At 41.5% G+C, this 132,117-nt stretch overlaps 6 protein-coding genes across 7 annotated transcripts; 5 read left to right on the top strand and 1 right to left on the bottom strand.

Annotated features, from left to right (window-relative positions):
• The first annotated feature begins 20,504 nt into the window (after positions 1-20,504).
• LOC147336380 (uncharacterized) lies at positions 20,505-87,530 on the top strand. Its single transcript, XM_086287088.1, has 4 exons — positions 20,505-21,747; positions 86,890-87,021; positions 87,134-87,283; positions 87,389-87,530. The coding sequence occupies exons 2-4, from the start codon at positions 86,933-86,935 to the stop codon at positions 87,504-87,506; spliced, it is 357 nt and encodes a 118-aa protein (XP_086143214.1). The 5' UTR covers positions 20,505-21,747; positions 86,890-86,932; the 3' UTR covers positions 87,507-87,530.
• Positions 27,060-29,773, bottom strand: LOC147336381 (uncharacterized). The gene has a single exon (XM_086287056.1). It carries the CDS (start codon positions 29,464-29,466, stop codon positions 27,808-27,810), a length of 1,659 nt encoding a protein of 552 aa, XP_086143182.1. The 5' UTR covers positions 29,467-29,773; the 3' UTR covers positions 27,060-27,807.
• Positions 29,495-56,041, top strand: LOC147336382 (protein NLRC3-like). Its single transcript, XM_086286184.1, has 8 exons — positions 29,495-29,499; positions 33,013-33,108; positions 34,578-34,654; positions 34,771-36,586; positions 38,064-38,237; positions 55,535-55,649; positions 55,692-55,849; positions 55,969-56,041. Exons 1-8 carry the CDS (start codon positions 29,495-29,497, stop codon positions 56,039-56,041), a joined length of 2,514 nt encoding a protein of 837 aa, XP_086142310.1.
• On the top strand, positions 56,748-61,059 carry LOC147336383 (carboxy-terminal kinesin 2-like). Its single transcript, XM_086286185.1, has 6 exons — positions 56,748-56,768; positions 59,512-59,676; positions 59,808-59,946; positions 60,185-60,324; positions 60,416-60,490; positions 60,642-61,059. The coding sequence occupies exons 1-6, from the start codon at positions 56,748-56,750 to the stop codon at positions 60,654-60,656; spliced, it is 555 nt and encodes a 184-aa protein (XP_086142311.1). The 3' UTR covers positions 60,657-61,059.
• Positions 73,076-81,402, top strand: LOC147336384 (sterile alpha motif domain-containing protein 3-like). Of its 2 annotated transcripts, XM_086287067.1 has the most exons (10): positions 73,076-73,169; positions 74,192-74,276; positions 76,881-76,995; positions 77,330-77,518; positions 77,603-77,690; positions 78,587-78,748; positions 78,861-79,070; positions 79,538-79,703; positions 80,551-80,630; positions 80,780-81,402. In XM_086287067.1, exons 2-10 carry the CDS (start codon positions 74,195-74,197, stop codon positions 81,080-81,082), a joined length of 1,395 nt encoding a protein of 464 aa, XP_086143193.1. In that variant the 5' UTR covers positions 73,076-73,169; positions 74,192-74,194; the 3' UTR covers positions 81,083-81,402. The 2 variants fall into 2 exon arrangements, with proteins under 2 accessions (XP_086143193.1, XP_086143192.1); XM_086287066.1 differs by lacking the exons at positions 73,076-73,169; positions 74,192-74,276 and adding an exon at positions 75,188-76,660.
• Positions 87,531-91,494: 3,964 nt separating the features above from the next.
• LOC147336385 (protein NLRC3-like) lies at positions 91,495-93,628 on the top strand. The gene is made up of 2 exons (XM_086287103.1): positions 91,495-91,688; positions 91,830-93,628. Exons 1-2 carry the CDS (start codon positions 91,556-91,558, stop codon positions 93,626-93,628), a joined length of 1,932 nt encoding a protein of 643 aa, XP_086143229.1. The 5' UTR covers positions 91,495-91,555.
• The last annotated feature ends 38,489 nt before the right edge of the window (positions 93,629-132,117 follow it).

Raw genomic sequence — 132,117 nt, forward strand, 5'->3', positions numbered from 1 at the left:
ATTTGAACAGATCTACCTAATGAAGTTTTATATTTATGATGAAAATGCTTTGATGGTTCATACCTATGAAGTTACAGTATATCTGAAGAGCCTTAAAATATTTTTTTTACCATAGTAAACTTCAAAACAGACTTTATTATATGATATAGTTTTAAAAAAGGATAACAATTGACTTCAGCATAATATAAAATAATGTGTTTTCCCGATACCTGATTTTTAGCACTATGTATGCATTGGTCAACTTTCAGATCTATGAAGTTCAGCTCAGTTATCTATGTTTTCATTTTTAGTTTCCATTTGCATTTAGATGCACGGCCGATTCTCTGATGTGTGATCTGTTTCTACCTGTGCTGATGCTAGCAGGACTAAAGCTGATCAAGCAGCAGTAAATATGTGAAGCAAGGCTGAAAGATACACTCATAAAATGAACAGAATCATAAGAATATAACAGCACGAGCACTGCAAATGCAACTAAAACATGTTGACATCAAATGGTATGTTATTTGAAATCTATATGAAATAATGACACATCTATGTTTTCCAATTTATTTTATTTATTAATTTTATTTTTTCCACAGTTGTGTAAATCAGTCTGTCTGTGGACTGCCAGCCAACACATCCACAACACCAACAACTCAGACAGCACAAAGCCTTTTAAGTTGGCGAGGCGTGATAGTAAATGCAGCGCAGGTACATCCATCTGACCTGCAGCAGCATCGCAGACCACGCCCCCCCTCCACACCACTCTTTCCTCATAGTTGCTCGCCATCGTTGCGCTCAGAGGGTAGAAGGTCCCGATCGAAGTGCACAGGTAACTTCCCTTCACATTTCACCACAATGATCCTGTTGGTGAGAAGCCTGCCTTCATACTGGCAGCTGGGTTTCCTGGCTCCCTGATGCTTTAGCTTACATTTAATTATGCGAAACGTTGCGGTACTATACGTCATGCCGCTATTTTCATCGTAGCTCCCATCACCTCTACAAATGGATTTGACCTTTGCTGGAATGCTGAGGATGAATGTGTTGGTTTCCTTACAACTGTTGTCAAGTTTGTAGATATTCCTATTTGATATTTCTGTGTTACACAGCTTTTCAGTCATCTTAGCATCTACATGCTGTCTTCTAAACTTTTCATAAGGTGTTTCTTCAGGTCGGTGCTCGCTTGGTTGAAAATTGTTCACTTTGGAAAATCCGGAAGCAAAGAGCAGCACGAGCATCGTGCAGACAAACAGTGTCTTCATCGTCTCCTGGAGAAGAAAACACATGGACGTTTTTCCACATTAAGAATTTGGCAGATACATCCTTTTGGATCCTGAAGCTCAGTAAGTCGTCTTTGTGAGCTGCAAACACACACGACAAGAGGACTGATAGACCTTTTTCTTTAAATGAAAGAAGTAGTTTTATTTATAGTTTTCTTTTTTATTTATTTCTAATCATATATATTACTTTGTTCTCTGTTTATTTTTTATTTTTCAACTGTTAGGACGATTTCTAAATATCCTGAACAAGCCTGATCTGGACGGCTCCTGGAAGCAGATTCAGGCGTGATGATGTCATTTTCAACTGGAAAAAGAAGCTTTGAAAAGCTGAAGTAGTTTAAATGTTTAGATATTTAACCTTGTTGTATTACTTTATATTTCATATTCATCGTATTAAGACATCAAGATATTTGTTTTTGCCTTAAAATTTTGTGTTTTCATTTATACTTTTTGTTATTCTTTTTTTTAATTTTGTCATTTTGCCTTTTTTACTTGATGTGATTTGGATAAATATATATTTATATCTACAGATATATTGAGAGAGTTTTTCTCTGGGTTTCACAAGCCCATTTTATAGATAAAAGTCCAGGTCATAATAGATCCGGTTCATTAAGAACAAAGTTTAAATCCGATTTAATATAAAAGCCTTTCTGCACTCAGTTATTCTTTCCTGTCACATGTTTCAGTGTGCTCTGTAGTAACAATGACACACTGCAAAATAAAAATAATAAGACACTCACCTTTTTTTCCTTTACTAATGATGATGATTAACCTGCAGTGGTTCAGGTATAAGTTGGTTGTCTGGAACAGCAGGTGATGAAGATGTCGTGAAGGGTCTGTGGTTAATGTATATAGTGGGTTCATTACATAACTGGATAGGCAACATCTGACAGTCAGTTTAAATAAGATCTTGTTGTATTTGAACACAAATCAGCAAAAACAGGTCTCTCACCGTGCAAATATACAGCTTACGTAAGTTTAGTGTGCTCACCGAATGCAGTGTTTAGTGTAGCAGCAGAATTATGACAGTTTATGGAGATGTTCAACGTGAGCCTGCTGCCCAGCTTTAAAAGGAAAATCATTTTAAATGATACATAATAAGTTCTTACCAAAAGAGGAATGCAGACGGAGATGAGCAGAGATCTCTTCTGCAGTTCAGATGCTGCTGTGAGTTCTAGTTCACTTCTGTCACAGAGGAACAAAGTGTGTTTGGATCTGGACACTTTGATTTTTATACTTCTGATCAGCACCACCTCAAATAATCCTTTGCATCCACACCTACATCACTGGCCCACCACTTCTAGGAAACTTTAACACTTCCCTGCTTGTGACTCAGAAAGATAATGCAAATATGATGACCACTGACCACAAGAACCTGCATGTAGATGCAGCCTGTTTTTCCACATCTGGCTTTAGAAAAAAAATTAATGCACAAACAAATAGATTTAAAATAAAAAGATGTGTTGGTATATTTTGACCTTTCAAATAAACTATTAACACTTCTTTTTTCCCCTTTTTAAGTATAATTTTTGGCAAATAAAGTGAATGTTTTGACCATTTGCAGTTAAAATGTTGAACAATCTTTTTATTTTTGTTTTACTACCAGTTGGTTGTAATAATTTCATATGAGGGTTTAAATGGATGTATAACAAAACAAAGGATAAAAGTATATATAAAAGTATATTTAATGAAGCTGATCGAACAACAGTGCAATATGGCATGATGACAGTGTTTACAATTTTGGCAGGAGAACAAAAGATAAATATTATAAAATACAAGACATGAAAATCTCAGAGGTCAGGGGTCGGGGGCCCAGGAAGTCTGACCCGCAGATTCCAGGTCTGACTTCGAGTACATAAAATATCGTCTTTCTTGTGGGGAAGGAGCCTGAGTTAGAGCAGGAAGTTACACCATATTGATATTGTTGGGGTAGCCTCAATGCCAGTGTTGGACTCTCCAGTTTCCTTGAAGGAGGTTTGACTTTGTGCCATCGTTGGCTGGACTCTGTGCTCATTGATATCCCCGTATCAGTGAGTTAAGACACCATGCATTTATTTTCTGTGTGGCACACAACAAGAAAACAAGCCAAGAGAGAACACATCAGCCTCCAATGACAGTTTATTAAAAGGTTTATTGGAGGTTATTTGTTGTGTTATTGAACCTGTGTGCTAATGAAAGAGTGTCCTTAATAAACGTACTCCATAAGGAAGTGTGTTCACAAGTGCACAGAACACATTAGGGCACAGGTCAGTGATCGGTTTTACAATTGTATTGTCAGATCGATGGACCCTTTCGGATACTTGGATATTCAGGTGATTAGAGGAGCAGAGATGATCAGCTGATCAGGATTTGGTGGTGTGTTGGATCAGGTGGTGGAGAGATACAGGACAGGCCTGACATACACAAACGTATAGTGAAGGTGCAGAGGCTCAGATCTGTGACATCGTCCCAGCTCAGTGTCCATATTTAGATGTAACAGTGCTATAGACTTTACCTGACAACTTGTATGAGTAATGTTTTCATCTCAGGCATGTCAATTTCATTTGTGAATATATTTTTAATACTTGTACAACAGATTTTTTTGAGTGTTAAATAGAAATTATATGCTGAAACTGAAGTGATGGGTCGCACTCTTTAGTTCTGCTCTCGAAACAATGTAGGTGGTCCAGTTAACATATTTACATTTTTTCATTTGCTGTTTCACTTGCGAAATATTTCCAGTGTGACATTTGATCAGGTCTTGTAAACCTTGTCGTTAACCAAGCAGTCACTCCCAGGCTGCTGTGCTGATCACCGGATCTTAACTTCATTGTCACAGTGCACTCAGAACAAAACAGCCATGCAGAGATATGAGTCACAGTGACATTAAAACTGATGAAGACCGTCGTCGTTAGAACCAGCAAACTGAACGAACTAAAAAAGATCATCTAAATTCAACTGGTCTAAAATATCAGGATCTCAGTGTTAAGTCCATATTTTTGAAGTAGAAGCTTTTACTGGTTTTACTTAAGAAAAAGAAATAATAAGGAATTGTTTTGGAATTTGTCCAGGTTAACAGATGAAATCATGTTCAGTGCTTTGTCCTGTCAGTAAACACAGATTCTTTATTTGCACTGAATGGGACAGCATATAATTTCACTGCTTTTGGCGTAATGACAATAAAAGATAGTTTCAAAGTCTGACCTGCAAAGCCCGTCCACCCAGTGTCCTCCTCAGTCATGCTGGTTGCATGATTGCTGTAGAAGTGCTAAACTACTGTGACCTGATTAATTGAACTGAGCTCACACTGCAATAACTAATCAGTGAGGTGGTAGTTTAAGTACTTCATTACCAAAATGTATAAATGAAGTACATCAGAAGATGTTGGGGAAGAAGCACTTCACCGGGTGGGCCTGGACCCCCGAGGCCTGTCCCTGTGCCGACCTCGTCTGAGTCTAATAGATTTATAAGATAGAGCTCATCAGAAGACTAAGATATGAATATAAACATGATATTTGTCAGTTTAATTTAATGTTAAGTTGAACTGGAGTTAACCAGAATCCTTTACTCTTCCAACTCCTCTACTTTGTCTAACAGTTAGCTTAGCTTAGCCTAGCCAAGTTTTCTTTGCAAAATTGCTAATTGCATGGTTTCAAATTGCAGTTTTGATTTTAAGTGGACTAATAGTTCAGACCTGCTCTGGGGCCTGTCTGAAGTATTAAATTGACATATATTTGTCTCAACACCTACGCAGGAGAACTTTTTTGTAAGTGTGAAATGGAAAATAGAAGAAGAAGTAGAGATGTGGGTGTTCCTATTTACATGTTTTTATTTTCTGTTTCTTTAGCCAAACATGTTATTTGATCAGAGCACCTGCCTGTACACCTGCTGTTAACCAAGCAGTTATTTTCAAGCTGCTACACTGATCACAAAGTCAGGACATATGAATGACAGGAAGTGTCCAGTGTCACGTACCGATATTAATGACAACAATGATGGGTCAAAGCAACATATGATGAACATTTATTACGATATCCTGATAAATGTAATGCAGCGGGATAACTTCTACAGTTATTATGTTAGTGATGATGCCTCTTTGCTTTTCATTTATTCACAGCTTTGTGGCGTACGATGGAGTGTCAGGGCCACATTAAGATGATAACCTGCCACGGCTGGAGTACCCTCTACAACACGGCTTGTGTCGATGATTTAGTGAAGCAAACTGATCAGCTGTCTCATTGTGTCTTTTGTGTGTTTGGTTTTGTGTTTTCAATGAACTGAAAGCCCTCTTTAATGCACGAGGGTGTGACCATCCACATTCATCTGTCCAGTGTCAGCCATTCATTTTGTGCAAATGGTCAAGTCTTCCAAGTGTGCGTGCTTTTCCTTCTGAGTGCTTTTCCTTCAGCGTCTGTGTTACTCGCGTCCAGCAGATGGCAGTGTTTCACTGTCTGACGGCTGTCTGAAGCTTCAGCTGGATTATCCGTTTGCTATGTTTGCCATGTTACAGTGGGGAGGAAAAACTTATTTTTAACAGGAATATCTAGACATGAGTGATTACTGCAGTGGGGCACTATCTGTGCTATCTATAAGAAATGTTAGCAACAATAAAACTCTGAGGATCAGGGCTCCATTTCACTCCAGTGTTCAGTGGTATTTTAAAAGAGTGAATACCGACGCTGAATGTCTTTGTAAAGCAAAAGCACTTTGTTAGCCTTTACAGAGCAAAGCTATGGATCAATGTGCAGTGAAGAAAAATCGAGGTGGCCAGTCTGTCCTTTCCTAACCAATCACAGAGCTCCTTACATTGCACCATGTGGCTAATTTGCATTTTACTGATATTGCTGGGCTGCTGTCAATCATTTTGTCTTTATATTACAACAGAGCATTGACCTTTAACCTGTTTAATTCATACTGAGTATTTTTTTAAAAATGTATTGTCATAATAAATTGTGCCTCACTGAAACACCATTTTGCATTAGCCTCTATCACCTGACTTGTCACTGATGATATCACTGCATGAGCAGGCGAGCGGTAGCGGCGGGGGGGTGTAGGTGAAGCTCGTGAAGAACAAAATTCTGTACGAGCGGACGCAGTGAGTCCAATAACCAGGGGTAACTGGAAATAAGGTGTTGTAGGTTGGCTTCCACAGTGTAAAGAGACACTTCTCCCTCATGCTCTAACAGCTGGTAAATCAATTTAGAAGCAGAGTCGATAACGGCCTCCTGAAGCTCCCTAGGTGGGGTGACTGCCGCTGGATCCATATCTGGCTGGTCCGTACTGTCACGGCGGGTGAGGAGAGCCGTGTGAAAATAATAAATGAGGATCCAATCGCAGGCAGTAGTGGAGAAGTGAAGGTGGTTTATTGAACACAAAAATAAATATGGACAAACAGCAAATGGAGCATGAACTAAACTAGACTGGAAACAACTAAACTACAGAGCACAAACACACGGGTGAGACATGGTGGATACACAGACGGACCAGCAACTACAATGACAGAGGACACGACTTAAATACACAGAGAAACACAGGGGAATTACACACAGGTGGTGGACACAGCTGGGAATAATCACCAAGACGAGACAGAGGTAAAACTGAACACACTCACATGAGACGCAGACCTTCACAATAAAACAGGAACAAGAAACCATCACACTAAGACGCAGACTCGACATAGAGAGAGAGACAGAAAATGACACATGGAACTAAAGTAAACCTGCAAAAACATGACAACTCAAAATACTGGGTCAAACTGACCCAGAACCGTGACAGACTTTCTATAATGTTTTGCTTGAGCATGTCCTGCTTTTCTGTAATGTTATTTCTACAGTTTTAGCAGTTCTTCTCGAGGGAAAGAGAAAGATGTAAAAATCTTATACGTTATATATGTTAAATAACATGTGTAGTGCTCACATGTAATGCAGATGTTAGCTTTGATCTAACCAATAAATCCTGATTGGATGTTGTTAGCGTTAGCACTTGTGTTTGCTTCCCTGCTGTACAACAGCATTACCAAAATACAACTGAAGAAACAAACTCAGTTATGAAAAGTTTGTGTTCAGTTTGCAGTCGCTGAAAATAATTACACCTTTGGGAATGACATGGAAATGCTCCCACACTAAAGATTGGGTTTTGTTTTGGGGATTTTCCATCTTAATTTATCTGTCTTATTTGGCTACATCTACGACACTGCTATGCTCTCTCTTGCCTATGTTTTCGTGGCTGCTGCTATCTGTATTTTAATATATATATATATATGCAATGAAAATTCCCGACTCGCCCCTCCCGGCAGTCTGTATACTTTAAGCTCGGGTAGTTTTTACACAGGATACGGGAGGATTACTGAGAAGAACCTAAGCAAACACGTGACAAGTTTTCAACAGGAATGAATGACAGTAAAAATGTTACCTCACAGATCGTTTTCATGCCATCAGTAATGAGCTGGTTTCAGCTGGACTGGACACACTCAAATGGCAAAGAAGGTTGTGTAGCCTTTGCAGAGAAGATGAAATGCATTCATGTAAATCAAAATGCATCTTTTAATTGAGGGAGAGGTTTGTCAGAGATATTATTCTCATAATGTACCTTTGTCCCAGCTTCATTAAACAGCAGGTTGCAAAAACCTCTTGTGTACCTCTTTTCAACCACTGGGAGGCGCTACAGCTTCATTCCTTTCACACTAAGGCAGCGGTAGGGAACTCCAGGCCTCGAGGGCCGGTGTCCCTGCAGGTTTTAGACGTTCCCTACCCCTGCACTAAGGCCTTTGAAATCTTCATTAACACGGAGCTTGAAATTTCTATCAGTCGAATGCAAAGGAGTCCTGTGGTTGTAGGACAGAGGTAGGGAACGTTAATCTGCCATCATTTAGATTATATGACAACAACCCTCAAATCTGAAGTCTCAGAAATCTGCTTCATGTACAAGTTCCTCCAATAATCAGGGCTAATATCACCAAATTGTACATAAACAGACTTTTACATGTTAAATATTTCTCAAATATGGGGAAAAAAAACAATATAAAATACTATATTATTAACAAAATATCTTAAGATACAGCTACAAATTGCTTGAAACATTTGCAATGAAATATATAAAACAGCTTTATTGTCAGTGAGGACAAAGTTATAGTGATGCTGTGCTGGAGTGTTCAAAAGAAGACAGAGACATGAAGTATAAATATTGTATAATATTAAATATAAGAAAGAACAAAGTTATAAAAACATTAATAATTGAAATCTGCAACAATATTCACATAAAGTGTAAAATACAGAGTTAACTGTTTAATAGGTAAAGTTTAGGTCTTGCAGTCGAACAATGATCCCAAACACAGCAGCAGGGACTCTGTAGCAGCAGGGACTGCTACAGAGAGGCCTGTTAGGTTAGCTGGATTACACAGATGGATTACGTGGCAGAAACACACACGGACGCAGAATAGTTGTGATGCAAGTTTTTATATACACAAGTAAGGGGGAATATTTACAAGGGAAAGGGCTATATACAGTGATAAATAAAAATGTGCCAGGAGAAAAACACCGAGGCGATGAGACGGAGCCGAAGCATACAGGTAGGTAGCAGACGCACCGGAGCTACCTGACAACAGGGAACAAAACAGGGTTTATGGCATACCGTTGATAGCCGAACGTTAAACACAAGTGGACGGAGAGAGTTGGAGAGCTTACTTGACCACCCAAACCACAGCCGCTGCGGTGATTGCCGCCTGATGATACGTAGCACTCCGTCGCGGATCCAGAATAGCCAACAGAAAATCCTAGGTAGGCGGGCAGGCGATGGAACAGGCTAAGACAAGGAAAAGTAGGCGAAACGTGGATCCTTTAAAACATACAGCTCCACAGCGTAAAATCAACAGATGCGGCCTGTGCTAACTCGTTACTTCTTGTGACAGCGACAATACTCCGACACCACTCTGCTCCCTAAAAGCGCTCACTGATGACGTCCGATGCGTCGCAGGTGTGTTGGAATGCCATCAAGCCCCGCCTCGCCTACCTATAACCAAAAGGAAAACAAAACCCAAACCACAACAATACACCTACCCACCACCTCCTAACAAGGCCAAGTACAGGTTCACTAAAGAAGTGGACATTGCTAAACATCAGCACTCTGAGAAGATGCAGCAGCAGATCTCAGAGAATGACTCGGCCTCTGTGTGGAAAGGTTTTAGGAATATCACCAACTACAAGCCTAAAACCCCCCACTCCACTGACGACTTGCTCTTGGCCAACACCCTTAACGACTTTTACTGCCGTTTTGACGAGCCATCAGGCAGCCTTCACACCTCCAACAATAGAGACACTTTGGACACTAATTCCCCCACCTCTCCCCCCTCCATAGAGCCATCACCACCTTCAAACCGTTCACCTACAACACCCCCCTCCTCACCCCACACAAAAGAGGATTTCACACCACCTCCTCCCACCACAACTCTTCATATTCATGAAGCAGATGTGAGGAAGCTGTTTAGGAGTCTGAATGCTCGGAAAGCTCCCGGCCCAGACGGCGTGTCTCCTGCCACCCTCAGACACTGTGCAAACGAGCTGGCCCCAGTGTTTTCTGGCATTTTCAACTCCTCACTGCAGGCATGTCATGTGCCTGCCTGCTTCAAGTCCTCTACCATAATCCCTGTCCCCAAGAAACCTAGGATCACTGGACTAAATGACTACAGACCCATGGCTCTGACATCTGTGGTCATGAAGTCATTTGAGCGCCTAGTTCTCTCCCATCTCAGGACCCTCACGGCCCCCCTCCTGGACCCCCTGCAGTTTTTTTTGCAGTTTTTCCCAGATGAATGTGGCTGATCCCATCTGCCGGTGGATCACTGACTTCCTGACGGACAGGAAGCAGCACGTGAGGCTGGGAAAGAATGTCTCGGACTCCCGGACCATCAGCACCGGCTCCCCTCAGGGCTGTGTTCTTTCTCCTCTGCTCTTCTCCCTGTACACCAACTGCTGCACCTCCACCCACCAGTCTGTCAAGCTAATCAAGTTCGCAGATGACACCACCGTTATTGGGCTCATCTCTGACGGGGATGAGTCTGCCTACAGGAGGGAGGTTGAACGTCTGGTGTCTTGGTGCAGCCACAACAACCTGGTGCTGAATGCCCAGAAGACAGTGGAGATTATTGTGGACTTCAGGAAGCACACAGCCCCACTCCCCCCCCCCCCCCCCCCCCATCATCCTGTCTGACACCCCCATCACCTCTGTGGACTCATTCCGCTTCCTGGGTACCACCATCACCCAGGACCTGAAGTGGGAGCCCACCATCACCTCCGTCATCAAGAAAGCCCAGCAGAGGATGTACTTCCTGAGGCAGCTGAAGAAATTCAACCTTCTACACTGCAATCATCGAGTCCATCCTCACCTCCTCCATCACCGTGTGGTACGCTGGAGCCACTATCAGGGACAAACAGAGACTGCAGCATGTTGTGCGCTCTGCTGAGAAGGTGATTGGCTGCAGACTCCCATCTTTGCAGGACCTGTACACCTCCAGGACATTGCGGCGTGCAGCTCGGATCTCAGCTGACCCTTCTCACCCTGGACACAGTCTGTTTGACCTGCTCCCCTCAGGCAGGAGGCTCCGGTCCATTCGCACCAGAACCTCTCGCCATAAGAACAGTTTCTTCCCCTCTGCTGTTGGACACATGAACAATAACCATATGACTGTCCCCGCCACTAACACATGACCCTACGCTGTGTCACTGCATCATTCCATGTTTGGCACTGATCACCACCTGCACTCATGTATATATCTTTCTACGTAGCACTTTTAATTCTTATTCTCATGTATATATCTCATGTATATCTCATGCACATATCTTTCTACGTAGCACTTTTAATTCTTATTCTTACTTTTATTTTTTCATGTCTATTTAAGTGCTATTTATGACACTATGTTTGCACTGAAGCACCGCAGCAATTTCCTAATGTTGTAAACCTGCTCAACATTTGGCAATAAACCCCATTCTGATTCTGATTCTGAAATCTACAGCAGAATAGCTGAAAAGCAAAGTCCAGACCTCAACCTGGGACATTCAGAGAGCTGTGCTTAAATAAATGCCCACAAAGCACAAAGAACTGAAGCAACGTTGTAATGAAGAGTGGGCCAACATTCCTCCACAACAATATGAGAGACTGATAAAGTCAAGCAGAAAACAATTAGCTCACATTTGTGCTGCTAGAAGTGTTTCTAGTTATTCACAGGACTGTAGTTTGAATTTAAAGAAATGTGAAAGTGCACTGAAATTAACATAAAGTTATTGCAATTTAAAAAAAAAAATCAAGAAATCTAAGAGGAAGAAACAATGTAAACCACACAATTGTTTTCCTTATATTCTCCACACGGCAATGCACATAACAGACATAAAATATTTGCATTTATCAATAGAAAATATACAATTTTTCCATAGTCATAGCCAGGCCCGATTACTGCCAAACCTGTGCTGAATCAATCACTTAAACAGGACCTGTCTGACAAAGTAGAGTAGACCAAAAGATCCTCAAAAACTACACATCATGGCGCAATCCAAGGAAATTCAGAAGCAAATAAGAAACAAAGTAATTGAGATCTCTCAGTCTGGAGATGCAACGTCAAGATGAACAGAATCCAGTTTCTGGGATCCTGAAGGAGAATGTCTGGCCATCTGTTCACGACCACAAGCTGAAGTGCACTTGATCCAAAGCACACCAACAAGTCCACCTCTAAGCAGCTTAAGTAAAACAAAAGAAAGACTTTGGAATGGCTTAGCCAAAGTTCATACGTGAATCTGATTGAGGTGCTGTGACCTTGGAAAGGTGGTTCATACTCAAAAACCCTCCAGTGTGGCTGAATTACAACAATTTTGCAAAGATGAGTGGGCAGAAATTCTTCCACCACCTCGTAAAGGACTCATTGCCAGTTATCCCAAACGCTTTATTGCAGATGTTTCTACTCAGGGTGGCCCAACCAGTTATTAGGTTTAGGGGGCAATCACTTTTTCCACACAGGGCCATAATAATGGCCGCCTTAATAATAAATGCCTTGATTTAGGAACTACTTTTAATGTTTACTTGTGCTATTTTGCAAAAAATAAAATCTCTGCAAAAACATCAAAACTGCTGACCATCTGACCTCAATATGAAATTATTAATCTTTTGACCAAAAACATTTAGATTTGTAAAAATAAAGAAACCATAGAGGAACAAACAATGTTGTTTGCTACGTTCTAACATGGCAATCTAAAAACAGTAATGCAAACATATATATTTATCAATAAAAACAGATCGCCTTTTCACTGTTACAAAAGTCAAGTACATCAATGTTTGTTCAGCTTTCATAAATGTAAGTTTGTAAGTACATAGTACATTTTTTGGTCCAACTTCTTTTAATACATGCAACACATTTCAGAACATTTGGGACAGAGACAACAAAAGACTGGAAATACTTCGTAAAAATCTGGTGAAACACTTTAAAGCCAGTGGGATTAAATGGGAAACATAAAATTTAATACTAGACAAAGACCGATTGAATCATGAAGCAAAGAATTAATAACTAAATCACAAGTAGAAAATGTTATGCAGATATTATTGGATAGATTTTGGTGTAGAAAAAAATGACAAGAAATGAAAAATGAAAGTTATCTGGTCTTTTTCTTTAAAGAGTAGCCTACTGCAGAGCAGCAACACTGACAAACACCATCATCACCAATACTGCAGCTAATACAATGATCCAGGAGGAAACTTGAAAAAGCAGGAAAAATGTGACACTGATCAAAATGAATACATCAATTATTGATCAAAGAGAAAATGCATACTACCACAATGCATTGTTATTGCATCTCAGTTTCTCACCATCACTGATAATCTGACGTCTGCTGGACCTCAGGAATCGTCTCCATCACCTCTCTGTGAGGAGCAGAGAGCACTCGTGCTGCACATCCCACCTGTGTGCTGTGTTTACGTGAACCTGAGAGCACAGCTGTAGTGGTGACAGTGAATGTAGCGTTGGTGTTGGACACACTGACAGTGTTGTACTGTGAGAAGCTGAGGTCTTGTTGTGAGAGTGTTACAGTGGGAGCAGGTCGACCAGTGGCTGAACAGGAAACAACCCACTCTTCAGCAGAGTTTGACTCTCTGACATCAACAACAGGTTCATGCAGCTCTGTGAAGGATCAGGAGATATAAAATAAGGAGTATATTGTTAAAGATACATTGACTTCTAACACATGTAACGCATTAAGGTAAAATTTCTTACCATAAGGATGTGTTACACGATTTATAAACCCCAGTTTGTTAATTATTTGTTCATTATTCATAACTATATACTTAATTTTTTAAAAATTAAGTGTTTTTGGTCAAATGGAATTTCTTTTTGGGTAATTTTAGCCCCTTTTAGCCCTCTGCCAAAATGTTTTAACCTTTCTGTCTCTAACAGTAAAACATCGTTCCTTTATCTTCTGTGTCTGGTGTGTTGGTCAGGATTAGCTAGCTTGGCAAAAAGTTCACATTAAACAAAGTGTGTTACTGTGAGGTGTGTGTTCGTACTATGAGTCACAGCTCGAGTTTTCTTGCGGGTGAAGGTTTTTCACCTCGCTGTCATTCTTGCATAAAAGTGTTTGACCCCTTCAGAAAAAAAACGAAATTTGGGATTATTTTTTGTTTTGTTCATTGTGTGTATTTGTTTCTACTTTTTACTTTTTCTTTTACTGTGTACAGCACTTTGGTCAACCTGTGTTGTTTTTAGACATGGTTATTGATTGATTGATTGATTGATTGATTGATTGATTGATTGATTGATTGATTGATTGATTGATTGATATGTCTTTGATTAAAATACAGCCTACTCCACATCCTCCAAGTTACAGAGAAGAGGAACCATCTGGGGTGAACTTGTGCACTTGGTATTGGCTGTCATGGTCCCTGTGCCTCTCCGGCTCGCTCATGTTGGCCACAGGTTTGTTTTGTTTTCTCTCCTGCTTCCCTGGGTGGAGCTCATTGTGGGCTCTCACCCTTGGCCCACGTATCTGCGGTGATTTCTACACCTGTTGCTGATCAGGCGGCGTCCCCCTTGCCTATTTAACGCTGCGGCACGGAGTATTCGGCACTGGAACGTTGAACCTCCCATGTTCGTGCTCTCAGCTCTCCTAAGACAAACTCTCTCAGTGTTGTGTGGCGTATTGATCTAATTGGACTCTTTGTGTTTAGATCTCCCCGGAACTGGTGGCGGACCCTGACCTGTGATCCCTGTGTGTGTCAACATAAGTGGAAATTGGAGCGAGAGTGGCTGTGGAGAAGCGAGTGTGCGTAAGAAGAGGAGTGGCGGAGTTTGGGCCGAGTGGAGAGCGAGTGTGGATTCCTTCCCCTGGAGCCCTGAAGCCCTGCCCCATGCACTGTATATACACATCACTGTGGTTTCCCTTCTGTGTTAATAAATTGTCAACCCTTTGCTTGCCAGAACGCTGCCTGCGTCTGAATCCATCTGTTAGCCCTGACATTGGATACCTGGAAATCAGTGAAGGGACCATTAATGCTTCAACTTGTACACAGGTTTGAGAGCAACCACCCAAAAGCTTCTGCTAATAAACACTAGTCTGTGTTTGTGATGCAAATGTTTCTGGCTGTGTTCACAAACATTTAGTAAGGTGAGTGAGGAATATTAATACTTATTATTAGATCATTAGCAGACTGTAGAACTTGACTGCACGCCAAGGTGGCAGTTCAGCCATTTGATTCATGTTGCAGCAGCTCATGAGTGAATGAACATCGTGCAATAAAAGTACTTCTAGAAGTACATTTTTGCAAAAACGGACATTGTGGAGGAATGTAGGGAAGACACGAGGGAGCCCGATATTTTACTCAAACGTTAATCGCTGCATCACACAACTGAACATTCAAAGCGCCAAAACCTAACCCTCTCACTTCCCGTTACACTGGGTACGAGTGGAGCTACCTGGTGGTATGTACTTACATTTATTTAAATTTACTTGAGTAGGGTAGAGTCATGCTAATGACCTAATAATTTTATTCAGGTGTGTTGCAGCAGAGATACATTTAAAAGCTTCAGGACGCTGGCTCTCAAGGCCTGGACACCCCTGCTTTACACAAAGATGGGTTAAATCACAGTGCAAAGAATGAATGAATAAATGAAATATAAACAATAAATAATTATTAAATAGTCTTACACATCAATGTCATTGGTTGACTTTTGAAGTATTTGAATCCTTATTGGGTTCCCTGAGTGACAGAAGGATTAAAACACTTTAAAATCAGTACTGAAAATATGTGCAGACATTACTGGATAGATTTAGGGTTAGAATCAATAAATCACTATCATGTTAAACACTCTTAGAGTTCAAACCTTCGTAGAAACATAAGTCCAGTATCATGGAATGAAACCTAAAGGTGCATTTGAGGGTGCAAAACGTTTCGTCGGCATTGTTGTGTTTGTTTGGGAGAAAACGTACAAACACACAGTGCAGCACTTCAGAGTTACACTGCTAGCGATCGAAGATTTATGTAAATTCAACAGCTAAACGCATTCTGTACTGTACAGCAGGAGTCCCCAACCTTTTTGCACCACAGACCACTTTAATGTCAGACGATATTTTCAGGGAACGACCTTTAAGGTGTCGCGGATAAATACAACAAAAGAATAAAAAAAAGAAACTGTGGTGTTTTGTAAATATAATAATAAACGTGACTTGAGCTGTGCGCCAACAACAATGACAGTGACATCCTCCTCTCTGCTTTTTAATGCTCTCTGGTCACTATGGTAACGCGTAAATAGTTCTTTCAAAATAAGACACACAACTACAACCATACATTTCACACCGGAGGATCAACTCTCGCGGAACGGTACCAAAAGACTCACGGACCGGTCCGTGGGCCTATTGGGGACCGCTCCTGTACAGGAGACACTGGACTAGATTGATTGACAATGGTCTACAGCAATCAGAACGCACAACACGATGTACTGTAAAAAAAAATAAATGAATCAGCGAAACAGCAAGTGTCACTTTTGGCCACGAACAATTTAGGGGATGGTGAATTTTTTTGAACAAACCCAGAGCGTTAAAAAAAACTTAAAACCATTTTTATTTCTCAGCAGCATCAATAGTAACAAAAACGCAATTTAGTTTCGCTGTCAAAGTCGATTTAACTGAAGTTACGTGTTTCCGGTTACTGTGGAGCTCCACAGTGGCTGCAGCCAGAAGCTGTTTCTACAGGATCCTGATGGACACTCAAAGCTTTTAGAAAATGTCCTCATTAGTTGTTTGCAGCAGAATATCAACCGATGTGAACCAAAACAACAAAAGTGCTCTGCACATGTGTGTGAGACTACAGATTCTAGAATCAGAACTGCTGATTTCATTACTCTGAACTTTTAAAGGCAGGTTTTGTATCTGAGAGCAGGGACACTTGCTGTGTTCAGTGTGACTCGTCTCTGCAGAAGGTCAGGGCTCTGATAGTTGCAGTTAGCGGGTGACTTACTGGGCAGGTGGCTCCTGAGTGTCTGTTGGAGTCAGGGTTCATTATGGTCCTGGTTGCTACTGGAAATAAAGAAACAAAAGGAGTGTGTGTTGTTCAGGAAGTACAGACTGTAGCTCAGCAGGTAGAATTACTAACTGGAAGGTTGGAGGTTTGATCCCTGGCTGCTCCAGTCTGCACGCCACGGTATCCTTGGGCAAGATGTGGAACCCCGACTTGCTCTCCGATGCATCCATCATAGTGTCATTGTTAGAAAAAGAAGTGCTTGTGTGAATGAAGCACGCTGTATAAAATGCTTTGACTGCTCATACAGAAAAGCAGCTCATAAGAACTGGTTCATTTTCCAGATAATTCCACTATTAAGACAACAGACATTTGGGAGGCTTTCTCTGAGAGTAACACTGAAAGTCTTGCTGCTCCTCCACAAAATGAACTTCAGATTAAAGACACAGCTCAGCTAAACACAACTCAAACTAATCTACACTATTTTTCTTTATTACGCAGCGTTTTTATAACTATTTCCAGATGTTTCTAAAGATGAAAACAGAATTAAACTCCAGCCTGATCCGTTTCTGAGGTTCCTGACTCTGACCGTCCCTCAAACGCCTCTCTGGGCGTTTCCTTCCGTCGCTTTTACTTTCGCTTTCGTGAATGTTGTGGCGCAGTTGATCGTCTCGAAGTTAAGGTAACGTTAGCAGTCTGTACTGTTTTCCTGGCTGACATCAGCTGTGTGCAGCTTAGTTTCAGCATAAATCTGCTTCGTTTTATGTGAGATCAGAGTCTGGGAACGAGACAGAAACAGTTGATGATCAGCAGCTGAACTCGATGTTACTGTGGATCCACTGACTGATGACTGTAGGCAGCTTCTCCTGCCTCCGTCAGTCTGTGGCTGTATGGGCTCAAATTGTGGTCATAAATATTTTGTACTTGTAAATCAGGATTTGTAGGTGGAAAAATAATTTGTGTGTGGACTTAGTCAAGCAATACGTGTGAAACTCTGCACTCAAGTTTCAAGTTACAAGTACGTCCCTATTTTTCTGCCTTTCATCTGATTGGCCAATGTCATGTCAATCACAAATTTAACAATCCAATCAGAGAACAGGTGGGTTTGTTCAGGGTTCAGGGCCCTGTTTCAGGAAGCCGGTTTAGTGCAAACTCTGAGTAAGTATACCCTGAGTTAACGAAAACTCTGGGTTTTCGGTTTCACAAAGCGAGTTTAGATTAATCCTGAGTGAGTCACTATGACGACACACTCCGTGAAGCTCACCTGCTCCCTAGCAGGTTTACTTCAACTAACCCTGACGTTCTCCGCCTCTGTGTTGGAAACCTGACTGTAGGAAGTGTCAGACATGGCGTGCCCCTTCCTTGAAGAGCCAGTAGATCAGGGGTGCCCAATCCCGGTCCTCGAGAGCTACCGTCCTGCAGCTTTTAGATGCATCCCTACTCCAACACAGCTGAATCAAATGGTTTGATCTCTTCAGCATGCCATCATGTTTGGCAAAGGCCTGATAACAAGCCATTCATTTGATTCAGGTGTGTGGGAACAAGGATGCATCTAAAAGCTGCAGGACGGTAGCTCTCGAGGACTGGGATTGGGCACCCCTGCAGTAGATGTTGAAGCCCAAATTCTCCGCAGAGCTCTCCGCCGGGAGAGAGTGATTAGAGCGCGTTTGGACATTTTATCATTTCCTGATGATTTTCTGTGTGAACGTTACCGTTTTTCAGCACAATCTATAATTCATTTGAATAACATCCTCAGGCCTAATATTGCTCATGTGACACATCGTGGACATGCTCTCAGTTCTGTACATATTATTTGTATTGCACTTCGGTTTTTTGCAAACGGGAGCTTTCTGTATAATATTGGTGACGCTGAGCACGTTTCCAAGGCTACCGTCTGTCGGGCAGTCAGGAATGTTACAGTTGCACTGAAACGTCTCCTGTACTGGTTTGTGGTGTTCCCCAGTCACAGACCCACAAGATTCATCAAAGAGGGATGCCACAAAATTGCAGGTATCAGGATGAACGAAACTTAATTCATGATGTGGTGATACTTGAACTACTACTTAAATTTTACATTTATTTTCAGGGTTCCCAGGCGTGATTGGCTGTACAGATGGCACTCACATTCCAATCATTGCTCCTTCAGTAAATGAAGGAGACTATGTGAACAGGAAGTCTTTCCACAGCATTAATGTACAGGTACATAGTTCCCTGTAGCATTTCAAACTAACAAATTATTTCATTATAGTAATGGATGCTAATTTGTGTTCTCTGCACTGTGAAGATCATATGTGATGCTGCCAACATTATCACAAATGTGGAAGCCAAGTGGCCAGGCTCTGTGAGCGGTGGTGGTGGAGGACCCCCACCTGTTTTTCGGGCCTCCGCTCTTTTTCTAGTGGCTATAACAGGTCACATTTGAGCATACAGAGTAAGCAAATATGTACTTGTAATGTGCTCAGATAATTTCAATAAGTGCTTACAGAAAGAAAATTAATGTAGCCTCTAACTGCAATTGATTTACATCGGACAAACAGACCAAGCACTATGACTCATAATACAATTACACCTTACCTGTTTGGACTATATTTTTATATTTCATTTTTACTTGCTGCCAGGCACGTTTGGGGCCTGTTGGGTTGCACCTGCGCTCACATCACATCACAACATAAAATGTATAAAATAAAAAATGAAATATAATAAATAACGTGTTAAATGGGTGGAAATCCCTAGATCAATGTTTATATTAACACTCACGCATTGACTCTGTCGGCTATGTTTTGCCATGCATGCTCCCTTTATTTTGCAGCTGAGGCTATGTTACTTTTTTTCTGCAAAATTTGCATGTTATCGGCATATGCTGCCATCAGAATTTCGGCCTCAAGCGCTGTAAAATACATTGACCGCGCCTTCTTTCCCTCCGTCTCCATGGTGACTCGCTTAATCTGTGCTCCACTAATCAGGGCTTTATGTATCCTCGTGCGCGCGCTTAACTTGGGGTTAAAGCAACTCCGCGTTGATTGAACTACTTGTTATCAGCCTTTCTGAAACCGAATATTCCGAGTTGGACAGTTCGGGGTTACTCAACCCTGAGTATCGTTTTTCACTCTGAGTTTTCTAAACCGGCTTCCTGAAACAGGGCCCAGGTTAGGTTTAGGCTGTTATTGTGCTTCAGGCTGAAATATGAGGAGTAAGGAGTGGGGCTGGTTAGCCCTCATGACCCTCACCATAACACATACGTCACAGGACAGTGTTTACCACAGAAACTCCATGAAATGATCAATGAGAACTTTAGAAACCCGTCAGTGTGATGCTTCCAGTACAACAGCACCTCTGAGTGTGTGTGTTTGCCTCTCAGACTAACTCCACCCTGACATCAAGAAGATGGAGGAAGAGGATGGAGCAGGATCTGCAGCATCCAGCTGTGTGTCTGTGAGGAGTGACTGGTCCAAAGGACAACCTCCAGACTTCAGTAATGAACCTGCAGCAACAATGTAAGAGAGCTGCTGACTCATTTATTCAGTGTAAATAATGATTTTTGATGCAATGGGAGAAGAAAAATGACAAAAACAGTTTTAAAAATAAGGATTAAAATATTAAAAACTATGTTTTTGAGTTTCCTGATGTAGTACAAAAATATATGAACATAACTGTATATAGGACAGATATTTTACGGTTCTTTTAGGCAGCACCAAAAAACAAAAAGACTATTTTTAAGGTGTCTGAGGTAGTGAGTCAACATGTCACACTGGGTCAAAAGTGTGTTTTAAAGAGCAACATGTCAAAGGGTATTATTGAAAACTTTAACAAAAGACTGTTATGTGACAAAGAGTAAGTACATTATTTTTACGAGTTTCAGATTGTTCATCATGTCTTTAATTTAACATTTCCTTTTTTTCCTTCCTGTCTCATGAAGCTGTTACATTTATTGTGTGGAGATCAGGGAGATATGTTACTGTTACTGTCATAACCATTATCATTACCATTGCATTAATCATCATTTCATCAAAGCATTTATTGATGCTGTTGGTATTATGTTAAAACTTGTTTTACAGGTGTTATCATAATCCCATATTAACCTTTATTCCAGGTGCAGTTATAACTATTTTTATACACATCTTGCAGTTTGTGCTTTTAAAGAGTTTAAGCTCAGTCTGATAATTGATGGTCAGAAGCTTCGTCTGGCGCGATGTCGCGATGCCGATCTATTGTGCAAAGTGACTTAGAGGTATGGAAGGATTGCCTACACGCTTACAAAACACACATGATACAAGTATTCATTATTATCTTTTATTCGTTTATATCCTTTTTATTGAGCTTTGAGTAGTGGCATTTGATTAAAGCATTTATTCAATATATTACACATATAGTTTCAGTTAAATTGTTACACATATGAGAGTCTGGGTGTGAGCTTTAGTAGGCGAGAGGTGAGACAGAGTGCAATTGAGGTCGAGATATACACACACACACACACACACACACACACACACACACACACACACACACACCGTAGGTAGACTTATATTCTAGGTAAGAGTTCAGACATATTTTGCTTGTAACTGCATTTTGTGCCTGCATAAGTGATAGTTTGCTGCAGGACGTGCGTCTGATGTTCCAGGGATAAGTGAAAGCAAGACGAGCTACAGGAAGCACCTGGCGTGGAGACGATGTTCTTTTCAAACTGTGTCAAAAGTTGTCAACAGAACATTTGTGTTTTTAACTTATGCAAGTATCTGTTCTGACGCAAGAGGGGGCGTAATAATACCCTGATGTTATAAAAGCAACTGCTTGTGTACTTTTGGGCGGAGATCGACGCTGATTGTGTAACGGTGTTCATCTCCCTACGCATGTGTTCATTAAAATCATCGTTTGACCTAATTCTTCTGGACCTTCGTTGTTTTGTTCTCATCCTCAATATTCTGAATACGCGACAATTGTTTTTCTTTTAGGATCAATAAGAGGCCAGAATCTCCTGGACCTGAACCCAGCTGTGTTTCCTTAAAGAGCAACGAGTCAAAGGATATCGGTATAAACTTTAAAGGCTGTTCTTCTGCTGCTGAGAGGTAATATGTGTCTAGATGTTGTTCCTGACTCTGTATTTCTGAATAAATCCTCATGTTTAATATCAGCTCAGCTCTTTTTCACACATTTCTATGTTGGTATGTGAAGCGGTGTGTGTTGGAGTGTTTCCACAAACACAGCAGTCAGAGTGGAAAGAGTGGATGTTGTAGGAGGTGTTTGTGTAGTGAAGAGGCTGAGTGTCTGTAGGACTCCAGCTGCTCCAGCAGGTGTCTCCTTTGTGCTTTGCTTCAAACACAGTGTAGGGAGGAGCTTCCACTCAGGTCTTTCAGGTGGTATAGCCTATGGTTTAGTTTGACTTCCTTCTGCAAACTCAGCTGCTCTGTTGCTGATACACGTCTCCATGAATATGATTGATCAGATGCTGCCAACACCATGTGTTTCATGTGAGCGCTCAGCTGAAACCCTGGGTTGACTTATCGAGTTAATAACAAGCTTCACGTGACTGTGAATGCTAAAGTGAATCCAGATAAAGGAAAGAGACCCTGCTAATGTTGGACTCACTTCTTAGTGTAGATCCCAGGAGGAAGTTCAACATAGCCATTCTTTGTGCTAGCTCGACCAAACCTGAGACCACAGTGCAGGATAATGATCATCATCTGTCTCTGTCAAGGACATTTAAAATCCACAAATAACAAACATAATTATATTTGATCATTAAAAATATGTTTTCAATTAAAAAAGCATGAGCACACTGGTGGATTACAGAAACATGAAAACTCGTTAACAGTAAAGTTAATTTAGGCGTAAGATTTTATCATTGATTTTAAAGTCTCTGCTGCAGAGAGGTGAGCTGTTAGTAACAAGAACTCTCTGATTTAAATGATTTTGATGTTTCCTGGTTTCTAAAATGCATCTCTGTAGGAGAGCAGTGTCTCCAAGGACACACAGGCTCAGCTGTAACTGTCAGTTTATCTGGTTTAAGACACATTTGGACTCAATTGGCTGTTTTTAACTATGTATTTTAATCAGAGGTGTAAATTCAGACCTCATACATCTGGATCCTAAACTATGATAGAAACAGCTGCTAGCAGTGGGTAGTTTGACTTTGATACACTGCTCTAGAAAGCAAACAAAGGTTTGTGCAGCTCCTCTTCAGAAAAGTGTTCAGAGAGCAGCTGCTGTATTAGACAAAGGCTCGTCGTGTGAGCCCAGATGTGTGTAACAGCTGGATGAAGGAGAACCATCACAGTCGCGTCTCCATCCCGCCTTTATTAATGAACTTCCTGTTGCTTGCAGATGACAGGAACACAAAGTGTTTGTGCCACGTGATGCTGCAGGATTTGTTAACGTGTCCATGATGGTAACATCTCCTCGTCTAACTGCAAACACATGAGCGCTCTGTTAAGATTCAGTATTGAGGAAGGGTACAAGAGGTGATCGAAGAATAACCACACCAATCCGGCCGGGTGAAGTCAAACGATGATTTTAATGAATACACGCGTGGGAAGACAACTCTGTACGCAGACAGGAAGTAGTCTTCGACTTAATCAAAGCATGAACAGATATTTTATAGCATCAGGGTTTGTTTACTGACGCCCCTTCATGCGTCACAGATACATTTTATACATAGATCAGATCAACATCATCATGACTTTTCACCTAGAAAATCATCTTCTATTTTCATGGCTAGCCCTTCCTGTCTACCTTTCAGTTCTTGTCTTGTTCCTCTTTCTTGCCGAGACACCAAGAAACGGTTCCTCTTTTACCAAGACAATTTTGCAGTTACAGCCAAACATAACTAACCTCTCCTCTAAATAAATCTAATTTAAAGTGTGTGTGTGTGTGTGTGTGTGTTGACCTCACATGCTCTTTGTGTCACCTCTTCACCTACTGTCTGTGTCTCGTCCTCAAATGCTCTTTCTCAATTCACCTGTTGCACTTCTGACCTTTTACCAGACCAGAAGCTCACTGAGACTATGTGTATGTCTTCTACTAAATAAATGTTTTAATCAAGAACCTCTACTAAAACCTTAATATAAAATGATCTGATATATAAGTGTTTTGTAAGCATGTATTGCAATTCCTTCTATGGCTCCAAGTCACTTGCACAATAGATTGTCCGAACATCGCGCCGAACAAAGCTTCCGACCCCCAATTAATTGACCGAGCTCCAACTCTTTAATAAGCACAGATATGCATTGTGTATAAAATAGTCATAGCTGCTTAAGGCCTTCTTAAAGCTATCTATTACATTGTTAAAGCCTCGTCTTAGCCTGCGGCTCAAAATAACTTCCTGCTTCTTTCTGCATACAACTTCCTGTCAGCCTGCAACTCAGTCTTTCTGAAAGAGACACTGTTTAAACCTTGGAATGCAATATCCATGCTGCAGATTATATTATTAATGCAATGACAATTATTTAACAATAGCAGTAAAATAATTTCCCTCCTCGACACTCCCCCTTTTGACCTCTGGAACACCAGAGGTCACAATACATTGTGTCCTCACGCAGACCCTTCTCTGGTGGTCTCGAACCTCGAGATCTCCAGGATCCTCGCCCCTCCTGTGGTCGCCGAGTTCGATCTTCTGCAAAGGAAACAAAACACCTTTTCTTGCATCTCCCTAACTTATCCTATCTGGGACTCTTTAATCAAAAGCCTGATCCTAATTATCTTCTTAACTTATTGACTTGTATTTATGTATACTCTTCAACGTTACTCATCACTTTAAAATTCTTTTAAGCGCTGGTTTCACGTCCAGTTGCTCGCTCTACTTTCCCTTATCTGATCATCAACATCCTGTGCACAAGTTGTCGCTGCTGCAAGTTAATCTACTCCAAAAGAAAACAACCACTTTAATCAATTAAGTGTAAGCATATAAGCAATTACTCCTGTATACATTTCATCATAGCTAAATGCTGCCTTGAAACAACTCCTATGTGTTAACACTAACTTCATTTTAAAACCTCACATTTCCTATGTTATCACCTGTTTTGGTATAACCTTTTTATTTCATTTTGCTCCCTTAATGTAACAATACCTTCTAATTCTAATGTATCAGACTTAACCAAAATATATGCTTTCCTACCTTTCCTTGAGATTGAGGATGAAAGACCGTCCCGAACTTATGTTGCACTCCCAACATCCTCTCTACCTCTTGCAAATCTTTATTCTTGAAGTGAGTACCATTGTCTGATCTAATTCTCTTGGGAAACCCATGCCTTGGAATGTAATGATTGATTAAGCACTTAATCACGCTTTTCGCATCTTCACATTTGGTCGCCCATGCTTCGGGCCATCCAGTCAGAACATCCACACACACCAACAAATACCTCACCCCACCTGGGCCTGTATCAATCATGTCGGTATAATCAATCACGACCTCTTCTCCTGGCCTTCCTGGCATGAGAAACTTACCAGCTTCAGGTTTTACTGCTGGCTTTGGGTTGTGTGCCCCACAAATTAGGCACGTTCTGGCCTTTTCCAGTATCATCCTTCTCAAATCAGGATGCCACCATCGGCACAAATTTCTCTCCATCTGTTCCACTCCCACGTGACCAAGCCCGTGAGCCTCATTCACCTTCTGTTCCGCCATTTTGGCCGTTAAAGCGGGACGCCCATCTGGCCCCCTCCACAAACCGCCATCTTGCCAGGCTCCTTTGTTTTCCCACACCCCCTTTTCCTCTGGGGATGTCTCCTCCTGAGCCTGTCTAACTTCTTCCATGCTGTTAGTGCTAACCTCCTCTTCTGGGGTTACCTGCACCAGTTGTCTCTGTCCTTTGTAGCCCGCTGCTTCCTTTGCGGCTTCGTCAGCTTTCTGATTTCCTCTTGCCACCATACTGTCTGCTTGTGAGTGCCCTGTGCATTTTATAATACTTACCTCGTCTGGGTCCTCCAGGGCCTTTTCCAGTTCCTCCATTTCCTTTTTGTGACAGATGGGTGCATTAGTGGCCGTCCTGAACCCGGCTCTCTTCCACTGAGCCAGTTCCACATGAGCTGCTCCAAACGCATATGCTGAGTCAGTGTAGATGTTCACTCTCATGTTTTTAGCCAACCTCAGGGCTCGAGTTAGGGCTATCACTTCAGCTCTCTGGGCCGACTGTTGTCCCTCAATTTTTCCTTCAACCTGGGCTTTCTTAATACAGTCATGTGGTTCTCCTGACCCCATTAGGTCTGCCATATTTATTCCTTCATGTGTGAATATCAGATTTGGCGCCTCTAAAATTTTGCTGAACCTTTGTTGCGTCAGTGGAGTCATTGTGAATGCCTGTGAGTTCACATAGGCCACTACACTGTGTGTAGTAAGCACTTTCAGTGGGTGTTCCCTCACTATATGTGCTGTTTTCTGAATTATCTTTGCTACTCCTGCTGCGTGTTGTGTGCATGTGGGATGCCTTGCTTCTGTTGAATTTAATCTTATGCTAACATACATAAGTACATCCCTACCTCCCCCTTTTTTCTGAAACAACACACCATTCACAACTCCCTTTGTTTCTGAAACATCAAGATAAAATGCCTCATCATAGTTAGGTGTGGCCAGATCTGTGGCTCTTGACAAATCCTGTTTTAGTGAAATGAACGCTGTCTCTGTGTCCGGCGTCCAAGGCAATTCAGCCTTCAGATTTCGAACACCAACTTTCTTGATCAGGTCCCTTAAAGGGGCCGTTTTACCCGCATAGTTCGGAATGAACTGCCTACTGTAACCTGTCAAGCCAAGAAAGGAAAGCAACTCCTTCACAGTTCTTGGTTTTGGATGTGTCAGAATTTGGTCTCTGTGTGTGTTCATTAACCCCACTGATCTGTGTGCAATCACCCGGCCCAGGAATGTTACCTCTGGCCGGACCAACTGCAGTTTTTCTTTGCTCACTTTGAAGCCACACTCCGCCAATCTGTTCAACACCACAAGCGATGCTGCCGTACAGGCCGCTGCTGACGGGGCTGCAATAAGAAGATCATCAACATACTGTATTAATTTACAGCCCCCTGGCAGTTGACATGGGGACAATGCCTCTTTCAACACCTGATTAAAAATTCCTGGTGAGAGTGCAAAGCCTTGTGGTAGGCGTGTGTACCTAAATTTGCGGCCTCTGTATGTAAATGAGAAAATGTCTCTGAGTGACTCGTGCAGTGGGAGACAAAAGAATGCATTCGCTAGGTCAATACATGTGAACCACTTTTGGTCTTCAGTTTTGTGCTTCTATTATGGTCTGTTAAATGGTATGTCAGACTTCAGCTGGAACAGGACAGGCGAACAGTTAGCTAGACCTACATCTGTGGGCCCTGCGGACCACGAAGTACCAGGCAATTTTGAGAGCTCAGCTACTGCATCAGGATGATCCATTCTTTCCCTGCCATGTATTCTGGAGATTTCTTTATGTTCTAAGATCACTGCATCGTTGGACAAACAAGTTATGCGATATATTTTACATTTTGGTGCATACCAAACGTTTGGAATTTGGGTGCTTTGCCAGCATGCGTTGTCCAGCGCCCGCTTGACCATTGGTCCCAGATCTCTTGGCCCATGACCCTCGTGGACCGCCAATGTAATGTGAGGGGCTGAATCCTCTCCCACATTGTACCAAGGCAGTTGTTCATCAGTAAATTTCACAGCCGCGGCCACACCTTCTGGTCCAACATAAATGTTATGTGTTTGCACATTCCACGTCTGTCCCTCAAGATCAGACTGGAACTGTTCCCGATAGATATCGTTATCTTCCCTATCATAAAAGAGTGTAACGTGGAAAGGATCTCGCGGTGGGGAATAGACGGCCAGGCTCATTATCCAGGGTTTCCACAGCTGATAATGTCTCAGAATGCCTTCTTCCACTAGCCTCCCCCAGTAGATTTCGGCAGTGGGTTGTTCAGAGTTCTGGACTAAATATTGAGTCTTTGAAGGTGATCCCAGTTTCACAAGCAGGTCCCTGCCCATGAGATTTTCCAGGCACCTGTCAGGACACCACATATTGGTGCTTCAAAGTCTGTTTTCCCAGCTGTGTCAATGCTGGATCATCATCATTGACAGCATAGGTTCTGCCGTCCCCACGCTGTTCAGTTTCTCCGGGCTCCATCAGTATTGCTCCCCCTCCCAGCCCCAGTCGGCTACTGGGTACTGGGGGGCTGGTGCTGCATTCGGGTTTGGAGCCTGATGTGCTCCCCTGTAAGCAACTCTTTGTCTTGGGCCTCCTCGTGCCTGGGGTTGATAGCCTCGCCTCTGATAATTTCGCTGCGATTCAGGGCATTCTCGGGACCAGTGTCCTTCTGCTCCACAGCTGTAACAGCCAGTCCAAGACACATTATTAGGATTCCCTGGATTCCGAGCCCTTTGTCCTCCCCTCACGGATCCACCACGCCCTCTCTGCGGTCCACCGGTCCCCCAATTCCCTACGGGTTGACGCTGCCTTGGTGCATTGGCGGGCCAACGGTCATCAGGGTAGAGACCCGGATCCTGATCTGGCCAGTCAGGCACAGGATCGGGCTGAGGCCTTGCCACCATTATTTTCCTTGCGCTCTCTTTATCCTCTTTCTTTCTGTCTCCTGCTTTGTTTTTTGCTTCTGCCAGCTGCAACTTGACCAGCCACGCCTGGGCTTCCTCCAACTCTTTCTTTTGTTTGTTTGCCAAATCCTGTTCCTGCTGAAGTCTGTGGGTCATATGTCTGTCCCACTGCACCGAGTCTGCAACGGCAAAATCTGGGTTCTTTTCCAAGTCAACTGCAACCTGATTGGGCAGCCCTGCCAGCACTGCCGAACGAAACCACGCTCTACTTTCACCCTCCTTCCCCGGATGTATTCCTGTTTCTAACAACCATTGTTCCTTTGCTTTAGCTAAACACTCTCTGGGTTTCTTTTTGGGATCCCAAATAATTTTTGGAATGGCTCCAAAGTTAAGAGTTGGGTCCTTCTCCCGAACTGCATCTGCTAAGTCACTCTGCACCTCATGATATTTCAGGTCATTTGCATATCTGGTTGTTTGAGCTATCTGCTCTACATCTGCTAACCCACCACCCAGCATACAACGTCCGGCCAAAGCGCGAAAGTCGCCCAGCGCTAATTCTTCTCCTTCCCAATGTTCTCCCTTGGTTATTGGTGGAAGTTGTTTAACCAATGCTTCCAAATCTCTCACCTTATAGGCGCGATAAACTGGTTCGTTCTCTGGACCTGCTATTAGAGGCAGACTTAAACCAGGGTCAGGAGCTCCTTGTTCAAAACTCACTCTTCTACTCTTCCTCAACTTTCCTTTCCCCTTTGAGCTCTTAAATATGGGCCGTCTCTGTGCTTGGTCTCTCTTCACACTTCTTTTCCTCAAAATTAGGCTTGTACTTGGTTGAGGTTCAGCTCCTCCATCTTCGTCCTCCTCATCGTCTTCTTCTTCTGATGACGTCGCACGGTCTTCATTCTCCTCTTCTGGCCCTCCCTGCATTATTCTCTGCTTTATAACCTCCAATGCCGTTAATGCCTCTATGGACGCACGTAGGGCCTCATGCATTTGTCCGTACACTTCTCCTTCAGTTTTTAACACCAAGCTCAGCGGTATTTTAACACCCAGCCCTTTCTGTTGGGATGTAATAAGTTTACTTACCTCAACCTCCATCGCTTGGCACTCTTTCTCTGCTGATTTTAATACTCCAGGGGAAGCCAAACGAATAGCTTTCTTAAGCTGTTCAAGCTGATCCTTCAGAGGTTTGCATCCCCTTTTCCCACTAGGTGTCGCACCCGAGCTGTCAGCCATTCTCTGAAACACAGACTTACCTCTTCCAATGGCGTTGGTCGACTCCACCTTCTTGGTCTAGGTCACCCAGACACGCTTAACTTTCGGTTTCAGTCTTCGTCTCGCTGTTCTCGCAACCACTGGCTCCTCTTCCCCTGCTCGGTGATACACAAAGTTTAACCCAGCACTTTAGACGCTGTCCTCGCGTTCTCAAGCGTTGACACTCAATCAAAATTATTCGCCCTCAAAGTGTTAATATATGACACCAGCAACCCTTATGCGCAACGCGCTCACCTCCGTATACTTACCTCTCCAATAGTTCCTCGGATTAGTGTTTTTTCATTTATTTTAAACCCATTAACGGCGCTACGCGTCCCTTATATACTTTACAGCAACACACCCTCAAGGGTCCCTCAACTTGTCCCGTACTAATAAGTCTAAAACCAAGAAATCACCTTTATGACATTATGTCAAAGCTTTCTCCATGTTGCACAGCCTGCCACAGGTTTAACAAAAAAATCGCTGCCCGAGAAGGCTCCCACATATCAAGGTGGTCGTTTTCACAAACTTCCAGCAGACCCTCAAATAAACAAAAACAACGACCCAGGCAGGCTTCCAGTTCAGCCTCCTCAATTTCTATGCACACTGAAAACTCATGGGGAGATTCTTCTGTCTCCCCGTGTCCTACACAATTCACCTCCAAATGATCCCCTACAATTGAAATTTCAGTGTGGAATGACGCAGAGATTAACATTTCCTTATTTATTCACTATATGTAACCTGAATTTTCTCTCTCTTATCAAATAACAAAGGTTATCTTTACCATTTGTTATTGAACTACTAATTAAGTTGCTTTTTATTGTGTCAGTGATAAACTGCCCCTAAAAAGTCCACTTTATTGCGTGCTCATTGAGTTACTCCTATCAAAGCTATTTAACAAGTTCAATTTACACATACTCATTAATTTGTCACGCTTATTAGTGGCTCATGGTTGCTTAAAGCCTATGCCCGACTTGACCACAGAGTTAGAGCATCATTCAATCCTCTCAGGATGACCACTCCACTTACTCTGCATCCAGTCAGCTCATGAATTAACAACCCTTGCAGACTGTAACCCTTTTATTTTTTGTTTATGCCTTCAAATCCACCTTAAATCTTCTTTACCTAAACGTTGGTTTTAAACACAAACAATTCTTATATTCTATTTTGAAACGCTGTCACCATTCATATATTTACAATGTTGTTATTTACTAAGCCAGCATTTTAATTGCAGACATTTATCCACATTTGCAAACAATAGTTACAGAGCTGAATGACACACAAAACCGAAAGCATAGTCCTCTCATGCGCTCTGCATCAGCTGCCTCATTTGCATGCACACACACTCTTCATCTAAGAATAGCAGCAGGCAGTCAGTGCATTGCTGACTCGACCCACAGAAATCTTTTTATTACAGAGACGTCTTATATTTACAACTGCACAGATTTTATGCCTTTTAACACCTACCGAATTTCGAAAAATTTAAGTTAACGGTCTAACCGATAAAAGTCCAACTTTTTTGTAATCAATTAACCAGTATCTGTCCAACAGTTTCTGGCCTCATCTCTAAAGTCCCTAACTCAATTTAAAAGTGTCCAACACCCAAGGTCCAACCTTTGCTGCCCAAAAAAGCGCAGATTACCGTTCCAAACGGTAAAGTGGTCCAACCACTAGCTATTTTGGAGGTTCCCAAGTTCTCCCCGGTTGCCGACCGTACTAACCCTATTCGCCGATAGGTCAGGGCCAAGCGTCCTCGGCCAGGAGGGAGCATTACCTCCGAGAACTGCGCTTCCTACCAGTCCAACTGGCGTTCTTGAGTAATTTATAATACTTTGGAACAACAGTAAAACACCCAACAAAGTGTAAGACTGAAGCAGGTCCAACCTTATAACCAAAAAATAACCAAATTCCCTAACCTACTAAAATCATTTCCAGCAGTCCAACTGCTTCCCGCGGTCCAACCGCATTAAATCCTTTCCAGCAGTCCAACTGCTTTAAATCCTCAGTACTGTCATGAGATTCTCATCAAAATCAAAACAGACATCCACCAGTAACTTCAGTGAGTAGACTTAAATTTTATCATTTCCAATTTGGCACACTTTGGAAATAATTCAACAGGTAGTGCCTTACCTTTTGGATAAGCCGGCTTATGCCCACTCACTTAGACCACTGGAATTCATGTCTGCCCGTCAGACCACCCAAGACCCCGGATTTCTCCGTCCAAACCTCCAACTCTCCCTCCTCAATAACCGGACGAAGCCCCCAAATGTTAAGATTCAGTATTGAGGAAGGGTACAAGAGGTGATCGAAGAATAACCACACCAATCCGGCCGGGTGAAGTCAAACGATGATTTTAATGAATACACGCGTGGGAAGACAACTCTGTACGCAGACAGGAAGTAGTCTTCGACTTAATCAAAGCATGAACAGATATTTTATAGCATCAGGGTTTGTTTACTGACGCCCCTTCATGCGTCACAGATACATTTTATACATAGATCAGATCAACATCATCATGACTTTTCACCTAGAAAATCATCTTCTATTTTCATGGCTAGCCCTTCCTGTCTACCTTTCAGTTCTTGTCTTGTTCCTCTTTCTTGCCGAGACACCAAGAAACGGTTCCTCTTTTACCAAGACAATTTTGCAGTTACAGCCAAACATAACTAACCTCTCCTCTAAATAAATCTAATTTAAAGTGTGTGTGTGTGTGTGTTGACCTCACATGCTCTTTGTGTCACCTCTTCACCTACTGTCTGTGTCTCGTCCTCAAATGCTCTTTCTCAATTCACCTGTTGCACTTCTGACCTTTTACCAGACCAGAAGCTCACTGAGACTATGTGTATGTCTTCTACTAAATAAATGTTTTAATCAAGAACCTCTACTAAAACCTTAATATAAAATGATCTGATATATAAGTGTTTTGTAAGCATGTATTGCAATTCCTTCTATGGCTCCAAGTCACTTGCACAATAGATTGTCCGAACATCGCGCCGAACAAAGCTTCCGACCCCCAATTAATTGACCGAGCTCCAACTCTTTAATAAGCACAGATATGCATTGTGTATAAAATAGTCATAGCTGCTTAAGGCCTTCTTAAAGCTATCTATTACATTGTTAAAGCCTCGTCTTAGCCTGCGGCTCAAAATAACTTCCTGCTTCTTTCTGCATACAACTTCCTGTCAGCCTGCAACTCAGTCTTTCTGAAAGAGACACTGTTTAAACCTTGGAATGCAATATCCATGCTGCAGATTATATTATTAATGCAATGACAATTATTTAACAATAGCAGTAAAATAATTTCCCTCCTCGACAGCTCCTAACGGCAGCTATCACAGCCACACAGGCAGACTGTGTCTCACTGTTGCATTCAGGGACATTTGTTTTCCTGTAAAAAGCTGAACTCTAATCTAAGAGGACTGTTACTGACAGGAAACAGCTGCATTATCTGCAGTCTGTGTGATCACAGCTGCTTCAATCACTTTATCAGAGAATTGATCATTGAATAGAACATGTTTGTGTCTGCAGAGGTCAGAGGTCACAGTCTGCAGGATCCAGCTGTCCGTCGGTGAGGAGTGACTGGTCCAAAGATTACCCTCCAGACTTCAGTGCTGAACCAACGAGGTCAGAGAACTGTGATGACTCCTTTACATGTTTGTGTTTTCCTGGATAAATATGACCAAAGATTCATTAAAAAGATAAAAATCTTAGACTTTGTCCTGTAGCGCTGTGTGACAGGCAGGATTGGACCCAAACACAACAGGATGAAGTCAAAGAGGCAGCTTTATTTCAGCTGTGAACATGCAAACAGCAGAAATAAGGAAACACAACTGTAGGTTAGGTTAGGTAAGGAAAACACGTCTCTGCCTAGTCTTGAAAATCTAATCTTATCATCCATTGTTCTTCTAGGGCCTCTTCTTCTTGTGGCCTCAGCTAACTGCTAATATTTAAATGGCTAACATTAACATGTGTGCCAGCCAGGTTAACATTTATGATGAACTATGATTAATTAACTGATGTTGAAACTGGAGCTTTACTGACCTCTGAAATTCCTCCTAAAGTGTTATTCAGTGTTGTGACAGTCAGCTGCTTCAGCTGCTGCTGGGATGGGCTGTGGCAAAGAGAACAGAGAAAATCCAAATCAGAGTTTTTCTCTGAATTAAAAGCAAGGAAACAACAATATATTCTACATGGTGAAACTGATGGTTTCTGGTGTTTGGGTCTGTTTTTCTGTATTCATGCAGATAAAGTGTAAACTCAGATGAATTATAGCATCAAATGTTAAAGGAAAATATCAGGATGAGTGTCTGTGAGCTGAGAAGGACGTGAAGCGAGCAGTTTATCCCAGAGCTGAAGCTGCTCTGTGTGCAGAGATGAGCTCAGATTCCTGCTGTGATTGATCAACAGTCACAGAAATGTAGACTTGTAGTTATTACTGCAGTATGGTCACAGCAGATACTGATAAACATGTATTATGAGGATGGATGATCAAGTTTCTCACTCTCTCCTTTAAATCTCAGTTTTTTCTTCTTCACAGTTTATCTGTTAATTTATTAATGAATAACACTGAAAGAGTTTCTGTTATATTTCCCCTTGAACATCAGCTTATTAGGGCGGCATTAGGAAATAGCCCCCCTCCAAAGAATGAATAAATGAATGATGATAATAATAAAATGATTCAAAAGCAGAGCTCAGAGTGGTAGAATGGTCAAACATGGATCCACGGGTGGTTCAACTGCATTTGGTGACGTGACCAAAGCAAATCTTTCAAATAATCCCACCATCAACGGGATGTTGTCTCCTTTACTACGGTTACTTTACTTGGTCACCGTGTGAATTTCTTTGAAATGAACCAAATTCTTTTATTTGTTGGTTGTTGCATATTTAACCTCTACAGTCAGGAAAGGAGGAGATGAGGCCTCAACAATGTTGGGTTGTAGCTGTGCTTCAGGTTAGAGTGAGTGTCCATGGAATAAATGTAAGTCAGTGAACTGGAAACATGACTGTGTTCAAACTTTGTTTCCTTTTTATAATGAGTCTAATCAAAGGTGGACAGAAGTATCTCCACTGTGACTTTTCTGTGTCACCATCAGAGCTTCTGCACAGTGTGGAGAAAGATCCAGAAGCAGAGCTGGACTGCAGACAGCCAGTCAGAGCAGCTGTGTACAAAGTAAGACTGAACATCTGTCTGCTGATGGACTCATTTCTGAAAACTGGACTTCTTGTGTTGTTCAGACATTGAAGAGTTTTCTTTCTCTTTAGTCTCATTGTTTTTCTTTCTTTCAGCAGATGTTGGTCTGCAGGAGGTTTTAGATGAACATAAGATCAGTCTGAGGAGGAGATGTGAACGTGTGACTGAAGGAAGTGATGAAACAGGAAGTAGAACCCTCCTCAACAGGATCTACACTGAGCTCTACATCACAGAGGGACAGAGTGAAGAGGTTCATACCCAACATGAGGTGAGGCAGCTGGAGACAGCTTCCAAGATGGACGCCCTCCATGACGCTCCAATCAGGTGCCAGGACATCTTTAAAGCCTTACCTGACCAACAGAGACCCATCAGAGTGGTTCTGACCAACGGCGTGGCTGGTGTTGGAAAAACCTTCTCAGTGCAGAAGTTCACTCTGGACTGGGCAGAGGGCTTGGAGAACCAACATGTCAGTGTGGTGGTTCTGCTTTCATTCAGGGAGCTGAACCTGATCAGAGATGAGCAGTACAGTCTTCTGGAGCTGCTCCATGTTTTCCATCCAACATTACAGAAGGTCACAGCAGAGAAGCTGGCTGTCTCTCAGCTTTTGTTCATCTTTGACGGCCTGGATGAAAGCAGACTTTCATTGGATTTCACCAACAGGAAGCTGCTGTCTGATGTCACACAGAAGTCATCAGTCAGCCAGCTGCTGACAAACCTCATCCAGGGGAAGCTGCTTCCCTCGGCTCTCGTCTGGATAACTTCCCGACCTGCAGCAGCCAATCAGATCCCTCCTACATGTGTTGACAGGCTAACAGAAGTACGAGGCTTCACTGACGCCCAGAAGGAGGAGTACTTCAGGAGGAGATTCAGTGATGAAGAGCTGTCCAGCAGAATCATCTCCCACATGAAGACATCCAGGAGCCTCCACATCATGTGTAGTATCCCAGTCTTCTGCTGGATCACTGCTACAGTTCTGGAGCACATGTTGACTACAGAGCAGAGAGGAGAGCTGCCCAAGACCCTGACTGACATGTACTCACACTTCCTGCTGGTTCAGACAAAGAGGAAGAAGAACAAGTACCATGAGGGACGTGAGACGAGTCCACAGGAGCTGACGAAGGCTGACAGGGAAGTTCTTCTGAAGCTGGGGAGGCTGGCGTTTGAACATCTGGAGAAAGGAAACATCATGTTCTACCAAGAAGACCTGGAGCAGTGTGGTCTGGATGTGACAGAGGCCTCGGTGTACTCAGGAGTTTGTACAGAGATCTTCAAAAGAGAGTGTGTGATCTTCCAGAAACCAGTCTACTGCTTTGTTCATCTGAGCATTCAGGAGTTTCTGGCTGCTGTCTACAAGTTCCACTGTCACATCAACAGGAAGACAAAGGTGCTGAAGATGTTTCTAAAATCAGAATCTTTCACCAGTCTTTTTGATAACAAACATCTCCAATCACTTGATGTATTTCTGAGGAGAGCCATGTATAAATCCCTCCAGAGTAAAAATGGCCACCTGGACCTTTTTGTTCGCTTCCTTCATGGCCTCTGTCTGGAGTCCAACCAGAGACTCTTAGTAGGTCTGCTGGGTCAGACAGAGATCAGTCCAGGAACCATCCAGAGTGTCATCAACAACCTGAAGAAGATGAACAGTGATAAAATCTCTCCTGACAGAAGCATCAACATCTTCCACTGTCTGATGGAGATGAACGACCTCTCAGTACATCAGGAGATCCAAGAGTTCCTGAAGTCAGAGAACAGATCAGAGAAGAAACTCTCTGAGATCCAGTGCTCAGCTCTGTCCTTCTTGCTGCAGATGTCAGAGGAGGTTCTGGATCAGTTTGACCTGCAGAAGTACAACACATCAGAGCAGGGACGACAGAGACTGATTCCAGCTGTGAGGAACTGCAGAAAGGCTGGGTGAGTCCAGATGTGATCATTAACATCATTGATCAGTGTAGGTTAGTAGTTTAATGTTGAAAATAAAATCAGATTGTAACCACAAAGTGTTTGTGTCCGTACGCTGCAACCTTCCACACCATTCCTTTATTGTACAGACTCAGCAGCAGCTCCATGGATCCCAAATCCAAGAGTGGAGAACAGATTTGAAGTGTGTCACATCCATGCAGTCACAGCTGTTTCCACCATGTTTCCACTGATATTAATCCTGTTCAATGACACGTTTCATATCAGTGAATATGTTCTTTAGGACGTCCACTGACATGTTTAAGTGTCCTGCTGGAAATCACTCAAATCATCTAACTTCACCCTCTGTCCTCTCTCTCTCTCCATCCTCCTCACTGCTTCTTTCACTGATAATCACACAAACATCGTATTCAGCTACAAAATAACACAATGACATCATCTGATGATCATTATTATAAGAGCAGGATCCATATTTGATATCAGAGTAACACACTGCTTGGTTATGTGCAGTCATCATCAGTGACTGTGGGTCAAACAGAAGCTCTCTGATTGGTTGCTGACCTTGGTCACCTGTCCACTCTCACCTGTTTGTGTTTGCTCTCTCTTTGCTGTCTCCATCCTCTCTCTCCTTTCTCTCCCTCTCTGTCTTTGTACGTCACTCAGGTCCAATGGAAACAGTGACATTTACAAACCAATCAAAGACAAACTGATCCATGTCAGGTTATAACAATATTCAAAGTGAATACAGGCTGCTGCTGGACACAGACAGGTAACATCATTGTGACTTGCTGTCACCTGGATCTGGACTCATAAACACTGAAGCCCTGAACAGGAATACAAATCATTTTCTGCCAACTAGCGACACAGCAGCAGATAATGGCTCAGAAAGCTAAAATGAGCCAATCATTTCTGTGTTTAGTTCCCCTGAAATCAGATCTGATATCAGCAGCTCTGAGTTCATTCATCATTATTGTCCAGTGATGAGATTTCTGCTCCGTTTGGTAACAGTCAGCAGGTTTTTCCTGCGTGTGGACGTGAACAGTCGTACCTGACAGCAGGTAGCAAACAGAGATCATCTTTCCAGCTGGAACTCTTCACTGAGCTGAACTCATTCAAAATGTTCTGGAGTCAAAACAGGAAACAGTCCAAATGTGTGTCTTCACTCTGACTCTGGATCAGATCTCAGTGACAGACTGTGGACATTATGGAAGCCTAAATGTGACACCATCTTCCTCCTTCATCTGCAGATTAAAGCCAAACAAAGATTCTCATTAAAAGTCTGCAGGTCTGAGAGAGACTCAATCGTTGTGTCATGTCAAACACAGTAAGAGGAGCTGAAGCACAGATGTGAAGAGCAGATTCATCAGATTATGACCTCACTCTGTTTTGTCTTCATATACATTCAGTCTGTGTTTATAATGCAGATTTTCTGCTTTTATAATAACACATTTTATATTTTCTATCATCACAGACTGACTCGGTGTGGACTCTCAGAGTCTCACTGTGAAGTTGTGGCCTCAGCTCTGAAGTCCAGCCCCTCCCATCTGACACAGCTGAACATGAATGAGAACAAGCTGCAGGATTCAGCAGTGAAGCTTCTGTGTGCTGGACTGGAGAGTCCAAACTGTGGACTGAAGACTCTGAGGTGAGTTCACTGACTGCGGCTGTTGTAGTTTTTCTATATTTCAGGTCTTTGATGTTTGAAACTTTCTTTAGTTCCTAAATGTTCAGGATGTGTCTGAAGACAAATGTGAAGAAGTTTGAGTGCTTTCAGAAATGTTGTCTTTCCAAACGACTGAACAACAGTTTTTCCTTTTGGCTCCAAACAGAAGTGACAAACTTGAGCAGGGTTCATTTAAAGGCTGACAGAAGTGGAGTGGTGACGGGGAGATGTTTGACAGGACAGTGTTTCAGCCTCCACAGGTTCATGTTGTGCTCCATCAGTCAGTGAAGATGAAGTCAGTGCTGATGAGGCTGTAGAGTGTGTGAGGGATGTGAATGAGGATGATGAAGATCTGATGATAGCAGATAAAAACAGGCTGCAGAGACTTTGAGCCATACAGGGCACACAGTGTGTGTACAGAACAGCTGAAATCATTATGGAGGCCTCACTGGAATATGGAAGCATCACAGTACAGCTTCAGTGAAGCTTTAAAGTCTCTGATATGAGATGAGAAATGAAGCAGCCAGAGCTTTTTCATGAGTGGAAACCCACTGTGACTGTGAGCTGCTGCTACAGCCTCCAGATTAGCCAGCAGCTCATCCTGCTCAACATTTTCTCACCAACTTTAATGGAAGTGTGATGTTTTCAGCTGGAGTGATGGTCAGGGTGGCCTCCCTCTCCTCTTCTTCTCCTCTTCCTCTTTCATTTGTAAAGCCACTTCTGCTGCTTTCATTCATTTGGAAGTCCTGTAGCTGAGTTTGGGAGAGACTAACAGCCTCGGCAGCAGAGGGGAGAAAGGCTGTAACACCACCACTTTACTCTGTTCTACCTGTCACATCATTTTATCAGGAAACAAATATGCTCATGTTTTTCCTATGTTTGTCTTGAAGATGTAAGAAGATCACATGGTGCTTTTTATTATTGTGTTGGTTTGTTTGCTGTCTCTTGGATGGAGCCCAGCTGTGCGTGGCCCCTGGGCCTGTGGTCAGAGTGTGTGCTGGATAATCCGGCCCAGGATGAGGCCAAACTGACATGGGATGAAATGTCTGTCACATAATTGAGCTTAGTGTAGTTTCATTTCTGCACAATTTAAAAACAACCAAAACTTTGTTCTGTCTTTTCTATGTTATACTGTAGACTTTCTTTGATACTGTGTCCAAAAGGAGCAGCTTTTACTTTGAAGGGGAGGCGTCTCTGTTTCCTCTTCAGGTTGGATGATGGAAGCAAATGAGTGTGTGATGTTCTTTCAGTGTTGCACTTTGTAGACGCTCCCTGAGCACTGGTCTCACAGCCAGCTGCACATAGAGACCAGTGTTGTTAGTCCAGGTCAGAAGATGACTTGTTGGAATGAAAATGAGCTTGTAGTTTGTCTGCTTTAATAATGTGACTGGAAAAAGGTGTTGGACTTCAAATATGTCCATTTCTTTCACACTTCACCTTTAAAAGTGAAGCCTTGTGGTTCCTGGAAGGAAAAACACGACTTTTTCAAGTCTTTGTCCTGTTTTTATGAGAAATGTACGACTTTAATGTGAAACATTCAGAGTTTTTTCTCTTGTTGTGTTTGTTTGAAGCTGCTTCCTGTTGACTTCAGCTGTTTGGAGTTTCCATTTTCTAAACTTCTACATTCTGAACCTTCTTCAGCTTTGAACAGATGATGAAACACTGAATGATTTCAAGCTCACACTTTGTCTAATAAACTTACATCTTTCATTCTTTATACAGATTGATGGACTGTGGTTTGTCAGAGATCAGCTGTGATTATCTGGCAGCAGCACTGAAGTCCAACCCCTCCCATCTGACAGAGCTGGAGCTGAGCTACAACAACAAGCTGCAGGATTCAGGAGTGAAGCATCTGTGTGGTTTCCTGGAGAGTCCAGGATGTGGACTTGAAACTCTGGGGTCAGTCAGCATGTTTTAGTTGTGCTGAGATGAATATGATGTGAAAGTTGTGCTGACACTAAACTGCAGACATCAGGCTGATATTATACTGATCCACACTGAGGATCTTCATGGTAAAGTCTGTTTTCTTCTTCTCTGGTTTAGTCCATTGACTGCAGCAGAACAATGTTCACATTTCAAACAGTGAGACTCAACGTATGGCCCGCGGCCCACACGCGGCCTGCCCACCTTCCCTGATTCAGAGAGAGGGGACCCTGATTAACTGTGTAGTGTTCTTCCTCACAGTTCTAAGTATCAGACACAACAATGAATAATCCACAGCTGACTGTCTTTAGCAGGTCAAAGGTCACGGCACACAGCAGACAGTGGGAAATATTATAACTCTGATCATTTATCAGCACATATCCATATGTATAAAAACAAAGCTGACACTGTGAGACTTGATCAGAGGTGTGATCATCACAGCAGAGGCCTTTGTGTCAAAGTCACTGAGGATCAAACAGAAACACATGAAGCAGATTTTCCTGTTCTGGCTTTTTATAGCAGATAACCTTCAAAATATTCTGCAGTCCATCAAAAACTGAAGCAAACCATGAATCAACATGTGAACATGAGCTGATGCTGCTGAAGTGAAGCAAAGTTACAGAGGTTTGATTACAGACACAGCTGAGAGTTTGTAATCTGTCATCATTTTAAAAGGTTTACATTTCTTCAGTATTGAACAGCAGAAATGAGGCTTTGTTTTCGGAGGCCGACAGCAGTGAACACAACAGCAGACTGGTGCGTAATAAGCAGTGAATAATGCAGGAAACAGATTTTTGAAGGTAAACTGTTCTTGAAGTACACTGAGAGAGAGAGAGCTGTGCAGGAAGTAAACGTCAAAGTCAGAGAGAATTCATGACGATGTTCATCAAACGTAAAGCGTAGTTTGGATCTTCTTCTGCTGCTGGTTCAGTCAGTTTTGGTTGGAGACAGATGAAACCTGCAGCTTCAGGATCTGTGAGCTGTCCACTTTCAGCCCCGACGGCGTGTCCGTGTACGTGCCGTCGAGTGAACGATCCACGCTCTGTGTTTCCATCTTTGTGTGTTTAGCTGCTCTCATTTACTGTTTTGTCTGTTTGCTTGTTGTTGAAATACTTTTGGGAGCTTTAACCTGAGATTCTGGCAAAATACATTTATATTAAAAATCGATTCAGGATTGAATGAATCAACATCGCTTTATTCAAATTAAAACCATTTAAATAGGAAAATCCATTTTTTTACAGCCGCCTCTAATGCTGGGTAATGTCAGCTGGTCCATGTGCAGCTGGCTGTGAGGCTCAGGGAGCGTCTACAAAGTGCAACACTGAAAGAACATCATCCATAAATATTGAGGAATAACTGGACTCTCATACAGCGAGACTCAAATGCCTTTAAACATCAGCTTATCCTGCTGATCCAAATCCAACACCTAGTTTGTAAAAACATGTTTGTCAATCATTTTGTTTGGTTTCTGAGGAAAATGATTCAATAACTTCCTGCTAATACACAACATTTCATCATATTTCCTCATAACCCTCTTTTGTCTGACCATTTGAATCCCATTTGAATTTGCAACAAAGTAGAGTTGGGCGAGAGAACGATAACGATATGTATTGCGAAATAACTTTTTCTCGATACAAAATTAAACTATTGCGATAGACCTCATCTCTCTTGTCCACTTAAAAAAAAAAAAAAGAACAGCCAATCCAAAATAAGTAGCACAGAGCCGAACCAATCACAGCCGCAGCGTCACTTCACGTGACTTGTTACGTACAGCACAAGTGCTAAGCCGTACATGTGTATTTGTTTGGGAAGCAGCCAGCTGCCGTGCCGCCCGGGTAATGGAAGAAATGAGTGTGCCGAGAGCGTGACCGAAGGTTACCGAAGAGAAAACAGATGATGGTTCCAATGCCGGAGAGATTGTCACACGGAAGAGCCATAGAAGTTCCGTAGTGTGAAGGTATTTCGGCTATTTCAAGTCTGACAAAAAACAGAGTAGCGCGCACTGTAAATTTGTTTCGAAAGCAAGTCTGGAAATACAATAAACTGGTGCATGCTCAATCTCTGACTGAGAGCGCTAATTCGTCATTCGGCTTTTGTCAGACTAAAGTAACTGTTAAAACTGTTTGAAAAGCTAAGCTATACAACAAGGACAGATTGAGAATTTCCTTTTAGTTCTCAGTTTATATGATATTGACAAAAGTTAGTCAATTTTGTCTGTTCTTCTGTAAAACAAACTAAGATTTATTTTTAAAATTAATATTTTGTTTCTAAGTGGAATTGACAATTTAGTCTGTTTTGTTTGTTCTATTTTGAAATTTAAACGCTTTAGCGGCTGCCTTTTGTGTAGTTTGCAATATTTGCCTTTATTTATCTGAAAAAGTCTCATGTTCCTTAAGTACATCTACCCTGTTGAACTTATTTTGGGAAATAAATATGCAAATCAAAACAAACTGCTGATTATTTCACATTTTACTTGTGAGCAACGGCACATTTAAATCTTACAAATATAATTATTTGGCTTATATCGTGATATATATCGTTATCGCCTGAAATGAAAAAAACATATCGTGATATGAAAAAATCTTATATCGCCCAGCTCTACAATAAAGGATCCACAGAGTTTGGTGACAATAATGACAGTAGATGTTTGTGTGAAAGTGCTGGAAGCAAATGAGTGTGTGATGTTCTTTCAGTGTTGCACTTTGTAGACGCTCCCTGAGCACTGGTCTCACAGCCAGCTGCACATAGAGACCAGTGTTGTTAGTCCAGGTCAGAAGATGACTTGTTGGAATGAAAATGAGCTTGTAGTTTGTCTGCTTTAATAATGTGACTGGAAAAAGGTGTTGGACTTCAAATATGTCCATTTCTTTCACACTTCACCTTTAAAAGTGAAGCCTTGTGGTTCCTGGAAGGAAAAACACGACTTTTTCAAGTCTTTGTCCTGTTTTTATGAGAAATGTACGACTTTAATGTGAAACATTCAGAGTTTTTTCTCTTGTTGTGTTTGTTTGAAGCTGCTTCCTGTTGGCTTCAGCTGTTTGGAGTTTCCATTTTCTAAACTTCTACATTCTGAACCTTCTTCAGCTCTGAACAGATGATGAAACACTGAATGATTTCAAGCTCACACTTTGTCTAATAAACTTACATCTTTCATTCTTCATACAGATTGTGGAGCTGTGGTTTGTCAGAGATCAGCTGTGATTATCTGGCAGCAGCACTGAAGTCCAACCCCTCCCATCTGAGACAGCTGCACCTGAGCAGGAACAACAAGCTGCAGGATTCAGGAGTGAAGCATCTGTGTGGTTTCCTGGAGAGTCCAGGATGTGGACTTGAAACTCTGAGGTCAGTCAGCATGTTTTAGTTGTGCTGAGATGAATATGATGTGAAAGTTGTGCTGACACTAAACTGCAGACATCAGGCTGATATTATACTGATCCACACTGAGGATCTTCATGGTAAAGTCTGTTTTCTTCTTCTCTGGTTTAGTCCATTGACTGCAGCAGAACAATGTTCACATTTCAAACAGTGAGACTCAACGTATGGCCCGCGGCCCACACGCGGCCTGCCCACCTTTCCTGATTCAGAGAGAGGGGACCCTGATTAACTGTGTAGTGTTCTTCCTCACAGTTCTAAGTATCAGACACAACAATGAATAATCCACAGCTGACTGTCTTTAGCAGGTCAAAGGTCACGGCACACAGCAGACAGTGGGAAATATTATAACTCTGATCATTTATCAGCACATATCCATATGTATAAAAACAAAGCTGACACTGTGAGACTTGATCAGAGGTGTGATCATCACAGCAGAGGCCTTTGTGTCAAAGTCACTGAGGATCAAACAGAAACACATGAAGCAGATTTTCCTGTTCTGGCTTTTTATAGCAGATAACCTTCAAAATATTCTGCAGTCCATCAAAAACTGAAGCAAACCATGAATCAACATGTGAACATGAGCTGATGCTGCTGAAGTGAAGCAAAGTTACAGAGGTTTGATTACAGACACAGCTGAGAGTTTGTAATCTGTCATCATTTTAAAAGGTTTACATTTCTTCAGTATTGAACAGCAGAAATGAGGCTTTGTTTTCGGAGGCCGACAGCAGTGAACACAACAGCAGACTGGTGCGTAATAAGCAGTGAATAATGCAGGAAACAGATTTTTGAAGGTAAACTGTTCTTGAAGTACACTGAGAGAGAGAGAGCTGTGCAGGAAGTAAAGGTCAAAGTCAGAGAGAATTCATGACGATGTTCATCAAACGTAAAGCGTAGTTTGGATCTTCTTCTGCTGCTGGTTCAGTCAGTTTTGGTTGGAGACAGATGAAACCTGCAGCTTCAGGATCTGTGAGCTGTCCACTTTCAGCCCCGACGGCGTGTCCGTGTACGTGCCGTCGAGTGAACGATCCACGCTCTGTGTTTCCATCTTTGTGTGTTTAGCTGCTCTCATTTACTGTTTTATCTGTTCGGTTGTTGTTGAAATACTTTTGGGAGCTTTAACCTGAGATTCTGGCAAAATACATTTATATTAAAAATCGATTCAGGATTGAATGAATCAACATCGCTTTATTCAAATTAAAACCATTTAAATAGGAAAATCCATTTTTTTACAGCCGCCTCTAATGCTGGGTAATGTCAGCTGGTCCATGTGCAGCTGGCTGTGAGGCTCAGGGAGCGTCTACAAAGTGCAACACTGAAAGAACATCATCCATAAATATTGAGTAATAACTGGACTCTCATACAGCGAGACTCAAATGCCTTTAAACATCAGCTTATCCTGCTGATCCATGTCCAACACTGAGTTTGTAAAAACATGTTTGTCAATCATTTTGTTTGGTTTCTGAGGAAAATGATTCAATAACTTGCTGCTAATACACAACATTTCATCATATTTCCTCATAACCCTCTTTTGTCTGACCATTTGATCCCATTTGAATTTGCAATAAAGGATCCACAGAGTTTGGTGACAATAATGACAGTAGATGTTTGTGTGAAAGTGCTGGAAGTAAATGAGTGTGTGATGTTCTTTCAGTGTTGCACTTTGTAGACGCTCCCTGAGCACTGGTCTCACAGCCAGCTGCACATAGAGACCAGTGTTGTTAGTCCAGGTCAGAAGATGACTTGTTGGAATGAAAATGAGCTTGTAGTTTGTCTGCTTTAATAATGTGACTGGAAAAAGGTGTTGGACTTCAAATATGTCCATTTCTTTCACACTTCACCTTTAAAAGTGAAGCCTTGTGGTTCCTGGAAGGAAAAACACGACTTTTTCAAGTCTTTGTCCTGTTTTTATGAGAAATGTACGACTTTAATGTGAAACGTTCAGAGTTTTTTCTCTTGTTGTGTTTGTTTGAAGCTGCTTCCTGTTGGCTTCAGCTGTTTGGAGTTTCCATTTTCTAAACTTCTACATTCTGAACCTTCTTCAGCTCTGAACAGATGATGAAACACTGAATGATTTCAAGCTCACACTTTGTCTAATAAACTTACATCTTTCATTCTTTATACAGATTGATGTGGTGTGGTTTGTCAAAGATCAGCTGTGATTATCTGGCAGCAGCACTGAAGTCCAACCCCTCCCATCTGAGAGAGCTGGAGCTGTACGGAAACAACCTGAAGGATCCAGATGTGAAGCAGCTGTCTGATCTTCAGCAGAGTCCAGACTACAGACTGGAGACTCTGGGGTCAGTAGAGTGATGGAGTGAGTGGGTGGTGCTGTCAGCAGTATTGTACTAAACACAGTCAGTATGAAACAAAGATCCAGTGTTTCCTGTAAAGCTGCAGCTTCTCAGTGAAGCTGTGAGAGGAGAATGGTGACAGGCTTCAGGATTGGACACAAACACTTCCTGTTTCTGCCTTTATGGTCACCATAGTAACAACTGACACGCTCTGATCAAACACTGTCAACAGCCAATCAGCTCTCTGAACAAAGCAGCACGCAGACCAATGACTGCATTCATTTCCAAGTTTAAAGCAGTGAAGAACACAGTCTGTAGGTGAGGAAGAATTTAGTGAGAGCAGATGTTTGGATGGAATTCCTCCAGTTAACAGCTGGAACCGTCCATCTGGATTGTTGGGCTTGTTGTTGGGGTTCCTACAGAGCTCAGAGTGGACACACCAAGGTTCTTCTAATGAATGAAAGTCCAAACTCAAACTAGGAGGGAAAAACATTTTCATCAACTTCAATAAAAATCCAAAGATTAGAAAAAGTGAAGCAACAATGAGTCCTAGTACAGTCCCAGCACTGAAGTCCCTGCTGCTCTTGATACTGGATGTGCTGCATCACTGACTGACAGCTGATGAAGAGTCTCTGGAAACACTCGTTTATCTCCTCTGCTCTTCCTTCTTCTCTCTGCAGGTGGAGCTGATGATGGTAAACAGGACGGTGTGTGTGCTGAGAGAGGAGGAGCTGTGTCCTGATGATCCAGAGAGGTTGAAGCAGCAGCAGCTTGTGTGTAGAGACGCTCTGACTGGGCCATGTTACTGGGAGGTGGAGAGGAGAGCTTCATCCAGCAGTGACTGACAGAGGAATGAGAAGAAGTGCAGATGACTGTCAGTGCTGCAGAGTGAACTGCTCTGAGAACAGCTCCACTGTCAGACACAATGTAGAGTCCAGCATCATCCCTGTGTGTCCCTCTGGATCTGACAGAGGATCATCAGTGTATCTGGACTGCTCTGCTGCTGCTCTGTCCTTCTACAGTCTCTGCACAGTCTCTGTCTGACTCTGGCTTCAGACCCTCCTGGATCAAACTCACCTGGAAAGACTTTCAAACATCACTCAATAGATTTGAATACAGAATATATTTGATATATACTGTAGATGTACTGTAGAGTTGCAGTTTGTCACTTGTAAATACAGTCTGTGAGCAGCTGTGAGCTGAAAGATCTTTCTAGAAACAGGAAACGTTTTCACTCTTCTGTTGCTTTTTCATATATTTCCACAACATTAATATTGATCCCACCTGTCTCACCTGTTTCATGCTTTTATACATAATAACAGGACACGTGTGATCTGAGCGCTGCTGTGGTTGCTGTGCTGCACGTCTTCATTTAGATAACAGAGACATCTAGTGGTTCAGAGGGAGAACTGCAGGAGGTGGAGCTGTGTTTTAGCGTGGAAAACTTTTTATCTTTTAGGCGCAGATACAAATATGACAAGTATCAGTGTGAGATACAAAAGGTCACATCAGTCAGCAGAGGGAACAGTGATCACACAGCAATGTAAGAATAGAAACATAACAGTGAATCTGGACATGTATACAGAGGGAAGCAAACAAACAGGATGTAACACTACATTAAAGCCACAAATGGGAAGAAAACAAACACAAAGGAAAATATATTTGATCTCAGGAATCCAAATCAGATGCTTTAGAGCAGGGGTCGGCAACCCTGGGCACGCGTGTCACAGCTGCCACGTGAAGGGTTAACTGATGGCACGACCATAGCTGGACTGGCCATCGGGCATACTGATGATGATTTTTCGTTTTTATGGGCTGATGATGTTTTTTTATTTTTTTGTAACGGTATAAACAATGAAAGATGGCGGATTGGCTGGATGCTGGTCGATGTGTAAAAATAAGTCAGTTGTTTGGTGGTGGCTTTGGCGGAGCTTCCACAGAGGCAGCAGGTGGATGTGTGAAAGGGGAGGCAGGAGGAGCAGAGACCCGAGGCGGTTGCCGGTCCGAGTGTCAGGTGAACTGAACTTCAGGTAAGAAGTTATGACCTGCAGTCTGTCTGGGTCAGATATAAACCAAGTTTAGGTGCAGTTTATTTTCCTTGTGCTGACTTTTTACAGTCAGTTATAATAACTCCCACTCAGAGGAGACCAGAGATCACATTAACATGTGTGTCTCTGTAGTAACAAACATGCCATATTAGCCCAGTTTATTTTTCTTATCATTGTTGTGAGGAGACCATAAATAGCATTTGTATTTTCTGTTGTACAGTTCATTTGCTGTTATGGATAAAAAGTCTTTCTTTGTTTCAAAATAGCTGATAAATATTCGCTGATAGCTGCAAACATCTGCGCACAAATATAATCCTATGAAGTGGTTCTATATAGTGTGTAATTTATTGCTAATGCAATCATATGGCACATTGACTTCTGAGGAAATGTTAGATGCACTCATCATCAGAAAGGTGTCCGACCTAAACCAGGAGGTTTAGAGAATCATAGAGTTTTTGTGGTTTGTTTTCTTTAAGTCATTTCACAGATTTTCTCTATAATTTCAATTCCTTGAATAAAACAACAAATTTAGGGGATGATTTTGTAATCCAACTTTATGTATGAAAGATTTGACTAAACATAAAACAATCTTCCAACTCAGTCGTCATTCTTATCTTGTGAAATCAAACCAAATGTTCTGTTGTCTGTAAATCAGGGATTGATGAAATCTTTGATTGCATCCATTTATGAACATGTTCTCATTCATATTAAATCGTAGTCTAAGTCCTTCTTTAGAGGGATAAATGTCATTCATTGTCTTCAAATGTGTTTCTGTTGTTTTGGGGGGAAGTTTGAAGTCCATTGTTCAAAGTCTGTTAATGAAACTTTATGAAGTTTATGTAGGATGTTTTTCCTATTTTGTATTTGTTTGAATTATGATGTATTTCTGACTCTTGCTGCCATGATGCCAGGTCTCTCTTGAAAACAACATTTTTAATCTCAATTAAATTTTCACCTGGAGAAATAAAGATGATAATAATAATTTTGTCTTCAGGGAATCATTTCTCTGTAAAACAGCTTCTTCTGAAACTCTTGTTACATTTCTTGTTTATTGTTTGCTGGTTTTAGAAAAATGTCATCGTCTCTGTGTGAACTTAAACTCTACATGTGGTGTCAGCTATAAACGAGCTCTAGAGTCTAATAACGATGCTTTTATTATTGTCTGGTATCCAACCTAACCCTGGGCCTCTGGCTGAATGTGAAACACCAGCAGATGTTAAAAACTGTCTGGGTTACACGTGCATCACGTCGTGTGCTTCCTAACATGGATATGATTGGAATCTGGGCCTGTTCAAGCGGTGCTGGTATCATTGTTGTTTCTGAGACTTTCCAAATCTTTACTGGATAAAAACGTAGCAACTGATGGATTTAACATTTAGCTCTCAGACTGTCCCAGAAAAGGCGGAGGTCTGGAAGTGTATGTGAAGCTCTGTCTTGCTGCTCAAGTCTTGTTCTCTCCATCTGCACCTCAGCCATTTGAAATCTTGGCCTTAACTATTGATCTGTTTGGAAATCAGACTGTTGTTGGCTGCTATCAGCCTCCACCTGCTTCCCCCAGCACATCACCGTCTCTGGTTCAACTTTTATCTGAGCTGCATTTTAATGACGTCTTTCAGATGGATGATTTTCATTGGGACTGGCTTTCTTCTGTGTCTGATGATTTTAAGGCACGCTGCTTGTTTTTAAAACTGACTCAAATTATTTAAAGCCTCACACGCCTTGATCCTAAACACCCAGATAAATCTGCTCTTATTGACCTTTTTTAACTAATATGCTGCGTAAGTTTTCCACATCTGCAGTTTTTGCCAACGACCTGAGTGATCACTGCGTAGTTGGTGCTGTGAGAAACACTAAAATCTCACGCTCCGAGCCCACATCAGTTTGAACTGGGGTCGTATTAAACAGGCTGACAATGTCAGTTTGGGAACATTTACAGGAGAGTTGTGTCTACTTTGTGGACAGACACGCCCCTTTTTGCCAGGTCAGGGTGAAAGGTCGGGACAGGCCTGGTTTGGTTCAGTACCGGCCGATCTCCTACATGAGAGAAACCAGGCCTGGGCAGGAAGTCTGGCTCTGATGCTGATTGGCTACGTTTTCATTAGCTGTGTAATCGGATTACTGCCTCCATCATCAAGATGTAACTATTTTTTACTTTAACGACTGACAGTCCAAACGACCGTAGGAGGTTTTGGCAAACTATAAAGTGTCTCTGCCAGCTGTGACTCCTCAGAGCTTCCTCCTCACTTAAATATCGACTCCACTCCTGTGTCAGACAAAACTGAAATGTTGCTTTAACAAACACTTTGTTGCTTCTTGCTCTTTGTTCAGCACAGTATCTGATGGTAAACCTCTTGCACACAACTCTGCTCGTAGTTCCTGCTTACTGATACCTTTTCCTTCACACCTGTCACAGTAGAAGAGGTTTGTAAGGCTTTGAATAGCCCCAACACCAGAAACTCGTCCTCACAATCGTTCTCCTTCCTTCTTGCACTTGGCTGCAAATATCATAGCTGAGCCAGTGTCTTATATTTTTAATCTTTCTCTACAACAGAAGAACACCACTATACTCTGTGTTCTCTGGTTAACTGGTCCTCATTGGTCTTACACAGGATGGTCCATTAGTATCATTTTATCTATAAATCTGTTTCTGGGTTACTGCCTCCTATTCATCAGAGTACATGTTAGGCAAACAGTTTAGTCACAGCCTGCAGTCTCAGGACATCATTACATCCACTGTTCCATCAGTTCATGCAGAGCTTGGGAAGAAGGCGTTCTCCTTTTCTGCTCCGTCTTCATGGAAAACATAACCGAAGGATTTAAGGCTCTCCGTTGATTTCACTTGCAGACTTCAAAAGACGTACACATGTTTTTGTGAAACCATCTCTGGGAACTTGTTCTCGTTTTTAATGTGACTGAGTACATTACACAAACTTTTCTCTTATTGTTGTAATTTTAATATGTGTGTCTGGAACAGGTCTCTCTTGTAAATGAGACATTGAGTCTCAATGAGCCGACCTGTATAAATAAAGCTTCAATTACAAAGTCCTTTGTATAAAAGCTCCTTCAGCTGCCAGTGGGACGTGCTGTGGCACTATCGGTTGCAGAGCCTTTATATTGTTAGTTAGAAACTACAAATATAATGGCTCACTGTATTTCAGAATCAGAGAAACTTTATTAATCCAGGAGGGAAACTGAGTTGTCATAGCAGCAAATATACAAGAAACAACAAGCACTCATATAAAGTGAGTGTAGAAACAGAGTTATGATAAATAAATATTCAGATAAATAATATCAATATATAATATAAATAATCTATAATCCAGTTTTGAGTTCCCTCCCCAGACGCCTTAACGCCCACTCACATCCTGGGCCATCTGACCTCAGGAAATCACATGATAGGGTGGGGCCAGGTTTCACAATGAGCTCACCCGAAACCCTGGCTGATTAGGACCCCCACCCGCTTTCACACCTTGGCTCATGTGATTACGTAGAGGATCATCAGGGGGTCCTTTGTCCCTCTTTGGGGGGAAACTCCCACTGGGTTTAAATCTGGGACTCCCCACCAACTGACCCTTAGAACTGAAGAAGCTTCTCAGATGAGAGGTGAAACGTCTTCAAGCAACTCAAAGAAGTCCAGACGCTTTTCTTTGCAAGCTCCTTAGTCTACAATGACCTGGATGACTGAGAACCGTCACAGACAACTCAGTCCCATATTTTAGGTTATTCTGAATAAATCGTTCATGCCCTCTCTTTGGAAAGAAGCTGTTGTGGTTCCTGGTCCTAAATCTAGTCGTCCAAAAGTTCTAAACGACTTCAGGCCTGCTGCCCTCACCTCAGTCTTTGAAAAAATCATCAGAAATGTGATTATGGAAGACACTGAACTTCAGCTTGATTCCATGCAGATTGCACATAAGCCCAATAGAGGAGTGGAGGACGTGCTTTTGATTCTACTTCACCTGATTGTCAAACATGTAGAGAGTAAAGGACTTCAGTTCATCGATTTCTCTGCTTCTTTCAATAACACAGCCCCAGATTTGAATCAAAAGACTTTTAGAACAGTTTGAAATCCGGACAAACCTGAGAAAGTGCAGTCATATAAATATCTTGATGACAAATGCTATTATTTTTCTGTAAAGCAAATTGACCTAAAAGTAAAGTAACCTTGATATGTCAGGATGTAGATGTCCCACCCAACAACGTCACCCAGCCCTGAAACATCGGTACTGTTCAAGGCAGCATTGCTGTCCACACGTCCATCAGAGTGTTTCTTTGGACTTCATGGTGTTGCTGCTCCCAGTATTCTCTGAGACAACCTCTGAGGCCGTCACAGAGCAGCTGTATTTGTACTGACATTAGATTACACACAGGTGCACTCTATTTAGTCATTAGCACTCATCAGGCAATGTCTATGGGCAACTGACTGCACTCAGACCAAAGGGGGCTGAATAATAATGCACATAACAATTCTCTTCACTCTGCTGACAAGAGATTCAACCCCCACTATGAGCACCTTCTAAAGAGCACCATTGAAAGTATCCTCACCAACTGCATCACTGTGTGGTATGACTCCTGCACTGGGTCCTGCAGGAAAAATATGACAACGGGTAGTGAGAGCAGTGGAGAGGATTGCAGGGTCCTCTCTTGCCTCCCTCCCCAGGAGATCTACTGTGCCTGCCTCATTCGAAAGGTCCTCTTCATTACAGGTGACTCCACTCATCTCTTCAACAGCGTCTTCAGTTTGCTGCCATCAGGAAGGATACTGAAGAGACCTTTTGACCTTTACATTTTCGTTAATATCTTTAAAACAGAAGCAGCAGAAACGAGAATTTTAGCAGCACAAACCAGCACAAGCGTAGCACAGTTGATTGACACCAGTTTTGTTTGATTTAAATAATGTGGGGGGGCTGGTTGACCTCTGGGGACCTCTAGAAATTTTCTTGAATATCTTTAAAATGATAGCAGCACAAACAAAAAATTTTACAGCACAAACGTAGCATAAACGTTTGATACCACTTTTGTTGGATTTGAAGAAGGTGGGGGGTCGCGGGAAAAACCAGCAAAAGAACTCGAGCAGCCGGGCTATGTAAAAGGTGTAGGGGGGCATGTTTGCGGTCACGTCCAGCGGGTGTGTGGGCTGTTTGAGTCATCTGTTACCAGGCAAACTCCAATGCAGCAGGCTGCTGAACACGCACAGACCTCCTGCATCCTCCTCTTCAGCTCTGCTTGCCCGATATCGTGACCTAAGCAGGGTCGGGCCTGGTCAGTACTTGGATGGGAGACCGCCTGGGAAAACCAGGTGCTGTAAGCTTTTGCACTTCCACACACAAACTGCAGAGGGCACTTCTGCTCCTGCTTGTGCTTAGAGGCATGAGAAGTTAACATTTATGGGTGATAAAATCCTTTTTCTATATTTTTAACATGAGAATATCAGTTTTCCATCTTGTGTTCCAGAGTAATCGGACAAAAGACAAACGTAGAACAAGGAAAAAAGAGGCCAAGTGTCTCACCTATAAAACAAAATGACTGTTTTCTGAATAGTCTCACACAGATAAACATTTGCAGGGAATACCTTTTCCTTCAAAACAAACGTCACAGACTGTGTTTTTCTTTACTGATTGTATTTGAGTAGAAACTCAGATTAAAATGGCATGAGTGCTCATAAAATGATTTAACTGTAAAAGTAGGTGTAGTGGATCACTTTGCATAGATCTAGATAAAAGTGCTGTAAGCAAAGACTACAGTGGTCATTGAGCAGCTGTTCCTATAATGTGAATCTGGGATAAAGGCACAGATTATTTGTTTGCCTTTGTTTCCTGGTTCTTTCTTTCTTATCCAAATGGAAAAAGAGAGCATAAAAGTACTGTTTACAAGCAGCTTATCTATCTCATTGTGCCCACTATCATAAAATCTTGGTTGACTGAGCACTGAGCCATCTACCACTCGAAACTGAACCTGTGTGGGACAACAACAAAGTCCAGTATACTAAGTTTCAGTAATGTGCAGTTTTTTCTGTGGAAGATGTAAATCTAAATAGATGTCCTATTGTATGCATAATATACCACTGAACTTTATAAAACAACTTCTAAAAGCAAATTTCGATTTATTTTAGATTTTCTCAAATCCAAACAGTGCTAAAAGCATGCACACAGTCAAATATTTTTCATACGAGGTGCTGAAGGTTCTGCAATGTTCTGTCAGTGCGCCCCAGGGCAGCTGTGGCTACAATGTAGCTGCCATCACCAGTGTGTGAATGTGTGAATGATGTATCTGTGGCTTTTTGTCACACTTGGAAACCACGGTGTTGTGCAGCTATTTGCCTTGTTGCAGGGTTTTTAAAAAAACTGCAGTTTTGATTTTAGTGAAAGACACCGTCTCATGACTCATTGAGTGCCGCGACTGACAAGCCAATCCGTGGCCTGCAGTCTGACGATGTCACATTTCCTGACTGCTTGGAACCCCGACTAAGTCGTCCTGTAGCCCACATCATAATGTTTCCATCTCTCTGCTTGACTGCGGGGATGCTATTTTTTGCATCACACTCCTATTTCAAAAGGTCAGTTAAAGCCACATAATTGGAATTTGGTTTCATCTCCCCACAGCACTTTCTCCAAAGTCTTCCCTGAATCATTTAGATGTTCACTGGCACTTGAGATGGGCCTATACATGTTTCTCCTTGAACAGGTAGCTATGTTAGCCTAGCTTTCTATCACTGATGCTCTGTGTGTACTGTTATGGTTCAAAATATGGGGATGGAGACAAGAGACAAGAGAAAAAACCACAATAACAACACTGGTCCGGCCGGGTTAAGTCAAACGATGATTTTAATGATCACACGCGTGGGAGATGGACACCGTATGCAGACAGCCTCAGATCTCAAAATGGTGGAGCATTGCTCAAACTCTTATAGCCTCTGGTTCTCCCACCTTATCATAAAAGCCTAAACATTCACATGCTTTTCTCTCACACGGCGCCTAAGCTACGACCTTGGCTCCCCGTTTATCTGCTCCTGCTGAGTTGGGGCAGAAAACTCCAGCATGCTCTGTTCTCTTCTAATCAGACAAATAAGGCGATGGCTTTCTGCAGCAGTATTATGCATCATAAAACAATATCATTCATCCACAATAAATCAGCAGTCTAATGTAATGCAAATCAGTTTAACTAATGCAATAGTTATCAGCTTCTTCTAATTCAGGAGAATAATGCAAACTAAAACTACATAATAATTCACAATCTTTAGTTAGGGGTATAACATGGCATAAAATAATATTATAATCTAACAGTATGCTGCTGCCTCTCTCTCATGTTACTTAAAAAATTAACCCCACAGCTTCAATAACCGTATCTAAAAATCTCTCAGTGAAAGTTACGGTTGTAGGTTTGGAAACATTTTGGGGTAGCCAGTGTTAAATAGAGACAGGGCCACATTCTTTATCTAGTCATTGTAATGAAAGAAGCACATTAAAAACTATATGAGAGTTTGCTTTTAACAAGCATGTAATGACTCTACTTAGTTTAGGTAGTCTTAGGGAGTCAAACTGAAAGTAGCATTTTGTGGATGTTTTCCCTGCTGCCCGATCCCATCAGTCTCTTAAAGCATCATTTTTATGCGCCCTGGTGTGACAGTGGTTTCATGGCGCTACAGGTTACCTGAGCACATCAGTTATATTACGGTTGAAAACGAGTGCCCGGCCTTCCAGTGGGTGTTCGACCCCTCGTGCACAGCTCAGGAGTCTAAACGACCCAGCAGTTATGGACATGTGTGTTTTTGGTGTGCTGTCCCTCGTTCTCCCTGCTTGCAGGTATATCTGTGTGTGTGTGTGGATGCCGGAGTTTCTGAGAGCACCTGTTTACAGGCACCTTCAGGCCTGGTGGGTGTGGCCCTGCCAGGTGGTTGGCCACACTTGAAGACCATCACACAGCTGATCAAGCCTTGTCAGAGGAGCTACTTGAGAATGCGGTGGCGCTCTCTCTGACGCTGGATCATTGCGTGACTTCACGTTAGTCTCTCGGCCAGTCAGTACGGATAGTCTGCCGCATTGTATGTGTCTTACGGCTGCCTGTTTGTTATCTCCCCAGGAGAAGCGTGGAGACGAGAGGGCAGCGAGCACGGGGTGCTCAGACACTGAGGAGCGGAGACAAGGAACACTAGCACTGGGAAGAGGACATTTCACGGGAGTCGGGAACGCACTGCGGATTTATTGTTATTTTCCATTCACTGTAAATAAACGCACTGCTTGCATTCAGAGCTCCGTGCCTGGCTCCTCCTTCCTCACATCCCCACGGATGACGCTGGCCAACCGTGACAAATAGCTTTTCTTAGATTCATTATTAGTTCAACATTGACAAATAGTAGTTGACTAATATCAGGAGCCAAAAAGAAAACAAAAAACAAACTAAATAAATATTTCAGACGCTGAAAATAAATTATTACGGTTGTTTAAATTTGCTGTCAGCAAGTTAGGTCTAATACATGTAGTCAATCTAATGAATCAATATTACATGTAAAAAGTACAGAACTGAAAATGAAACTAAAATATAACGGTAAATGAACTGGTTCTTGTATAAAGCCTTTCTACTCTCTACAACTTGCCTCATTCATGCACTCACTTTTTTCTATGCTTTTTCTCTGTAAGTGCTTTCTATCTAACATTAATACGCATTCATCCTCCCGATGGATGCATCGGAGAGCAACTTGGGGTTAGCGTCTTGCCCAAGGATATTTGGCATGCAGGCTGGAGCAGGCGGGGATTGAACCAGCAACTTTCTGATTAGTAGGTTTCCTGCTCTACCTGAGCTACAGACACCCCAATTTGTGGTGCTCTGGAAACAACACGTTCTCATCCCAACAGGTAACGATGCTATGTGACAAATCATCGGTATGTGTAAATGTGTTTTTTGTTCTAATCATGAATCGCTTTGTAAAACAAGACCTGATAGGGTTAAGGTTAAAGTTATGGTTAGAGTTAATGTTAGGGATAGGGCTGGAATGGACGGCTGGAGCCTCTCCTCCAAGTGTGTGTTACTGCCGCCATCAGCATTCTGTTGTATTCTGTTGTCTGCTTTTCTCTGTAAGCGCTTCGAGCCTGTACTTTTTTGCTTTAGCTGAGTAATGAAGTTGAATCAGTACTTTAACTTTCACTGGAACAATAGTATTTTTACTTCTACTTAAGTGGAGAATGTCTGATCTTTTGCCAACTCTGGCTGTCTCTCAGTCTTGGAATACCCACTTGTTGTCCAGCGGTGTCCTGGGAATATGGGAACTAGACAGACTGGGGAAACAATGGGAGGAGACACAAAGATGGAATCACTTTTACCATCTTTTATGTATTTGCTGGTCGTCTTATTTCTTCTATTTTGCAAGCACAGTGTTGCAATCATTGTCTTTGTGGTACAATGACACAGGTAGAATGCAGGTGTTTTCATGTAACACGATGCCAGAAAGATGAGTAATGTGTTTTGAAGAGAAGATAAAACATCATGTTTGAACAAAGATAAGCAGCAGACACGTCTGTGTGTGAGTTGTTCAGGTTCAGTAAGAAGGTAATATGTCTGCAGAATTTGTAATTCTTATGAAGATATTGCTTGTACAATAAATAAAATCCCTTTAACTTCTTCTGGAGAGTGTCTTTATATATTTAGTCATTTTGGGGCGATCCTTTATTTAGTAGTAACTCTAGTCGGGGATATATATCAGAGTTTACTTTCAGATATGAGCATTGTGTTTCCTGTGGATGAATGAATGAATTATTTATTTATGTAATTTTTGAAAGACTGGCTCATGTAAAATCTCTGAAAGTATGACAAAGCTCTCCTGTTACACTTTATGGACACCTGAGCGTCACCATGAGGGCCTGTCTTTATTCACTTTATTCACTGAAATCCACTTTTATAATGAATTCACAGTAATCACTGACACCTTCAGAGCATTACATTCATTAAAGACGTCTTCTACACCTACTCTTCCAGACGACCGACACATACTTCAACCACTGCAGGTTAACCAGCCACTCATCAGTAAAGCAAAAACTAAATGTAAATGTCCTCATGTGGAAAAGACTGAAACACAACTCCCATATATCACTAATGTAACAGATCCATTTAGGGAGAGTGAGAACACTAGGCTGGATGTGTTTTAATGCAGGAACATTCATCATGTCTTCAGTTCAACAAATCATTTACATTGAATATGTGAGCTGGATGGTTACACGACACAATGTGATTGTCAACAATAACTGCAATGAACGCTGGTTTGAGGGCGGAGTCAAGGAGGCCATTTACGTGAAAAGGGAAAGACCCTCTCTGAATCAAGGAGGGGGCCTAAGGGTACATCTGTCACCATCTTACAATGCTGTGATTGCAGCCGTTCTCCAACTCTCTGTGAATGGTACTCAAGACCATTGATCAGTGGTTGTTGATCAATGGTCATGAGAATTTGCATAATCATGATTAAGGAACTGACCTCCCAGCCCATTGTTCCTTCAGTCGGCTGGTTTCTCTGACTGAAAACGCTACGTCCAGAAGAACAGAATCAACTTTTGGAGATTTACTTCCCTGATGATTGAGCACGCATCAAGACCTTTTAATCAGGCCAACAAATATCTTGTACTCAATTTTAGCAGCAGCCATTGTGACACTGATGATAAAACTTGTGTAAAAGTGCGAAGCTGTAAAAAAGTAATTATAAAAAAGCGTTTTTGTAGCTGAATGTTACTGGATAGCTGTTTCATCTGTAACACATCAAAATAACCTGCTAAGGTTTAATAGGCTATAAGGAACACACTCACTTCCTGAGCCCTGGGCAATAAGAGACGTTTTGTGTTTTATGATTTATTGATATGTTTGATCCTTTCTGAGCTGCGTTAATGAAGCAGTCATTAGAGCACCATGTCCGCTAGAATAGTTCTGTAGTTTGATGCTTGAGTCGTTGCAGACTTGTTGAAACTCCCTCACCCGTCAAAGCAGCGTCTTTGTTATTCGCGTCCAGCAGATGGCAGTGTTTCACTGTCTGACGGCTGTCTGAAGCTTCAGCTGGATTATCCGTTTTCATGTTTGATTAGAGGTTTGTGTGTGTGTGTGTGTGTGTGGGGGGTTTAGCCACGAGTTGTCCACGATAAAGCATATTGAATGGCCTGTCTAATATTGTTAGAATTCTCCTTTGGGTTAGTTTCATTACTCAATCGGGACATTTATTTGGAAAAAGAAAAAAAGAGGGAAAAAAAAGAAAAGAATAAAAAATAAATAAATCCTCATAGTTTACATTTACAAATATCAATACTGAATGTTACGTCCCTCTGCAGCTTCTAATCGTCTCAGTGTTTTCAGCTGGTGCTAATTGGCCACACCTAGTCAGGTGTGGATAAAAGCATACCTGAGGCAAGCTTCCCGGCAGTGCACTAGTCTTTGCCTTGGTGGCACCAGCCATTTTAGCCAACCTGGTTTTCCATTTTAGGATGAAACCTCTTCTCACCCACACTCTGCTATTCATCTCTGTTTTTATGTTGCGGCTTTTGAGCCGGGTCGTAACACTGAAGATTACAAAGATCAACATTAAGACCAGTCTGTGCATTCAAAGCAGTGACAGAAAAGAGTGTGGGGCATTAACCCCCACTCACTTCACAGTTCACGTTCACAGCGAGCTTCGTCGAAATTTACAATGAGACCCTGAGGGACCTTGTGTTCACCGGCAAGTCCAGCAAGAGACCTGAGCATGAGATCCGCAAGACAGCCAGCAATGAATTGACAATCACTAATCTCACCTATGAGCGGGTCTCCAATGAGGATCAGGTACAGCAGACAGACATCTGTAGCTCAGAACAAATTAATTTCAAATCTGCTGACAAATTGTTACCAAACTTTGAAAATACATCAAACTTTATCGATGCTCTATGTTTTAAAACGTTCCCTCGTCCTCTCAGGTTCTCCGTCTGATTGCTTTGGCCAATCAGAATCGCTCCACTGCCCAGACAGCCCAGAATGACCGCTCGTCTCGCTCCCACTCAGTCTTCCAGCTGGATATTGAGGGAGTTAATGCCGGCAGGGATGTCAAGTGCAAATGTATCACACTGGAAGTACCAGCATCAGGAATGTGGTTTCTTCTTTTTGGATCTATAATATTTAGTCTGGTTAGTTATTGTTACTGTAACCAGTGCAAAATCTGCTCTGATGACTCAACGTTAATGTTTGAGCCCCTGAGCGCTAAAAGAAGTGTTTTGTAAAGTATTAAAACTACCTTTAATGGAAGGAAAAACGGATCACTGCTTCCTATAAGAGTTGGTTTTCTCTGTGTGTGTAGCCACTCTGTGCCTGGTGGACTTGGCTGGCAGTGAGCGAATGGTGAAGAGCCAGTCTCAGGGTGACCGTTTCAAAGAGATGACCGCCATCAACAGCTCACTGTCCAACCTGGGCGTCGTTATCGCCGCTCTGGCCAAAAAGGTCTGCAGCTGCAGTTTCTGTAGTCTTAGATGTCACACCTGCTTTCTTTACATTTACAGTATTAATGATTTTTTTGGCCTTTGTGTTCCAGGAGACTTACGTAGCTTACAGGAACTCGAAGCTCACGTACCTCCTTCAGGGATGTTTGGGGGGGAAACGGCAAAACGTGAGTTTGTTGACATCACAAATCTTTATAATGACGACACATAAAACTGAAGGAATTTATCCCCAAAAAATATTTAACAGCGTTTGATCTCACCACTTCAGATTGTGACTGTTTATTCTTTGGCACTAATTTTGGATGTCTTTATTTGCAGCTTGATGTTTGTTAACATTGCTCCGGAGCCCGACAGCTTTGGGGAAACTCTGAACTCATTGAGGTTTGCCAGCAAGGTCAGTGCAGTCTTGTTTCCAGTGTTCATTGGACAGAGTACATTAATGATGTCCTTACATCAGCTGTTTATGGTAAACCAAAGCCATACTCCATATCCATTTTAATACCTTGGTGTGTAATTCATACTCACATTTTGTCTGAAGAGTAGGGATGTTCCTGGCGTCTTATTTACTAGTCGACTAATCGAGGGGGAAATAATTAGACTAACCAACTAATGTAAAACTAAGGAACATTCAGATATTGAGTTGATTTTCAGAACTGATTAATAGAAACTGTCAAACTAGACGCAGAGGTATCTTAAACCATTTATCACATTCTGTTAAATACAAATGAAAATGCATTACTACAAATGATGTTCTATTAAAATATGACAATCATTTGAGAATCTAAAAGTACGTCTAAGTGTGGCGAGAATGATTCAGGTAATACATTATACAGCTGTTTTCTAGTCAGGTTGTGGGGGCAGCAGGAAGGACTACTCCTGACCACAGCTGATAGATGTAAACTGGCTAGCATGACCAAGGATGCTGGGGCCTCCTACTGGTAGGACGTGCCCAGCTGGAACAGCCTCCTGGCCAAGGTGGCTGTCACCTTTTGATGTGAAGGAGTAGTGACTCTACTCTGAGCCCCTCCCCCATTGACTTAACTGCTCTCCTAAAGGAGAGGTTTTCCACCTCTCAGGAAACTAATTTCCTCTGCGTGTATCTGCGATCTCAGTGTTAACAAGAAGATCAGGGTAGATTAATAGATTTATGGTGTTTCTCAACAACAGTGCACCATCTGGTGGTAGATCGCTGCCTAACATTTAGAACACAATGTACCAGCATTGGGCATCAATTGAAATTTTAACAATTAGATTGAACAACTGGTAAGTCTGATACAGACTAGTGACAATTAGTCGACTAGTCACATAAATCCCTGATAGAGCCCACAGAAGTGGCCTGCACCATATGCGTGGCTTGCTTTGCAGTTTAACCCTCAGTAGGACCTACAGCCATTTTTCATCCCCAGCGTTTTTTAATATTAGGCCATTTTCACTGTGTTGAATAGAATATAGCCAAACCTTCCGACCCTTTTTTTTCTTTTTTCTTTAGAATTGCAGTCTCCGTTTATTAGATTAGCTTAAAGTGGCTAAGCTACAAACCGCCATCCACATGAGGTCCTAGAGCCATAAATCGCCCCATTGAAACCCATTATAAACGCTATTTTTCACTGCAGAATTATTACCATTAACGTATGGGTGATGGCTTCTGTTTCGGTTCCGTGTTGGACAAGGGGCCTTAGAATTGTAATTTTTTTTTATTTGGCCACCGGGTGGCGCCCTTGTTCCACATGTGACGCCTGCTGGAACATAGACCTTTTCCAGCAGGCTGCTCGAGACATACACCCGGGAAAGGCAGACTCATTCCCCGAGTGCAGCAGCAGCTTGGCCCGCTGCTCGTTCGGGACCATTTTCTGCCCTTAGGGCTGTTAGAGGGTGCATTTTGACCTTTATATTTAAAAATAAATAAAATAAAGGTCTCTCTGCCTAAAAGAAAAAAAAATTGTGTCTGTCTCATTCTAAGTTTAGATAAAAGCCTTCCCTCTTTGAAGTACACCCTGCAATGCAAACAAATCTAACATGAAAATAAGAATAAAAAACAAATTAGACTTTATTTTGTCGCCAACCTCAGCTTGTTTATGCAGGTGCAGGCAGGAGAGGTTATAAGAATAAGCCATAGCGCGGGAGTAGGCATTTTCACGATGGCACGGTACCGAGGAAGTAGTGGACATCCTGATGCGCTCTGACAGCGAGGATCTCTCCTCTTCATCTGCCGAGAGTGACTCTGATTCCGGGGGTGACACGGATGATTCGTCTCTCGACACTGATCACCAGGAGTCGTCCTCTGATTTTTCTTCTGAAGATGAGAACGAGGGGAGGACGCCGGAGGAAGCAGCGGCGTGGACCTCCAAAGATGGGAAGAAATGGTCCGCAACAAACGCCGAGACGCTGCGCTACGTCGCAGCACCCACGGGGCTTATTCCGGGACCGACCCACTACGCCGTAGCCCGAATTACGGACCCACTCTCCAGCTTCAGGTTGTACATAACTGATGGGATTATACAGCATATAGTTGCAATGACAAACCTTCAGGGCAGACGCTACATCTCATTCTGGAGAGATTTAGATAGCAACGAAATGCTCGCTTATGTGGGGCTGCTAATTTTGTCCGGTGTATACCGGTCAAAGCACGAGGCCATCGCCAGCCTTTGGAGTGAGAAAACGGGAAGGAAGATTTTCCGTGCCTCAGTGGCTGAGAAAAGATTTTGTCACATAACCAGAGCGCTCCGATTTGATGACAAACTCACCCGACCTGCACGACGTGCGGACAAATTGGCTCCCATTCGGCAGATATGGGACATGTGGGCACACCGCCTGGGGATGTTGTTTAGTCCAGACCGGGACCTTACGGTGGATGAGCAGCTGGTACCGTTCAAGGGAAGGTGCAGTTTCCGCCAGTATATCCCCAAAAAGCCTGCGAAATGCGGCATAAAGGTCTGGGCAGCATGCGATGTCAAGACATCATACGCCTGGCGGCTGCAGGTTTACACCGGGAGAGCAGCGGGCGAACCGGCCGAGGTAAACCAGGGGATGAGGGTCGTCCAGCAGATGACTGACGGGCTCCATGGGCATGTCGTCACAGTCGACAATTTTTTTCACCTCATCTGAACTGGCAGAGGAACTCCTCAAAAATAAAATGGCTCTGGTCAGCACAATCCGCCAGAACAAAAAAGGAATCCCACCCGTTTTGCGCCAGATGAGAGGGAGAGCCGTCTACTCCTCGATCTTTGCCTTTTCAGCGAAACAGACCCTAGTGTCGTACATTCCCCGACGGGGCAGGAATGTGCTTTTATTGAGCACGAAACATCGCAGGCCGGAGGTCAGCGATGACGAGAGAAAAAAGCCAGCGATCATCACAGACTACAATCGATGCAAAGGAGGTGTCGACAACCTTGATAAGGTGGGTGTCATTACGCATCAGTTACGCACACCTTTATTCATTTTTCTTCATATATTCTTGTGTAAAATATACAGAGGTTTTATGTTGTTTTTTTTTTGTTATGTTTATTTTTTGTTAGGTTGTCGGCACCTACTCCTGCAGGAGACGGACCAATCGATGGCCAATGGCCCTTTTTCATCACATCATAGACGTCTCCCTCTACAACGCCTTCATGCTGTGGACCTCCGTGGATCAGGCCTGGCATCAGCAGAAGCCACACAGGAGGAGGATGTTCATTGAAGAGGTGGGAGAAGGCCTGATCACGCCCCATTTGTCACAAAGACAGCGTCTTCCCCGCTCATCAGCCGCTGCTGAGTTAGTAAGAGATGCGCAGGATGGTGCTGCTGCAGGCCCCTCTGGAGTGACAAATCCCAAGGGCAGGAAGCTCTGTGAGCTCTGTGTTGGGAAAAGGAGGCGAGTGGGAAACACATGCAGCAAATGTGGAAAATTCAGCTGCCGAGCCCACAGCAAATTTGTCTGCAGCCACTGCTCTACCTGAGCAAGACATTTACCCCCCAGCCACACACACGCCCCCCACCCTCTCACTGCTTTCTCACTTTCTCACACTCTCTTTCTCTCTCATACATTTCCCCATTCCCAACAACAATATACATAATTACATTTACCATATACATGTTCTTGTTCATTGTTGAAAAATAAATGTTTATTTGGTTCAAACTGATCTTGTATTTTTATTTACATAATGCTTTTTATTTGATTTTAGATGGCAACAAGGTAATATGCATTTATTGGGGCAAGAGTGAAAAACGTTCTCCTGCAAAAAAAACTAACGGCCGATCAAAATGAAGGTCAGTAGTAATTTTTAGACCATCCAAAGGCCTAATTAAAAGTACAATAAAATATAACTTTCAAATGTATTTTATGGAAAATATTTAATTTTTTCATTTTTTTTGCCAAAAAAGGCAGTGTGCTCATGTGACAAAACCGGGATATAAAAGGTTAAAATCGCGAAATATAATTAAAACTTTATATGAATATTTCAAGGAGAAGTAGGTCTAAAATATTGGCTAATTTAAAGTGGAAAAATATTAATGTATAATCTTTTTATAGCACTTTTTATGGCGTGGTCGATTTTTGGCTCTAAGTCTTCATAAGGGGTACTTTTTTTTTTTTTTTTTTTTTTAGGACTTACCAAGGGTTAACCACCAAAACACTCGTCTGCAGTGGAATTTCTTTGAGCTAATCGATTCATTTCATCTTCTAATTAATGTGGAAAATGGTGGCAAAGGTGGATGAAATGAGTGATTCCTAGAGTTACATTTTATTGCCTTTTTTCTTTCCTTTTCTTAAAGTTATGAAGGCATCTTGGATGCCATTTCAGTGAGTGGGGGTTAATGCCCCACACTCTTTTCTGTCACTGCTTTGAATGCACAGACTGGTCTTAATGTTGATCTTTGTAATCTTCAGTGTTACGACCCGGCTCAAAAGCCGCAACATAAAAACAGAGATGAATAGCAGAGTGTGGGTGAGAAGAGGTTTCATCCTAAAATGGAAAACCAGGTCGGCTCAAATGTTCTGTGAGTCATAGGAGTCTACTAACATTTCCATGATAGAACAAGGCTGCAACCTTTGTACACTATATAAGGCAAAGAACTAATTAGCCTCATTTTGTTTTCATTCTGAGGCTTGTTTTTTTTAGCACATACAAACAACTCTTCTTATGAGAATATTAGGACGCGTCTTGTATATATGATCGGCTCGCACATGGCCCGAAGATTGGTTTACCTTCTGCCATGTTGAGGCCCAAAACCCTGAGGACAGAAAAAAACAAAAAAAACCAAATGGTAGGTTGTCTCTGTGTGAGAGACGTTGGCATTATACCCGATATTTTTTTAAAAATGCAATGTGTGGATTTCTTTTACAGACAACATCTGCCATGTTGTGGACCGCTCAGTCTCCCCCTCCAGCACTGCTAATCCAGATGTTGGATCTGTGTTTCCACAAGTCCCGCGAATTCTAGAGACTTATTCATCATGAAGAAAACAAGACAGTCGATCGATCGATTATTTGCGCAAGGGAGGCCACCATGAAAATGACCTCTAGATCCTCCTCCTCCTGCTGCCTTTATTGAGAGACCGTTCACACAAAACACGTGTGTGTGTGTGTGTGTGTGTGTGTGTGTGTGTGTGTGTGGGGAAGGACAGTGGAATTTCTTTCATCAGAGTTAAAACAATGTACAAATGGTAAACATAAAAATGACAAACATTTAACAATTCACTCTAACACCAGACCCCACCGACTCCGCCCCCCTCTCCAGGATGCTCACAGGACTCTGCAGGATCACACCCGTCTGAGGAAACGGAACTCAACATTAAACTCGCAACCTTCCACCTGCTGTCGACGGCACTGAATGAGTATGTGCAGGAGATATGTTATGGATGCCAATCCGGTCACCCCAGCCAGTTACAACAGAGTTGCCTGTTTGAGCTACCTGTGTTTTTCTTCGAGATCTACTATGATGAGGTGATGGAAAAGCTCCGGACGCCCCGATTCATCCCGGCCATCCGTCTGTTTGTTTGCTCATACAGTGTCAGTGAGGCTGAAGCACAAATCATCAGCACTGCAGAGCGTCTTCTGTGTGAACTGAGATCAGTGCCGCACATTGTTTGCACCACTGATGAGAATGTCGGATACCTGCTAAATACCAATCATCACACCCACGGAGTTAAATCAGCGCTGCTCCACATGATTGGAAACTACTGGTCTGGGAGACACAAGATTTAATGTACATCTGTTATAAAAACCTTACTGTGCACTACACAGAAAATGAAATAAAAACGTATGCTAACACTTTTTTCTGGTCATTTGTATTTGTGTTTGGTCAAAGTGATTATGGAAAACACGCTGAGAAAAATATATCCCAACCCTGCACACCCAGGGGGTTTAGGAAGTGTAAAGAAGCTCCGTATCGCTGTCAGTGAGGCAACAGGCTTAAAGCCGTCATTACCTGACGTGGAGCGTTTTTAAAAGGAGATGACACATATACTCTTCATAAACCTGCAAGGATAGAGGACACAGAAATGCAAGGATACAGAAATGCAAGGATACAGAAATGCAAGGATACAGAAATAGAGTTTTGGTTAACGGGACTGACAAACAGTTTCAAGCTGATTTGGTTGACATGCGTGAATATTCTGCGGATGATGATAATGTTAGGTACTTATTGACATGCATAGATGTGTTTTCTAAGTATGCATGGGTTAGGTGCCTTGAAACCAAGACAGGACAGGCTGTTGCTGAGGCTTTTGGTGATATTCTGAGAGAGGGCCGTGTGCCTGAAAAACTCCAAACAGATTTAGGGAAGGAATTTTATAATAAACATTTAAAAAACTAATGGAGCAGCATAACATCACACATTTTTCAACCTTTAGTGAAATGAAATCATGTGTGGTAGAGCGTTTTAACCGCACCTTAAAGGGGAAAATGTGGAAATACTTAACATCAGTTAACTCGCCAAGATATGTTAATGTGATCCAAGATCTTGTACAGTCCTATAACCTGTCTTATCACAGCTCTATCAAAATGACCCCACCGAGGTGTGCAAAGATAATGAGAAAGCAGTCTTTAACACCCTGTACAAAATGAAACCCCAAAAACCGGTGACTTTTAAATTTAATGTGGGCGATACAGAGAGAATATCTAAACTACGAGGCATATTCTGAAAGGGTTACCATCAGACCTACACAGACGAGTACTTTACCATAAAGGAGCGTTTAGGAAGAGACCCTCCCGTATACAAACTAGAGGATCTCACAGGAGCTGCGGTGAAAGGTGTAATTTACGAACCTGAGATACAGCAGGTGACTATTGACAAAAACAAAAGGTTTAAAATAGAGAAAATACTTGGCAGAAAAAAAGAGGACCGAAAAAAGTTAGCGCTGGTCAAATGGCTCGGTTGGCCTTCTCATTTTAATTCATGGATCCCTGAAAAAGACATCATTGAAGTGTGATTAACAGAGACGCCGCAGCTCTGCATACTTTCATTCTGCACTAGACAAAGACTGAGGAAGGAAGGAAGGAAGGAATGGATAAAACGAACAACAACAACGCAGGCTTTTATGTGAGCCTCTTCTCGAATGCTTCAGCACATGTTTATCCAGGCAATAAGAAATCTAATTTTAGAACAAAGCTAGCAAAACCTATTGTTTTAAATGAACCGTATGAGGTCGGTGTTATAGAATTTCAATACAGTGAAGTTAGTAACTATGTTAGTGTTATGGGCCCTATAGGGGCACAGTTCTCACATTTAGAGGGAGACTGGCAGAAATCTTAGGATTCAAATCAGAAGACCCGTTTGTACTTCATTATAAAAACACATACGCACCACATCCTGCAGACGTATACGGCGGAAAATAGAACATTTTTATTTATGCAGATATTGTTGATTACCAGCTTGTGGGTGACGCCCATGCGCGGCTATTAAGAGCAATAAATATAACAGACGATGACCGTCGGGGAGCCATTCTTCAATTTGACAGCCCACACTGCACACAGGTCTCGAAATCCTTAATCCATGACATAGAAATTGATTTGATAGACGACCAAAATCAACACATACCGTTTTTCAGGCTGGTGGCGAATTGAATGGTTATATTGGGACCAGCACGCAATGTGGCGCAGGTCTGGGAGGTTTGTTCAGCAGCCTGTTTAGAATTGCTGTACCATTGTTTAAAAAAGGAGTCAGCACAGTCAAACCCCACCTAAAAACAGCAGCATCAGGCATAGTGTCTGATGTGATATCCAACATAACCAAGCCAACATCTACTAAGCAGGATGGCAACGGCTTGTATGTGTATACACCCAAACCTTCTAAGACCCCTCCCACTGCACTTCTTTTTTAGCTGTCTGTACTGTTGATCAGTCATTTTGATCTGTCAGTCTTTACTGAAGAAGTGTTTTAGAATATTTTCCCTAACAGTACTGTTGATCAGTCAGCGGGATAACACCTTTCAAAACATTGAGCGATATCTCACACAGAGCATTAATAAAATCCATGCTTGCATTACAAATAATATTCCTCCGTACGCTGGGTGGGGATTTATACAACAACTCCAACAGTGCAATGTTTCTCTGCATCTGTGAATACGACATCCTTTTTACCGCTTTAGCCGTTTTTTGGGTATATAAACAACTTGACGATCTGACAACAAATTGGTTCTGAGGCTTAAATAGTCAGGCGTCTTAGATTTATAATCGATTAGAAGATACCCGTATGGGCTGGATGTGGCATCATTAAAAGCTTCTAAGAAGTATTTTGTATTACCTGGAAACATCTGTCTTTGCCTTCACTCTGCGCTCCATCTCATCCCAAACCATCTCCACTGGGTTTTGGTCAGGTGACTGTGGAGGCCAGACCATCTGGTCAGCACTCCATCACTCTCCTTCTTGGTCAAACAGCCCTCACACAGCCTGGAGGTGTGTTTGGTGTCATTGTCTTGCAGCAGGAGGAGCAACCACTGCACCAGCGTAGAGTTTGGTAATCAGTCCAGAGGTCCAGAAACTTCATCCTGATGCCTAATTGCAGTCAGGGTGATGCTGCCAGCCCATAGATGTCTGTGCCTCCCTCCACTGATATGCCTCTTGGGTCATTACTGGCCCACTATCAAACTGGCCACGCAGAACGATGTTACAACTTCTCTGGACCCTTTCATATCTGTCATATGTGTTCAGGGTGAAAAACACAGTCTGCCAGTGGTGGCCTGATAATTCTGGTATTCTATGGCAAATGTCAATCATGCATGGTTCCAGTCAGTGAGTACAGGGCCTGCTAGAGGACATCAGGCCCTCAGGCCACCCTTATAAAATCTGTTTCTGATTGTTTTGTCAGATACAAGTACAGGTTACTGGTCTCTTCTCATACCAGTAGTGACACTGGTATGAGGAGGAAAAATATCAGTGTCCCCCACCTGTAAAACCATCCCATAATGACTGTAAAGAGTCTGTAGGATCTGGTCATGAAACAATCACAAATTAATATTTTTTAGAATAATTTCCAGAGTCATAACACACAGCCAGCAAAACATGGGAAGTAAATTCCAGGAAAATAATGAAACCTTGCATAAAATGCCAGTTAAAGTCCAAAACTCTGTGACCTGACCCCAGCCACAGTGTGGGCTGTGGACTATGTGGAGGTTGAAGTGTGGACCCAGAAGCAGACGCGTGGAAACAAAAGTTTAACCAAAAGCAAACCGTTTATTCAAGGCTGGTGAGCAAAACAAAACAAAAGGCAGGAGCAAACTAAAGGAAAACTAACCAAGACTAAAGTGGGGAAACTAAACACTGGGAACATGGAAAACTTGGACATAACTGTCATGGTGGGGTACACCAGTGTTATGATGAAGTGGACCCAAGTGCAGACAGGGAAGGAGGCAGAACTAAGTTTTGAAAAAAAAGGCAAGCTGTTTATTTAGGCTATAAACGTGAATACAAAATGAAAGCATCATGAGCAGTGGCAAAAACTAAACTGAAACCAAACTAGGAAAACTAACTGACTGTGACAAAACTGTGATAACTTTGAATCAACTGTGATAAGACCTGACGGGAGGCAACGCAGACGACCTGACACTGAATAAAGAAAGACAGAGGACTTAAATACAGACAGGAGGTGATCAGGGGAAGTGGAAACACACGGGGGAACAGCTGACTGAAATGAACATAATGATGCCATGGCTAAAGTGAAACTAAACAATGTAGGGACAATGAACAAAAGGAAAGTCATACAATATATACACAGAGGGATGATAAGGGAAGTGGAAACACATGAGGACACAGCAGGGACAAATTAGATGTGATGAGACAGGAGAAAGCAAAACTGAACACACTGAACACAGGACACGAGACTTTCCAAATAAAACAGGATACAAACTAAGAGACACGGCTCGACACACATGGACCGACATGGGGACACTGAATGAATCACAAGGAGGGGAAACATCAACAAAACACAATGATGTGACTATGGCGACTATGGAGGAAGACCAAATACAGACGGGAAATTATTTTTGATAAAAGTAATATTAATTTGACTAATGGACAGGCAGTGATAAACAGCAAACAAGCTGCTTCGCTTTACAGTCTTTGTTTTATCATCTGCAACTCCTGCAGTGTGAAACAGTCTTGGTATGTCAAACATAAAAACATTTTAGATACCGCTTCATCAGGTTACATATATATACCGTATTTCTTCATCAGAGAATCTATAATGTATTAAACTAAAAGTGTACACCTGGTTTAAAGAGTATTAACTAAATAAGAACGTGACAACTTTCAGTCATTAATGTAGCAGAGACAGAGTCTGACTAAAGGGACATCACAGTGAGACCTGTTTGATCTGCAGACACAGTCTCTCTCTACTAAGAGTGTGTTTGACTTTAACTTTCACACAAAATGATTCAGCTCCTCTAAACCCTCCAACAAACATTTCCAAATGCTTAGAAACATTTTGTGTTTCTAATTACTAATGTTCCCCAGCCCCAGCATTCCCACAAATCTGTCTGTTTCCTTTTTTAAAGTTTCACTGTCTGTCTTCTAAACTTCGCTGATGCAGCTGGTCGTCTTTGTGTGAATCTGCGTGTGAAGGTAATCGAATCAGTATGTATTTTTTTCTGATAATATCAGCTGTGTGCAGCTTCGCTCCAGCACAAACCATAGCATTGTTCATGATGACAGATATGAAGGAGGTTGACTTGTAACACCGCAGTTATGTGAGCCGTCATTTGTAAGCCTCTTAAACTTTCTTGCACTTTTACACAAAGTTTTATGGTAGTGCTTCTTCTTCTTTGGGGATTTTTGTTCAACAGACTGAAAAAAGCTGTAATATATTTTTGAAATATATTTAAATTGGTATTTAAAGGACTATAGCATATTCTAATTAGATTTATGATACTGTGTTAAGACAGTAAAATTGTGCATGTGTGTGTTTGTGTGTCTGTCTGAATTTTGCTGGTACTGCACTGATATATGATCGTTGATGATCCACCTGACTAGTATAAATTAGAGTTTTATATAACAGAACAAATTTGATATCTGTAAAAATATTTTTTTTAATTCTTGCTTACTAGCTGACACTAAATTTCTAACTGATTCCTCTTCTGGGACACCCACACTGTGTGCAGTTTCATCTCAGCCCACTGTGTGATTGCACATTAAAGGACATTTCTCCCCAAATTCAATAAGCTCAGTGGATTATTATAACAGCGTATCAACAATTCATTTAAGAAATCCTTCTTAGTTGTTGTCATGAAAATCTCAGTGGATTCTTGACTTTGCTCGTCTACTCTACAGCCTGGATAGTTTCATTTCAAACTGCTGCCGTGTTTCTGCCAAATTAAAAAACAGTTCTACTCAAATTCAACAAGGTTCAGTTAATAAACAATGATTAACAAAAGATTTTGTTCATATTTCATTATATAATTCTGATCCATCAAAAATATTCCTTCTTACACTCAGAAAAATTATGGTTCTTAAATGGTTCTTCAGATGTCTTCATGGTTCTTTAAAGAACCATCATACGTCAAAGAACCTTTTTATTTTGTGGATGGTTCTTCAGCTATTACAAATGGTTCTTTAAAGAACAAAAGGTTCTTCATCCTTAGCAATCTAAGTTTGATGGTGTAAATGGCATAAATAATATTCACTTTAATGAGGGTTTAAATTATACTGTGTGTTTTGTTTGTGTGCGGGGGGGGGGGGGGGGGGACAGATGGTGGGATACTGAATATTCAAATTAAAGTTAGAAACACTTGCTTAAAAATATTCTGGTGGCAGGGGTGGGGGCCAAAGCCTGAAGACCCCCAGCACCCACCCTGCAAACCCACTGATCACAAATAATGTGGTAACAGAATATAGAATTTATTATTAAGCCGTTTATGAATATGGTGAATTTATAAATTAACAATCCATTCGGGGGATATTAGACAGATTCAGATACTGATCTATATCAGATCTCTCTCTCTCTCTCTCATATATATATATATCTATATATATATATATAGATATATATATATATCATAATGATAATACTAGTTACTGTGAACTTTACAAACCACCCAGCAGTATGTAAAGTCAAATTATAAAATAATATAAGTAAATAATAATTGCACATGTGATCTGAGTACTTGTTTATCACTGCGCAATTTATTATTATATGTGTCAAGCCAAATAAATGACAGGGAGAGAGAGAGACATGGAGAGTGAGAGAGACGTTAGAACACGTAGTACAACCAAAGGGGGGGGGGGGCAACTGTAGGGATGCGCATGCGCACACAGATCGCGCGAGCCTTGAACTTTCTAACGGAAAGAAAACTTTCTCTCGGACGTTGCCAGTGGATAACAGTCTTCAGTACCTGCTGGTCTTTAAAGGATTCTGGATTCCTGGACTGTTGGAAAAGGTAAAACATTTTCATAAAACCTTTTTATTGTTTTGTTTTTGTTACTCGTCATTGTAGCTTGCTGTTAATGTTGTGCTAACAGTAATGGTTAGATACGTTAGCCTTTGACGTTAACGCAGTTTAGTATCTGGTATAAAGAACTGTTTTCCTAACAAAACCACTGTTACAATTAAGTGAAGGTGCTCCCAATTAATTTGGCCTGTAAAATATGTGGCTATATTGCGTGCTGCGTACATAAACTAATGTCAGCTAGACAGATATTAAAATTAATAATATGGTTAAAGTCACCAAAATGGCGCCTGAAGCCTGTTGTGTGAGCTCTGTGTCTGGTCTAGAAACTCAGAAATTCAGTAGCCTGTACTTTGAATTGTGGAGTAGCTGTATAAAATACAGCAATGCATAAGTGTTTTGAATAAACAGAAATGTGACACATGAGAAGTTGTGTCTTTGACTGTTACTGTATAACTTATTTTCAGAGTAGTTGACAAATTATGCTCCAGTCATTTGATGTTACCAAGATAATGTCCGTTTTTATTATAGTTAAATTTTTTTTATGTACATTTCATTTATCCAACATCATATATTAGGCAAAAAAGAGGTCATTATACTAACAAGACCAGATAATCCAAAGCATAAAATAATCAATATTTATCTGAAGAAGGCTTAAAAGTTAGAATAAACGGTGGTATAATGGTTAGCGCTGCTGCCTCACAGCTAGAAAGACTCTGTTCAATTCCCGGGGTCAACCGGGTGCCTTTTTGTGTGGAGTTTGCATGTTCTCCCTGTTTCTGTGTGGGTTTCCACCCACAATCCAAACATACATATCTGAATGACGACCCTGCCATGGACTGGCAACCTGTCCAGGGTCTACCCCGCCTAAAAAAAACAGCTGGGATAGGCTCCAGCACCCCTCCGATCCTTATGATGATAAAGCGGCTTGGAAAATGAATGAATAAAAAATAAATAAGTTTTTGATGTCACAGAATAAAACAATGTAATGGCATTTTGTTTTGTTTTAACAGATCATGGCTCAGCAGTGGACTGTTGGAGAAGTATCTCTTTGGCTTGGGGAAAATGAATTGGCAGATTATCAACAGGTCTTTGTAGGTGAGCATTTCTATGGATGTGCCATATCAGTGTCCACAGTGCTCCACAAGAAAACCAACATATGAAAAACTGCTGAAACATCAACAGATATACCATGAAAGTGAATGTGGATTCTTCATTGTCTGCAGACTAGAAGACTGTCCCAGAAAGTTTTTGTCTGTGAAATCTTTGAAAAATCACACAAGGAAGAAACATAAATATCAGAAACAAGGATTAGAGTCTGCCCCAGACTGTGACCCTGTCATCCAGGAAACTGTTGAATTTCCCCAATCATCTGAACAAACTCTGAGTGAACTTGTAGAGAACTTTACAGAGACTGTGAGAAAACAACTGGCATTGTTTTCCTTGAATCTTCAAGAGAAAAGTATTGTAAATAGAAAAGTTCAAACATTTGTTCTTAGTGAAGTAGAGTCACTTTTCAAGTATTTCATTGAAAACTATAGGGAGATATTTTCTAAATGTTTGCAGACTCTTAATTTTGATATATCAAGTTTTCATTATATTGATGACAATAGTTTGGTAGAACATTGCTTCAGTGCAGTCAGCAACACATATCAACTAGACAGATACTGTGTTGAGAAATTAAACCTGATTGAACCTGTTGAATGTATCCTGGGGATAGATCCTTTTACTGGGAAACAGGACACTTTTCAGTATATGTCACTTCTAAAGGTCTTAGAATTAATATGTAATGATCCTAACATTTTAAGACAAATTTTTAGGCCAGAATCCCGTGCTCCTGAAACCTTAACAGATTTTAGTGATGGGAAAATTTACAAAGAAAGTGATTTTTTTAACACAGACAACCCACATTTGAGAATTCAGTTGTACAGTGATGAATTTGAAGTTGCTAATCCATTAGGATCAAAGAAACATCTACATAAAGTGTCTGCATTTTATTTTACTTTGGGAAATATTCCACCAAAAGACAGATCTGTTTTAAGACATATTCATCTGTTGATACTTGTCAAACATAGATTGGTGAAAACATATGGATTTGAGAAAATATTAGAACCATTAATTTGTGACCTACAGGTTTTGCAAGAATGTGGATTACGATTAAAATTTGAAGACAGACAGTACTGCATCAAAGGTGGTCTGGCCACAATATCTGCAGACAACCTAACCTCTCACACACTTGCAGGTTTTAGCTGCTCATTCAGTAATGGTAGAATATGCAGGTTTTGTATGTGTCATTACAAGGACCTGTCTAGGATCATTAGTGAGGGAGATTGTGTTCTTAGAACAAAGACTGTTCATGCATACCATCTGCAATGTGTTGAAGATGACCCCCACTGTAGGTCAGTGTATGGTGTAACTGGCCCATGTGCCTTCAACAAGCTGTCATATTTTGATACCACAAATGCATTCCCACCTGATGTAATGCATGATTTTCTTGAGGGGGTCATTCCTCTTGTTTTGAAGTCTGTTGTAAAAGCCTTGCACGAGGACAAAACCGTTACTATCCAAGAGGTGAATGACAGCATAAGGACTTTTAGTTTTGGACAGAATGACTGCACCTCCAAACCTGCTCTAATATCTGAGAAGGTAGCACTGGATGGAAATATCTCTGGAACTGCTATTGAGAAATGGACATTATTTAGGACTCTGCCTTTCCTCATAGGCTCCAGGATTGAAAAGGGTAACAAGTTTTGGCAGCTTTATCTTTTGGTTCGAGAAATAGAAGAGATTATTCTTGCTCCAACCATCAGCACTGACTGGATTAGTAATCTACATGAACTGATCACTTACTTTTTGACAGATTTCATCAATCTGTTTCCTGGTGTGTTTACACCCAAGCTGCATTTTCTGCTACATTATCCTCAGCTCATCCTTGATTATGGGTCACTCCGCTCTCATTGGTGCATGAGGTTTGAAGCCAGACATCAATATTTCAAGACAGTAGCAAGAATCACCAATAACTATATTAATATTTGGAGCGATCATACACAAGCAGCAGTTAATAACTTATCACTTCAAGAACTTCCAGTGAACTTGCAGATTTGTTTGCAAAACTTGGAGACAGCCGTTACTGTGGATGAGAAACTCTGGACAAGTAAATGCATCATTTTAAACTCTGTAAAATATGCAGTTGGAGATTTCTTCATTTTGGAACTTGTGCATGCAGAGCAAATTCCACTGTTTGTGAAAATAGTCCTGATTGTGTATATCAGGGCCAACTGGTTTCTTGTTGGAAGACTTTTCACAACACTGGAGTTTATAAGACACCTTCAATCATACCACATCAGAGAGACTGATGATCTGTTGATATTCAAGCCTGGGGATGAGGTAGACTTTCATGCTTTGGACGCATACAGATGTGATGGTCAAGACTTCATTACACTGATCCACCGACCTTTTAAGGCAGTCCATACCAAAGTTAGGTAAGATACATCCTAAACCATGACTTTTTAGTTAGGAGTTGTCAACCACTGTTAAAATGATTTTAACCACTTTTTGGCTATTCCACAGGTCTGTCATCATCTATAGTCACTAATGAACTCATAGCTGTTTTTTTAGTAATGTTTTATAATATTTTTATTCTTTATCTTCGACATGCTCATTTCTGTTTTGATCGTGTCTTATTGTTTTTCTGTGCCACAGACAATGAAATCGATGGATCGACACTTCTGCAGATGACTGAAAGAATGAGTGAGCGTCTTTTTCCAAAAGTGAAAGACCAAGTGAAATTTTTGTCTGCTGTAGAGAAGCTGAAAGAGTGAGTCTTAAGTTGACTGGTTGATTCACTGAATTGTACATTCATACAATCCAGTGTTTCCCCTCCCCTAGGTTTATGGTGTTGGAGGGTGGGGGGCAAGGGGTTGACGCAAGCCCTGTTCTGTTTCTCCAGCGTTGATGTGCATCACACACCCATTTACTTTCAAATTGAAATGTCACAGCCACTCTTACTCTCTGTTATGATTCTGTTTCTGTAGTTCAGCAGCTGTTATTGTACGTTTTAAATATGCGGATATTCCTGATGCAGGACACAAGGACACATATATTCATGTCTTGTAACAAACTCTAAACATACTTCTTACTTCTTCTTGCAGTGGAAGGCAACACAAAGAAAAGCATACTGTGTCAGCACTCCAACCTATGTTTAACTGCAAAGTGCAGTTTCCTCCAGCTGTGCTCACTGCGTTGACCAATAAAGATGCAGCACTAAAGTCACCCACCAAGAACAGACTCAAAAACATGCTTATTCAAGCACTGTTTGACCACTTGAGTAATGAGACAATGTAAGTCTATATATAATTAAGATTTGATTCATTTAAAATACAGTATGTACATCAGAATTTAAGTTCATCATTCAAAATTTGCAGGTATCCCTCTCATGTGCAGTATGTAGACCTTCTGAGGACTGTCCTTCTGAGTTTTCCTTTTTTGAAGGAGAGTTATGGCTCTGGATATGTAAGTATTCCTGAAAAGCAAACATTGATACAATTGTCCAACAAATTGTCTTTGAATTGCCCAATTATTGGCTAATGAGTGTAACATGCTAACATTTTCATTGCTACATATTCAGAGGTTATCTGTTCCCTTGTGGCCACTACAATACAAGTATTAGTATTGTGATTTTTGAGGCAGATGTCGTGCAGTATGGTCAAACAATAAATAAAATATCAATTGCTCTTTTAAATTAATTGTTTCATTTCTCTGTGAATTCTCAAGTGAATGGTGTGAAATTCAGCATTATATTAGCTCTGTTTGCCTTTGTATCAGGATAGTGTAGTTTTTGTATTTAAAAAATTAAATTTGAAAATAGGGCAGGGATAGCTCAGTAGGTAGTGTGGTTATCCCATGATCAGAAGGTCGGGGGTTTGAATCAACTGAACGGCTACCCTGAGGTACCCTTGAGCAAGGTACCGTCCCTACACACTGCTCCCCAGGTGCCTGATTAGTGGCTGCCCACTGCTTCACTGAGTGAATGGGTTAAATGCAAAGAGAGAAATTTCCCTGTGGGGATCAATAAAGTATACATTATTATTAAAAGGTAGAGGTATTAACATATAGACTGAAAGATCATGATGAGTATGCTTGTAGGACATATTGCCATTAATACTTTATCTACCTTTTATAGTGTATTTAGCCAATCTAAAGTGCTCCAAACCTTTATATCATGTGTTCGATCAACTCCTAAGAGTTAAAGAAGAGATCTGTAAATAGGAACTAATTAGGTTATGACATGATTACAGCAAACCTACCAGCTTTATGTCACTCAAAGTTTTCTGGTAAATGTCTTGCATAAAGGGAGGACCTAGTTGCACCTATTTATGAATAATTAGTTACATTTTTATCATTTGTAGGATGCTCTGCATGAGTCTCTCAGGAACAAGTTTAAAAAGGAAAGAAGACCACTAGTAGACGTAGAGGAAATTGAAAAAATGAGACAGAAATACTCAGTTCCAAATTCAGGAAGAAAAAGATCATCAGATATCCAGCCCTGTATCCTTTTGAAAAAAACCAAGGCAAGTTAAATATGCTCAATGTTTGTTTGCCATTTTAAATTGTACATAAAAGTTAAAAGTATTGTTTGTTTGTTTTTTTCTCTCAATATTTGCTAAACTTTTTAATAACCAGGATATCAATCCTCTTGACGATGGGGAGGATGAAAGGAGCACCGACCAACATGTATCAGTGATTAAGCAAGAGTGCCAAAAAACTAGGCCAAATGTGGATGTCATTCAAACGCACCTCAGGAAAATACAGAAGTACAGAACACACTACATTCTTCAGCATACTACTGAAGAGGTTCTACGAGAATTCCCATGTCTCACTATCCCTGTTGTGGTGAGTGTTTTATCAAAAACTGCAGCAAAAAACAACAATAACAATAGTGCACAGCAAAAACACGAATATGTACTGATGTGCTGCACATTTATACAGACTTCTAATAATCATGTACCTACAGGACAGGCAAAGTGACTGACTCAGCAGATTTCACGAGTAATAAAAGTACACTAACAGAACACTAACAGAAATTGCCACATTGACTATGTCTTTCTCTTTGGTTTTATTTTCATGCTACAGGATAATTTTGGACTAATCTGATGCCAATGATAGTTTTTTGGGAAGAATAGTCTAAACATCCCTTTTGCACAGCAATGTGTACTTGAGAATTAAAGTAAACAAATGCAAAATTATAATTTCTTCTCTAATGATAATTGATGTGTGAAATAATGATTGTTCTGGTTTGCTATATAATGGTATATATTATGGTACAAAGCTAATATGTATATGTTTATCCTTTATTTTAGCTTCTTGAAGAGGCTTCCATGTTACTTAAAACTGATGTGGACAAAAAAGTAATCCGAGGATTCAGTAAGTTGGCAGCGAAGCTTGTGTCAATAGCCCCAAACAGCAACCTTAAAAGCCTCTGCTTAAAATCTGTTGATGAGAGCCAGACAGACACTGAAAGAAAAGGTGAGGGCACTTGGCAATAATGAGCAAAAACATTTTTAACTCCTATCTCAGATACCACTTTTTAAGGTTTCACATACAGCACATTAGTAAACACAGTGTCCCTTACAACAGCGGTCCCCAACCCCCGGGCCTCGGACTGGTACCGGTCCGTGAGTCGTTTGGTACCGGGCCGCGAGAGTTGAGGCTCAGGTGTGAAATGTATAGTTTTTCAGGGTTTTTATCGGTTTTCAGCGTTATTTTGTTATCGTTTTTATCGTTTACTCGGTTTTCCTGGGTCTTTTCACGTGTGTTATGAATAAATTTTCTTTTTTTCGGTACCGGTACTAGTTGTATTTTGTTGTATTTATCCGCGACACCTTAAAGGCCAGTCCATGAAAATATTGTCAGGCATAAACCGGTCCGTGGCGCAAAAAAGGTTGGGGACCGCTGCTTTACAATATCCACAGACTGACATTTCTCCTGTCTCGTCTCTGCAATGATGTACTTTAAGATTTAACTGATATACCCTCGATGCTATATGTATCTCTATGAAGATTTTCAGTCATTCACACAATGTTTATCCCAAAAAATGTTCAGTGGCAGCTAGACTTGCTCTGCAAGTTCTTTAGGACTCAAATTATTTAAAGCTAGCAACTTACAGAACTGGACAACATTTTGGGGGTTTTGTATAAATGCTTAACATTTACACTGAATTACACTGAAAAGTTAATTAGGTATACATTTACTGCACTAATGCTTATGTTCTGCAAGACATTCAACTCCTGATAAAGGGACTCATATGGCCTTTACACCTTTGTATTAACAAAATTGGCCAGAAAATACTTACATATTTCTCTTTATTTTTCAGGTCAGATGGTAAACACAGCTGTTCTTCTCCTGCCATCTATTTTCAAAGAAAATGCCTCTCATCTCTTCGTCATAAATAAGGTAAATTTATATATTTTTTGGTATGGTGAGAGGGGGGGTCTTGAACAAATCCAGTATTTTACAGGAGTTTTATACTTTCATTGGGACAGCTGTTGTTTATACTTATTTAAACTATACTCCTCATTTCAAGAATTTAATTTCTGTTTCAGGATCCACACAGCCCGATACCTACAATCGTACTCAGCAGCAGTGACGGCAAGCCCTTGAGTGATTCAACTGAGGTCAATGTCCAGATGGATGGACAAAAAATGATTCTGGACAGTGGGGAAATGGACATTTCATTGGCGATGGGTATTGTCTTCTCCCTGTACCATGTCTACAATGTTGCCTATCCAAGTGAACTAAAAAAGACATTTTGCTTTTTGGAGGCATTTGTTCTCAACTTGGGAACTCTGACTACACCTGTACCAGTAGCTGTGCAAAGAATGGCAAATGCATTAAAGATCTCCTAGATTGCCAGCATAGTGCAGGTGAGAGACTGAAATTGTCCCAGTGTGGACTAACAAAGGACCATGAGTCTCACATTAAACTTAACTTACATAACTTAAGGCTGCAGTTCATTGATAATTTAAATAAAAAGATTGTTCTTGAAATAGTTTTACTGAAAATGCAAACATGCTGATGAAAATGTGTTGTTTAATTGTCTGTTATGAAAGTATTGCTATTTCTAATGTAAAAATTGTTGTTTTATCTATAGTATAATATTTATATGTATTTATAGTAAAGATATTTAATTATTACTGTTTAAATGACTTATATGCTATTATTAGTAGTGGTGTTGTGCTTAGCATTAAAATGTCTTTTTCTGTAATACAAAGTGCCAATAAACCATTAATATATGTCTATGTGCTTGTATTTATTTTACCCTACTCAAATTCAATTTATGATACATTTTATTTTGAAAGATTTAAAATGGTTCTTTAAAGAACCACTCAAAAAAGGTTATTTAAAATGGTTCTTTTAAAGAACCATTTGAAGGATCTTTTTAAAAATGGTTCTTTAAAGAACCATTTCTTTCAGTGGTTCATTGAAGAACCTTTAAAGGTGCCCCAAAGAACCATTTCTTGATGGTTCTTTGGGGCACCTTTGAAGGTTCTTCAATGAACCACTGAAAGAAATGGTTCTTCAAAGAACTTTTGTTTGAAAGGTTCTTTGTGGCACCAAAAAAGGTTCTTCTATGGCATCAGTCTAAAGAACCACTTTTTGTTCCAGTTGGCACCTTTATTTTTCTGAGTGTAGAATAATCCTTTCTCTTATTGAAGATCGATTTATTTTTCTCATTTTGGTCATTCCTATTAACTCAACCATTTCCTTAATCAATCCCACACCACCGCCCCCAAAACCTTGGGAACACAGAGCAAGGAAAGCACAATGTACACAAGAAGACGGGGACAATAAATACACACTGGATAATGAGACGAGAGGCAACGGGTGAGAGACATGATGCAGGAGAAAACTACAATAGTCACAGGAAGCAACAGTTAAAACAATAAAACAGGAAAACATGGAGAACAAGGCTTAAATTACATAGAGGAGAACAGACTGGACAGGGGAACATGAGCTAGATAAATGCAGACAAGACTGAGACACTGAGGGGAACAAATCATTAACCAAATGGGGGAAGTAAAACTCAAAGCTAAGTTCACAAGACATGAGACGATAAAAAAGAGGAAATGATACACAGAGACATACGCAGACATGTAGAAAACAGAAAGGAAAATATAAGTGAATGGGAAACATGACAGATGGGGAAATCAGACAATGACAGACAAACAGAGAGACAAGACAGACAAAGGGACATAACTGAAGTACAGAAAGGGATCACAAAAGCAGATATTTAGTGTTACAAAACCAAGAAGACAAACTACAATATGAAAACAGGGTACATGGGATATAGTAAATCCTAAAGCAAACTATTAACCATCCTTATATACAAAGAGCCAAACTAAAACACAAAAGACTCTCAAAAACAAAAAGGCATCACAAAACCCTGAGGAAAAAAACAGCGATCCTCCATCAGCTTCCGCTTCTCCTTTTCAGGGTCGCGGGGGCGCTGGAGCCTATCCCAGCTGTCATAGGGCGAGAGGCGGGGTACACCCTGGACAGGTTGCCAGTCTGTCGCAGGGCTAACACACAGGGATAGACAACGATTCGCACTCACATTCACTCACACATTCACACCTAGTGGCAATTTGGATTATCCAACTAAATATCCCCACAAGCTGCGTGTCTTTGGACGGTGGGAGGAAGCCGGAGTACCCGGAGAGAACAGCGATCCTAACAAATAATATTGCAGTGGTTGGAGATGAAACTTTGCGGACATGTAGTAAATGGACTGATTCTTATATAGTGCTTTTCTACTCTCCTGGAGTTTTCAAAGTGCTCTATACAACAGGCCTCATTCACACAAGCACTTCTAAACACAAGTGCAAACTAATCATCAGAGGGCAACTTGGGGTTAGTATCTTGCCCAAGGATATTTGGCATGCAGGCTGGGGAAGCCAAGGTTCGAGCCACCAACCTTCCAATCAGCAGCTGATCTGCTCTACCACCTGAGCCACAGCCACCCACCCATCACAAGTGGGTGAGGCTGGTTCTGATATGGTGCTTTTCTACTCTGAGCATTCAAAGTGCTTCATACAAATGACTCATTCAAGGACTTTTCCTGTGCAGAAGAGTTTTCTATCTTGGGGTTAGTATCTCATATCAAACAACCAACCTTCCAGTTACTTCGTGACCAGGGGCCTGTTCTTCGTACCGCGCTAAGTAAGTTAGCTGGATTTGATTGTTGACGATTTCGCGTGATCGTTCGGTTCCCCGAAGCTCATCCGGGACTTGCTGTCATAGCAACAGAGCCGTAAGCGTAAACCTGCTCGGGAGCAGGTTTACTTTATGTAAACAGGATTAGATCGCGGCCACGCAGGTATGTCCGCTTCATTTATACGAAAGCAACAGCGATATTTCACCACTGTTTCACCATAAATAAATAACATCAATGTAACTAAAGATAATGCAGCACTTGATCCTTTTATTGATGTCACACAGATACATACAGGTCATTTCCTAAAAAAGGGAAATGTACTATTAACATTCTATTACATGTATGTGATTATTACAGATGTAATTCATATTTCAGAGTAGTAATTGTAAATTACTTCGTGTAATCAAGATGAGAGACCACGGCTATAAAAGCGAAGGTGGATTTGGGAAGTCTGTCGCAGCCATGTCCTGTCCGTATACGCGAGCCACCCATTGCGGAAGGTGCAAGATTGATAAGGAGAGTCCTCAGAATTCAGCGTATATTGCGGGACAGACAGGATCCTTTAGCTCAGCGCGACAGTGTGCTCATAGAGAGATATCAATATTCCCGTGAGGGTATTATTCACTTAACCAACTTGTTGACGAGGGGGTGCAGGACCACCACCTGTCTTTTTTTCCTCTGCCCTTTTCTTGGTTGCTGTTATAAACAAACAAACAGAGTATTTCAGGGTCTCTTTCCAAGAGACGAAAAGCAATATAAGTGATAAATATTACCATTCTGTAGAATATTCTTATATTTCACTTTTACTTGTTCCCATGTTCTAGTGGGTCCTGTTGTGGCTCTAATGTGAAAGGGGATATAATATAACATATTATAATATAATATAATGTAATATAATATTGGATAATATAGTGTGATATGAAATTACTTACGAGTTTAATTTGTCAGCAACTTTCTGCCAGCCCTCTCTCCTTGCTTTTGCAGCCTTTGCAGTGTTCCCTTGCGTTCTGATTAAACTCTGAAACTCCTGAAATCCCTCAATCAGGAGTTCTTGCTCTGCTGCCGAAAAATACCAAGCGCGCTCCTTCGACATTTTCGCCGACCAATCAAAGGGTTGCCGATCAATGTTTCTACTATCGATGCGTAGCCCCTGTTAAGCCACCCAGTGATCTCACATTACTTCATCCAGCTGTACTAATCGTCAACAGCAGGTGTGTTCGGAGAACCGGATTAGCGAGCTCACGGTTAGCGCGATGGTTTGGTCTTGGATGTAGTAAGTGACGTACGAAGAACGGGCCCCTGCTCTAACTCCTGAGCTACAGACAGAAGAGGAGTTTGTTAAGAATTTTATGACAACTGTCAAAGTTTTTTTTCTATTGTTTATTAAATGAATCTTATTAAATTTGAGTAGAACGCTCCTTTTCTCTGAAACCTTGCAGCTTTTGGTGGTTAAACTGCAAATATATAGAGAAGGTAACCCAGAGGAAGAATGCACAGAGACTTTAAGGTCAGCTATCAAGAATCATTTTTACGCATTTTGATGCAATGTTATGATATTTGATGTTGAAATTGATTAGAAACGACTAATTTCATTTCTACAGAATTATGCAGTGTGGGTGTCCAAGAAGATGAATTCAGAATTTCATGTCAACTATCATATATGATTGAATACAGAACCTTCATACACCTACCTGAAACCATTTAAATGACATTATTGAGTTCCTTCAAAGTTTCTCCGTTTGAACAGAGTTGTTCTTTAATTTCTCGTGTCTCAAGCAGCAGTTTGAGGTGAAACTATGGATGCATGAAAGAGCAGCTGAGCCAAATGACAACTGAATTTCAACTATAAAAGATGATTTTCAGAAATATTTTACATTTTTTGAAGTTATTTTAGATTTGAATGAATCATGAATGAAGAAGCATTACCAGAAAAATTAAGAAGAAAAGACAACTTGAGTGAAAAACAAATGACACTGTGGCTTAATTTCTGTTAACTTCCTGAAAATCATGTGTGTTGTTATGTGTGTGATCAGCAAAAAGGGATAAGAAGCAGCACTACCGTAAAACTTAGCGTTGAAGCTCAAGTTTGGCAGATAACGGGTGGCAGGCGTGGCTCACACTTGACCACGGTGTTGGAGAAACTCTGAGCTCCGGGTCTTTATAATCACTCTGCGGAGCTCACAGAGACTGCAGGGAGGACAGGAGGACAGAGCAGACTTTGTGAATTATTTTTTATCTTAGATGTAATATAAATCCAACACAGGCCTCTGAGGAAAAGGATCGTGCTACAAACTTTTGTCTCTTCCAACAGAAAGCAGAGGAGTGGAGTTACTCAGAGACTGACTGGATTAAACACACCAAAGGTTTATATTCCAGTTGGACCGTATCTCTTACCAAGGTCTGCACTACGTATCAGGATTTGATCTTATTCAGGTAATATCAGGGTTCTTATAGGGGTTTGTTCACAATAGTAACTCATGCAGCCATTTTTCAGTCTCACTGACCAAACTTTTTACAACATGCTGCATTTTTAATAGTAAACTTCTGTTCAGTGCTTTTCCTGTCACACACTCATACATGTGTTTTGTCTGCAGCAGCTGTGTTGTTGTTGTTAGATTGTATTATCTGTTTAATCTCTTCAACATGGTTTTAGTTTTCTTTGTAAAGTCAGCAGCTCTGTCACTTTTCTCTGACTCCTCTTCTGCTCGACACTCAGCTGACACTCAGTTTCATTTCCACATTCATGAAGTTGTTGTCCAAGCGAATCATAGGCTCCATGATCGGTCAGCAAACTGTGTCCAGGCAGACAGGTTGGATAAGAACAGGGGTGTCAAACTCAAATACACAGTGGGCCAAAATTCAAAACTGGAACAAGGTCGCGGGCTAACGTTAATATTTACTGAAAAAAAAAATCTTCCTCCAGATTTAAGAATGAATCTTTTCTTATGGACTCAAACAAGTTTTGCTGAAAAACTGAATATGGAAAAAGCAAAGCTTAATACTAAACAATATATATATTAGCTGTATAATACCAGTAGGCCAGCTCTAATAATAATTTAGTATTGGCTTCGCGGGCCAAATGTAATTAGGCTGCGGGCCAAATTTGGCCCGCGGGCCAGAGTTTAACACCTATGGATAAGAATAACAGATTTATGTTTGATTACGCCCGTTTCCAATTCAGTTCCAGTCATTCCTGGCCCCAGGAGGTTGATGGGGGTGGGAGATGGGGGGCAGTGGGTTGTAAGCACAATGTAGATGAGTGGAGGCTTAATGTACTTAAACTTCCAGTCACAGTGAATCAGTGTGTGTCAGTGAATGCATCATGTGTGCTTCATGGCTCCATCTAGTGGACTGATAGTAGAAGTAGAGCAGCTGATGGCAGCTTCCTGTGCCTCACACTGCTGTCTGACTGCATTCAGCTGATATTTGGACAGCACACATGATGGAAAGGAGGATTTTGGTTTATGTGCACATGAATGATTTGTGTTTCCTCTGCAGGTGAAGGTAGAAAGTGTGTGTGAGCTGATGTGAACTGAGCAGCATGGATCAGTGTGAGGACAGAGAGGAGGGAGTCCCTCCCTCTAAAAGCACTCTGTGTGGGGAACATGAGAGCCAGACCAAAGCTCAGAGGTGAGATGACCATCTCTAACTGTCCATGACTCTTCTCCATGTCACAGCTCAGCACTCACATCACTGCTCCATCATTATTCACACTCATACCTCTGTGTGTGTTGTTTTAAAGCCCAGAGCTGTGGGGCGTACCAGGCTCAGCTGGACATAACCCTGAAACTAATCCAGAGCCTGGACCTGAACCCAGCTGTGTTTCTTTAAAGAGCAAAATGTCGAAGTATATTGGTGTAAACTTTATCAAAAGACTGTTATGTGACAAAGAGTAAGTACATTATTTTTATGAGATTGTTCATCATGTCTTTAATTTAATATTTCCAGTTTTTCTTCCTGTCTCATGAAGCTGTGACATTTATTGTTTTTCTTTTAGGATCAATAAGAGGCCAGAATCTCCTGGACCTGAACCCAGCTGTGTTTCCTTAAAGAGCAACAGGTCGAAGGATTTTTATATAAACTTTAAAGGCAGTTCTTCTGCTGCTGAGAGGTAATCTGTGTCTAGATGTTGTTCCTGACTCTGTATTTCTGAATAAATCCTCATGTTTAATATCAGCTCAGCTCTTTTTCACACATTTCTATGTTGGTATGTGAAGCGGTGTGTGTTGGAGTGTTTCCACAAACACAGCAGTCAGAGTGGAAAGAGTGGATGTTGTAGGAGGTGTTTGTGTAGTGAAGAGGCTGAGTGTCTGTAGGACTCCAGCTGCTCCAGCAGGTGTCTCCTTTGTGCTTTGCTTCAAACACAGTGTGGGGAGGAGCTTCCACTCAGGTGTTTCAGGTGTTGCTGGATGGAGGAGGACAAATAGTTTTTCCCTTCAGGGACACTTCAGCAGCTCAATGTTCTGGGAGATGTTTGTCTTTATGAAGGTTTATGGATTATTGTTCTTACTTTGGTGAAACTGAGCAATACATTTTCCATCTAACATTTAAAGTAAATTTCCAGGTGAATAAAAGATCTGCAGCTGCAGCCTCTGTGATGTTTCACAGTCTGAAAGTAACAAATTCAACCAGAGTTCAAACAAAGGCTTAATATACGTGTGTGTTTGATATAATGCCAACAAGTACAAATAGGTGTTCTTACAGGTCTTAATCACAGAGGTCTGATAAGTCTGGTGACTTTCACACTCAGCAATTTTGCTGCCTTTTATTTTATATTGGCCTTTTTAAAGCCCTTCAAAGTCTCCCACATTCATACAGAGCTTTTAACACCAAACTCCTTTACAGTCCTTCTCCTCTCACACACAATCACACGACTGATTTGTCTGCAGCAGCTGTGTTACTGCTAGTATTTTATTATGTGTGTAATCTCCTCATATTGTTCCTGTGGTTTAGTTTGACTTCCTTCTGCAGACTCAGCTGCTCTGTTGCTGATACACGTCTCCATGAATATGATTGATCAGATGCTGCCAACACCATGTGTTTCATGTGAGCGCTCAGCTGAAACCCTGGGTTGACTTATCGAGTTAATAACAAGCTTCACGTGACTGTGAATGCTAAAGTGAATCCAGATAAAGGAAAGAGACCCTGCTAATGTTGGACTCACTTCTTAGTGTAGATCCCAGGAGGAAGTTCAACATAGCCATTCTTTGTGCTAGCTCGACCAAACCTGAGAGCACAGTGCAGGATAATGATCATCATCTGTCTCTGTCAAGGACATTTAAAATCCACAAATAACAAACATAATTATATTTGATCATTAAAAATGATGATTAAACAAAGTGTCAAACATACTTAAGTAGAAGGACTGATGTTTGTGTTAAAATACCCTCTTAAAGCTGAAATACTGATTCAACTTCTTTACTCAAGTAAAGGTAAAAGAGTCCAGGCTCTGAAATGTACTCACAGTATTAAAGTAAAAACGCCATCTTTGAAGGAAATTTCTGCCAGTTTTTGTGCAAAGTTCCCTGAATTTCTACCTCCAACATTAATAGGAGAAAATTATCTGAACTTTTATTCTAATGAATTTAATCAGCTTGAACATTTTGTAGCACAAAAGTAGAAAAAACTCAAAGGGAATCAAAAATAGCTCCGTTTGCTGTTGCCTGCATTGTAGATGGGCGGCTTTGCCTCAACACCTAAACAGGAAAATGAGTTTAGTCAAGTATTAAAGTGGGATTGAAGAGGTGAGGAAACCAGAGATCAGGTGTTGTGGTGCAGCATTAAGATAAGATGGGGCCTGATTATTTAAGACCTTGTATGTGAGGAGCAGCCAATGAAGGGAAGCCAAAACAGGAGAAATCTGCTCTCTCTTTCTAGTCCCTGTCAGGACTCTTGCTGCAGCATTTTGGATTAGCTGAAGGCTTTTCACTGAGTTTTTAGGACATCCTGATAATAATGAATTACAGTCGTCCAGTCTGGAAGTAATAAATGCATGAACTAGTTTTTCAGCGTCACTCTTTTTAGCATTTTTTAACAACAAGCTTCTGTCTATTAGGGCTCTTGTCTCGCCGACTGCTGCCTCAGATCAGAGTCTTTCTCCTGTGTGCTCAGCTGTCTTAGAGCAGTTTGATCCCGTCTCCCTTAATGACTTGACTGCGGTAGTTTGTAACCTAAGATCATCACACTGCCCCTCTGATTGTCGCCCCCCAACTACTCTTTCAAGGATTGTCAGGTTGGAGATCGGCCTATAATTAGCTAAGACAGCTGGGTCTAGGGATGCTTTTTAAGTAAAGGTTTAACTACAGCCAGCTAGGGATGGGTACCTTTTAGATTTGAAAACCTGTTAAATCAGAATCAGTTGCTGATGATGGCTTTTTTCTTTTACATCAATCATGTATAATCTTAACTCAAAGTGAACATAGACTTGATTGCTCAGATCAGCCAATTCAAAATGCTAATTCAATCAACTCTGAGTTCATGGCTAGACTCAGTTTGTTGGCCCTGCACCTTAAAACTATTTCCTGTTTGTCTCTCGTGTTTTTTGGATATTGTTTTCACATCTTATGTCACGGCTAGCGGGGCGAGCCATGTTGAATTTAATAAAGGACCCAAGATGCCGACACTGCTGTGAAGTGAGTGAGCTTTATTGAAACGGTGAAGTGCAGTGGAGATGGCCTGTGCAGAAGCTAAGATAACCTCTACTGAAAAAAACAAAAAAACTAACCTGAAACCTTAAACGGAGGCACGGGGAGACAACACAGACGAACCAGCAACAAGCAGGAGAAAACAAAGGGCTCATATACACAAAAGAGCCATCAGGGAATGAGAAAAGGGAGACACAGCAGGATTCATTGGACATAACCAGACAAGGGGAAGCAAAAGTAGACACACTAACGTAGGACATGGCACTGTCAAAATAAAACAGGAAGTGAACACAGAGACACAATACTAACACAGTACAGAGGGAACACAGAAACCAAAACCTCAGAACTAGAAAATCTTAATCAGAATGAAATTGTAACAAAAGACAATAACAATCAAAACAAAACCACTGAGTCCACAGACTCGGGACATACATCGGCTCAAACTGTGGTCATAAATATTTTGTACTTGTAAATCTGACTGTGTAGTTGTGAACTGAGTTTTGTAACATTGTGAAACAAAATATCTGGAAAGTTCATGTTTTTGCGTTCATTGATTTGTGTGTGTAAAAATGTAAAAATGTAATAAATGTAAGAAACATTAGAACTACTTTTGCTGACACAAAGTTTGGCGAGCACTGCAAGTTGTCCCTTTAAACCAGTCACTGATATAAAGAGAGCACCTTGTTCCAGGGCATCTGAGCATGGAGGGAAAGCTTTATGCAGGAGATGGTAAGAGCTGTTGGGACTAAAGAAACTGAGCAGAAAACTACAGACATCTGGAAACTGAGTTGTTAATTCTCAGTGGGATCAGCAGGACTAGCAAAGCTTCACCATGACAGTCATCTGATTGACTGAACCCATCCAAACATCACTTCATGGACCTTTAGCTTGTGTCTGTGTGTGGACAGACATAACATGAGCTAATTATACATTACTCCTCCACAGAGTGGACCAGCAGAGAGCAGAGGTTTCCACTGGTCAGTCTGCACAGCAGCATCAAACACACCTGGACTCTGTGGTTATGGTTTGTAGTACTACGTTTAAATTTGTTCTTTTCAGTCACCTCTATGCTGCACTTTGTGGACCAGAGGATTGTCAGTGTGTCCAACATAAATCAGAGTTTGGGCTCCATGATTTCAGTCAGATTGGGGTGACTGTAGCTCAGGAGGTGAGCAGGTCAGCTACTAGTCAGAAGGTTTGTGAATCAAACCCTGGCTGGCAAATGTACTGGGTAACGTACTAAACCCAAGCTGCCCTCTGATGCATCCATCAGAGTGTGAAAGAAAGTATTTAAGCATAGAACAGTGTGCTTGGTTGAATGAGGCATGTTGTATAAAATGCTTTGTGTGCACAGAGTATCAAAGAGAGCTATAGAAGAACCAGTTCATTTACCACTGGGTAATTCATATAGTCTTCTTTTCCAGCGGCTGGAGGACAACATCACCATGTTTGTGAAGAACGAGCTGAAGAAGATCCAGAAGGTTCTGAGTCCAGATCACCCAGAAACTTTAAAGAGCCAGATGGAGGATGAGGAGATGTTTGAAGGTGAGGATGAAGATGAAAGAAAGAGCTGCAGAGAAGCATTTCTGAAGATCACACTCCACTTCTTGAGGAGACTTAAGCAGCATGAGATGGCTGACCATCTGCAGAGCAGTAAGAGAATTTCTCTAAAGACTGAATATTGATCTTTCCTAATAGCTCAAGAAATGGACCAATAGACATTCATCCTTTCAGGGTACTGAAAGGCTATGATATTTATTATATAATATTTTTTTCTGAAATTCTTACCTTCAGAAATATTTGCTCCACTCTGTAAACGTGAACTTAAAGCCCAACTGAAGAAGAAGTTCCAGTGTGTGTTTGAGGGCATCGCTAAAGCAGGAAGCCCAACCCTCCTGAATCAGATCTACACAGAGCTCTACATCACAGAGGGAGGGACTGCAGAGGTCAATGATGAACATGAGGTCAGACAGATTGAAACAGCATCCAGGAAACCAGACAGACCAGAAACAACAATCAGACAAGAAGACATCTTTAAAGCCTCACCAGGAAGAGACGAACCAATCAGAACAGTGCTGACAAAGGGAGTGGCTGGCATTGGGAAAACAGTCTTAACACAGAAATACAGCCTGGACTGGGCTGAAGACAAAGCCAACCAGGACATCCAGTTCATATTTCCATTCACTTTCAGAGAGCTGAATGTGCTGAAAGAGGAAAAGTTCAGCTTGGTGGAACTTGTTCATCACTTCTTTAATCAAACTAACGAATCAGGAATCTGCAGACTTGAAGACTTCCAGGTTGTGTTCATACTTGATGGTCTGGATGAGTGTCGACTTAATTTGGACTTCAACAAAACTAAAATCCTGACTGAAACAAGAAAGTCCACCTCATTGGATGAGCTGCTGACAAACCTCATCAGAGGGAACCTGCTCCCTTCTGCTCGCCTTTGGATAACAACACGACCTGCAGCAGCCAATCAGATCCCTCCTCAGTGTGTCGACATGGTGACAGAGGTGAGAGGGTTCACTGACCCACAGAAGGAGGAGTACTTCAGGAAGAGATTCAGAGATGAGGAGCAGGCCAGCAGGATCATCTCCCACATCAAGAAAGCTCGAAGCCTCCACATCATGTGTCACATCCCAGTCTTCTGCTGGATCACTGCTACAGTTCTGGAGGATGTGCTGGAAACCAGAGAGGGAGGAGAGCTGCCCAAGACCCTGACTGAGATGTACATCCACTTCCTGGTGGTTCAGGCCAAAGTCAAGAGGATCAAATATGATGGAGGAGCTGAGACAGATCCACACTGGAGTCCAGAGAGCAGGAAGATGATTGAGTCACTGGGAAAACTGGCTTTTGATCAGCTGCAGAAAGGAAACCTGATCTTCTATGAACCAGACCTGACAGAGTGTGGCATCGATATCAGAGCAGCCTCAGTGTACTCAGGAGTGTTCACACAGATCTTTAAAGAGGAGAAACAACTGTACCAGAACAAGGTGTTCTGCTTTGTTCATCTCAGTGTTCAGGAGTTTCTGGCTGCTCTTCATGTCCACCTGACCTTCATCAACTCTGGACTCAATCTGCTGGAAGAACAACAAACAACGTCCATGTGGTCTAAATTATTTGATAAACCAAAACTCCAATCTCTCCACCAGAGTGCTGTGAACAAGGCCTTACAGAGTCCAAATGGACACCTGGACTTGTTCCTTCGTTTTCTCTTGGGTCTGAAGACTAATCAAACTCGTTTGCAAGGCCTCATGACACAAACAGGAAGTAGCTCACAGACCAATCAAGAAGCAGTTCAGTACATCAAGGAGAAGCTCAGTGAGAATCTGTCTGCAGAGAAAAGCATCAATCTGTTTCACTGTCTGAATGAACTGAATGATCGTTCTCTAGTGGAGGAGATCCAACAGTCCCTGAGTTCAGGACGTCTCTCCACAGATAAACTGTCTCCTGCTCAGTGGTCAGCTCTGGTCTTCATCTTACTGTCATCAGAAAAAGATCTGGACGTGTTTGACCTGAAGAAATACTTTGCTTCAGAGGAGGCTCTTCTGAGGCTGCTGCCAGTGGTCAAAGTCTCTAAAAAAGCTCTGTAAGTTATAAAGTTTTTATTATTTAATTTGGTTGGTATGTTATGGAAAACACACTGCCATCAACTTCTGTTTTGTTTTTGTCAAAATCACTGTAATATAATCACTGTACCTTTATATACACGTGACTTGTATTAATGTTGCTGCCCTCTTGTGGCTAAAGTGTAATTATGTTATTGTTATTAGGGAGGATTTGAGAGTAACATGCCAAGTGAGTCAGCACCTTCGCTTTACCTTAAAAATCCAAATTCTTGTGTCATCAGTTATAGTTGCATGTATTCATTATCATAACTTAACCTTTAATATTGATGTCTTAAATTTATTTTGAGTAAACTAATGTTAAGGTTCAAATATTGGGGAAGGAGAGTACAAACAACCATGGTCCAGAACTTGGTCAAACAATTGATTTTAATACACGCGTGGGAAGACCAGCTCCGTTCGCAGACCGGGCTGATCTCCGACTTAATCAAAGCATAAACAGATATTTTATACCATCAGGGCTTGAATTTAATGACGCCCCCTCATACGTCACAAACAGAATATATGCATACGTCAAATCAAAACCACAATGACTTTTAACACAGTTTAAAAGAACATTATCTCCTATCTTCATGGCAGGTACTTCCTGTCACTGCCGGATGCTCGCTTATCATCTTGACACATCAGCAGCAGTTCTGCGACAAACTGCTCTTTTGCAACCCCGAGCAAAACATGATTAAACTTCCACCTATAAATGATTCTCTTTAACTAAGTGTGTGTCTCGTCCTTAAAGACTCCTCAAAATAACCTGCACTTAGACTCTGCTTTCGGTTTCAGTTCTGCAAAAGACACACTCTTCAAACCTGCAACTTCCTGTCAGCCTGCAACTTAGTCTTTCTGAAAGACACACACTGTTTAAACATCTGAATGCAATATCAATTCTGTAGATTATATTATTAATGCAATGGTAATGATGATGATTATTAACAATAGCAGCAAAATATCTCTCCAATCTCAATACTCCCTCTCTCGACCTCTGGAACACCAGAGGTCACAATACATTGTGTTGGGTCACTCCTCGGCCCACTCAGCTGCTTCCATGTCCATCCATGGCATCATGGACATCGGGGTCACCACTCCCGCTCTGACCCTCTCTAGCCGTCCTCTGGCTCAGCAAATCAGACAACCTCATGTCATCTAAGTGGTCCAGTAATAAACACCAGCTCCCCCTCGAGAACACTCCATGCGTAAGATTAGGTTTTTTCTGCGTCCCTCTCTTGTGGTCCATCATGCCTCGGGCCTCCAGCATCCTCACCCCCCTGTGGTCGCTGAGATCTTCTGTAAAGCAAACAAAACACCTTTTCCTGCACCTCCCTAACTTATCATCTTTGGGACTCTTTAATCAAAAGCCTGATCCTAATTATCTTCTTGACTTATTGACTTGTATTTATATATATTCTTCAACGTTACTCATCATTTTAAAACTCTTAAAACGCTGCTTTCACGTCCCTGCATGCGTTTCCTGTCGCTTGCCTTATCTAATCATCAACATCCTGTACACAGAAGTCTCGCTGCTGCAAGGCCTCCACTCTGACCTAGAATCTCCTTTCACAAGAAAATCATTATAAGCGCCTATTCTACTAAAAGATCCAAAAAAAACAACCACTTTAATCAATTAAGTTTAAACATATAAGCAATTACTCCTGCATACATTTTATCACAGCTAAACGCTGCCTTGAAACAACTCCTGTGTGTTAACACTAACTTCATTTTAAAACTCACATTTCCTATGTTATAACCTGTTTTTGGTACAGCCTTTTTATTTCATCTTGCTCCTTTGATGTAACAATACCTTCTCATTCTAGTTTATCAGACTTAACCAAAATATATGCTTTCCTTCCTTTGGTCCTTCTCTAAAGCAAGAAACTCCTATTCAGTTCCTCTTTTCTGTCACTTGTTACAGGGCCAGCTCAAGTTCAGTTAAACGCTAAATTAATTTGAGGCCTTTTGCCTGGAATCAATACTGTCATGTGTGTTTATGGACTCTATATGTCTGTGAGCGTGTGCAATCCTTCAATAACTCATATCATCCTCACAGTAGATTGGCTAATCATAGCGCTAGCCAAAGGCTCGTGACCCACAAGAGACGAATTGAGCCACAACTCCCTTAAAGGCACAAAATGCAATATGTATAAAAAGTCATTTCTACGTATAAGCTCTCCCCTTTATCCTAAAAATAAATCTATGTAATATCTGTATGTGTGTCTTCTATTCATTAATGTAATTGTCAGTTATTTTCTCTCTTTATTTTACCTTCTTTTTGTTTACCTCTTTGTTTGTGACGTGGACATCCCTAAACCATCCTGAGTTCCGGCTTCAATTTCAACCCAATTGTACCCTCTATTCTCGCAGTCGAACTCGTCTGGGCTTCACCTTCCCACTGGCCCCTGTGCCCTTCTCTTAGTGTCCTTTGTTGTCTTGTGATCCCCAGCAAACACAGTCTGTTTCTTCTCTGTTTCTTCTCCGTTGCTCTTTTCAGTATTTTCCTTTTAGATTAAATCCCAGCCTGGCAAAATATCCCATTCAGTGTCTTTAAACAGTTATGTCACACTGTTCTTACCAGCCTGCAGTTCACCGTGCATTTTCCATCACGTGCTTTTCTTCCATGCTGCTGCTGGTATCGTCAGTGTAGTTTCAGTTGCACTGTCTTTTGCCTGCTGTTAATTCTTGAAGTCCACGATGTTCTGTCGGTCTTCATCAGGAGATTAACTGTCCTATGAGCTTCTTCTCAGGATCGGGACAAGTGGGAGGTCAAGCTGTAAAATTTTAAGCCAAAATCTGGCCTGTTTTCCTCCCAATTCTGTTAATCAATGGTTTTGTACTCAAGATTCTAGGTTGAAAGAAGTCCACCTGTATTGACACACTAAAGCATACAATTAATATCCTTTTCATTTCTTTTCTTAAAACCTCCATTTGCTTCATCTGCCTGGAGTTTAACTCGTATGTTTCTCTCTCTGTGTGCTCACTTGTCACAGTCAGTTCCTTTTATGGGCATGCAAAGTTCCTGTCACACACACCATTTCCTGTCAACCTTGCAGCTGCTCAGAACCATATTTTCTGTTTCTATCTCTCCTGTTTAGTTTTTTTTACAGGCTAATAAAACTCTTGTTTTACTAAGTCTTGATCTAAAACAATTCACCCTTATTTCACGCACACACTTCTAAATATACTAAATTCTTTGCGTTTGTCAGATCGTCTCACACACACACCGCCTTTTCTCTCACACTTCCACTTCTGCACTCACTCTACTATCAACTTTCATAGTGTTATTATTATTTATTATTTTGTACAAATCACACCCAATCACTCAAAACCTGCTACTCACAGCATTCACACACTTAAACTGTGACAAGAGTTGAGGAATATACTCACAACACGCTTTCCTAAGAGTATTTCAGACATGCCTTTCATAATCAGAAAGAGCAAGTCAAAGAAAACAATTGAAACCTCTATTAATTCTCACAGCACACACATAGAATAGAAAAAATAAAACACACCAGCATTTATTGCTGATGAGAGGTTACTCCTAAAAGTAATATGTTAGTCTTAAATATATACAGTGCACTCACTATATTTATATATCAAAACTCAGTCAATTACTATACATTCACTACGGCAACTCAAAACTTTATTTATAGCCCTCTAATGAACATAAATGGCGTCTTAAACACACACTCAACAATGTTTGCAGCAGTATTTGTAAAACCAACTGTGGTTTAAACAGTTCACTGCTGACTAATTTGCATTTTCACACTCACACACACACAGTCTAAAAATAGCTCCAGCACTGCCTCAGACTCCTTTCACACAGAGATCTCTTATTTTATATTACAAAGACGTCTTATATTTACAACCACTGTCACATCTGTCAGCTTTAGCGCCTAAACAATTTCGACAAATTTAAGTTAACGGTCCAACCGATAAAGTCCAACTTTTTTGTGATCAATTAACCAGTATCTGTCCAACAGTTTCTGGCCTCATCTCTAAAATCCCTAACTCAATTTAAAAGCGTCAACCAACCCAAACTTTGCCTGAAGCTCTATTTTTGGCATTTCACAGCCAAGGCTTACCCCGAAGTTTTAAGTTAAAGTTACACGCCCGAAGTCCAACTTCTGCTGGCCAAAAAAGCGCAGACTACCGTTCCAAACGGTAAGGAGACTCTAACTCCTAGTTATTCTGGAGTGCCCCAAGCTCCACAGTGACCAACTGACTATCCCTCTTCGAGGACAATGCCTAAGCGTCCTTGGCATTGGCAAGCGTTACCTCTGAGCACTGCGCTTCCTATCAGTCCAACTGACGTTCTTGAATAATTTATAATACTTTGGAACAACAGTAAAACAGCCAAAAAAGTGTAAGACTGAAGCAGGTCCAACCTTATAACCAATACGGGCTCCACCCCAAACAATAACCAAATTCCCTAATATACTAAAATCACTCAGCAGTCCAACTGCTTTCCACGGTCCAACCGTATTAAATCCTTTAGCGGTCCAACCGCATTCAATCATTTTTAGCAGTCCAACTGCATTCAATCCTCAGTACTGTCATGAGATTCTCATCAAAATCAAAGCAGACATTCCCCAGTAATTTCAGTGAGTAGACTTTAATTTGTAATGTCCAAATTGGCACACTTTGGAAATAATTCAACAGGTAGTGCCTTACCTTTGGATAAGCGGCTTAGAACAACAATGAGAAAAAGAGAGCTGATTATTAGCTCATCAAAACACAAAACAAAATCACAATGAATTATCAGTTAATTTCATTTAAAATAATTCATTAAGTATTTATGTACAATTCAAATTAGTTAATTACATATTTTGTTGGTTTGTTTTCTATTTTAATTATTTTACTGACACATTTAATGAATTATTTAATGATGTATTTATTTAATTCACGTTGCTACTCCTGGCCCTGCATCGCTGTTCATAAATACATTTTATTTGTCAGCTTCACCCATCAAAGTCAGGGGGCGGGGTTAATGCTGATCAAGTCAACACCATTGCTTTGGTCTGGTGGGCGTTCTTTTAGTGGGCTTTTCTCAATACTAAGTAGGCCTACACACCAGGGTTTGGACATGTGTGGACCCAAACTATACTTTTACCCTTTTTTGTGTGTCACCAAATACACTTTAATATTTTCTAGACTAGAATGTAGTGGCGTAATCTTTAACCTCTTTTGGCTCCAAACAGAAGTGACAGACTTGAGCAGGGTTCATTTAAAGGCTGACAGAAGTGGAGTGGTGACGGGGAGATGTTTGACAGGACAGTGTTTCAGCCTCCACAGGTTCATGTTGTGCTCCATCAGTCAGTGAAGATGAAGTCAGTGCTGATGAGGCTGTAGAGTGTGTGAGGGATGTGAATGAGGATGATGAAGATCTGATGATAGCAGATAAAAACAGGCTGCAGAGACTTTGAGCCATACAGGGCACACAGTGTGTGTACAGAACAGCTGAAATCATTATGGAGGCCTCACTGGAATATGGAAGCATCACAGTACAGCTTCAGTGAAGCATTAAAGTCTCTGATATGAGATGAGAAATGAAGCAGCCAGAGCGTTTTCATGAGTGGAAACCCACTGTGACTGTGAGCTGCTGCTACAGCCTCCAGATTAGCCAGCAGCTCATCCTGCTCAACATGGACCTGTGGTCAGAGTGTGTGCTGGATAATCCGGCCCAGGATGAGGCCAAACTGACATGGGATGAAATGTCTGTCACATAATTGAGCTTAGTGTAGTTTCATTTCTGCACAATTTAAAAACAACCAAAACTTTGTTCTGTCTTTTCTATGTTATACTGTAGACTTTCTTTGATACTGTGTCCAAAAGGAGCAGCTTTTACTTTGAAGGGGAGGCGTCTCTGTTTCCTCTTCAGGTTGGATGATGGAAGCAAATTAGTAGCTGTGTCCCAAAACGTCGGCTGCATCCTCCAGAGGCTGCATTTGAAGGCCGATTACGTCACAGCCAGGCGATGAAGGCTGTCCGTATTTGTCGACTCCTTCAAATGTGCCCGACAAATGCGTCCTTCATTTCCCCGAATTTGAAGGATTCGTCGGGTGTGTCCTTCGTGGCCCACCATATCCCAGAATTCATAACGCGGCCCAGCCAAATTTCAGCTGCCAACAATGGCGGCTGCTACTAAGTTTTCAAATTACTCTTATTAATCTTTCTGGGTCACAAAATAAACTTTTAACATATTTTCAGGCGAGAAAGTAGCTGTGTACACTTCAAATATCTGCTTGGTTTATCAAGACATCGCATATTTGCAAAAGTGTGCCGACGTTTTCGGAGACGTCTGTTCCCCACCCGCTCGCTAGCAAGCCGGGGGGTTCAATGGTCACTCCAGCCGGCGAGAGCAGCGGACGCCCGGCTTCATCGTTTTCAGACCCCGCTCTTTCGCTACTCAGGTGAAACACGATATATAAGTCACTCGGATAACTTAAAAATGTAATTGTTTGCCTTTTTTCTGTGTTTTATTTGTTCCGGAGTAAATCGGTTTGGCTGAGATCAAAGTTCCTCCGGGATTTTCACACAGCTGAATAAACGTTAAACAGGAAACTGATTAAACAGAAGTGTGAGACGGTCGAGAATTTACGCCAGTGTCCTGTTATATTTTAGATAGCAAGGAGCAGACGGCCGAGTTTATTAAACTCCACCGACACAGCGGTGACGCAAATCTGAAGGCTAGACCGTCCCATTTCACAGCCTCGCACTTCCAGCCTTTTCGGTCTTTGAAGGACCCGGCCCACGTAGACCGCGAATACCGGGTCCTCCGAAGGATGCAGCCGACGTTTTGGGACAAAGCTAGTGTGCGATGTTCTTTCAGTGTTGCACTTTGTAGACGCTCCCTGAGCACTGGTCTCACAGCCAGCTGCACATAGAGACCAGTGTTGTTAGTCCAGGTCAGAAGATGACTTGTTGGAATGAAAATGAGCTTGTAGTTTGTCTGCTTTAATAATGTGACTGGAAAAAGGTGTTGGACTTCAAATATGTCCATTTCTTTCACACTTCACCTTTAAAAGTGAAGCCTTGTGGTTCCTGGAAGGAAAAACACGACTTTTTCAAGTCTTTGTCCTGTTTTTATGAGAAATGTACGACTTTAATGTGAAACATTCAGAGTTTTTTCTCTTGTTGTGTTTGTTTGAAGCTGCTTCCTGTTGGCTTCAGCTGTTTGGAGTTTCCATTTTCTAAACTTCTACATTCTGAACCTTCTTCAGCTCTGAACAGATGATGAAACACTGAATGATTTCAAGCTCACACTTTGTCTAATAAACTTGCATCTTTCATTCTTTATACAGATTGTGGGGCTGTGGTTTGTCAGAGATCAGCTGTGATTATCTGGCAGCAGCACTGAAGTCCAACCCCTCCCATCTGAGAGAGCTGGACCTGAGATACAACGACAAGCTGCAGGATTCAGGAGTGAAGCATCTGTGTGGTTTCCTGGAGAGTCCAGGATGTGGACTTGAAACTCTGGGGTCAGTCAGCATGTTTTAGTTGTGCTGTGATGAATATGATGTGAAAGTTGTGCTGACACTAAACTGCAGACATCAGGCTGATATTATACTGATCCACACTGAGGATCTTCATGGTAAAGTCTGTTTTCTTCTTCTCTGGTTTAGTCCATTGACTGCAGCAGAACAATGTTCACATTTCAAACAGTGAGACTCAACGTATGGCCCGCGGCCCACACTCGGCCTGCCCACCTTCCCTGATTCAGAGAGAGGGGACCCTGATTAACTGTGTAGTGTTCTTCCTCACAGTTCTAAGTATCAGACACAACAATGAATAATCCACAGCTGACTGTCTTTAGCAGGTCAAAGGTCACGGCACACAGCAGACAGTGGGAAATATTATAATTCTGATCATTTATCAGCACATATCCATATGTATAAAAACAAAGCTGACACTGTGAGACTTGATCAGAGGTGTGATCATCACAGCAGAGGCCTTTGTGTCAAAGTCACTGAGGATCAAACAGAAACACATGAAGCAGATTTTCCTGTTCTGGCTTTTTATAGCAGATAACCTTCAAAATATTCTGCAGTCCATCAAAAACTGAAGCAAACCATGAATCAACATGTGAACATGAGCTGATGCTGCTGAAGGGAAGCAAAGTTACAGAGGTTTGATTACAGACACAGCTGAGAGTTTGTAATCTGTCATCATTTTAAAAGGTTTACATTTCTTCAGTATATCCACATTTGCAGCTGGTACCTCAACCTCCACTTGTCCAACACAACTGCTGTCCACTGCCTCCATGACATTGTGATTTTGCTGTTGGTCTTCTGTCAGATCTTCATCAATCACTTCTGCACGGGGCACACCTTCAGACTCTGCAGCTGCATAACGAAAGCCTGTAAGATAAAATTAGACATAAGGTAAATGTACACCAATATTCCAATGACAGGTGTGTGATTCATCTGGAAGTTATGTGCGGATTAGTGTACAGTGATAGCAATTTAGTATGTTTTTAGAGGGGGGGGGGGTTGTTTACCTCCGATGGGTGCTCTTTTTCGCTTCCGTTGCGTACGCCTTGAGTGCCGGTCCGAGTCTGATACAGGTATGTCGTCATGCCCCATGTGCAGTGTTGGTGCCCAGTCTGGATTTGTTACATCCATTTCATATGCTGGTTTGCCTGCAATAATGCCAAATCATAAGCTACTCAGTCGACATGATGTGGTTCTGCAGCATCACACATTAGCATGTTTTATCTCATTATCTATGACCGCAGCACGTTGAAAATAACACTAAAAGCCTTTCAAGAGTGATATGAATTAATTTAGAACTCACCGGAAAGAAAATGCCGTGAGCAAACCAACAAAAAGCTGGGGATTGCAGAGAACTCGATATCCGCTCGTCTCACCGCTGCAATCCAAGCCTGACGTCTTTGTTTAGTAATATCGGATACATGGGATCCCTCACGTTGCCTCCAGGATGGAAAACGATGAAAAGAGAGCCCGTTATCCAGCTTCTTGCCTTCACGATCGTGTGATCTAACGTTGCAACCGACAACACAACACGTACGATCCATAGCTGAAATGGTATCCTTTGGCTGGCCTACTGTCATGGCGGAAGGGGGCATGGCCCATCTCCCGTGACATCACGCTCCAAAGCCCTATAGGTGGGAAAATGTACCATGTCGACCAATCAAAAATGATATGGAAACATGACATTTGGATGTTTAGCAAAAGGGGGAAGTTTTAGGAGTGACCGGCAAGAGAGAGCGAGTGAGCGAAAGAGAGAGAGAGTTTTGATACGTGAGAGATTTGTGACGTTTACCGTGTTTGGTCTCAAGTTAGTTTGTTGTCTTGTGTATTTAGTGTGTAGCTGTTGTTTTGTTTTGTGTGTCAGTTCTACTAGTGATCGTCACAGTTGCTGCCTTAAAGCCAACAAAGGCAGATTGCAGTGTAAACGCTGAGTGACACACCTGCTGTCAGACCTGCAGGTTTATCCCTGTGCTGTTCTCATATGTGTTAGAGTGACACAAACTATTGTTTGACACCTGATTGTTCTGTAAATAGTTTGAAATGATTATATGAAAAACGTCTGAGCCTTGGCTGCATTTTTTGGTAAATAGTACCATATAACTTTGTTGTTTGCAAAACGTGTGCGTATTTTTAAAAGTGTACAATCTCTATTTGCATTTCAAGTTATGAAGATGATTCGTTAAACATGTGTGTGGTTTTTACAGTCAAAATATCACTTTCTACTTGTATTTTAAATTTTGTCTGAATTTAGATAAATTGTGCTGATACAGTTGGTCAAAATGAGAAAATAACAGATTGGCAAGATAAACTGTTTTTAAAGGTAAAATATAGAGGCCACATCAAAAGTAGTCAAGAAGGGTTAAAGGCTAAAAGCAAAGTTGTCACCAAGTACTGTTTATATTTGTGTGTATTGCTGCAGCTTTTTTGAGTATTAATTTGGTGCCTTTGTGTGAAATAATGGTATTGTGAGTGATCCATATAGTCACAAAGAATAGCCACTTGTTTCTGTGCTACCAAAGTTCCCCGGCTTTCATTCAAAATGTGTTTATCGTCAGCACCTGCACATTAAACTACTTAAACATTATAAATGTCTTCAAGCTCACACTGAGGCCTGTGGGGTACTATCAGCCACTGAGACAGTACACACATTTATATGTGTTTGTATATGAATATTTCATACTTTAAGACTGCCTGTTTATTTAAGGGAGATGAACAAAATACATTGGAATTGTACAAAATAATATCATGGATGATAAATTAAATAGATTTTAAGTAGATGCTTGTGCATTCTTAAAGTCTTATATGTTGAACTGAACTATGTGATCTGTTCAAAGCCTTAATCTTAATTTGAAGTGAAATGTGCATTTTGAGTTTATACACTATGTATATAAGGCGACCGTTTCCTTTTGCAGTATTTTTGTGTGGTGTACTTTTCTATGTCTTAACAAAAGGGGAACAAAGGTGTTTAAGTTCACCTAGGATGATGTGTTTTAATTTTCACATGGTCTTGCTTGAATTTGACCCTGACAAAGGCGTATGAACTCTGTCAGCTGTTTGGAGTTTCCATTTTCTAAACTTCTACATTCTGAAGCTTCTTCAGCTCTGAACAGATGATGAAACACTGAATGATTTCAAGCTCACACTTTGTCTAATAAACTTACATCTTTCATTCTTTATACAGATTGTGGAGCTGTGGTTTGTCAGAGATCAGCTGTGATTATCTGGCAGCAGCACTGAAGTCCAACCCCTCCCATCTGAGACAGCTGGACCTGAGCTGGAACGAGCTGCAGGATTCAGGAGTGAAGCATCTGTGTGGTTTCCTGGAGAGTCCAGGATGTGGACTTGAAACTCTGAGGTCAGTCAGCATGTTTTAGTTGTGCTGAGATGAATATGATGTGAAAGTTGTGCTGACACTAAACTGCAGACATCAGGCTGATATTATACTGATCCACACTGAGGATCTTCATGGTAAAGTCTGTTTTCTTCTTCTCTGGTTTAGTCCATTGACTGCAGCAGAACAATGTTCACATTTCAAACCTTCAAAGAAGAAGAAAAATCCTCCACTGGATAATTCACTGTGAAACTCTCCAACTCTTCATTCCACCTTAAAGTCTGTCTGACACTGAAATCCAAAGCAAAATGTGCGTTTGCTTTACAGACAGCAGTCCAACACAAACATACACACATCATCCAAAACACAGTCCAACATCCAAATCTCCTCCACTGCCAGCATGAATGATGGGAAAGAGAAGGAGGAACACTCTGACATTCAGGGTTAGAATGAGTTTCATGAAGCAGACTGTGAAGATCAAAGCTGCATTAGAAAGCTTACATGAATGAATGAGTGGACAGAAGTGGACAGAGATCATCTGAAGCACTTCAAAGGCTTTAAATCAGCACATTTCTCTTTATTCTTTATCAACTCTGTTAGTTTCTCTCAGTTTTCTGTGGAATGAAGCTAACAGCAGGCTAATAAGATGCTGACCAATAGGTTTCTATTAAAGGTTGTAATTTGTATATGAAAAAGTGCTTTGGCTCAGCAGGGATCAGCTTACAGGTAGAATACAGCTGCTGGATGGGATTAGCATGTCATAGCTATCTACCAAACTGCTAACTGGGGGATTTCAGGCCATCTATGGATCATTTTTGCTAACTGTTTATTCAGCTTAGGCTCACAGGGCTGCAGCCTGTGCCCTAGCTGTCATAGGGCAAGAGGCGTGGTCCACCTGCACAGGTGAGCAGTCCATCACAGGGCCAACAGAGAGAGACAGAGAAGCACTCTCTCACATCCACACCTACAGCCAATTTAGAAGCACCAATGAACCTAAGCAGCATTTCATTGGACTGTGGGAGAACATCCAACCTCCACAGAAAGGCCAACAAGCTTCAACCTACAACCTTCTTGCTTTAAGGCACTAGTGCGAACCACTTTTCCCCATTTCAGCCCAAATCCTGCATCTTCCTGTTTCTGACTCCAGGCCAGCTCCACTAACACTTTCTCATCAGACACTGCCACCTAGTGGAGGAAGTCTTAGTTCCATTTGAAGCTTCAGATTACAGTTAGTTCCTTTACAAAGAGGTGGAGGTGGTGGGGCCACAGCACCATCATCACTGAGTGCCATAGGACACTTAACCTTTGTTTCCATATGCTGGGAACTTCCTGTTGTTCCAAGGAGGACTGGAAAATGTGTGAAAATCTCCCAGTCAGTTCCTCACAGCACACTTCAATCATTTCCCTCCCACAGCATCAGGACCAGGGCTTTTTCTCTCTTTGGTCCCACTAAGAGATTTCCACACAAACACCTCATCAGTGGGACTCTCAGAGCTACCAGCCCTTTGCTACAATCACAAAGCTCTTCATTGAAATCAATGATATCAAAGCTGGAATCAAATGAGTCCAAGTCTTCTGCTGATTCAGCATCACATTCATCTTTGCTCCTTGTTCTGCATCCCCACCATGGACTTCATTCCTTTCCAAGCCAGCCTTGAGTGTCCTTTATTCAGCTCATCCTCTGCTTTACTTTTACACCTGATTTTAGCTGCTTTATCTCTCTTTCAACAAGTTTCTGTGCCTCAATCTTTTTCTTCTCTCCCTCATAACAAGACAGCTTCTTCTGCCTGAGAACATGTTGGAGTGATTTACTAATCCAGGGCTGCTTATTGGGGAAAATACTTCCTGTTTCCAAAGTAATCCCCATTTTTCCCAGAAAGAAATGTAAGTAGAAATCGATGATCTAAGTGAGAACATGAGCCTTTAAAAAGTCCCAGTGGGTGCAGTCAAAGCAGTCCCTCAGTCCCAGTATAGAGTCTTTGGTCCAGACTGGAACAACTGTGTGCCCAGTTTGAGCTCTCTTCAGTCCTGTGACCTGACAGACCCAGAGGGGCCATCACATCACATTTAGAAGCTCCCCTAATGGAGCCACAACACATGTCCAACACTTAGTCTGTCTTGTTGGACCAACTGGAAGAAATGATTCAAGGACTTAGTCACAGAACAGAGATTCAAATCTCCAAAATCCAACTGGCTGCATCAGGACATATAGTCTGAAACTCTGCACAGTTTCCTGTTTGAAGCTGCTTCCTGTTGGCTTCAGCTGTTTGGAGTTTCCATTTTCTAAACTTCTACATTCTGAACCTTCTTCAGCTCTGAACAGATGATGAAACACTGAATGATTTCAAGCTCACACTTTGTCTAATAAACTTACATCTTTCATTCTTTATACAGATTGAGGAGCTGTGGTTTGTCAAAGATCAGCTGTGATTATCTGGCAGCAGCACTGAAGTCCAACCCCTCCCATCTGAGAGAGCTGAACCTGTGGGGAAACAACCTGAAGGATCCAGATGGGAAGCAGCTGTCTGATCTTCAGCAGAGTCCAGACTACAGACTGAAGACTCTGCTGTAAGTAGAGTGATGGAGTGAGTGGGTGGTGCTGTCAGCAGTATTGTACTAAACACAGTCAGTATGAAACAAAGATCCAGTGTTTCCTGTAAAGCTGCAGCTTCTCAGTGAAGCTGTGAGAGGAGACTGGTGACAGGCTTCAGGATTGGACACAAACACTTCCTGTTTCTGACCTTTATGGTCACCATAGTAACGGCTGACACGCTCAGATCAAACACTGTCAACAGCCAATCAGCTCTCTGAACAAAGCAGCACGCAGACCAATGACTGCATTCATTTCCATGTTTAAAGCAGTGAAGAACACAGTCTGTAGGTGAGGAAGAATTTAGTGAGAGCAGATGTTTGGATGGAATTCCTCCAGTTACCAGCTGGAACCGTCCATCTGGATTGTTGGGCTTGTTGTTGGGGTTCCTACAGAGCTCAGAGTGGACACACCAAGGTTCTTCTAATGAATGAAAGTCCAAACTCAAACTAGGAGGGAAAAACATTTTCATCAACTTCAATAAAAATCCAAAGATTAGAAAAAGTGAAGCAACAATGAGTCCTAGTACAGTCCCAGCACTGAAGTCCCTGCTGCTCTTTATACTGGATGTGCTGCATCACTGACTGACAGCTGATGAAGAGTCTCTGGAAACACTCGTTTATCTCCTCTGCTCTTCCTTCTTCTCTCTGCAGGTGGAGCTGATGATGGTAAACAGGACGGTGTGTGTGCTGAGAGAGGAGGAGCTGTGTCCTGATGATCCAGAGAGTTTGAAGCAGCAGCAGCTTGTGTGTAGAGACGCTCTGACTGGGCCATGTTACTGGGAGGTGGAGAGGAGAGCTTCATCCAGCAGTGACTGACAGAGGAATGAGAAGAAGTGCAGATGACTGTCAGTGCTGCAGAGTGAACTGCTCTGAGAACAGCTCCACTGTCAGACACAATGTAGAGTCCAGCATCATCCCTGTGTGTCCCTCTGGATCTGACAGAGGATCATCAGTGTATCTGGACTGCTCTGCTGCTGCTCTGTCCTTCTACAGTCTCTGCACAGTCTCTGTCTGACTCTGGCTTCAGACCCTCCTGGATCAAACTCACCTGGAAAGACTTTCAAACATCACTCAATAGATTTGAATACAGAATATATTTGATATATACTGTAGATGTACTGTAGAGTTGCAGTTTGTCACTTGTAAATACAGTCTGTGAGCAGCTGTGAGCTGAAAGATCTTTCTAGAAACAGGAAATGTTTTCACTCTTCTGTTGCTTTTTCATATATTTCCACAACATTAATATTGATCCCACCTGTCTCACCTGTTTCATGCTTTTATACATAATAACAGGACACGTGTGATCTGAGCGCTGCTGTGGTTGCTGTGCTGCACGTCTTCATTTAGATAACAGAGACATCTAGTGGTTCAGAGGGAGAACTGCAGGAGGTGGAGCTGTGTTTTAGCGTGGAAAACTTTTTATCTTTTAGGCGCAGATACAAATATGACAAGTATCAGTGTGAGATACAAAAGGTCACATCAGTCAGCAGAGGGAACAGTGATCACACAGCAATGTAAGAATAGAAACATAACAGTGAATCTGGACATGTATACAGATGGAAGCAAACAAACAGGATGTAACACTACATTAAAGCCACAAATGGGAAGAAAACAAACACAAAGGAAAATATATTTGATCTCAGGAATCCAAATCAGATGCTTTAGAGCAGGGGTCGGCAACCCTGGGCACGCGTGTCACAGCTGCCACGTGAAGGGTTAACTGATGGCACGACCATAGCTGGACTGGCCATCGGGCATACTGATGGTGATTTTTCATTTTTATGGGCTGATGATGTTTTTTTATTTTTTTCTAACGGTATAAACAATGAAAGATGGCGGATTGTCCGGATGCTGGTCGATGTGTAAAAATAAGTCAGCTGTTTGGTGGTGGCTATGGCGGAGCTTCCACAGAGGCAGCAGGTGGATGAGGGAAAGGGGAGGCAGGAGGAGCAGAGACCCGAGGCGGCCGCCGGTCCGAGTGTCAGGTGAACTGAACTTCAGGTAAGAAGTTATGACCTGCAGTCTGTCTGGGTCAGATATAAACCAAGTTTAGGTGGAGTTTATTTTCCTTGTGCTGACTTTTTACAGTCAGTTACAATAACTCATACTGTGTACTAGCTAGCATGACGGAGTTTCTATACAGCTGGGTGGTGCTATGATGTTACTGATAGTGAACTTTACAGTGGCTTGCAAAAGTATTCGGCCCCCTTGAACTTTCCCACATTTTGTCACATTACAGCACAAACATGAATCAGTTTTATTGGAATTCCACGTGAAAGACCAACACAAAGTGGAACGGAAATCATACATGATTCCAAACATTTTTTACAATAAATAACTGCAAAGTGGGGTGTGCGTAATTATTCTGTCATGGAAAAACACACTGCCATCAACTGTTTTGTTTTTGTCAAAATCACTGTAATATAATCACTGTACCTTTATATACATGTGACTTATATTAATGCTGCTGCCCTCTTGTGGCTAAAGTGTAATTATGTTATTGTTATTAGGGAAAACATTTGAGAGTAACATGAAAAATGAGTCAGCACTTTGGCTTTAGCTTAAGAAATCCTCATTTTTATGTCATCAGTTATAGTTGCATGTATTCATTATCATAATTTAACCTTTAATATTGATGTCTTACATTTATTTTGAGTAAATTAGCAATTTTATGGTATTTATATGGTTGTATTAAATAAAGACATCACTAATGAATTCATTATTTCAGTAATTAATTAAAAAATGTACATAATCAATTAAATAAATATATTAATAATAGATTATCCATTAATTTCATTAAAAATGTTTCATTATTTGTTCATATACACTTCAAATTAGTTAATTACATATTTAATCAATTATTGGTTTGTTTTCTATTTTAATTATTTTACTGACACATTTAATGAATTATTTAATGATGTATTTATTTAATTCACGTTGCTACTCCTGGCCCTGCATCGCTGTTCATAAATACATTTTATTTGTCAGCTTCACCCATCAAAGTCAGGGGGCGGGGTTAATGCTGACCAAGTCAAAACCATTGCTTTGGTCTGGTGGGCGTTCTTTTAGTGGGCTTTTCTGTCACGGCCTGCGTGGCAGACTATGATGAGGGGAAGGAGGACCCAAATGCTGGACTCTTTGATGAGGTCAGTGCGTTTATTTACAGTGATGCTAAATAATCCAAACAACAATAAATCCCCAGTGCGTTCCCGACTCTGACATGTCCTCTTGCCAGTGTTAGTGTTCTTTGTCTCCGCTCCTCAGTGTCTGAGCACCCCGTGCTCGCTGCCCTCTCGTCTCCACACTCCTCCTGGGGAATAACAAAGAGGCAGCCGTCAGCAACGCCACACTGCAGCAGACTAACCTTAACTAACTCGCCAAGAGACTAACGTGAAGTTACGCAATGATCCAGCATCGGAGACAGCTCCACCACACTCCTAAGTAGCTCCTCTGACGAGGCTTGATCAGCTGCAGGTGTGAGTAATTCTCCTCCGCAGGTGTGGCCAGGCTCCTGGCTGACACACACACACACCTAGATACACAAACATGGAAACAGGAGACAGCAGCACCAAAAACACACATGCCCATAACTTCTTACAGGCCCTGGGTCACCCAGACCCCGGTCCCATGACAATTCCTCAAAACTAAGTAGGCCTACACACCAGGGTTTGGACATGTGTGGACCCAAACTATACTTAAACTTTACCCTTTTGTGTGTCACCAAATACACTTTAATATCTTCTAGACAAGAATGTAGTGGCATAATCTTTAACCTCCTAAGACCCAAACTCCTCCGTGGCATTCATTTTTAGTTTCTCTTTGATATTTGGGCTGATTGGGACCTGATGAATGTAAAAACAAAGAATTACCAGATTTTTTTTTTTTTTTTACCAAATTTTTGTTTCTGAGAAAAATGAGAGCCACATATGAGGCTATTTGTCTAAAATTTCGATAGCACAGTGGCAGTGTAACATCCTCGTAAGTGGATATCAGGCCCTTGTAGAGCAAAATGTAGTATTTTGGTCTAAACAACCCAAATTGTGATGTCCACATATGTGGACGCCAGGTCCTAGGAGGTTAAATATCTGCTCACTTTGTCAAAATGAACCTAATCATCTCTGATGAGTTCAGTGATGTCTGCCAGCTCACCTTGCAAGTGGTCGAGCTCATACCGCCGACAACGCGGCCACAACTTGTAAACCCCTGCTGACTATCAGCTCTGGAGTTATTTGTTTATGTTAGTTTCAACTGTTCCTGCAGAAAGTAAGCACGTGTTACTGATAAAAAGTCCAATAGAAGCAAAGTCTAAACTTTGAAAACAAAAAACAAAAACCTGTCTGATTAAGATCTGATCTTTGGGGGGGTTTCAATAAGCAGTGTGACCCGTGTATATGCATCAGGGGTGGTTTTGATTATCGATTTATCGATTAAAATCGATTCTGGCTTGGATAACGTGATATCGATTCATTAAAACCCTGAATCGATTTTTTAATATAAATTTATTTTGGCCAAAACGCCAGAATCTCAGGTTAAACCTCCCAAAGTTTCAACAACCACCAAACAGCTAAAACAGTAAATGAGAGCAGGAACACGGATTCTGCACAAAGACGTAAACACAAAGCGCGGAGCCGCCGACGCATCAGAATCAGTGAGATGTGACTTTCTCACCTGACTGCACGGACACGAGCTGAAAGCCGACAGCTCGCTGATTCTGATGTTTCGGCGGCTCCGCGCTTTGTGTTTACGCCCTTTTTGCGCTGATTCTGAAGCTGCAGGTTTGATCTCTCTCCAAACAATATTGAGTAAACCAGCAGCAAAAGAAGCTCCAAACTACGCTTCACATAAACATCGTCATGAATTCCCTCTGATTGTTTTGCTGCCACCAGGATAAAATCACACTTCATGCACAGCTCTCTCTCTCTCTCTCTCTGTACTTCTAGAACAGTTTCCTGTTTTCTGCATTATTCGCTTGCTTGTTACGCACAAGTCTACCGTTCTTACAGCCTGTCGGCCGCTGTTTTTTTTTCTTTTGCTTACTTCTGAAAACAAAGCCTCGTTTCTGCCGTTCAACACTGAACAAATTTAAACTTTTTAAAATGATGCAAAATTGCAAAACGCTCAGCTGTGTCTGTAATCAAACCTCTGTAACTTTGCTCTGCTTCACGTCAGCAGCATCAGGTAATGTTCATATGTTCATTAATGGTTTTCTTTTGTTTTTGATGTACTGCAGAATATTTGTATAAAATCCCAGGCCAGGAAAACCTTCATGTTTTTCTGTTTGATCCTCAGCTACTTTGACACAAAGGCCTCTGCTGTGATGCTCACAGCTTTGATAAAGTCTGGCAAGTGTCAGATTTCTTTTTATAGATATAAAAATATAGAAATGTACTGATGCATGTAGTAACTGTTAGCTTTAACTGTACAAGGCTTGTTAGACATAATGAAACACATCGTGCAGATTTCTGGATGTTAGACTATAATTTTTATAATAATTATTAATCTTGAGTCTAAAAAGTCAGTCAAGTATATCCAGGATATCTTTCTGTTAACTGGATTCACTGACCCTAACACTGGGACCAGGATAAGCGGTCGCATGAAGCTGGTTATCAGCTGACAATCTTATGATTTAATTAATTTAATTAAGTTATTTAATTTTTCTAATTTTTCCTCTACATTTCCCCTGAAATGAAGGGATTGTGTTAAACATGCTTTAGTTCCTCACATTTTTCTGCATCTCTTTGTTCAACCCCCTGAATTAAAGCTGAAAGTCTGCACTTCAAACACATCTGAGTTGTTGCATTTAAAATTGATTTTAGTGTATGTACAGAACCAAAATCAGAAACTAAGTTCTCTCTGTCCAGATATTTATGGACCTAACTGTATAATCTCTACAGCACGTAAAAAATGCTGTAAATAAAGAAGTCTGTGAAAATGTGGCGCTTAAGGTCAATTTAAACTGAAGTGATATAATCTTCTCCCCACAGTGTGAGTTTGTATTGTCTCAGCTGCAGACAGACTATGATATTAATATTATTAGTTATTAATATTATTAGTTATAAAGGACACCTTCCTGCCTTTAGTCTTATTCATGATGATTATTAGTCGTCTTCTAATGTCCACAAGTCTGTATGATGTGTTTCATAGTTTCTAACAAGCCTTTTAAACTTAAGTTACTGCATTGCTGAAACACCAACATCTGCTTATTGAACAAAACAAAAACAACCAAAAGTCCACACATCTGATTTCATTTTTATTTTAATAGACTTCCAAAGATTATACCAGATAACTGGCCTCAGAATATAATTGAATAAACATGTTTAAAAACAATAACCTAATCCCTTCTTGACAGGCTGAGCTCTTCAGTATCCACCAACAGCATCGTCATGCTGAGTCAGACGTTTCTGCTCCTGGTGGAAATACTCTTCCTCTTTCCACGTTGTACCAAATGTTTTTAAATGTTAGTTTCAATTTAAAATTAAAGATGAAAAAAGTGTAACACATGATGCAAATGTAAACAAAAGCCCCTCTGCAGTATCAAGTCTGCATGGCACAGTGACACACTTTAGGTGATCTCCATCCTTGGGAAAAGTGCTGTCAGCTGTTTCCCAGTCCCCTGGCGTCTGTGCTGTTCACAGAATCACAATTCCATCGCTGAACTTCCTCTCTGCACCGTCGATTAGAGCTTGGCACGCTCCCTTCATCCTTCTGCTTCTGTTCCAACGCCGCTGAAGAATTAGGGCAGAGCACATCGTACGCCCTAGTTGTCTTCCTCAACGTCAACGTTGAATCTCTTTCACTCCTTCTGGTTGTTTGCTGTTCAAAGTCTCCTCTCGACGATCTTCTGGAAGCTCAATAGCACAGCTCACTGTGGGATGTCTGCTGTGCTGAAGGTGATCTCTGCTCCTCTATGATCCTCCTGAAGCCTCTCTCCAGGCCTCAGCTTCCATCTTGTGGATGATCTCCTTCAGTCACTCCTTCTCAGGGCACGTCACAACATCTGCAAGTTAAAATATTGACACTCCTCTTTTGCCACACGGCTCTCGCCATGTGTCAACTCCACACAATGAGACATGCACAAGAATGTTGCACATTCTCTCTGAAAAATTCTCCAGGGTTTCTCTTGGAGCAGCTCCACTCCAAACCTGTAACCCTGTGTCAAAGAAACATTAGTCAGTGGTTAAATGTTAAGATTGTTCAACTCCCAGCTCCACCCGGAGCCTGTATCCTTGCCTGTAGACAAAACCCTGTAAGTTAAAACAAACTTCACATTTGCAAACAACTGTAGCTCATAAGAGTAATAAAGTATTCAGCATCACAGAGGCAAGTATCATTGCAGGTTTATTCTAAATCATTAAACTCCTGCTTTTGTGCCATAATTTGCTCCAAATCATCAATCATCTCAACTTCATCCCACATTGTAATCAGTGACTTTCCTTAAGTTCGTCACTCACTTATTTCATCACTATGAGCTCAATAGTGGTCAGATAATGAGCCCCATTTTAACTATTCTATAACCCTGCACATCTGCTCAGTTGTCACTTGTCTGTCTGTGCTGAATCCTTTACATGCACATTAGAGAAACATTAGCAGTAACGTCCTAGGTCAGGCCTGGGTCACCAGACTCCAGAGGTGCTGTAAAAGGTCATAAAGTTAACACTCTGCTGTAAAAGAAGCAACACTGGCTTCAACACAGGATGTCTCTCACACTGTATTCACATCTCCACTGTAATATTCACATTCCTCAACAGCACAGTGTAATTTCATCCCCAACATACAGCCTGTCAACACAGTTTCCTTCACACAAAAACTCAGTAATCCTGTGGTAGAAAAACATTATTAAGTTGTGTCCTGCTGTAAATCACATGATCAAATCACATGATTAACCCTCTGCTGTAGAAAAGTAATGTAAATGTTAGCGCTGCGCAGGTGTGTACACACTTTCTCACAGTGACGTCTGCATTGTGAGTAATACAGGATCATGAATAACACACTGCTGGTAAATTCACAGACACACAGAAAAATTACAGCTAAAAGCTTCAATTTGCAGAGTTCACACAGTCATGTGACCCAACGTTTCCTCCTCTGGTCTCCTCCTGCTCCTGCAACAAAAGACACACACAGAGATACATCTGCCCTTTGTCACATCTGGGTGGGGGTTAACCTTTGCATAGTGGTGTTAAGTCAGTCAACTCTTGTCAGCTTTCAGCAGTCCAGTCAGTTCCCCATTTTTACTCATTTTTATTCATTTATTCATTCAGTGCTGATAGTGGAATCTATCGTCGCATTTCGTTTCCACCCTCAGCAATATGACGCCATTTCAAAAAAAGAAAAAGAATTTCGACTGGATCACCGCTGAATCCTTTCAGACAGGGACTCGCTTCCTAATTGCCCCAATAAGTGGCTTTCTCCTGAGCCCATTTTAATTTTGGAGAAACTCACTTTGCAACCGTTCCCAACAACATGTTGTGTAGTTCTTCCTGTTCAAATGTTCAGATGTGCTGTGAAAGTAACAGAATAAAAAGGAAAAAAGAAAGAAAGGCCTTGTTAAGTCATGACACGTGTTCTTCATCCCAGGAGGGGAAATCATACCAAACCTAACTGGCAGGTTCAACTTTGCAACAAAAGACAAATCATCAGCCAGATTAATCTCAAACATTCATCCACTCAGCCACACACCTCACACCACACAACATAACCCTGTTGTCTCATCACATAACGACTTTCTTCTCATGTAACCAAATGTGTGCCATGTTAAAACTTCTTCACACATCAGAAACTCAACAATCAGCTCACTCATTCAAGACCCCTCATCAGCATCCTGTTTTCTCCTCTATGATGCAACCATCTGTCCTCCAAAATAATATTCGTCCACTAGTCTATGTATCACTTTCATCTTACTAGTGACTTGGACAAGATGACAAACAGAATCTCATGCTTCATGAGTCAAATTGTTGTCGTGTTGAACAGATTCATGTACTGATCGTCTCCAGAATGTTAGAAGAGCTTCAATGAATCATTAGAAACAACTTACAGCTGCACAGTTGTGTCAAACCAATCTGTGTGTCATTGTGGGATTTTTGTGTTTCTACATGTGACACACATCTAAAACATGCACACAATTTGAACACAAACAGGGACATTTGTTACCACAGCCAGATGCTGAGAGCCATTTACTTGTAGTCCTGTGTCTATATATATGAACCATTAGATGTTATTGGAATGAAATGATTGTCAGCTTTGATAGTTTCCTGTATGTATGACGGTGAAAAAGCCGTCGGCCTCTGGAAGGAAACAGAAGACATTTCAGAGGCTGCAGCAGATTTCTTTGATTTGGGGCCTTTTTCAGCTTTATTGGACAGAGCAGTGAAGATAAGTGACAGCAAAGCAGAAAGAAAGGGGGCGTGGCCCGGGTCAGAATCAAACCAGGCCAGCTGCTCTCCACCTCGTGGCACATGGTCACCTGCTCATCCTAGTGAGCTCCACCAGCAGCCCTTTCACACACTTTACACTGTCAAACACTGTGTGTGGACCTCAGCTAACAACAGGCTACATTTAAGTCTGGACTACATGTTTTTATATTGAGGAGATTTTTCACTGTTTTTATTCCATCAGCAGCTCAACATCATGAGCAGCTTTGACATAAAGACATCAAACTCAAGCTGACTTTAAACTACTTTTAATACAGGGGCTCAAAAACAACAACATCTTTATTATATATCAGGACAGAAAGTCATTTCATCTCAAATGGAAACAGCTTTATTTGGAATAATCAGCACTATCAACTGGTTTGGGATCTCCACCAGTTTCATGTCTTTACAGCTTCTCCAACAAAGTTCCTGTAAAATCAGCATTTTTGTCTTTATTGGTTTGATAGTGATTGATTATTCAGTCCCAATCTGCTGTCATCTAAAGAACAAAATGATGTTTCTATGAGTCACAAAGCTCCAGATGTTGTCGGCTTCACAAAGAAAACAAAGAACTTAAACACAAAGTGTTTGGAGCCAAAATGTTCCCAAGCTGCTCTTTTTGAAATGGCAGAGGTACAGTGGTGTCTAACAGCACACTGTGGAAGGCAAACATGTTATTGTTGGATGAAACTTCATGAATCCTTTGTAGATTTGAGCTGTTGGAGCCTTTCTTTTCTCTTCAGGTGTACAGATGCTGAGGAGGCAGGTGAAGCAGGTGGAGCTGTTGTGATGCTGGCAGAGGGTGTGTCTTAGTAACTCTGTGAGGCAGAACTGGATCCAACATTGTGGATGTGTTGATGTTGGAGCCATTAAGAGTCTCTGGCCACACTGTAGGATTTCCCTTTGATCCACTGTGGGGGCATTTTGGAGTCTGTCAGTGAAACTCTTCATATTTGTGTTTGACTCCAGTTTATAGAAACAGAGAAATGTGTCATGCTTTTGTTCGGCCTCCACAAATATACACATTTGTTCATTGGTTGGACTTTTTGTAAGGAGACACATTGAAAACCATGTTAATAAGATCTTGTTGTTTCCTGTGGATCCGACACAGAGAGTGGACTTCAGACAGAAAGCGTGGAAGAGATTTTAGAGGCCGTGTGTGGCAACAGGAAGTTTCTGTGTGTTTGCTGATCTTACATGTGGAAAACAACACGTGATGTTTGTGGAGTTCTACAATGATTGCAGCTGCCCAGCCAGGCAAGATAAACTTTACTTGTCACAATGAGACTTCTTCCCCACCTCTGTCAGTCCCTGCATCCCTAAATGCCTCCAGTTGTCCCGAGTTCTCTCTGACTGTCTCCTTGGTGCATTTAAACCCCTGTTCCTCCCTGTCCTCATCGTCTGTTGTCTTCGTCTCCGTTATCAGTCATCATAATTTTACCATCTCTGTGCAAGTCTGCAAATTTCTTTATTAAATCATAAGATTCTTAAATTCATCAAGTCTCTCTGTGCCTGGGTCCTCGTCACAAAACATGACATCACTGTTTTGTACATTTTAACACAATTTAATCCCAACATTTGTGAAAGAAAAGCAAAACGCTATTTTTGAAAAGTCTGTAACAAAACCATCAAATCTGATAAAGGTTATTTAAATGCTGCAAAAGAAGAATGGATTAGAATAAAAGAAATACATATCCTAACCTTAATTACTGGGGGAGAATAATGAATGATGCTCACAGTGAGTAAAAAGTAAACTGAGTGCATTTTTTGGACAGAGATTCACTTTTAATGTGTGTGTATAATATAATACAGATGCATAAAAAAACAGAATAAATTATTACAAATAAATTATTACAAAATATTTAAAAAATATATATAAAAATGGAGGCAACTTTGCCTGTGGTAGAATGTATACAACGTATGAAAAAATCTTTACTGCAGATGCTAATTTTACTAATTTAATAATACTAATTTTGTGTTGTAAGATTTATGAGTTTCATGCTTTCATAGTGGTCCTTAGGAGAGCTTGACATTTTTATCAGGTGGTCCACACTGTAAAAAGTGTGAGAAACACTGATAAGTGTATGTGTGCTTTTGGAAAACATTTAAAGCTGCAGTACAGAATCTTTGAAACAAGCTTAAAACATTTTTAGAAACAGAGCTTCTGCTTCTCTTTACAGCTCCTCACTCCACCAGGGCTGTTTGGTGCTTTCTGATAGTGTGCAAATGTGGTGCACGTACTGCGGCAGTCATACAGACAACTGGACGGTCCAAAAGTTAGCCGACCTATTACTGGCTGAGATTTTAGTAGAGTTGTGGCTGAACCACATAAAAATATATAATTAATTTTAATCTCCCCGATCAATGATCATGTTATGTTGGAATGTTGTTAAAGAGGGTCAAAAATGTTTCAACCCAGTTTGTTTTGCAGATTCTGTACAGCAGCTTTAATATAGGGAGGACACAACTTCCAGATTGTGAGTAAAATCAGGTTTTTTTTTCTTTGTCAGTTTAACAGTTTCTGTTGTGCCTGTCACTGCTCCCTGTCTGCTTGCTTACCTGCTTCTTCCTGACCTTGTGCTTCTCCTCATGTTCCTCTCTTTCCTCTCTCCCTCTTTGACTGACAATCATACACAAATAGATTGTATTCAATTAGATGAAAAATTACATTAACATGAAAAAAATACTATAGGGCTTTGGAGCGTGATGTCACGGGGGTGGGCGTGGAAAGGATTTTGGCCCGATCTGCCATTTTGGGGGTCTAGCGCAAGTGAAAAGGGAGCGAAGGCACACACAACAGCCATGGTTCGTATTTGCTGTGTGGTCAGCTGCAATGTTCGATCACACGACCGGCAAGAGAATAAGCTTGAAAATGGTTTATCTTTTCATTCTTTCCCAACCTGGAAGCGACATGAGGCAGCTCGTGTATCGATGTTACCAAACGAAGGCGTCCAGCCTGGATAGCAGCTGTGAGATGAGCTGACGTGCAGCTCTCTTCCATCTCCAAATATCTGTTGGTGCTCCAGACATTTTCATTCCGGTAAGTTCTAAATATGTTCATATCTCTCTTTATAGCCTATTAGTTTTATTTTCTATGCGCTCTGAGCTCATAGCAAATTAGAACAAACATCCTACTGAGTGATTTTGCAGAACTACCTTCTATTTATAGAGTTGCTAATTATTTGGCATTATTGCAGCAAACCAGCCTATGAAATGGATGAAACACATCGTGACTCAGTTCCAGCGCTACAAAAGGGACCTGCTTCAAACATACCACCATGCCAATCTAATTACTACTTCCATGTGAGGGTGAAGAGGTGACCCTTCTGGATAAGATGGTCAAGGTTTGCTGCGTTTTGGTGAACAGTGTGGTAGTAAAACCAGGGAAAAATGAAACCTGCTCCTGTTAAATATTCTTAAGTCTTGTGCTGTATAAATAGCGGTAATTTTTCATAAGATAAATTGAAGTAATTGATAGTAAATAAAGTAATGTTAGTAGTGGGTGATATCATGTAAACACTCATGATTTTGTGTAAACATTTTGTCATTTGTAAACTATAAATGACATGGATTCTACATTGGAACTGATGTGATGTTCTATAAGGTGGTTTTAATAAAATAAAAAAAGAGGCAAAAATTAGTTTGTTTCTTTATTCAACTTTTGAACAGTGGGACTCAGTCAGTAGATATTCAGTAAATGCAAATTATTTACACGGCAGTGCACTACAGGCATAAATCTAGACCCCTAGATAAAACATTATGGGTCATTCCCACAACCCACAGCTTTACTGTGTTCCAGCAAAGTATCCAATAGCAGTGACAACTCCTCCACAGTAGCAGGTGGGATTTTTCTGTTTTGAGGACGGCTCCTTTTACCTGTCAATACAGATGGTCTGTTTATGTTTTGATCAAGAGCCTTTTTTTGGGCAGCTGAAGAGGAGAAGTCCATCTTATGGCCAACCTCTGGCTGTATCTTGGTCACATTACCCAGCAAAACCCAGTATGCAGGTTCATCTGTAACAGTCCTTGTGCCACGGATCAACACTGTTGCTACTATATTAAACAGAAGAGCAGCGACATGGCTGCAGGTCTCTGCGACTCCGGCCATACAGGTGCAGTGGGCGGCTTCAACCTTCCCTGTGATGCTCACAATGACCCATGGCTGCAATGCTGGTTCATTCAGTCTTTGAGAGTGCAGTACCTGAAACATACACAGACAAAGTTCATTTAAAGACAAGAACTATGAGCCAAGGCCGACGTAAATGTGTTTTATCTACTTTAACATAAATGTAACAAAGTGTTTAGAAAGTTAGCACATACATGTAATTTTTCATTTCTTTATGTGTCCATCTATAGAACGCTGCATGTTATATTCTAAATCTGTCTGTTCTGTCAGAAACCTGCCTGCAGAAAATGAACCTAAAGCATGTAATGCAAGGATGTCATCACTTTCAAGATGGAGAAAGCATAAAGTGACAATTATGAATCACTTAATATGATAAGGAGATTATGCAGGTCATTAATCAATGTATAAAACTAAAATAAAATGTATTTTTAGTGACACAGGATACAAACATGGAAGCAAGATGTATAATTAGAATTATTTATAATAAATGTGAATTAATTAGTGCAATTTCTTTAACCATAAAGAATAGCTAAATCCTTCAGGACAATGTCACATCAATGCACTGAACTCACTATGTTATCCCTCTAACAGCCTCCACATGTTCTCACTGTAATTTCCCCTCATGAATGAATTTATGCTGCACTAATGTGAATGTTTGCAGGGAAATCAAACGCATTTCACACGCAGTACTCGAGCTGACTTACCTTTGTTTGAATGACGACTTGTACGCGTTGACTCCACAGACAAGGTACGAAAATATGTCAGGCTACGTCAGGCTACGTCAGTAGCGCTTGGTCTTCAGGGTTTCTACTCCACGGCCGTATTTCATACGGGTGCGCATTTCCAATGCACGCTATTTTCTGCAAGTACCGCTGCTTCGCCTCTGGACGCAATCGGTCTCTATACAGTCCATTCTCTTTTGAGAGGCTCTTAAGCATCTTTCTTGTAGTCGTCGTTCCAACACAGTGTGTTTGTTTTGATTCGTAGACCCCGAAAATGAGAGGAAAGCGAGCCGGCGCACTCGTGCGTCTGAGGAGACGCGGACTGCGAACTGCTCTTCCTGGGATCTTCCTTTCCAATGTACGCTCACTCAGGAATAAGATAGACGAGTTGGCCCTGATGAGAAGCATGAACAGAGACTTTGCCTCCTCCTGTGTCTTATGTTTTACGGAGTCGTGGCTCTGTGAGGACATCCCAGACTGCGCGCTCAAGCTGGAGGGCTTTCATCTGCTGCGCGCGGACCGGCAGGCCTCTCTCTCTGGACTCCCCAGGAACCTACGCCAGGATCCTGTTTGTGGACTTCAGCTCTGCCTTCAACACCATCCTTCCAGACCAATTCCAAGGCAAGCTTTCCCAGATGAATGTGCCTGATCCCATCTGCCGGTGGATCACTGACTTCCTGTCGGAAAGGAAGCAGCATGTGAGGCTGGGAAAGAATGTCTGGGACTCCCGGACCATCAGCACTGGCTCCCCTCAGGGCTGTGTTCTTTCTCCTCTGCTCTTCTCCCTGTATACCAACTGCTGCACCTCCACCCACCAGTCTGTCAAGCTAATCAAGTTTGCAGATGACACCACCGTTATTGGACTCATCTCGGACGGGGATGAGTCTGCCTACAGGAGGGAGGTTGAACGTCTGGTGTCCTGGTGCAGCCACAACAACCTGGTGCTGAATGCCCAGAAGACAGTGGAGATTATTGTGGACTTCAGGAAGCACACAGCTCCACTCCCCCCCATCATCCTGACTGACACCCCCATCACCTCTGTGAACTCATTCCGCTTCCTGGGTACCACCATCACCCAGGACCTGAAGTGGGAGCCCACCATCACCTCCGTCATCAAGAAAGCCCAGCAGAGGATGTACTTCCTGAGGCAGCTGAAGAAATTCAACCTGCCAACACGGACGATGATGCAATTCTACACTGCAATCATCGAGTCCATCCTCACCTCCTCCATCACCGTGTGGTACGCTGGAGCCACTATCAGGGACAAACAGAGACTGCAGCATGTTGTGCGCTCTGCTGAGAAGGTGATTGGCTGCAGACTCCCATCTCTGCAGGACCTGTACACCTCCAGGACATTGCGGCGTGCAGCTCGGATCTCAGCTGACCCTTCTCACCCTGGACACAGTCTGTTTGACCTGCTCCCCTCAGGCAGGAGGCTCCGGTCCATTCGCACCAGAACCTCTCGCCATAAGAACAGTTTCTTCCCCTCTGCTGTTGGACACATGAACAATAACCGTATGACTGTTCCCACCACTACCACGTGACCCTACGCTGTGTTCACTGCATCATTCCATGTTTGCACTGATCACCACCTGCACTCATGTATATATCTTTCTCCGTAGCACTTTTAATTCTTATTCTTATTTTTTCATGTCTATTTAAGCGTAATTTATGACAGTATGTTTGCACTGAAGCACCGCAGCAATTTCCTAATGTTGTAAACCTGCTCAACATTTGGCAATAAAACCCTTTCTGATTCTGATTCTGATCCAGTCAGTTAGCTCGTAAGTATCCATTTCAAACAGGACAGTGGTAACAACAGCAGGCTACGGACAATTTTAAGTTTTAGATTTTAAATAGGCTGTATGCATTTCAATGGGAGCAACAGGACGGTCAAATCTCGCTGATTTTACTACAGAGCAGGACGGATTGTTGGGTAGCAAACATCGTCGGAAAACACATTTTCAACACTGCAGGTTACCTGGTGTAATGTTTTTCAGCTAAAAAGAAACATGGTCTGACTCCTACCAAACTATATAAAGAGTAACTGAAGGTTAAATGTAGCTAATATGTCCTGTTTTAAGCCAGGCACTTACACCTCCGCTCCGCTGCGTCTCAGCCACCATCGCTCTGGCAGAAAGGGCGCTAGAGCCAGAGTAGAGGAGAGGCGAGCTGGAACAAACCATTATGGGAGGGGGGGTATCTATACTTTTGTTGTTAAAATGTTACGTCTCAACCAAATACTGTATGCTTTTTATATTTTTAGTAGTGTGTCACACAAACAGCAAATATTGTCAAAAAAGTAAGAAATCTTTGGGGGTGCTTTGATTCATTTCAGCACCCCCAAAAATGGGCTAAAATCGCCCCTGAGTTGAAATATTAAGAAATAAATAGTAATTCATGTTTGTTGATTAGATTTATATGTTTAAATGTGTTATTTGTGCTAATTGTGCAATTAGATAGGAACCTTTTCTAAAGTTGTGTTGTGGCTAAGAGGGCATTTTTTGGCTGTCACACTCAGCAAGCTAATTAAGAGACGAGCCACGAGGTTTCCACGTGTGCAGAAAGATAAATAAAGAGTGCCTTTTTTTGGACCTCCCCACCACGTAAAAATGAAAGTTTATTCCCTTTGAGTGAGGCCAATGAGGTAAATGTTTTATTTATTATCATTGTATGTAAATGCGCGACTGTTGCGTGGTATTCAAGTGCAATAGCCGCAGTGTGAGGTGTAATGTGTACTTTATTGATCATTTTGTTGGAATGTTTCTTTGTATATAATGCTTAAGGACTTTAGTAAGAATATTAATTTAAGTTTGTATTTCCTTTTAGTTCTGACGGCATTGTATCGGCTGTGGTTGGACATCATTACATGTTAAGACATGTGGAAGAATCCTCCTGTCCGAAATAAATGTCAGTTTAAACACAAAGAACAAGTTGAGCTTTATTAAGACTCGAGGGGAGTAACAATGATCATTGTTCTGACAGCATTTTGAGTGGGAACAGTTCAAAGTTATTTACTGATTGAAACAAGCTGAATGTTTCTGTGCACGATGAAGAAGATCAGCAGCAGGAGCTCAGCTGATCAATGAGTTGACATCTATCAGTCGTTTCATGAGATCAAGTCATCAGCAGACATTTGTTCTAACTGTGTGATGAATGTCAGAACGTCAGGGCTCTGCTTTAGTCACTACTTGATGATCATTGGCTCATTGTTGAATCCAGTGGCCCAGTCTGACCTCTGACCCTTTGCTGCATGTCTTCTGTGTTATTTCCACTTTCATGTCTGATCTTCTGCTGTATCGTCCAAAATAAACATCTGAATCATTTCCAACACTTCAGCAGATCTTTAGTTTGGGCAGTACAGTACAAAATAACACATATTATACTATACTGCCCACTTCCTGATCTTATTGGATCTGTGTGTGAGGTTGGTGAAGGAAACACATGTTTACTGAGTGAATCGCTGCCATTAGGAACTAGTTTTTATATCACAGCCTAGAAATCACACAGGACCATTTCTGCAAGTGAAAATTGGAGGAAAATAATTGTATAGTTTGTGCGTGTGAAGTAGTCAGACTCGAACGTCAAGGAAGGTGTTAGGGAAGCAGACATTTCAGATTTCCAAGGTGAGCAACTTATTTACAGTGAAGTTAATTTAATGTAACTTAACAAAACTTCCTCCCCAAATAAACTTTATTAACAAAACTCAACATAACATGGATCTGGTGACGCAGCTCACCTCTCCTCTCTCCTGCATCTGATAGAGACTTGCTTTAAATAGGGCCACCAATTTCCCTCCAATTGCCCAGCCAGTACCACTCACTCAACTGAGGGATCTAAAACGCTACACAGATTATCCAAAAAACACAAAACCTCTACACACTTCTAACATGCACATTTACACAACTAAATGGCAGTATTAACGAAAGGAAAAACATTCAACAAATCCCTTTAAACCTTAACACAAACAAAAGGAAGCATCTCTATGGAAAAAGAAACCCCTCCACTTTGTTTGACCTGCTGATGTCATATGTGACATCATCAGGACTTTAAAATGAGGAAATCCCAGACGGGCGTTTCCCCACACCTGACCCTTAGGACGACTGAAAAGACAAACAAAGTAAGTATGAACAACTTAATCTGTAACATAATAAAATATAAAGAAACATAACTTAGTATTTGTCTTAATTTGCAGAATGTTTGATTTGCTGGCAACAGAACGCTTACACAAACAAACCCGGGATAGTGAGTGAAGCAATGTTACTTGACAAATAGCAAATCATAGCAAATACATAGAAACAGAATAATGTGTACAATGTGCAAGAAAAGGTAAACACATATGGGACAAATGGAGAGCATTGCAACTGCTCCTCCACTTTGTCACAGTGCGACTGTTGTTTGTAAATGAAGACTTATCCAAACTACATGTGCTGCTGACCTTTGACCTTTTCTTTAGGTGCACAGAGGCCAGAGGAGTCTGTGGAAACATCCAGAACTGAGGCAGTGCTACAGATGTCTTCAAATAAAGTGGTGTATTATCCATGGATGCGTTCCTGTTTAGACCTGCTGGCTGTCAATGGGCTTCATTCCATTTCAGACTGCCGGTGGTCGGCTGTGATCTAAACTCAACATGGCTCCTGTGTTAGAAGAGCCTCTGATTTTAAATATGCACATTTAATAGTTTCTTTCCAGCACTATGGAGCTACCAGCCCAGTATATGTAGCCCACAGTAGATGGAGTTTTCAAGCTGCACTGACAAACATCAGGACTCATGTGATCCCTACATGTGGACCTTTCACAGATGATCCAAGTGCAGATTCAACTCTGCATTACATTTGACTTCAGCTGTTACACACTTTCATTTTCTAGCTGTGTCACTTCCTGCTTTTTGGATCAGATAGTTTATCCATGTCCACAAATGTTTGGCTGCATATTTTTATCATCTATATTTTCCAGTCTTCATGCAGCCGATATTTCATGTGAACTCCAATCTGCCACCTGCCATCACGTTTTCAGGGTTAGTTCAGTGTTGGACATGTAGGACAAACAGCAGCACATGTTCTCTAAATGTTTGCAGTAATTTTTAAATGAAGCTGATACTACAGGAGACATTTTCCACATTTATTGTCTTTGAACAGAGAATAATAAAGCCATCAAACATATACAGGCTTCTGCAAATACAAACTTCTGTGGTGCATTTGATGACCTGCAGAGGAGAACAAGTCGGGCTTTTCAGCCCTAACACAACCTCTTTGTTCTCAATACTACAAAACCTTAAAAGGCTGATATGCAAGTTTGCATGAATCACCAACACAGTTGTGTTTGTTTCTAGTATAGTTATAAATAAGGTGATCAAATATCTGCTGACTGATTAGATCCAGTATCTATTACAGATGAACTGGATATCACAGCGCATGCTGTTAATCCGTCATATCAAACTAAACATTGTTGCTGGTGTAAATATCCTCCAATAAAGTCAGATGAGGGCTGCTGTTGCCAGGTAACGATGATGTCACACTGGATCTTCTGATCTTGAGCATCGTAGCGCTCGGAGTCTGATGTTGGCTCATGTGTTGTCATACACCAACATGATGTTCTACTAGTCAAGGCCTCACCTTCACCCACTGATGCTGATCACACAGACCCACTAATAGAACTGCTTTATCAGGGTTTTATGCAGTGTCACCATCAATGTCACATTTAATCAGACCACATTTACATTACAAGCCCACTACAACCATTATCAACATGTTAAATTACATTATACATCTGCAGTGGTTTAAAGCACCACTATTTTAACCTTCATTTCTTCACCTTAACAGTTCATTCCTCAAATGAAGCAAAAAAAATGTACCAACAAATAATTAAATATTTATTTTCCAACTTTTACACGTGAAATCAAACAAGTGTATTTAACAGTGAAACCAGAGTGGAAGCTGCTCATATAGAGTCCAACCCAGGATAAAAGTAAGCTGAGTAGACCAGCACCATCAAAGTGTCGGCTCTCTGAACACGGTGCAAGATCGCCATCTGCAGGACAAAACTAATTTTTCTCGCCCTCCTCGTCAACCTCAAGATGATGTCATCGTACAACAAAACATGCAGATCAGGTGACATGACTGTCTGAGAGGCGGAGTTAAACTGTGGCAGGTAAGCATGTGGAGGAGGAGCAACAACTGCAGCATGACGCTGGAACATCATCATTGCACTATACAGTTTCCTCTCTAACTGGATGATGCTGTGAACAAGAACAGCTGTGGAACCATTGGCCATTTGCCATAGTGTAGCTGAGTCAAAACAGCCCAAGTGCTGAGAGGGAAAACATGATGATTTATGTAAAGTCATAACTGGCTGCAGCAGCTGAGCTTTGACCTGTGAGCTGCAGCTTAAGCTTCTTTTATGGTTCAGTGTTTAATGTTTAAACTGTTTATGGCTGCACACACGCCCGCAGTCAGGTTGTATACATATTGAAATATTATATACAGTGTGGCAGCTGACCTTTGACCTGCGAGCTTCAGACTCATTGCTGGTGTGAGGTGTTTAATACTATTGAAGCTTGCAGACACACCCACATCCTCTGATTTGTTCTCAGGGTTGTTCAGTGTGTCGGAGTTGGAGCAGAAACCTGCTGCAGGTTAATTATTGATCAAACAATATCACACAAGGTGCAGCAGCTGACCTTTGACCTTTGAGCTTCAGACTCTTTGCTGGTGTGAAGTGTTTAATGTGACTTCAGCCTGCAGACACAGAGGACTGATGAAGCAGAAGATTGTCTCTGTTTCTACACAGACCTGGTCCAGACAGCAGAGCTGCAGAGTGAAGACGTTCATGGGAAGAAGCTGAGTAAGTGCAACGTCCTCTTTGAATCCTGGATCAGGAAGTGAAGCCGGGGAATATTTGGTGTTTCAATAAGGTTTCTGTCTTTGACTCAGTCTGCTGTCACTTTGTTTCAGAGAGAAAAAGAGATTTCAGATTAACTGCATTATATGCTGAGTAACTAAATGCTGCTAGTCTGTGGTGTCACTCCCAGCAGCATCACGTCATTTCTTTACTCTGACCTTTAACATCAGTTAACTTAGCTAGCAGAGCAGCTAGCAGTTAGAGTATGAACTCTGTGTCAGCAGTCAGCTTGGTCCTGGTGGTCACCTGGTTTCATGTTTGCTGATGATCCAGATGTGTCCACATAATTATTTATTTCTGTAAATGTAAAGACTTTACAGATAAACAACAGCAGCCCTCTGGCTGGACTCTAACCTGTGAGTTTGCTGTGACTGAAACCACAAGCTGACATTTTCCTTCTGAAGCAGCTGAATGGATGTTTAAGTTTACCTGCATACATGGTGCAAATAAACCCGCTTTGGATGGTTTGGAGGCGGAGCCCAAAGCAGGACAGGATTCTAATGTGATTGGTCACTTTGATGAGATGGCTGGAACTCAGGTGGTCGAGCAGGTCACCTGCTAACCAGAAGGTTGGTGGTTTAATGCCAGTCTGCATGATGTCCTTGGGTAAGATACTAACCCCATGTTGCTCTCCGATGCAGACGCAGGTTCTGCAGCCTCTGCAGCCTCTGCAGCCTCTGCACTGCTGTGCCATCAGTCTGTTGGACAGTATTTGATAGATTTCAGGGAAAAATGAAGGAACATGAACAACTGGTCAGAAACACTTATACTTTATACATCATGCTTTTCTTATGCAACATCCACACGTGAATCATGAAACTTTAACATTTAAAGTATCGTAGCTCTGTTGCTAAATTTTCTGACTCTTGTTTTAATGGTAATAGTCAAAGTGTGATCGGTGAATTGTGAGCAGCAGAAAGGAGGAAAGCACTAATGCTGGCACAAGGGGCCACAAGCCAGTGTACTCCAAGTGCCAGCCTGGGTAAATGGGGAGTGTTGCATTAGTAAGGGCCTTCTGAACTAAAGCTTTACCAAATAAAATGTGTGGATCATAATGAATAAGACTGTCATGCTACTGATGGCTGAAAGAAAAGGAAGAGGAGGAAGGAGGCATGTTAGGAGTAGGGATGGGTATCGTTTAGGTTTTATCCGATACCGGTGCCAAACCGGTACTTTTGAAACAGTGCCTGTGCTTAATCGGTGCTCGAATCAGTGCTTAAAGAATGGAGAACACAAACTTTGTCCTAAAACCTCTCATGTTTAGTTGTTTTTTTTGGAAAAAGATAACAATGTTAGCTTTTTCTGCAGCTATAGGACATCTATGGTATCACTCTATCAAACAAGAAGACAACAATGTGACGGCGTTTGCTTGTTCACCTTACATTAATGTAATAACGTGGTTAGCCTACTCAATGTAAATTACACACGAACAACATTAAGCTACTCACCCAGAGAAGAACAGCTGCTGCTGCCATCATCATCCGTCAATATTTCTGCTACACTGGCAGGGCTAGGGGCCAGGACTCTCCTCTTCGGGTTCTTGGGGGATGTTGCTAACTCTGGGTCCGATAACAGGCACCACACCCGCAGTAGATGTGCTCGGTGTGAGGTCTCGCAGCAAGCTATCAGATACGGTGCATTTCTCGGCTTTTACAAAATGCTATTCGTCGCCGGGTGTTTCATGATAAATGGACTGATTCTTATATAGCGCTTTTCTACTGTCCCGGAGTACTCAAAGCGTTCTATAAAACATGTCACATTCACCCAATCACACCCATTCTCACAAGAACTTTATCTGTACTCAGTGTTTTCTAAGTGCATTCACACTCCGATGGATCCATCAGAGAGCAAGTTGGGGTTAGTATCTTGCCTAAGATACTTGACACACAGGTTGGAGGAGCCTGGGATCGAACCATCAACCTTCAAATCAGTAGGTGACCAGCTCTACCTCCTGCATCTGAACAAAGCAGAAGTGCACACCAAACTCAATGGACAGTCAAATGTAGAATCACAGAACAGAACTGCAGGCTGTAGTGATGGGTCGTTCCCGAACGCAATGGCTCTTAGAGCCGACTCTTTGACGTGAACGACGCGAGCCGGCTCCTTATCGCGAGCCGTCACGTGGGGTTTTTTTTCTTTCTCTCACCCTCTCTCTCGCACTTTTTTTCCGCTTCACTCAGCACGCGAGCCTTGTGCTTTACGCTGGGAAGAGGGGGGGAGGGGCGGTAGTTACACTCAGTAGCACAGGAACAGAGCCAGAGAGAGAGAAAGAGAGGCAGGGACAACAACATTAGGAAGGTATAGTAATCATCCACAACTATTTTCGGTTGCAGATGATAAAGGATTCAGAAAGTTTATTCATGCGGGCCCATATGACAGAGAATGTGCATCTTCTGTTTGTTTTCATATTATAATTTATATTTAATTGTGTTGTGGTTTGCAGTCTGACACATGACACACATGCACATGACAGTCTGTGTTTTGTGTTCTTTTCACTTTAAATTTGTAAAAGGAAAAAGCTGAAAATTTAAATAGTTAAAAGTTGAAATGTGAATAGTTGATTTTTGTATTATATGATTTATTTATTACATTTTATGTGGAGTGAATAAATAAAAGTATATTTACGGTGGCCCCTACAGACAAAGCACATACAAACTTCAAATCACGTACGAACTCTGAAGCATGTACAAACTCCAAAACACGTAAAAACACGTACAAACTCCAAAACATGTAAAAACTCCAAAACACGTAAAAACACGTACAAACTCCAAAACATGTAAAAACTCCAAAACACGTAAAAACACGTACAAACTCCGAAGCACGTAAAAACTCAGAAGCACATAAAAACTCAAAACACGTACAAAAGACAACAGAAGTGCTCCAGGATGCTGGGCGCAGTGTTGAGCCTTTGTTATCTTGTGGCTACACAAGCCAGTAAGTACCAATGACCGGATTTCGTGTGTGGTAGTAACAGGTAAATGAACTTTTTTTTTAAATTATTTGAATATATATATGAGTGCCTGTGTATAAATACACAAACAATACACACATGCTTTCAATTGTGTAATTTAAGTGATCTAGTAGCTCTGCTTTGGAAGTTCAGTTCATGCTAGAAATGTGTTTTGGAGTTTGTACGTGTTTTGTCTCTAGGGGCCACCGCATATATTTATATATAAACATATATAAATAAAACCACTTTTTTTACGTTAGTAATTCCTTTTGTGCATAATTTTATATTATTGTTAATAATAAATTAATTAAAGCAACAAAACAACCTGAAGAGCCGGTTCGGAGCCGAAAGAGTCGGCTCTTTTTAGTGAGCCGAGCCGAAAGAGCCGGATCTCTAAAAAGAGCCGGAAATCCCATCACTAGCAGGCTGAGTTTGGATGTTTGTCTTTCACACCTCTCTGTGGCTCACACACACAGTGACGTCAGACACAGTCACACACACTGTTTCATCTGCTTTGTGCACAAATTCATTACTTTCTTCCTTCAATGATCTACATACGACGTGCTGCCCAGTGAGTACTTTGCAATGTATTCAGTGGGCAGATATTGATTATATTGGTAAACAGGCTGTAGCATAAACATCAGGTCTGTTCTGAAACCTGGCTTTATTTTTTCAAAGTAAGAGAATATCTGTGGTCTGATACCGCGGGCTCATGGGCTAAGGACTTGGATTGACAAGTCAAGCGCAGATGATTGTGTTGTTTCTTATAAAGGCTTGTGTGTGTGTGCCTTCCTGTGTGTGTCCTTGTGTCAGTGGAACTGAATCAGTGTGTTAGAGAAAGTGCTCCTCTGCTGTGCCGTCATCGTGTGGATGCTTCTTTTAAAGTTGGAACTCATGTTTTTATGATCTGCTTCATTTCATTGAACCTTTATTTCTAACCATGAAGTCCC

The sequence above is a fragment of the Aulonocara sp. 'chitande type north' Nkhata Bay genome, linkage group LG3, assembly GCF_057382095.1.
Source record: "Aulonocara sp. 'chitande type north' Nkhata Bay isolate Kocher_YH1m ecotype deep benthic linkage group LG3, A_spYH_male_GT1.1, whole genome shotgun sequence".
In the NCBI taxonomy this organism is placed as follows: domain Eukaryota; kingdom Metazoa; phylum Chordata; class Actinopteri; order Cichliformes; family Cichlidae; genus Aulonocara; species Aulonocara sp. 'chitande type north' Nkhata Bay.

Coding starts and splice junctions, on each gene's coding strand:
- LOC147336383 (XM_086286185.1), top strand. CDS start 56,748: ATGCTATGTGACAAATCATCG. Junction 56,769..59,511: donor TGCTATGTGACAAATCATCG/GTATGTGTAAAT, acceptor CTCACTTCACAG/TTCACGTTCACAGCGAGCTT. Junction 59,677..59,807: donor GGGTCTCCAATGAGGATCAG/GTACAGCAGACA, acceptor TCGTCCTCTCAG/GTTCTCCGTCTGATTGCTTT.
- LOC147336380 (XM_086287088.1), top strand. CDS start 86,933: ATGGATCAGTGTGAGGACAGAGAGGAGGGAGTCCCTCCCTCTAAAAGC. Junction 87,022..87,133: donor AGCCAGACCAAAGCTCAGAG/GTGAGATGACCA, acceptor GTTGTTTTAAAG/CCCAGAGCTGTGGGGCGTAC. Junction 87,284..87,388: donor AGACTGTTATGTGACAAAGA/GTAAGTACATTA, acceptor TTTTTCTTTTAG/GATCAATAAGAGGCCAGAAT.
- LOC147336381 (XM_086287056.1), bottom strand. CDS start 29,466: ATGGCTGACAGCTCGGGTGCGACACCTAGTGGGAAAAGGGGATGCAAA.
- LOC147336382 (XM_086286184.1), top strand. Junction 34,655..34,770: donor TCAGAGCAGCTGTGTACAAA/GTAAGACTGAAC, acceptor TCTTTCTTTCAG/CAGATGTTGGTCTGCAGGAG. Junction 55,650..55,691: donor GACCCAGCAGTTATGGACAT/GTGTGTTTTTGG, acceptor CCCTGCTTGCAG/GTATATCTGTGTGTGTGTGT.
- LOC147336385 (XM_086287103.1), top strand. CDS start 91,556: ATGGAGGATGAGGAGATGTTTGAAGGTGAGGATGAAGATGAAAGAAAG. Junction 91,689..91,829: donor GGCTGACCATCTGCAGAGCA/GTAAGAGAATTT, acceptor TCTTACCTTCAG/AAATATTTGCTCCACTCTGT.
- LOC147336384 (XM_086287067.1), top strand. CDS start 74,195: ATGGCTCAGCAGTGGACTGTTGGAGAAGTATCTCTTTGGCTTGGGGAA. Junction 77,691..78,586: donor AGAGTTATGGCTCTGGATAT/GTAAGTATTCCT, acceptor TATCATTTGTAG/GATGCTCTGCATGAGTCTCT. Junction 80,631..80,779: donor ATCTCTTCGTCATAAATAAG/GTAAATTTATAT, acceptor TTTCTGTTTCAG/GATCCACACAGCCCGATACC.